The sequence below is a fragment of the Lithobates pipiens genome, unplaced genomic scaffold, assembly GCF_037356315.1.
Source record: "Lithobates pipiens isolate NorthernLeopardFrog02 unplaced genomic scaffold, aLitPip1_a1.2 Scaffold_23, whole genome shotgun sequence".
NCBI lineage: Eukaryota > Metazoa > Chordata > Amphibia > Anura > Ranidae > Lithobates > Lithobates pipiens.
This window is the reverse complement of record NW_027507785.1, coordinates 121,457,252-121,598,802: the sequence shown is the minus strand read 5'-3', so window position 1 is coordinate 121,598,802 and position 141,551 is coordinate 121,457,252. Positions and strand designations below refer to the sequence as shown.

General features: G+C 45.5%; 1 protein-coding gene across 1 annotated transcript; it reads left to right on the top strand.

Moving 5' to 3' along the window:
* The first annotated feature begins 44,538 nt into the window (after window positions 1-44,538).
* Window positions 44,539-125,307, top strand: LOC143926987 (uncharacterized). The gene is made up of 7 exons (XM_077450997.1): window positions 44,539-44,613; window positions 97,434-97,566; window positions 100,993-101,035; window positions 104,340-104,487; window positions 116,141-117,039; window positions 123,590-123,686; window positions 125,154-125,307. Exons 1-7 carry the CDS (start codon window positions 44,553-44,555, stop codon window positions 125,186-125,188), a joined length of 1,416 nt encoding a protein of 471 aa, XP_077307123.1. The 5' UTR covers window positions 44,539-44,552; the 3' UTR covers window positions 125,189-125,307.
* Window positions 125,308-141,551: the final 16,244 nt, after the last annotated feature.

Below are 141,551 nucleotides of genomic sequence, written 5' to 3'. Positions count from 1 at the left end.
ATCCCACCCCCCATCTATCCCCATTCCACCCTCCATTAATGTCTGACCCCTAACTGACCTGTCTGCCCAATGTACTTCTGGTTCACCCTCCCCCCTCAAACCCAGTTTAAATACTCCTCCAGCCTTCCCATAAACCTCTTTCCCAGCACAGCAGACCCCCTTCCATTCAAGTGCAAACCATCATTAGCATATAGGTTGCACCCCAATGAAAAGTCAGCCCAGTGCTCTAGAAACCCAAATCCCTCCTCCCTACACCAGGTCTTTAGCCATGCATTCAGCTCTCTAATCACCCCCTGCCTTTCCTGTGTTGCGCATGGCACAGGCAATATTTCAGAGAATATCACCTTGGAGGTCCTTCCCTTCAACTTGCAGCCTAGTTCTCTAAATTGATTCTTAAGGAGGAATTGAATGATTCCTGAACAGTGGCCAAAGCTGGAATGTCAGAAGAACAAGTCATAGGAAGAGGAAGCTGAGGATGTCTTCCATAAACAGTGACAAAGGGTGTTTTCTGAGAACTGATGTTAACATGATTATTGTGGGAGAACTCAGCCCACGGTAATAGTGATGCCCAATCATCATGATGGGCAGAGACCAAGGTACAGAGAAAGACCTCCAACTCCTGATTAACTCTCTCAGTCTGGCCATTGGATTGGGGATGATAAGAAGAGGTAAAATCCAAGGTAATGTCGAGGGATTTGCAAAAGGCTCTCCAAAAACGAGAAGTAAATTGCACACCCCTGTCCGAAACGACATGAGAAGGAACTCCATGAAGGCGGAAAATCTCTCATACAAAAATGGGAACCAAGGCAGGGGCAGAAGGGAGACCAGGAAGAGGAACAAAATGAGCCATCTTGGAGAACCGATCGATTACTACCCAAATGGCCGTATTATTCTCCGACAGTGGAAGATCAGTGATAAAATCCATGGCGATATGAGACCAGGGCTCCTTAGGAATGGGCAAGGGCATGAGAAGACCAGCAGGGGCTTGAGTGGAAGATTTAGACTGAGCACAGACGTGACAAGCCTTAACATCCGAGCGGAGATTAGGCCACCAGTAGTGACGACTGATGAGCAGGAAGGATCGGAGGAACCCAGCATGACCTGCCACCTTGGAATCATGTCCCCAACGAAGGATCTTAGTTCTTAGCTCCGTAGGAACAAAGGTTTTACCAGGAGGAATTTTTGATTCCAGGGTGGTAGAATGGGCAACAATGCAAGAGGTAGGAATGATCGGCTCAGGATCAGGGTTGTACTCCTCGTCCAAAGTGTCAAATGACCTAGAGAGCGCATCAGCTCGACCGTTGTAGGAACCAGGTTTGTACGTAATCGTGAATTTAAAACGAGAAAAGAAGAGACTCCACCTGGCCTGTCTGGGGTTCAGACGTTTAGCATTCTGTAGGTACTGTAGATTCTTATGATCAGTAAAGATCGTTATGGAGTGAGGGGAACCTTCCAAGAGATGACCCCACTCCTCCAACGCCAATTTAATTGCGAGAAGTTCCCGATCACCAATGGCATAATTTCTCTCTGCCTGAGATTTTTTTTGGGAGAAGAACGCACATGGTTGATGTTTCTTCTCAAAGTCCTGAAGAAGCACAGCTCCCACCCCCATCGAAGAAGCGTCTACTTCAATAAAAAATGGGTCCTCAGGATTTGGTCTCCTCAAGAGGGGTCCAGAGACAAAGGCCTGTTTCAGATCGTGAGACGCAGAGACAGCCTCGGAAGGCCAGTCTTTGGCATTCGCACCCTTCTTGGTCAAAGCGATAATAGGCGCAGCAATGGAAGAGTAATTCCTTATGAACTGCCTATAATAATTAGTGAAGCCAAGAAAGCACTGTGTGGCCTTGAGGCTAGCAGGAAGGGGCCAGTTGGTAATGGCTGAGACCTTTCCGGGATCCATGTGAAGACCCGCACTAGAAACAAAACATCCCAGAAACAGGACCTCGGAACATTCAAAGGAACATTTCTCCATCTTGGCATAGAGATTGTTCTCTCTAAGGCGCTGAAGTACGGTGCGTACATGGTTTCTGTGAGCAGGCAGATTTTCGGAAAAGATGAGAATATCATCCAGATAGATGACAACAAACTGGTACAGTAGATCCCTGAATATTTCATTGACAAAGTTCTGGAACACAGCTGGAGCATTACACAAACCAAAAGGCATAACCAAGTATTCGTAATGCCCGTCCCTAGTGTTAAACGCGGTCTTCCATTCGTCACCTTCCCGTATTCGAATGAGATTGTATGCACCTCTGAGATCCAACTTAGTGAAAATGGAAGCCCCCTTCAACCTGTCAAATAGTTCAGATATTAGAGGTAAGGGGTAACGGTTTTTAATAGTCACAGCGTTTAAACCTCTATAGTCGATGCAGGGTCTGAGGGTACCATCCTTTTTGGCAACGAAAAAGAACCCTGCTCCTGCAGGCGATGAGGATTTCCAGATGAAACCTCTCTCCAGATTCTCGGCGACATACTCAGACATGGCCTGGGTCTCTGGAATGGACAAAGGGTAGGTACGACCCCTGGGCAGGGTTGCTCCAGGGACAAGGTCAATAGCACAGTCAAAAGAGCTGTGAGGAGGAAGCCCCTCAGCAGACTTCTTGCAGAACACATCCCGGAAATCGCGGGAAGATCAGACAATACAGATGTGGTAGCAATGGGAAGTTTCCTCTTGGGGGTCACCTTGGGAAGACAAGACGAGAAACACGAAGGACCCCAGGCCAGGATCTGCCCAGAGACCCAGTCCACATGTGGCGAGTGGAGCTGTAGCCAAGGAAGGCCCAATACAATGGGGGTAGAGGCCTTGGGTAGGATGAGGAAGGAGATCCACTCCTGGTGGAGTATCCCTACCGACATCCTAATAGGTAGCGTCTGGAAACGGATAGGACCCCCTGGGAGCACAGTGCCATCAATTGCCGAGACTACTAGTGGAGTAGCGAGGGGAGAAAGGGTAAGCTTCATAGAAGAAGCAGTTCTCCAGTCCATAAAATTGCCGGCAGCCCCGGAGTCCAGATATGCTAGGACCGATTGGGAAAAAGTGCCTACATGGAGGAACACCGGAAGAAGGAGACGAGAAGGTGATGTTTCTGGGTCCAATACTCCACCTTCCAAATGTATTAGACCCGAGATTCTTGGCAAAGGCGTAAAAGGGCACTAGTCGCAGAAGAAACCCGAGCTGGCTCCTCGAAGATGTTACGAAAGAGCTTCAAGAAGTTGGACAGGCTGGAAACCACTGGATCATTTTTCTCCCACAGGGGAGCAGCCCAGGCTAAAGCTTCACCGGAGAGGAGGGAAATTATATAGGCTACCTTTGCCCGATCAGACAGAAAGTTTTGAGGCTGGAGCTCAAAATTAATGGTGCATTGGCTGAGGAAGCCCCTGCAGGCCTTGGAGTCCCCAGAGAAACGGGACGGAACTGGCAGTAATAATGAATGCGTGGATGCGACTGGTGCGATAGGTGCAGCCGCAGACTGTGCTTGAGGCTGCAGGTTCGGGGTTCCCAAGGAAGCCTGTAGCTGCTCAAAGCGGGAAGCCAGATCCTGAAGGAATTGCATCACCTAAATCTGATTAGATTCCTGGGTCTCGAGTCTCCGCACTATGCCCTGCAATGGATCGGCTGCAGGGAGCGGCATGTCAGCCGGGTCCATGGCTGATCAAACTGTCAGGTCACCTAGAGCCCAGGTGACAGATGCACACCGTAGGGTTTAGGAGTGCACCGCAAGGTTGTGGACCCTACGGCTGACTGCTGCAGACGGGGGACAGATCCCACTGGGGTTAGAGCGTAAGATTCCCTGAGTCTAAGAGCCAGCAGGTGTTCACCAGCGCCTCTGGTGGTGAGGATGGACTTGGCTGCAACTGGCTCCAGGTCGCGACCCCCAGGGTCCCCCAGCTCACACCCACAGTAGGCAACAGGAGGATAGGGATGGTGAGGGACAAAGCCAAGGTCGGGGCCACAAGCAGACAAGAATAGTCGGGTACACGCCAAAAGGTCAGGATCACAGGCAAACAGGGATAGTCAAAACACGCCAAAGTCGGTAACGGAAAACAGTAGCAGAGCTCACGGCAGGAAACAGGAAGCTAACACACAAAGGTTGATCAGCAGGATAGGCTAGCAGTGCACAGGTTAATATAGAGTTGTCTGATAGGAGCTAGGGTGGAGCCATGCCAGAGGATGGATTATAAAAGCAGTCAGGTGAAGCTCGGCTGGTCTCTAGAAATGAACACATGCAGACAGGTAAGCAGACGAACTCTATTGCATAACCATGACAAAAGGCCAAGATCATGACTAAAGTTGTGAAGAGTCTTCAGAAGAATTTTGGGGTACGACGATCCAAGGATCAACTGAGAAAATGCTTTTCAGACCTGAAACTGAGGGAGCACGATCAGTACAGAAGGATCAAGCGTGTTCTTCAAAAAAGTAAGTAGTTGTGTGTTCATATGATTATTCTTGCTTGCATACTGCTCCATGTGCTTTGATTTCATGTTGTACAGTTTAAAATGGCCACTTTCAAGTTCATGGGTTCAATCGTTCGTAAGAAACATCGTTCTGCAGGTAAGTATTCCAGCTTAACAAAGTGTCCACAATATTGTTCTCACCTTTGAACTCGGCCAAAAAACACAATTGTACCACACTTCCAAGCAATGTTTTACATTTCTATTTCTGCCCTTTGTGTGCTAAGTATTCCTTTTTTACATTCTCATAGGGGAGAGAAGACTCGGGAAGTCTGAGGACACCAGGGACCCCACACCTCCCAAAGAAGGTGAAATTCCAACACCAGAAGCAGAGGAGCAGGAGGAGGAGGAGGAAGGAGAGATCATTGAAGTTGGACAAATTGTCACCACAACAGGTGAGTGTCGGAGACCACAGCTTCCAGTAAGCTCATCAATGTATGTCAGCATATTTATAATACATGGTGTGTTTTTTTGCTTTTTTTGTAGGTGATGTGGAAGAAGAATCACATTTTACCAGTGAAAGTGCCCAGATCCTGATTGGGGAGATAATGGGGTGCAATCTGGATTTAGAAAATATACAGCAAAACATCAATGATGTTCAAAATAAAATGAATAACATCATTGATGTTTTGGGGAGAGTGTGAAACACTCCAAACTAGCTAGGGTTTTCTTTTTTTGTTTTGAAACAACAACTTTTGTATTTTACAAAAAGCCAAATTTGGAAGATGCACAGAGTGTGTCAACATACACTATCTCCCCTCATTGGGGATCAATGTACATGTTTTGTGGAAAGTGGCTGAGTTGAAGGGGTTGCAGCCCCAAAACATCTACATTGATCACCCATGATGGGAGATAGCACATGTTGACACACTGTGTGCATCTTCCAAATTTGGCTTTTCCAGGGATGACACCCCATGCGATGAAGGCAATATCAGCCCAGTTTGTACATACTCATGTCTGATATTGTCTTCACTTTTCAAAGTTGAACTTTGTAAGTTCCTGTGTTCTGTATGTTACGCTTTGATACATGCCTGTTTACACAAAAACACCAAGTTACCCAAAAATGACCTTAAATAATGTTATTGATACACCCAATATGTTGGTTTGTTGTAAAACCCTTTTCTAAATGCACATGTGAATGTGCTTTGATTAAAAAGTTAAATTATCAACAATGTGTGGCTTCCTTTTTAAATGCGCAAAAGCAGTATTTGGAGTAAAATTTTTGTTTTCGGTGACAATGGGTGTTATTTACTAAAGGCAACTCCACTTTGCACTCCAAGTGCAATTTCAGGTGCACTTTTGCAGTGCACTTGTAGTGCATAGTGGATGTGCCTTTAGTAAATAACATCCACAGTGATGTGTTAATTTTCACAATCATGCCATTTTCATGACCCCACATATTTCTGCCATGGTGCTGAAAATGAGCAAGATTTTGGTCAGTAATGCACTACATACATTAGTTAACAAAAACAAGGTGTGTGTGTAGCAGACCCACAACATAATAAGATTATCTGAAGAAGAAGCTGTCACCTCATCTCGCTCAGAACTTGGGTTTGCACTGTTGTAGAAAAAGGCACAACAACAAAAATCTAAAATTTACCTAGGAGACACCTAAAACCAAGCCAAGCAGTAAATGAAAACAAAGATTATTGTAGTTTCAAAGAAAAATGTATTACAAAAATGCCTCTCAGACATTGTCTGGCATATCAATGGCCCCCCTACCCACAAAGTACTCCATGTATTGGGTTCGGACCTCACGGGCGCTTTGGGGGGGCAAGCCAGGATGAGCAGCTTCAAGGGACTTGAGGTTCTCATTTTCAAGCAAGTCTGCATCTTGGCCAACTGAAACCACATAGTTTGCTGAATGTCTTTTTAAGAAATTGTGCAGAACACAGCAGGCAAGCACTATGTGATTTATTTTATATTCCGCCATGTGGATAGGCGTTAAAAAAAGGCAGAACCGGCTGGCCAGTATTCCAAAAGTGTTCTCCACCACTCTTCTGGCTCTGGCCAGCCGGAAATTAAAAATCCTCTGGTCCGGGGTGAGGGTCTTCGTCGGGAAAGGCCGCATCATATGGTTTGCCAGGGCAAATGCCTCATCCACGACGAAGACGAATGGGAGTACTTCCTGATTCTCCTCTGGGGGTGGCAAGCCCAGACTGCCACTCTGGAGATGCCAGTAGAATTCCGTCCCTGCGGACACTCCACCATCCAACATCCGGCCATTTTGCCCCACGTCCACATACAGGAAGTCATAGGTCGCTGACACCACCGCCAACATCACGATACTATTAAACCCCTTGTAGTTAAAATAGTAGGACCCCGAGTTGGGGGGTGGGACGATGCAGACATGTTTCCCATCAATTGCACCTCCACAATTGGGAAAGTCCCAACGACTGACAAAGTGGGAGGCCACAGTCTGCCATTCCTGTGACGTTGAAGGAAACTGTGGAGTGAAACAAGACAAAAAATTAGTAATTTTGCACATCAACATTGCAAGCAGATTAGACACCAACATTTTTGGCCAAGATCAGTATAACATTTTGCAAAATTAGTATTTAAAGCCTAAAGTATAAGGTCCCCTTATCAGAATCATCACCCCCCATCCCCCCCATCTGACGGGCCCTTGCCAAAAATTTGGGGGGGGGGTTTTGGACAGGTAACCCTTGATTGAGAGCTGAATGCCTAAATAATGTGTGATACTTTGGGAAGCCCCTCCCTACTTACACTATTGGTAGCCCACCGGACAGGTAAGAAGTGTCATAATACCAAAAATTGGAAAAAATGGAAGCACATTTTGACATTCTGCTATTACATATCAAGATAATAATAGGGAAAAAATTTTTTTAACATTTGAAAGTATTGAGGCAGGCCCTTGCACTACATGCTTTGGTGAACTCGTCCATAAATGTGATCATCAAAAAGGTAGGTAGAGTGTGTATTGGGTTTGGTAAAGTCAGCAGATAGAGGATTGTTATCAGCTGACCTAGCAGTTGGGGGGAGGGGGGTTCCTAATGAGTTTGGCATAACCAAAAAAAAAAAGTCACTCTGCATGAATTGAAGCCCACACATAACATTTGTAGACATTTTAGGGGGTGTTTAGGGGAAAACAATACTACGGAGCTGACAAAAGACATTGGTAAGTGACTAGACTATAGTTTTATGGGCCAAGAAGAGCATGGTGGGGAAGTTAGTGAGGCAAATATGCATGAGGACAAAGGGGCAGAGCATATGAATTAGAGCATATTGCAATCATGGTAATTAAGGAAGAAATGCAAGACATTAGCAATCATTAAATACATAGAATGTGATGTTAAAGGATACAACTTACCTTCATATAGTCCTTCTGCAGGACCTGAATGATGGCAGAACAGGTCTCTGGAATAATGATCCCCAGGGCCAGGGGGAAGATGCCTGTAGAGATCTTGAGGTCCTGAAGGCTTCTCCCTGTCGCCAAGTAGCGCAAAGTGGCGATAAGCCTCTGCTCCGGAGTGATGGCTTGCCGCATGCAGGTATCCTGCCTGGTGATATAAGGGGTCAGCAAAGCCAGCAGACAGTGAAAAACGGGGTCCGTCATCCAGAGATAATTCCTGAAATCATCAGGATTATTCTCCCGGATCTCACGGAGCAAAGGCATGTGCGAGAACTGGTCAAGCTGGCGCAACCAATTTTTGGTCCACAAACGCTGAATTTTTGGTCCAATTTTTGCTGAACAAAAACACTTTAAGCAACAGACAACATGGATTCATGAAAGAAAGAAGTTGTCAGACAAATCTGATTTCTTTCTATGAGGAGGTAAGTAAAACCTTGGACAGAGGGGTGGCGGTGGACGTGGTATACTTGGATTTTGCAAAAGCGTTCGATACAGTTCCCCACACACGGCTCATGTGTAAGGTAAAGTCTACAGGTTTGGAAATATCAGTTTGTAAATGGATAGAAAATTGGCTAAAAGACAGAATTCAGAGAGTCGTGGTTAATGATTCTTACTCTGAATGGTCTAAGGTTATTAGTGGTGTACCCCAAGGTTCAGTGCTGGGACCCTTACTTTTTAACATCTTTATAAATGATATTGGGTCTGGGATCAAAAGTAACATTTCTGTCTTTGCAGATGACACCAAGATATGCAGTGGAATAACATCCTTACAGGATTTCTCCAATTTACAAGCCAACCTCAATACACTGTCTAAATGGGCGACTATGTGGCAGATGAGGTTTAATGTTGATAAATGTAAAGTTATGCACTTGGGGGCTAAGAATATGCATGCATCATACATGCTAGGGGGAGTACAACTGGGGGGATCCATAGTGGAGAAGGATCTGGGGGTTTTGGTAGATCATAAGCTCAATAATAGCATGCAATGCCAAGCTGCTGTTTCCAAAGCGAGCAAAGTCCTGTCTTGTATTAAGAGAGGTATGGACTCCAGAGAGAGAGATATCATTTTGCCCCTGTTCAAATCATTAATAAGACCTCACCTGGAATATGCAGTTCAGTTTTGGGCACCAGTTCTCAAAAAGGATATCGGGGGAACTGGAGAAAGTGCAGAGAAGGGCACCCAAACTGATAAGAGGCATGAAGGAACTCAGCTATGAGGAAAGATTAGAGGAACTGAATTTATTCACTCTTGAGAAGAGGAGAATAAGGGGGGATATGATCAACATGTTCAAATATATTAGGGGTCCATATAGTGAACTTGGTGTTGAGTTGTTCTCTGTACTGTCAACCCAGAGGACAAGGGGGCACTCTTTACGTCTAGAGGAAAAGAGATTTCATCTTCAAGTACGGAAAGGTTTCTTCACAGTTAGAGCTGTGAAAATGTGGAATAGACTCCTGCCAGAGGTGGTTCTGGCCAGCTCAGTAGAATGCTTTAAGAAAGGCCTGGATACTTTCCTGAATGTACATAATATAACTGGGTACTAACATAGGTAAAGTTGATCCAGGGAAAATCCGATTGCCTCTTGGGGGATCAGGAAGGAATTGTTTTCCCCTGCTGTAGCAAATTGGAGCATGCTCTGCTGGGTTTTTTTTTTCGCCTTCCTCTGGATCAATTGTGGGCATAAAATTGGGTATTTGGATTGTACGATTATTTTTTATTTTATTTATTTGTTTTTAAGGTTGAACTGGATGGACTTGTGTCTTTTTTCAACCTGACTAACTATGTAACTATGTAACTATGTAACGCCTCCCCTCCCTGTTCATGGATCGGGCTTGTGTCAAAGTAAGAACCCCAACACGAAGCCCCTGCACAGCACAAACTCTACGACGAGTACGTACACGAAACATGGTTTAAAATGGTCGGCTGGTCAGAACGGACAACAGAAAGATTTGATAAACAGCAATGCCTGAAAGAATGACCTGAATAGCAGAAACAAGCAGACAATAAGCAATGCAAATCAAAGCATACTATACCAAGATATAGTCCACAATGAGAAACGAATGCTTACTGACTACACGCACTAATAATGAGATAGGCAAAGACAAGTGTTACCGGCCTCAAAATGTGAATTAAGAGAGCCGATGATTGTAGACGCGATGAGATAAGGTGATCAGCTTGGCGTGGACTGCAAAGAATCACACAAACAGCATGAGATATGACCACTGACTTTATGGCTGGAAGTAGTTTAATTTCTAGTCACATGGTGTGTGGCCTTATATAGACTCTGTTTGTGTACCTTCTCTGCCATCTACTGGTTATTAATAGAATAGAAGGGATATGTTTAGAAATATAAAAAAAAAATGAATATGTACTTTGCTTTGGGGTGTCTGTTTTGTGACCATATAAACCCCAGTCCGTCACACTCTCCACTCCTTCAGTTAATGGCTCCCGACATTAAACTCAATTGGTATCTGAACACTATTTAGTGATTTAAATAACCCAAATAGGTACTTGTTGCCACCAAGGAGCTACGTTAACTACCTGGCATGTCCTGGGAGTAGCTAGCATTGTAGGAGTTTGTATGGTGTGAATCTGACTTGTTATGTATCTTGGCTGACCTAGTGTGTCATATGTAAAGATCTCTTTAGGCTTAACTTGTCTGGTAGATCTTCTGACAGGAGTTGAGTCTTCTCCATCAACATCATTCTCCATTTGCATATCTTGGTTCACAGGTAAGTCTTGACTTAAAGCGGGAGTCCACCGGGACTCCGCGTTTTTTTTTTTTTTTTTTTAAAAGCCAGCAGCTACAAATACTGCAGCTGCTGACTTTTAAATAGTGACACTTACCTGTCCAGCGCGCCCGCGATGTCGGCACCCGAAGCCGATCGCTCGCTCGGCTGCCGGGTCCCGCCGCCATCTTGGGTATGGGAATCAGGAAATGGAGCCTTTCGGCTTCATTTCCCGGTTCCCTACTGCGCATGCGCGAGCCGCGCGGCGCAATCCGGACGGTCCCCGCTGCCTCTGGGAGCTGTGTGTTTCCCAGCAGGCAGCGGGGCACTTGCTGAAGGGGGCGGGCGCTTGCGGAACGGGAGCGTAACCTACGCTCGTTCCGCAGAGAGCTAGCCCGGAAGTGGGTGCAGTTACCTGGATTATCCAGGTAACTGCACCCCCCTCCCCCCTGAAAGGTGCCGATTGTGGCGCCGGAGGGGGGGGGGATTCCGATGAGCGGAGGTCCATTTTAGGGTGGACCTCCGCTTTAATGAGGGTAATTCTGCAGTGTCTAGTCCCAACATATCTGTAGCCCAGATTTGGTCGCCAACTACTGTTCCATCATTTTGTTCTTGTTCAAGATTGTTTGTGGTAGTTGTAGGATAGAACTCTTCAGCAGAAACTCTTAATGGGATTTTCTGTACGTTTTGAGAGTTTGGTTGAGACACAACACAATCATGACTTTCTGTAGTCTCTGGTATATAAGGATAATACCATCTTTCTTCATCTGAACATTCCTCCTCCTGGTCCACATCCATTCTGGTATCCTTTCTGTTACTTGATTGTCTTTGTTTCATCGGTACTCTTGGAATGTGTCCTTCAATTGGTAGGTCATTTACTGGTAGTAAAAGATTTCTGTGCAGTACTCGAATAGTCTTTTTACCACTTTCAGGCTGAATTTTGTACACAGGCAGATCTTTGATTCTTTCTCAGTGTTCTGCAAAAGTTCATACAGTGGTTTAGCAAGTCGAGAGAAATCTTGAATGAAGGACATGTAGTAGCTCAGGAATCCTAACAAAGATCTGACTCCTCCCACTGTTTTTGGTTCTTTCCTTTTCAAATGTAATACCGCTTCAAGATCTTTTGGGTCAATTTTTATGCCTTCTTCTGACACCATTCGTCCAAGGTATCGAATCTGTCGTTTAAAGAGTTCACACTTCTTCGGTCTAAGTTTGATACCATGCTCACGCATTCGACTAAGCACTTGCCTAATATCATTGACATGCTCCTGAAAAGTTTTGGAGTAGCAAAGTACGTCATCCAAGTATGGAGAACAACATTTGTCTCTGATGCCCTCTAATACATTCTCCATGCATCTCTGAAAAGCTGCTGGGGCATTTGTTAATCCAAATGGAATACGGTTCCACTCCAGGAGTCCCCAGGGGGTGCTGAAAGCCGTCAGATGTCTGGAGTCTTCATACACAAAGCCTTGATGATATGCACTACCCTGGTCCAGGATTGAGAACCACGTAAATCCTCCTAAGCTATCCAGCAGATCTTGTATTCTGGGTAGTGGATGTCTATCTGGGATAGTCTTTCGGTTTAACTCCCTAAAGTCAACACATAGTCGTAGGCTACTGTCCTTCTTTCGAACACAAACAACTGGTGATGAGTATGCGGAAGAAGATTTTGTTACCCAACCTCGGTCAAGAAGGTTTTGGATATATTCTTTCACTTCTTTGTATAGGGGTTTCGGTATCGAATTGTAGCGTTTCTGGACAGGAGTTTCATCTTTCAGATTTATCCTCAGTTTCAGGTTAGGGATGCATCCTATGTCTCCCTCATCTCGAGCAAAGACATCTGATTCATCATATAACATTTGTCTCGCTATCTCCTGTTCTTCTTCTGAGAGACCTTCCAAATTGACAGGTGGGTGCCACTTAACAGATTTGTTAGTGGGTAGCTGATTTCCAGTGTCCACTTGATTCAACTGGTTTACATGAAACACCCTTTTCTTCTGGTCAATTCCCTTTCCATCGTCTTTGTTTGGAGACAATGGTAGAATCTCAGCTGCTGGAGAAATGGTACCCAATACTGTTCTGGGTGGAAGGTAGATGTCATGTTGAGCACGGTTCAGTATAGGTATCTTCACCAGTTTAGAGAACCCATCTGGCACATCTACCACTGAAGGAAATAGTTCAAGTCCTTCCTCAACTGGATATTCGGGAAGTGGTTCAAATGACATGATTCCTCCTTTCGGCCACGCTCTAATTCTGCATTTGACTTCACAGAGCTCGCCTCCTTTAATCTGGAGTCCCTTCTTCCCCACTTTGACCATACGACTATCGAATATTTCTCCTGGGTCAGTTGCTTGACTGACAGCATTGACAATGTTATTCGCTACACTCTGTCTTACTTTCATAGCTTCACTCAGCAAGATAGTCAGGTTTTGGGTGCTGTTTGGTCGGTCACGGTTTTCTCTGATCAATTCTTCGATAACATTAAACCCAAGAATTGGATTGTCATTACAGAAGTCACTCACCAGCATTGGCACATAAATGGCTGAGTTTCCATGTCCACTACTTTTGAATTTCAGGCAGACTTCAATCCATCCGATGAATGGAATGAGAGAACCATTTGCAGCTGTAATGGATAAGTTGTCATCACAAAGTAAATCTTGTATGTGCCTAATGGAGACACTGGGTAGAAACTTTTCTAACCATGCCTTCCCGACAATGCTGACCTGAGCTCCTGTATCCATCAACATGTCAACCGGAACACCATTCATCCGACATGACAGTAGGCATTTTCCTCCAATTAATTGTGCTACGTGTTGTTTGGAGAATCCATTCTCTTTTGGGAGTGTTCTAGTTGACCGGTGGGTGAATACCCTGTTTACCTTAGCATGGGACAGATCATTTGAGGTGGTCACTGGTTGTCCCTTTCCCAGTGACCGTCTGTCGTTTCCCGACTGCCTTCTTTTCTTCAAGCAATCAACCGCTCTGTGTCCTGTCCAACCACAGTAGAAACAATGGTAGCAGTTCTGACTCTCTCGTTTAATGCAATCATCACACCTGGGCTTGCAGTGAGTTGTATCTGGAACTTGAACATTGGTTAGTGGCTTAGTCATTTGGTTTCCAACAAGAGGAGTTAGCTTCATCATCTTTTCCAGGTTCTTTGTGAGAGCAGAGACCTGTGTTGTTAGTTCCATTAATGCAGTGTGATTTGCTTTAACATCTCCCTCAACTCTCTTTTGCAAGGTGTCTTTTTCACTATTACCTGGTGTCTGTGATGAATGAACAGTAAGAGGTTTATGTTTAGGTGCACTGTTTAAGCGTCTCTGCCTTTCTGTTTCCTCATCAACTGATCTGGTGACTTGCTCTATGATAAAGTCATCCGTTACTGTCAAATCAGACACGTAAGGCTTGATATCTCGTCTAACATTAGAATTTTTCTCATTTAGTCCCTGATACAGTGTATGAAGGAATATGCCTTGCACCAGTTTTTTGTCATAGTTAAACTCTTGCCTATCATGTTGTGATGTGGACAGAACTTTTTGTTTTAACCCCACTAGCCTGTAAACAAATTGTTGTGCTGTTTCTCTTTCTTGCTGGGTAGCATTGCTAAGGTCCTGAAATAACTCATTACCACTTCGTTCTCTCATATGTGACTTCAAAAACCTTTTCAATTCAGCAACAGTAAGATCATCTTTGTCAGTCAACATATCTTTAAAATTACCAGGTTTGATTATTCTCAACACTGTGCGTATAATTTCAGATTCAGGGAATTTTTTTGTTAGACCCTCGTCAATTTGTCTGCACACGCTACTGTAACTCATGTCCGAACCATGATCTGAAATTACACCACCATGCATTTTAAATTCTCTACGTGGCAATAAAGCAACAACATCAGTTAATCTCACCACCTCTGATACCTGTTCAGTCCTTGCAGTTCCACTACTTATTTTTTTTGCAGCGGTTGCAATGTCCACAGTTGGTGTACTTTCCTTGTTAAGTTTTAGTTCATTGACCTTGTCTTGGATAATGAGTAGGTAAGACATACCTTGATCTTCCAACTTTTCCAGCTGATCACTTCTCAAGTAGCCTTTAATAAATTCAACAAGTTCCATTTCGTTGGTACCAGTCACTGATGGAACGTCCATGTCTCTTTCATCTTCCAGCGTAATAGCGAGGCTATGCAGCTGTTCTTCATTAAGCAGATGAATTTGTTTCTGGATATCCCACATCAGCGCACGACGAGGAGATGCCATCTCTGTTGTAATCTGAAGACTTGCACTCACGAGGCAGACGACTCTCATGACTCTCCTTGTAGCTCTGTAGCAGGCTCACGCTTGTCTCGCGCTTCCTTCTCACTGGTAACACAACGAATCCCGGACGAGCCCCCAAAATATTACCGGCCTCAAAATGTGAATTAAGAGAGCCGATGATTGTAGACGCGATGAGATAAGGTGATCAGCTTGGCGTGGACTGCAAAGAATCACACAAACAGCATGAGATATGACCACTGACTTTATGGCTGGAAGTAGTTTAATTTCTAGTCACATGGTGTGTGGCCTTATATAGACTCTGTGTACCTTCTCTGCCATCTACTGGTTATTAATAGAATAGAAGGGATATGTTTAGAAATATAAAAAAAAATGAATATGTACTTTGCTTTGGGGTGTCTGTTTTGTGACCATATAAACCCCAGTCCGTCACACAAGCAGAAACTGAAGAGCTGTAGCGAACTGAATCACAAATCTGAAAAGCGCGAATCGTCTCTCACCAAACTTCTACTAACACGGGATAGACACGAGATCAGCAGAAGGAGCCCATAGGGTGCCAGAAGTGGCGCTGAACTTCCTTTTTCTAATGCCGCCGTACGCGGCTTACGTCACTGCGTTCTTGGCAACCGCAAATTTCCGACAACTGAGTCCGACCGTGTGTATGCAACAACACTTCCGGACCTCTTCCGGAATTAATCCGCCTGAATAACTCAGACGGATTTGGTTGTCGGAATCTCCGACCGTGTGTACGGGGGCTAACGCATCATGCTGCTGTACAGTGACACAAATGAAGGGCCACTTTGTGCACTTGAAATAAAGCAAAACACATCTTTTTCTGCTATTCTTCCTGGGCACTTGCGGGGAGTGTTTAGCCAACTGAAGGGTGGGTTTTTCTATCAGAAAAATATGTGTTTGACAGCACTGCCCATCAAGTACAAATCCGCCCTCCACCGACATGAACACGCCTCGGCAGCACGGGGCACAATCTGACACAAAACATTCTTCCACCGGCTATTGTGTGCAGGCGCCATCTCACCGTCACAACAGCTGATCGTAAAATCAGCTGTTGTGCTGTTCCCTATGGCGCATGTGCCGTTTATCCTGGGCACTTCTCGATAGCGTGTACTATCCGATAGAACACCAGCTCCCGGGCAATATAGATGAAAAATCAAGGAAAAAAAAAATTGGCCTGGGTTCTCACCCCTAGTCCATACAAGGACCTTCAGGTCTGGTATGGATTTTAAGGGGAACTCCACGCGAAAATAAAAATGGCATGGAGTCCCCCCAAAATCCATACCAGACCCTTATCCGAGCAAGCAGCCTGGCAGGCCAGAAAAGGAGGGGGAACAAGCAAGCGACCCCCTCCTGGACCATACCAGGCCGCTTGCCTTCAACATAGGGAGGGTGCTTTGGGGTCCCCCCAAAGCACATTGATGGGGACAAGGGCCTGTTCCTGACAACCCTGGCCGGGGTCTGCGGGTGGGGGGGCTTATCGGAATCTGGAAGCCTCCTTTTAACAAGGGGGACACCAGATCCCGGAACCCCCACTTATGTAAATGAGTATCGGGTACACTGTACCCCAACCATTCACCAAAAAAAGTGTAAAAACAAAAACATAACAATAGACGGTTTTTGACAATTCCTTTATTAAAAAAAGATTCCTAATTAAAAAAAAAAAGTTTCCCGCGATGTTCAGCCATTGTCCATCAAGTCTCCCAATGGATCAGAAAAATAGAAAAATAAAATCTCTGCCTCCATGGGAGGCCTCCCGGCGACTGCTGTCTTTTGGCTTTGACAGCTGTTATAAAGGCAAGGGCCGGGGCACCTGCTGACGTAACCCGATGATGGTCAGAAGGGGCGGGGTCACTTTGTTCCGTCCCCTTGCCAACAGCTGTCACAGCCATCGAGGCGGAGCTTTTATTTCTTTCTATTTTTCGGGTCCGTTGGGTGGCGTGACTGAAGATAGATGGACCTCGCGGGACATTTATTTTTATTTTTTACTGTTTAATAAAGGAATTGTCAAAAATTGTTTGTTGTAGTTTTTACTTTTTGATACTTTTTTTGGTCAATGGGTAGGGATACAATGTACCTGATTCCTACAAACTACACGGTATATATAAAATTGGAAAAGACTCTGCGCTTAGGATCACATATTTGTTTGTAAACTAGGGAATATTTTTTCCCCATATATAGGTAGCGGCATCCACCCCACTTCACTTACTTACATGGTGTATATATATATATATATATATATATATATATATATATATATATATATATATATATATATATATATATATATATATGAATATATTGCCTGCACTGTATATATATTCTACACTGACTGCACTGTATTATACACACACACACACACACACACACTAAACTGCTTGCACGCCACTAACTAACCTGCCTAATCTAGCTCAAGTTCTCTCAATCTCTCCACGTTATCACACTACTTAAGCAGTCTTATATAGTATGGGGCATGGACTTAGCCCCGTGAACGATGACTGGCTAAAGGCTCTCCCAGAAAATCATGCTGTGATTGGCCAAAGCATGCAGGTCAGGTGTATGCTTTGGCCAATCAGCCACCATCAATGCACTGCGATTTGATCACCAACAATTTTGAAAAAACAATATTTTTTACTTTTTGCTATGATAAATATGTATAAATGCCACTGGCAGGGAAGGGGTTAACACTAGGGGGCGATCAAGGGGTTAACTGTTCCCTAGGGAGGTGTTTATAACTGTAGGGGGTGTGTAGTGACTGGAGGAGGAGAGAGATCGCTGTTCCAAATCACTGGGAATAGCAGATCTGTCTCTCCTCCCCTGACAGAACGGAGATCACATAGACAGATCCCCATTCTGTACCTCTCTGGAGCGATCGCGGGTGGCTCGGCGGATATCCTGGCCGCACGCATCGGCTTTGGCGTTGCGGTGGCTTTTGGGCACCTCCCACAGCTCTTAAAGCATCCGAAGTACAATGACGCCGATTTGCCCAGGAGAGCCAACCTATATCATCAATTTAAATTAATATGAATTTGTTGTTGGCCTTTATTGACACCTTTGGTGCAAGGAAATCTCATTCCCGAATCATCTCTTGTATCATGTCTGCAGTCTCTTTGCAAGGATTTTAATAAACTTTGTTGCAGGTTCCTACCTTTTGTTATTCTGAAGGAATCCCTGTTTGTTTGTCTGTGCCCATGTGGCAAAGTGAATATAATGGGAGTGGCTTCATAATTATCAGCTGGGGCAGCTGCAGGGCACTAATGAGGAAAGCTGCTGGGCCTGCATCCCTTTAGACAAATCTCACCAAAAATGAAATTTTTGTTTCACGGGATGTCGGAAATCTGACTTGTATTGTAATGGATGTGGGAATGTCCCTGATACAGTGTATGAAGGAATATGCCTTGCACCAGTTTTTTGTCATAGTTAAACTCTTGCCCATCATGTTGTGATGTGGACAGAACTTTTTGTTTTAACCCCACTAGCCTGTAAACAAATTGTTGTGCTGTTTCTCTTTCTTGCTGGGTAGCATTGCTAAGGTCCTGAAATAACTCATTACCACTTCGTTCTCTCATATGTGACTTCAAACACCTTTTCAATTCAGCAACAGTAAGATCATCTTTGTCAGTCAACATATCTTTAAAATTACCAGGTTTGATTATTCTCAACACTGTGCGTATAATTTCAGATTCAGGGAATTTTTTTGTTAGACCCTCGTCAATTTGTCTGCACACGCTACTGTAACTCATGTCCGAACCATGATCTGAAATTACACCACCATGCATTTTAAATTCTCTACGTGGCAATAAAGCAACAACATCAGTTAATCTCACCACCTCTGATACCTGTTCAGTCCTTGCAGTTCCACTACTTATTTTTTTTGCAGCGGTTGCAATGTCCACAGTTGGTGTACTTTCCTTGTTAAGTTTTAGTTCATTGATCTTGTCTTGGATAATGAGTAGGTAAGACATACCTTGATCTTCCAACTTTTCCAGCTGATCACTTCTCAAGTAGCCTTTAATAAATTCAACAAGTTCCATTTCGTTGGTACCAGTCACTGATGGAACGTCCATGTCTCTTTCATCTTCCAGCGTAATAGCGAGGCTATGCAGCTGTTCTTCATTAAGCAGATGAATTTGTTTCTGGATATCCCACATCAGCGCACGACGAGGAGACGCCATCTCTGTTGCAATCTGAAGACTTGCACTCACGAGGCAGACGACTCTCACGACTCTCCTTGTAGCTCTGTAGCAGGCTCACACTTGTCTTGCGCTTCCTTCTCACTGGTAACACAACGAATCCCGGACGAGCCCCCAAAATGTTACCGGCCTCAAAATGTGAATTAAGAGAGCCGATGATTGTAGACGCGATGAGATAAGGTGATCAGCTTGGCGTGGACTGCAAAGAATCACACAAACAGCATGAGATATGACCACTGACTTTATGGCTGGAAGTAGTTTAACCACCTCAGTACAGTGCAGTTACACCCCCTTCCTGACCAGACCAATTTTCAGCTTTCAGCGCTCTCACAGTTTGAATGACAATTACTCAGTCATCCTACACTGTATCCATATGAAACTTGCATCCTTTTTTCCACACAAATAGAGCTTTCTTTTAGTGGTATTTAATCACTAGTGGGTTTTTTATTTTTTGTGCTATAAATAAAATAAAACGTAAATTTTGTGAAAAAAATGCCTTTTTCTTCGTTTCTGTCATAAATTTTTGCTAATTAGTAATTTTTCTTCATACATTTTGGCCAAAATTTATACTGCTACATATCTTTGGTAAAAATAACCCACATTAGTATATATTATTTGGTCTTTGTGAAAGTTATAGAGTCTACAAACTATGGTGCCAATCACTGAAAATTGATCACTTCTGATCAGGCCTTCAGTACATCAGGTGTACCTCATTTCTTGAGACACTAACAAGTCAGGAAAGTACAAATACCCCCCAAATAACCCCTTTTTACAAAGTAGACATCCCAAGGTAATAAGTAAGTAGCATGGTGAGTTTTTTTAAGTTGTCATTTTTTCCCACAATTCTTTGCAAAATGAAGATTTTTTTTTTTTTTTTACTAAATTGTCATATTATCAGGTTATTTCTCACACACAACATATGCATACAACAAATTACACCCCAAAATACATTCTGCTACTCTTCCCGAGTACGGCGATACCACATGTGTAGGACTTTTACACAGCCTGGCCACATACAGAGCACTAACATTGATGTAGTACCTTCAGACGTTCTACGAGCAAAAATTACGCATCTCATTTCTCAACCACCTATTACACTTTTGAAGGCCCTGGAGTACCAGGACAATGGAATTTCCCATAAAATTACCCCATTTTGGAAAGCAAACACCCCAACGTATAATCTGTGAGGCATAATGAGTCTTTTGAACGGTTCATTTTTTTCCAGAAGTTTTTGGAATATGTGGAAAAAAATTAAAACGCATTTTTTTTTTTACACAAAATTTTCAATTTATAAGATATTTCTAACACATAGCATGTATATAGCAAAAATTACACCCCAAAATACATTCTGCTACTCCTCCCGAGTATGGCGATACCACATGTGTAGGACTTTTACACAGCCTGGCCACATAGAGAGGCCGAACATTGAAGTAGTGCGTTCAGGCGTTCTAGGAGCATAAATGACACATCTCATTTCATTCCTACCCATCACACTTTTGAAGGTCCTGGACCACCTGGACAGTGAAATTACCCACAAAATGACCCCATTTTGGAAAGCAAACACCCCAACATATATTCTATGAGACATGGGCTGGAGATAGGTACTCGGGTACTCTGATGGCCTGGTGACAGGTACTCGGGTACTCTGATGGCCTGGTGACAGGTACTCGGGTACTCTGATGGCCTGGTGACAGGTACTCGGGTACTCTGATGGTCTGGTGACAGGTACTCGGGTACTCTGATGGTCTGGTGACAGGTACTCGGGTACTCTGATGGTCTGGTGGCAGGTACTCGGGTACTCTGATGGCCTGGTGACAGGTACTCGGGTACTCTGATGGCCTGGTGACAGATACTCGGGTACTCTGATGGCCTGGTGACAGATACTCGGGTACTCTGATGGCCTGGTGACAGGTACTCGGGTACTCTGATGGCCTGGGGACAGGTACTCGGGTACTCTGATGGCCTGGTGACAGGTACTCTGATGGTTTGGTGACTGGTATTTGGGTACTCTGAAGGGCGGTGACAGGTACTCATATGGACTGTGACAGGTACTCGGGTACTCAGATGGACTGTGACAGGTACTCTGGTACACAGATGGACTGGAACAGGTACTCGGGTACTCAGATGGGCTGTGACAGGTACTCGGGTACCCTGATGGACTGTGACAGGTACTCGGTACTCTAATGGACTGTGACAGGTACTCGGTACTCTAATGGACTGTGACAGGTACTCGGTACTCTAATGGACTGTGACAGGTACTCGGGTACCCTGATGGACTGTGACAGGTACTCGGTACTCTAATGGACTGTGACAGGTACTCGGTACTCTAATGGACTGTGACAGGTACTCGGGTACTCTGATGGGCCGTGACAGGTACTCGGGTACCCTGATGGGCCGTGACAGGTACTCGGGTACCCTGATGGGCCGTGACAGGTACTCGGGTACCCTGATGTGCCGTGACAGGTACTCGGGTACTCTGATGTGCCGTGACAGGTACTCGGGTACTCTGATGGGCTGTGACAGGTACTCGGGTACCCTGATGGGCCGTGACAGGTACTCGGGTACTCTTATGGGCCGTGACAGGTACTCGGGTACCCTGATGTGCCGTGACAGGTACTCGGGTACTCTGATGTGCCGTGACAGGTACTCGGGTACTCTGATGTGCCGTGACAGGTACTCGGGTACTCTGATGTGCCGTGACAGGTACTCGGGTACTCTGATGGGCTGTGACAGGTACTCGGGTACTCAGATGGACTGTGACAGGTACTCTGGTACACAGATGGACTGGAACAGGTACTCGGGTACTCAGATGGGCTGTGACAGGTACTCGGGTACCCTGATGGACTGTGACAGGTACTCGGTACTCTAATGGACTGTGACAGGTACTCGGTACTCTAATGGACTGTGACAGGTACTCGGTACTCTAATGGACTGTGACAGGTACTCGGGTACCCTGATGGACTGTGACAGGTACTCGGTACTCTAATGGACTGTGACAGGTACTCGGTACTCTAATGGACTGTGACAGGTACTCGGGTACTCTGATGGGCCGTGACAGGTACTCGGGTACCCTGATGGGCCGTGACAGGTACTCGGGTACCCTGATGGGCCGTGACAGGTACTCGGGTACCCTGATGTGCCGTGACAGGTACTCGGGTACTCTGATGTGCCGTGACAGGTACTCGGGTACTCTGATGGGCTGTGACAGGTACTCGGGTACCCTGATGGGCCGTGACAGGTACTCGGGTACTCTTATGGGCCGTGACAGGTACTCGGGTACCCTGATGTGCCGTGACAGGTACTCGGGTACTCTGATGTGCCGTGACAGGTACTCGGGTACTCTGATGTGCCGTGACAGGTACTCGGGTACTCTGATGTGCCGTGACAGGTACTCGGGTACTCTGATGGGCTGTGACAGGTACTCGGGTACTCTGATGGGCTGTGACAGGTACTCGGGTACTCTGATGGGCTGTGACAGGTACTCGGGTACTCAGATGGGCTGTGACAGGTACTCGGGTACCCTGATGGACTGTGACAGGTACTCGGTACTCTAATGGACTGTGACAGGTACTCGGTACTCTAATGGACTGTGACAGGTACTCGGTACTCTAATGGACTGTGACAGGTACTCGGGTACCCTGATGGACTGTGACAGGTACTCGGTACTCTAATGGACTGTGACAGGTACTCGGTACTCTAATGGACTGTGACAGGTACTCGGGTACTCTGATGGGCCGTGACAGGTACTCGGGTACCCTGATGGGCCGTGACAGGTACTCGGGTACCCTGATGGGCCGTGACAGGTACTCGGGTACCCTGATGTGCCGTGACAGGTACTCGGGTACTCTGATGTGCCGTGACAGGTACTCGGGTACTCTGATGGGCTGTGACAGGTACTCGGGTACCCTGATGGGCCGTGACAGGTACTCGGGTACTCTGATGGGCCGTGACAGGTACTCGGGTACCCTGATGTGCCGTGACAGGTACTCGGGTACTCTGATGTGCCGTGACAGGTACTCGGGTACTCTGATGTGCCGTGACAGGTACTCAGGTACTCTGATGTGCCGTGACAGGTACTCGGGTACTCTGATGGGCTGTGACAGGTACTCGGGTACTCTGATGGGCTGTGACAGGTACTCGGGTACTCTGATGGGCTGTGACAGGTACTCGGGTACTCAGATGAACTGTGACAGGTACTCGGGTACTCTGATGGGCTGACAGGTACTCTGATGGGCTGTGACAGGTACTCGGGTACTCTGATGGACTGTGACAGGTACTCTGATAGACTGTGATTGACAGGTACTATGAGGGGTGGTGACAGGTCCTCTTTATTGGGGGGGGGGGCAATCAGTATGTTTGGTGTACACTGTATGCGGTAACGAGATGTTACCGCAATCTCCTCCTCACACACGATCGGTGTGTGAGGAGGAGAACCCGGTAACATCCCGTTACCGCAGTTTGTTTACATTTTTGTGATCGGCTGTGAAAGGATCACAGCCGATCACGTGGGTAAACAGCCGGCCAATGGCTGTTTACCAGCGTCGGTGACGAGCAGTGTTCCCGGGGAACACGCCGCCACCGACGTGCACGCGCGGCGCGCTCGCGATCGCGCGCATGCGCCGTGCACGTTGGGGGTGTGACCATCTGTGATCGGCCGTGACTTCATCACGGCCGATCACGGGGTAAACAGCCATAACGAATGGCTGTTCACCCCCTTCGGTGGCGAGCGGTGTCTCCGTGACACGCCGCCACCGAAGAAACAGGGATGCGTGCGCACGATCGCGCGCATTCCCTGTTTAAACGGGAGGCCGTCATATGACGGCCTCCCGCCACAATAGGTGCGCCGCCTGGCCGTCATTTGACGGCCGGCGGCAGGGCCAGATTAAGAACATCGTGGGCCTGGTGCTGAGGATTTTGATGGGGCCTTTTATAAACAATAAATAAATAAAAATGCAAACTATTTTTTGTTATAACAAATTAAATTAAAGAGAGAGAGGGAGGATGAGAGAGAGAGAAAGGGGATGAAAGAGGTGTGAGGGGTAAGGGAGGGAGGATGAGAGAGAAAGGGGGGGATGGGAGAAAGAGGGAATGACATCAACGCAGCCTGGCCAAGGCAAATGACGGAAGGCACAGAACCCAGAAGGAAGACCGGGTAAAGATGGAAGTGCCCGGGCCCCGCCTGACTGATCACAGCACAGCACTGGAGGTCTGACAGGTAAGTGTACCCTAATGTGCTAATATGCTGGGCACACTTGTACATTATGGCATAACCTCCCCCAGGGCCTCTAAAAAGTAGTAATGTTAGAAAAGTTTACTACCGCTTTACTATCACCGGAGCATCTCATGGGGCCCCTACTGACCCTGTGGCCCTTGGGCAGTGCCTAAGTACATGGTTGTCAACATTTCAAATATATTTTAGGGACGCTTTTTTTACAAGTGCTATATTTAGAGTAGCTGACATCCCCTATGTTCCTCTATACATCACAATAGTCATTACAAAATAAAATAAGTACTGTAAGGATTAAGGTATATGTTGAAACAAAATGGTTGACCTTATGTCTTATATTTTTCTATCCTTCTCTGTAAAATCCACACTCGTCATCTATTGTCACGTACTCATCAAGAAGAGGCCGCATCAGCCCTAAAAAGCAGTCTACGCCCAGAAGATTGTCTTATCAGCTGATAACACCCGGAGAATTGTCTTTACTTTGAAAATGTTGTTTTTTTTACATTTGCTGATGTTTGCTCTTTTCTGTCTATAAAAGATGTAATAAAGAAGCCTCAGAGCCACAGTCAGTCAGAGACAGTCAGAGTTAACGACGGACTTCTGAGCAGAAATACTGAATAATATCTCTGTGTCTCTTTGCTCGGATAAGAACTCGAACTAACAATTGGGAAACGGTAACATAACCTGACAAATAGGTGACTTGTTGAGGTCACACCTAACATTTCTGGCGCCGCGAACACGGACTCGCTGAAGAAACTACAAGAGGCGAACGAACATAAGGACGGAACAAAGAGGCTGGGCACATCAAAGAACCACAGACAAATCCTGCGCAGGTAAGAAAAGCTTTATTTTCTTATAAACTCTGTGCTTCTTAGATTTGTGCCCACCTGATCTGTCTGAATTGTTCTTCAGGTAAAAACCAACCTCTGTAGTAAGTGGGTCTTGAACTTAATATTTTGGCTTATGTTACCGTTGTTTCTTGTCTGTCTACTTGTCATCTGTCTGTTGTGAATGAGATAAGCCCTGTTTGTATGGTGTGAATTGAAACATATATCATCCCAATGGGTAACGGAATGCGCCCTTAACTCGTAAGAGTACTTTGGGGGTCCGACACTTAAGTTTGATATACGCTTTTTGATTCATGAGCCTAAAAACGGGTTGAAAGTATAAGTCCTGACTGCCTCAATAAAGCAGGAATAAGAAACGAATGCTGAGAGATTCCATGGTAATGGGAAGGGAAATAAGGTCTCCACAAAAGCCCGGAGACCTAGTCATATGTGTTTGGCCACCAAAAGGGAATGCTTGTATATGTTGTAGCTGTCAGTCTGGTCATAATATTTGTCAGTTGGCTAGCATATAAGGTAATTCGATTTCAGAAATCTCATCTAGGAGAGGTTTTTAGTATTTTGGCACCCTAGGAGGAGAAGGCAACGAGACACTTAGTAAGTGATCCAAACGCCACCTAGGCAGGACTGTCAAAATGGGCCAGACACATGGTAAACCCCAGGAGGAATCTCAGAAATGTTATGCTGTTAAAGACATAATTACAATGTTGTATGGGAAGGATAAGGCACAGGGCACAAATAGGATTCTCAAGAAATTGGGGATGGATGGAGAAAATGGATTAAGTGTAGAAGGTTGGGAAGAAATAAAGAAAGACAGACAGGGAGAGATATTGCAGAACAGATGGGTATCACAAATACAATGTTTAATTAAGGTTTCCAACAGGGCTAAAGAGGAGGGATGGGAGTATTGTCAGGAAAAGGGTGGATGGGATATGAAGGTCCGACACAAAAGTCTTCCTTCTGCTCCCGGCGATAGGGTAAATACGGAAGGTACTCCACCTCCTTATAACACTACCACACCAGGTAATGAAAGACCAAAACTTTATCCTTCCTTAAGAGGAAGAGGATGGGTATGCCGAGTATGCGGTACCCAGAACCCAGACTGGGCACAGGAATGTGTGCATTGCGGCGCTCAAAGACCAGAGCCCGTAGCTCCAGTCCATAGTCGGACTAGGGTAATACAAGTAAATAATCCAAATGCGGGTCAAGCAGGACAGCCACCTACAGTGACCCGACAAGTCGTTCTGAGGACATGGACACCTTGGTCGGCTGACACTCTTATGGCATTAATACAGAATGCTCCTGATCCCGTAGCAAAACCTGCCGCATTCTGTAGATTCGTGACACAATTACTAGACACACATGAAGCGACTTGGCAAGATGGGGAAGATTTGTGTAGACATAAAATGACACTAACGATGTTTAATCAATTTATGAATGAAATTGCTCCACATAGACCGAATGGGGATCCTACCACAGATCCGCCAGGAATACACCCTCGTCATATAGACTCTAGACCCCTGTTTATTGCTCAGTTACGAGAATTTTGCCAAGGGAAACAGCAGGAAAGGGGTTCGACAGCGCCCATAAAACAGGCCCCAGGTCAGACTGTTACAGAATTTTACCTCAATATGGAAAGCATGATGGCTGACGAAGGTCTAGATTTAGCCTTACCCGTCACCATTAGGGCTTTCAATCGACAGTTTATGGAAGGACTAGTACCCCAAATAGGTGACAAACTGAAGGCATGTACTCCCGAATGGAGAGCCATACGGGACAGAGGAACATTGTTGCAGAAAGCACAAGGCATAGAGGCTGATTTAGCAGAAACTAAACCCAGAAGGACACCGGGAGTTAACACTTTTGCCCGGGTCAATGAAGGAGGGAATTCCTCCCGTAAACCTCTTACCTGTTATTACTGCAACAAGGTGGGACATATAAAAAGAGACTGTAGGAAAAGGATAAAAGACGAACAGGAAGGAAACACGGACAGAGACACGAGGGACTACAGACAGAGGCGTACCAATGATAGGGACGATCCGACCGCATGACTTGCCCCAGTCCTAGCTGAATCAGAGAACAAAATGCTCCACATGTTGATGAAGGTGGAAGGTAAACATATTCCTTGTTTGGTTGACACAGGAGCGTCACGCAGTCTGTTGTCTGATTCAGTAGTCCCTCCACACATGACGTCCCGTGACACCATACCCATAAGTGGTTATGACGGACTCCTGACTGATGCCCCACTGACTAAACCTTAAAAAGTAAAAATAGGGGGAATGGCAACCGCCTGACACTTGTGTATTGTTGCAATATGTAGATGACCTATTGTTATGTTGTCCGGATAACGATACTTGTTTAAAAGCCACTCTATCATTGTTACAATTCCTGGCTGAAAAAGGGTGCAAGGTGAATAGAACTAAGTTACAGGTATGTCAGAAAAAGGTTGTCTTTTTGGGCCACTGTATATCCCAGGGTACTCGACATCTCACTGAAGACCGAGTCCAGGCCATAAGACAAATGAATATCCCACGCAACTTTAAGCAACTTCGTATGTTTCTGGGAATGGTATCATATTGTAGACAATGGATACCACATGCCAGTTCTCTGATGCAGCCATTATATGATTGCTTGAAAATAGTACCCTATGTACTCACAGAAGCAGGTCATGAATCTTTTAGCACCTTAAAAAGGTTACTAATTTCGGCACCTGCGATCGGGATCCCTGACTATACCAAAACATTTCATTTGTACATTGCTGAAATCACGGGACACGCAACAGGGGTGTTGACACAACAACACATCAAACAAAGGCCGGTAGCATACTTCTCGGCGGCTCTCGATCCTGTCTCTAGAGGATCACCGTCCTGTGTACGAGCAGTTGCAGCAGTGTCAATTATCATTGACAAATCCTCAGAAATTGTCTTAGACAATCCTGTAGTGGTACATACCACACATGACATACACGCCATCTTATCACAGGTCCAACCAAAACACATATCAATGGCAAGGCAGCTGCGTCTACAATGCACTTTGCTCCTACCCCCCAATGTTACCTTTCAGCGATGCACTTCTTTTAACTTAGCACAGCTTTTACCATTACAGACAGATTTGACAGGGGGGAGTAATGATGATAATGGTGTAGATACAGCACAAGATACTCAGGATTCTGACACACTTTCATTTCATGACATAACATCTGATGAACACGATTGTTTCCAACTTATGGAACAAGAAACCACGGGGTTCCCACATGTCACAGACATACCCATTACAAATGCAGAACACACACTGTACATAGATGGTAGTAGATTTGCCGATGACAAAGGTAAATATCACACAGGTTATGCTGTGGTAACGGACACACAGGTAATTGAGGCAAAGTCACTACCAGCACACATGTCGGCACAAGAAGCGGAACTAACCGCTCTAGAGAAAGCCCTAGAACACTTGGAGGGACAAGAAGGGAACATTTACACTGATTCCGCATACGCCTACGGTGTGGCACATGATTATGGCCACATATGGAAAGCTAGAGGTTACCTTACAGCAGCAGGCACACCTGTTAAACATGGTGAAGGAATCAAAAGAGTCCTGAACAATCTTCAAAAGGTTATAAGAGTAGCCATCATGAAGATAGCGGCACACACGAGCGCAAAAACAACTGAGGCAAAAGGAAACGCATTTGCAGATTTAACTGCAAAGAAGGCAGCTCTAGGGGAAGTAAGCCCTGAGACCTTAGCCACGGTACAGGTGAGTATGCCCGAAACCACATGGCAGCAGCTAATCGAACTACAGGAACAAGCAGGGGCTATTGAGAAGGACCGTTGGGTTAAGGAGGGAGCTGCACCAGGCCTTGACAATGTATGGAGAGAAGGAGACAAAATATGTCTACCCGGTTCTCTATACCCAGCAATGGCAGCGGCTGTTCACTTACCCACTCATGTCAGCTCCAATTCTATGTATAGGATTGTAAGCCAAGGATGGCTAGCCCCTGGATTCAGTAGTACTGCAAGGAACTACTGTGCTGCATGCCAAATCTGTCTGATTAATAACCCAGGACAGAGAGTGAAAACCCCACGTAAACATCAGGTCCGGGCCCAATATCCCTTTCAGAGACTGCAGATTGACTACATACAAATGCCTAAGAGCGGCCCCTTTGAATTTGTTCTCGTGTGCATCTGCTTATTTTCAGGCTGGCCAGAAAGTTATCCTGTGAAATCAGCTACGGCAAAAGCCACCGCCAAGAAACTGATTACTGAGCTGATACCTAGGTTTGGTCTCCCAGAAACAATAGAATCAGATAGGGGGACACATTTCACGGGAGAAATAATGCAAAATGTGATGGCAATGTTAGGGGTTCAACAAAGTTTTCATACTCCTTACCACCCACAGAGTTCAGGATCAGTAGAAAGAGTAAATGGTACAATCAAGCTGAAAATACAAAAAGCTATGCAGGAGTTGAACAAACCATGGCCTGAGTGCCTACCCTTAGCTTTGTTCTCTATTAGGTACACCCCAACAGGAAAAACTGGGTTATCCCCATATGAAATACTGTTTGGAAGTGCACCTAGATTAGGTTTATATTTTCCTCAAAGTATGCAATTACAATGTGATAGTTTAACTACGTATGTAATACAGTTGCAACAGCGTCTGACTAAAATCCACAAGAGTGTGTATTCTTCTCTTCCAGACCCTAATTCTGTCACAGGTACTCATGATCTACAACCAGGAGACTATGTGTATGTAAAGAAACATACCAGAAAGACACTGGAACCAAGGTTTGAAGGTCCTTTCCAGGTGCTATTGATTACAGCAACCTCAGTGAAATTGGAAGGGAAACCTACCTGGATCCACGCTTCTCATTGTAAAAAGGAGCCAGTTGGCAAATGACAACATGTATCTTTTTATTGTTTCAGTAATCCTGGCTAATAGTTTGGTTACCTCACAGAATAAAATACACAAGGATGAAGGATTTTCTAAAAAAATGTTATTACTGAAGTTTAAATATGCTTATGCCCAGAAGTCAGGATATGAGAAATGTTGGATTTGTAGCAAATTACACCCCAGCACAGCAAGTATACCACTGATGGCAGTTCCTATAAACTATACTGATCTTGCTAACAGTAGCATTAACATAATTAAAACAAATACCAGTGAGACAGTAATGTTTAAGTCAAATGGTCTCGCCTTTTCCCCTGATTGGTGTTTCAACTTAGGGAACACAACGGGAGGAAATGGAGAATGCCAAGACAGCAAGTTTAATTTGTCCATTGTCGTATTAAATGGAAGCTTCTATCCCAGTAATTCCAGCACACACCAGACATTATCTGACTTCCTCACTAACATTGTGGATAATAATGTTAGGTGGTTAGTATCCAACTTATCCCTCTATGGATACACCTCTCGTTATAGAAATGATATCAGTTCAAGATCAGTAGCTCTAGGAAATTATATATACATCTGTTGTGAGGATAAATGTTATACTTGGATACCTAGAAAAGCTCAGGGATGGTGCTACCTCGCAAGTTTAGTACCAGTAATGGGAGTAGTAGGTGATGAACGAGGTGATCACCTATTAGAAGCTAGCATGCATCCTAGATATCCCCTCAGGTATCGTAGTAAAAGAGAAATATTCCTGAAGAAGGACATGGCATGGGCTTGGTTCCCGTCCTGGACAGGATGGGGTATAGACTTAATGAAAAGACTAAATAACTATACAGGAATTATTAATGATGTTTTGGAGAAAAACTCTGATGATATTACTAAGTTAAATCTGGAGACCAGAGCCATCAGACAACAATTAGAATTACATGAATTAGCAATTGAAAGTATGAGTGCAGCACTGACAGGACTCTGTGAAACTACTGAGGACTATGAGTGCTGTACTTGGATACATAACACCAGCATTGAGGTACCTGACTATTATGACATCATTGCACAACACCGTACGGAAGTAAAGAATTTACAAGAGAAGGCCCGAAATATTGGTCGCGACTGGGATCCGTTTGGTGGAACTTTTAGTTTCTCAGGGTTATTCTCTTGGGTTAAGAAGGCAGCAATGACGATTATAGTGGTGCTCTTATTCGTATTTTTCTTTTATGCATGCTTTAAGTTGTTTATGTGCTTTTGCAAGAAAGCCAAGGTAAATGATGCGGAAAAGATGGAACTTTTGTGAAGATAGGTAGATTTAGTTTCTTGACATCACCCATCTGTCAGAAAAGCCACTCTTCCTGAATTTTAGATGTTGGTACTGTCCAGGGGGATGGGTGTATACCCCTCTGACAACTCGCGGTCAGGGAGAGTACTCTGGATATAGGCTGACTAGAACTTGTTCAGGTGGACCCAGGGCAAGAGGGAGGGGTGATGTCAAAGGGGGAAATGTAAGGATTAAGGTATATGTTGAAACAAAATGGTTGACCTTATGTCTTATATTTTTCTATCCTTGTCTGTAAAATCCACACTCGTCATCTATTGTCACGTACTCATCAAGAAGAGGCCGCATCAGCCCTAAAAAGCAGTCTACGCCCAGAAGATTGTCTTATCAGCTGATAACACCCGGAGAATTGTCTTTACTTTGAAAATGTTGTTTTTTTTACATTTGCTGATGTTTGCTCTTTTCTGTCTATAAAAGATGTAATAAAGAAGCCTCAGAGCCACAGTCAGTCAGAGACAGTCAGAGTTAACGACGGACTTCTGAGCAGAAATACTGAATAATATCTCTGTGTCTCTTTGCTCGGATAAGAACTCTAACTAACAATTGGGAAACGGTAACATAACCTGACAAATAGGTGACTTGTTGAGGTCACACCTAACAGTACTAATAATGGGGCAGAACAAATATGAGGACTGTGAGATTTCCTTTAGTTGAACTGACAAAAGTGCCCATTCTAGAGCTAGTAACATTGAGGAACATATCATTTTAACATATAATTCTAACATATAATTTTAACATATAATTTTAACATATAATTTTAAAGAACAGTTTTTGTGTGTAAGAGGCATAGGGGAGGAGTGTGGATGGTATAAAAGTGTGAAGTATGTGCAGGTGAGGGAGAGGAATGTGGAGGGTCTAACAGTGGGCACTATGTACATGAGAGGAGTGCAGAGGGTATGGCAGAAGGCACTATGTACAGGAGAGGAGTGTGAAGGGTAAGACAGTGGGCAGTATGCACAGCAGAGGAGTGTAGAGGGTATGAAATTGGGCACTATGTATAAGAGAAGAGTGTGGAGGGTATGACAGTGGGCACTATGTACAGGAGAGTAGGACAGTAAGCAGTAATTACAGGAGAGGAGTGTGGAGGGAGGGTAAGACGGTGGGCACTATGTATAGGAGAGGAGTATGGAGGGTATGAAAGTTAGTAGTATGTACAGGAGTGGAGGGTATGACAGTGGGCACTATGTATAGGAGAGAAGTGTTGGAGGTATGGCAGTGGGCACTATGTATAGGAGAGAAGTGTTGGAGGTATGACAGTGGGCACTATGTATAGGAGAGGAGTGTGGAGGGTATGACAGTGAGTAGTATGTACAGGAGAGGAGTATGGAGGGTATAGCGGTGGGCACTATGTATAGGAGAGGAGTATGGAGGGTATGGCGGTGGGCACTATGTATAGGAGAGGAGTATGGAGGGTATGTCGGTGGGCACTGTATAGGAGTGTGAAGGGTACGACAGTGGACACTATGTACAGGAGAGAAGTGTATGACAGCGGGCACTATGTACAGGTGAGGAGAGTGTAGGATATGACAGCGGGCGTTATGTATAGGAGAGAAGTGTGGAGGGTATGACAGTGAGCAGTATGTACAGGAGAGAAGTGTGGAGAGTATGACAGTGGGCACTATGTATAGGAGAGAAGTGTGGAGAGTATGACAGTGAGTAGTATGTACAGGAGAGGAGTGTGGAGGGTATGACAGTGGGCACTATGTATAGGAGAGAAGTGTGGAGAGTATGACAGTGTGCACTATATATAGGAGAGGAGGATGAAGTACTCTGGGAAAGAAAAATGTAGATGTGTGTGGAAGGATGTTTAGGGACTGCGTAGTGGTTAAGCGGGCCAGACATGGATTGAAATGACACCAATTAAGCAGAGACTAGTCATAGTCGATCTATGTATGGGCTAGCTGGTTTTACACAAGTCAACCTATTAAGCAACTTGAGTGCAACCAGCCTGTCAGGTTTTCCCCAAAACAATCAGTGCTGCCAGCTATAGTTAGCAACACTAATCATTGTATTCACTGGCAGAACACAATAACACTGCGGGAGTGATTGCCCCATTCACAGGTCAGCAGGTGAGAGGGTGTGTGGGGACAGGCTGGGGAGAGATACTAGTCAGTCCCTGGGTAGGCACTGGTTAGTATCAGAGCCAGATACACACAGGTTACATACGCCAAGATCATTAGAGCGAGAGCAATAATTCTAGCACTAGACTTCCTCTGTAACTCTAAACATGTAACCTGTAAAAAAATGTAAAGCATCGCTTAGTACACAACAAAAAATCGTGATAACTTTAGTGTTTTTTTTTTAAGAATGAAACAGTTTCTTTCCAACATAAAAAGTTGCAAATATCACCATTTTATTCCATAGAGTGTCTGCTAAAACAATATATAATGCTTGAGGATTCTGAGTAATTTTCTAGCATAAAAAAATTATGATTTTTACATGTAGGAGAGAAGTCTCAGAATGGGCCTGGGTGGCGAGGGGTTAATTATCATAAGTAATATACAAATAATTATTATAAGCTCTGTGAGTTCATCCTCTCGGTCTGCTGCAGAGTGTTCCAGCTTGTATTTATACTGCCGCTCTGTATGTAACTTCTGACAGGCTGCGCAAGGAGCCCTGTATCTCCGGAACCATATATGATAGCAGCCCCATATTTTAACCAGTGCTGGGGTGGGTCTTTAGCTACATACCCACCAAATATGGGGTCTCTGTGACTCCTGATCGCCGAGCTACAATCCTCGAAGTCGCTCTTTTTTTTTTTTTTTTTTTTTTTTTTTTTGGGCAAATGGGCCTATCTTGAGAAAGGGGCCTGGAGCTGCAGCTCCAATAGCCCCTATGTTAATCCGGCCCTGGCCGGCGGTCAGCAACTAGTTAATTTCTAGTCACATGGTGTGTGGCCTTATATAGACTCTGTTTGTGTACCTTCTCTGCCATCTACTGGTTATTAATAGAATAGAAGGGATATGTTTAGAAATATAAAAAAAATGAATATGTACTTTGCTTTGGGGTGTCTGTTTTGTGACCATATAAACCCCAGTCCGTCACACAAGCAGAAACTGAAGAGCAGTAGCGAACTGAATCACAAATCTGAAAAGCGCGAATCATCTCTCACCAAACTTCTACTAACACGGGATAGACACGAGATCAGCAGAAGGAGCCCATAGGGTGCCAGAAGTGGTGCTGAACTTCCTTTTTCTAATGCCGCCGTACGCGGCTTACGTCACTGCGTTCTTGGCAACCGCAAATTTCCGACAACTGAGTCCGACCGTGTGTATGCAACAACACTTCCGGACCTCTTCCGGAATTAATCCGTCTGAAGAACTCAGACGGATTTGGTTGTCGGAATCTCCGACCGTGTGTACGGGGGCTAACGCATCATGCTGCTGTACAGTGACACAAATGAAGGGCCACTTTGTGCACTTGAAATAAAGCAAAACACATCTTTTTCTGCTATTCTTCTTGGGCACTTGCGGGGCGTGTTTAGCCAACTGAAGGGTGGGTTTTTCTATCAGAAAAATATGTGTTTGACAGCACTGCCCATCAAGTACAAATCCGCCCCTCACCGACATGAACACGCCTCGGCAGCACGGGGCACAATCTGACACAAAACATTCTTCCACCGGCTATTGTGTGCAGGCGCCATCTCACCGTCACAACAGCTGATCGTAAAATCAGCTGTTGTGCTGTTCCCTATGGCGCATGTGCCGTTTATCCTGGGCACTTCTCGATAGCGTGTACTATCCGATAGAACACCAGCTCCTGGGCAATATAGATGAAAAATCAAGGAAAAAAAAAAAATTGGCCTGGGTTCTCACCCCTAGTCCATACAAGGACCTTCAGGTCTGGTATGGATTTTAAGGGGAACTCCACGCGAAAATAAAAATGGCATGGAGTCCCCCCAAAATCCATACCAGACCCTTATCCGAGCAAGCAGCCTGGCAGGCCAGAAAAGGAGGGGGAACAAGCAAGCGACCCCCTCCTGGACCATACCAGGCCGCTTGCCTTCAACATAGGGAGGGTGCTTTGGGGTCCCCCCAAAGCACATTGTCCCCATGTTGATGGGGACAAGGGCCTGTTCCTGACAACCCTGGCCGGGGTCTGCGGGTGGGGGGGCTTATCGGAATCTGGAAGCCTCCTTTTAACAAGGGGGACACCAGATCCCGGAACCCCCACTTATGTAAATGAGTATCGGGTACACTGTACCCCAACCATTCACCAAAAAAAGTGTAAAAACAAAAACATAACAATAGACGGTTTTTGACAATTCCTTTATTAAAAAAAGATTCCTAATTAAAAAAAAAAAGTTTCCCGCGATGTTCAGCCATTGTCCATCAAGTCTCCCAATGGATCAGAAAAATAGAAAAATAAAATGTAAAATCTCTGCCTCCATGGGAGGCCTCCCGGCGACTGCTGTCTTTTGACTTTGACAGCTGTTATAAAGGCAAGGGCCGGGGCAACTGCTGACGTAACCCGATGATGGTCAGAAGGGGCGGGGTCACTTGGTTCCATCCCCTTGCCAACAGCTGTCACAGCCATCGAGGCGGAGCTTTTATTTCTTTCTATTTTTCGGGTCCATTGGGTGGCGTGACTGAAGATAGATGGACCTCGCGGGACATTTATTTTTATTTTTTACTGTTTAATAAAGGAATTGTCAAAAATTGTTTGTTGTAGTTTTTACTTTTTGATACTTTTTTTGGTCAATGGGTAGGGATACAATGTACCTGATTCCTACAAACTACACGGTATATATAAAATTGGAAAAGACTCTGCGCTTAGGATCACATATTTGTTTGTAAACTAGGGAATATTTTTTCCCCATATATAGGTAGCGGCATCCACCCCACTTCACTTACTTACATGGTGTATATATATATATATATATATATATATATATATATATATATATGAATATATTGCCTGCACTGTATATATATTCTACACTGACTGCACTGTATTATACACACACACACACACACACACACACACACACACTAAACTGCTTGCACGCCACTAACTAACCTGCCTAATCTAGCTCAAGTTCTCTCAATCTCTCCACGTTATCACACTACTTAAGCAGTCTTATATAGTTTATATATAATGTGAATATAATGGGAGTGGCTTCATAATTATCAGCTGGGGCAGCTGCAGGGCACTAATGAGGAAAGCTGCTGGGCCTGCATCCCTTTAGACAAATCTCACCAAAAATGAAATTTTTGTTTCAGGGGATGTCGGAAATCTGACTTGTATTGTAATGGATGTGGGAATGTCAGGATGAAATGTCTATTCCAATATATGCAAGTACATGCTTTATAGCCTGACACGTATATCAGCTTCTGCTTATCAACCTTAAAGTGGTTGTATACTCAAATTTTTAACTTTTACCTACAGGAAAGCCTATAATAAGGCTTACCTGTAGGTAAAAAAAATATCTCCTAAACCTATACGGTTTAGAAGATATTCCCCTCGGTATGCGCACAAGGGGATTCTCGGCCTGAAAATCCGGCAGTGGCTGGCCGGCCGGAATGAAATCTCCCGCGCGCATGCGCGGGAGTGATGATATCACGGCTCCGGCCACTCACAGCGCCGGAGCCGCGATACCCGGAAGAAACGCCGAGGGAGCATGTCAGCTCCCTTGCCGTGGATCGGGCCAGATGTCGGGGCCTCGTTCTAAGGCAAGTATTTCATAATGAGCTAGTATGCGGTGCATACTAGCTCATTATGCCTTTTGCTTTGCAGGTTTAAAAAAAATAAATAATAATTTGCGGGTTTACTACCGCTTTAAAGTGGATGTAAACCTGAATTTTTTTTATTTTTTTATGTCATAATGTAGAGTATACGATTTCCTATCATTTGAGCCCAGCCTTGCCACAAAGAGTTATTCTATCTCTGAGCAATCCTCTTTTATTATTCAGTGAGATAAATCTTGACAAACAGAGAAAAACTTTGTCAAATCCTCCCCCTTGCTGTGAGTGACAGGTGATTTACATATCTCGTGCACTAGCCTAAGAGACATGCATTATTTTTGAATTCCCTCCCATTCCTTTCTTCTGCTGCTCTGCCAGAATTGGATGTTCCCCACCTCAGCATGATTGGGCATGCTGAAGGCATGTGGTTACTTTCCTGTCTTTTCACTGGATGTTAGAGATCATAGCAGAAGTTCAGTGTAGGAAATACACAGGAGAATATGCATATTGATAAGGGGAGTGTAGAGGTGGGCGGGTGGTCTACTGACATCATGACTCAACCCACCGAGCTCCAGACAACAGACCCACCCACAGAATCTGCAGTTTTTCGGGTCTCATAGCAGACAGAGGGGAGACATTTGTCAGATAAAGATACATGCAGGAGGCATGTATATCCTTATAGATAACCCCTATTGCAGTAGTTTAGAAAGGATGACATTGGGTTTACATCCACTTTAAAGCATATTCAGCAGATATTTGCAAAGCTCATCCCTCTCTTGCTGTGAAACTGAACTGCAAGAGTTAATAGAAGAACAGAAGAATCTCACCTCTTCCAAAAATGCACTCAAAAGTTAAGACCATTCCAGAAGAAGCAAGAACATTCTTGTTTTGTGTTACTTCCTCATATGGATGACCCAGCTAAAGCTAATATATTTTGTCACAATTTATATATATTTTGTGGTTGTTTTGTGGTTTGCATCCGCCAGCCTTATCTGACGGATCTAAATCTTAACGAAATGGTATATAAGTCTTGGAAATAGGAAATATTAAAACAGAAAGTAATTTGACTCTGAACTAAGTGTCAGCGTGAGTTGCTTGAAGCGTGCACGCTAGTATTCAATAATTTGATCAGGAGCAGATATAAAAATACCAGACCTTGGTTCTGGTTTTGATCCAATACAGTATCTTAGTGCAGACTTCTGGGAAAACCACACATTCGCACAAGCAGGTAATGACATATCTGGGGGGCGTCCTGTACACATTGTGTGTACAGAATGCCTCCAGGAAGCCATATTTCATTGCATTTTCAGAAAAATGACAGCGGCTGCAGATTGAAAAGGAAAGGTATTTTTTAATAACATTCAATTATAATATGATTTGTGTCGCAATTGTATATGCTTTATTGGTTTTTCTTTATTTGCTATTTTTCCCCCATGAAAGTGAAGTTACCCTTTAACTCTTGGCGATCAGCCACCGTCGTTATACAGGACAGCATGGCTGCGCAAACCTCCGGAGATGTACGTCGGCCACTTTAAGAGGTATAGGGGCCAATGTGCGTGGCCGTAGGCCACAATGTCTGTTGGCTACCTGCGATCACTCCTGAGAGCAGAACAGACAGATCCCTGCGATTGCTTCTGAAACCAGAACAGACAAATCCCCATTCTGTTAGGGGAATAGAGACAGATCTGCTGTTTCTAGTGATCGGGAACAGCGATTTCTCTGTTCTCCCTCTCAGTCCACTTCCCACACAGTTAGAAACACCTCCCTAGGGAACATTTAACCCATTGATTGCCCTCATGTGTTAGCCTCTTCCCTGCCAGTGACATTTATACAGTAATCAGTGGCTATTTATGGTCCCAAAAAAAAATCAAAAGTGTCCGATCTGTCCACCACAATGTCACAGTCCTGCTAAAAATCACAGATCACCCCCATTACTAGTAAAAAAAAAAGTAATTAAAAATGGCATAAATAGATCCCCTATTTTGTAGATGCTATAACTTTTGTGTAAAATCAATCAATAAACGCTTATTGCGATTTTTTTACCAAAAATGTGTAGAGAAATACATATTGGCCTAAAGCAGGCATGTCCAAAGTCCGGCCCGCGGGCCAGTTGCGGCCCGCGGCCCGGTTTTGAACGGCCCGCCTGCTCTTTCTCAATTTATTGTGCCATGGGAGCAGGGCTGTCAGATCAGCCGATCCCCGGCACTGTGAGAAGCTCTGTGAGCTTCAAAAGTGAAAGTAAAGTGCAGAGGATTGTGCTGTGCTCTCTGCTTCCCCCTACAGTGCAGTACCCGGCTGAATGAGGAAGCTGCAAAGGTACTGTACTACAAGCTAGATTCGTGTTAAAAAGGCCTTTATTCATGTGTATGTATGTATGTGTATGCATGTGTCTGTATTTGTGTGCATGTATGTCTGTATGTGCGTGTGTATGTGCACATTTGTCTGTATGTGTGTGTGCACATGTGTCTGTGTGAGTGCGCACATGTGTCTGTGTGAGTGCACATGTGTCTGTGTGAGTGCACATGTGTCTGTGTGTGTGCACATGTGTCTGTATGTGTGTGTGTGCACATGTGTATGTGTGTGTGTGCACATGTGTCTGTATGTGTGTGTGTGTGCACATGTGTCTGTATGTGTGTGTGTGCACATGTGTGTGTGTGCACATGTGTCTGTATGTGTGTGTGTGTGTGTGTGTGTGTGTGTGCACATGTGTCTGTATGTGTGTGTGCACATGTGTCTGTATGTGTGTGTGCACATGTGTCTGTATGTGTGTGTGTGCACATGTCTGTATGTGTGTGTGTGCACATGTGTCTGTATGTGTGCGCACGTGTCTGTGTGTGTGCGCACGTGTCTGTGTGTGCACATGTGTCTGTATGTGTGTGTGCACATGTGTCTGTATGTGTGTATGTGCACATGTGTCTGTATGTGTGTGTGTGTGAGTGCACATGTGTCTGTGTGTGTGCACATGTGTCTGTATGTGTGTGTGTGTGCACATGTGTCTGTATGTGTGTGTGTGCACATGTGTGTGTGTGTGTGTGTGTGTGTGCGCACATGTGTCTGTGTGTGTGTGCACATGTGTCTGTATGTGTGTGTGTGCGTGTGCGCACATGTGTCTGTGTGTGTTTTTTTTTATTGCACTGCACCAAAAGCACCCTACATTTTCCAATGTGTGGGGTACCATTAAGAATTAACGGTGCCCCCTAAAGTGCAGAGAATTCGTCTGTGTGTTGGGAACGAGTGTGACAAAGGCAAGAGAATTCTTGTTGGGCTGTGTATTAGTGCTCGGATGGACACACTTAGACCGAATTTTCAATGGTTCAAAGAATGTCAGGCAAAATGGTCGGCCCTCAGGCATGTTCACTTCATCAAATCCGGCCCACTTTTAAAAAAGTTTGGACACCCCTGGCCTAAAGTGATGAAGAAATTTTTTTTTTATTTCGTTTTTGGATATTTATTATAACAAAAATGTATTTTTTTGTTTGTAGTGCAAAAAATAAAAAAAATTTGATCAAATAGCACCAAAAGAAAGCTCTATTAGTGGGGAAAAAAAGGACATACAATTTTGTTTGTGTACAACAATTGTGTACCACGCAATTGTCAGTTAAAGTGACGTAGCGCCGTATCCCAGAAAATGGCCTGGTCATTAAGGGGGAAAATCCTTCCGGTGGGTGAAATGGTTAAACTTAAACAAACTGCTAATAGTGTGCTAATAGTATTAGCAAAATTTCCATTTGATGCACCTGTAGCAGACAGGATACAAGAGATGATCAGAGACTGCAGTCTAGATACAAGAGATCAATGCAGCCTCACCAGTGTCCATCAAAAGCAGCCTCCTCGGTGCCCGTCAGATGCAGCCTCACCAGTGCCCATCAGATGCAGCCTCACAAGTGCCTGTCAGATGCAGCCTCACAAGTGCCTGTCAGATGCAGCCTGCCTGTCAGATGCAGCCTCAACAGTCCCTGTCAGATGCAGCCTGCCTTTCAGATGCAGCCTCATCAGTGCCTGTCAGACGCAGCCTGACTGTCAGATGCAGCCTCACCAGTGTCCATCAAATTCAGCCTCATCTGTGCCAGTCAGATGCAGCCTCACCAGTGCCCATCAGATGCAGCCTCACAAGTGCCTGTCAGATGCAGCCTCAACAGTCCCTGTCAGATGCAGACTGCCTTTGAGATGCAGCCTCATCAGTGCCTGTCAGACGCAGCCTGCCTGTCATATGCAGCCTCACCAGTGCCCATCAGATGCTACCTCACCAGTGCCTGTCAGATACAGCCTGTCTGCTAGATGTAACCTCACCAGTGCCTGTCAGATACAGCCTGCCTGTCAGATGCAGCCTACCAGTGCCTGTCAGATGCAGCCTCACCAGTGGCTGTCAGATGCAGCCTCAGCAGTGCCTGTCAGACTCAGCAGTGCCTGTCAGACTCAGCAGTGCCTGTCAGATGCAGCCTCACCAGAGCAACAATCTTCCAATGTGCTACAGAGCTGGATTTGAATTTCCACAGTGGCCACAGTAACAATGTCCCGCATCCTGTGATACGTCACATTGATTCAACGTCCCGGCATTGGAGGCAGTACATTGTTACTACGACCGCCTGGATAATTCAGCTCTGTGACACAGGGAGATTGCCACTCTGCATGAGGAGGGAGGAGAGGAGGACGGATGACACCCCCCGTAATACGTGGCACCCGGGACTGACACCGTCCTTCTTTTGGTGCCATTATCGGCACCTTTTCATCTTTCAGTCGCATGCCGTAAACACTGTTTTCAGTCGATATGTTTTGTCGGCTGAAATTTCGGTGCACCTCTAGTTTTTTCTAAAGGTGAACTATCATTTTAAGCATGACAGCCAGGCAACCTGCACTTGTAGCTGAGGAAGCAAGCAACAGTAGCCTCACAAGCTCCTTAAGGAGGCCATTAAGGCCCTGTTCCCATTGAAAATGATGCAGAATCTCATGATTCTGCCTGCGATTCTGGATCACACTTAAATCGGGAGAAAATAAGCAATACACTAAGTATTCATTCTTAATGGTACCCCAAACATGGTTAGAACATGATTGCTGCGTATTTTGACATGTGACAAATACGCTACAAAAGTGCAAAATATGCACAGAAAAAATACTCAACGCTTAGCGCCCAAAAAATGCTGGAGCCGCTTCGAAGCGTTTCAAGTAAATGAGCTGCCCTATGCTCAACACGCAGAAATGCAATAAAAAAATGCAAGCGGGAACACGCGTTCTCGCTATTCAAAGTTTGATTCTATCTTGTCTATTTGATTTGTTTAAGAAGCAGAGCTAGTAAAAAATTCAGGCAAATAGGAAATTTAATAAAACTAAAGGCAACACATTTTATTGCACTACACAGCATTGTAGGTCATAAAGAATGAATTGGTGTTTCATTTAGAATGAATGTCACTGAGGTGCATTCAACATGCCTGTTACACATGCATTGTCACAGCAAACTCATGCAATTGAGTCCTAAGGCTGCATTCACATAGTTTCATAGTTGCTAAGGTTGAATAAAGACACCAGTCCATCCAGTTCAACCTGAGTGAGTGTCTACAATTGTCCCTATCCCTGTACATTGCACACTCACATCGTCCCCATTTATATACTAGAGCCAATTTTGGACAGAAGTCAATTAACCTACCTGCATGTCTTTGGATTGTGGGAGGAAACCAGAGTACCCGGAGGAAACCCACGCAGGCATAGGGAGAACATGCAAACTCTAGGCAGGTAATGTTGTGGTTGGGATTTGAACTTACTGCTAGGTGAGAATGCTACCCACTACACCACTGTGCCGCCCAGGGTGCCATTCACACTGTTGCTTCACACATCAAATCATGGGCAGAATCGCGGCAAATCTGCCCGAGAGTCAACACACTGCAGTGTGAATGCAGCCTAAATGTTCACCCTATGGGAAAAGCCCAACTAACTCACACCAAATCCAGGGGTACACTGTGCTACACCCGTGGTGTGGTCAAACAGCACCACATCAGGCCCTAGGCTGGATTTGCATCTATGCATGTTGCTTTTGAGCGTTTCTGCAGTGCTTTTTGCGGTGCTTGCCGTGTTTATGGACATGCGTTTTGCGTTTTTTTGGGCTTTTTTACAGTGTGGTTGCTTAGCAACCAGCTATATACAGTGTAAAAAAAAAAAAAAAACGTAAAATGCAAATTTCAGCAAAATCGCGGTAAAAACACGGTACTTGCGTTTTGGATGCAGGTCCATTGACTTCTATAGCATGCAAAACGCTGCATTTTGCATGAAAAAAAGTCCCCGACCCTTTCCAAAAATGCAGAGGCACAAAAATGCATTGATGTGAACATGTTCCATAGGAACCCATGTTAAAAAAATTTCCCTGCATTTCTGAAAAATGCAAAATGCATCAAAAAACTTATTCGTGTGAATCAAGCCTTATCCAGCAAGTACACATGTGCTGTGCAGAGTGCATGGAATAATAAATATTGTGGAGGAGCATTGGGTAAACTTACTTTTGACAAAAGAGATTTCACATGTCTTTTTGCCAAATAACTCCTTGCAATTAGTTCCACTGACAAAAACTAGAGGTTTTAAGCATTTGTTCCAAGAAATATATGTCCCAGGAAAACGTCCTTGTTTTCTAAATTCATTGCACTAATTCTTTCTTGTATGCCATCTATGTTTAAATTAGAACAAAGCCCCAGTTCACACTGAATGTGGCTTTGAAATCGCGCTACTTCAGCGCAATTTCAAGGCTGCTGGTCAGTGCGATTTTATGTGCGGCTTGCCGACATCTGTTGATTTCACGCACAGATGTCTATGTAAGTCGCACATGAAATTGCCAAAAATAATGCAGGAAACTTTTCAAAATCAGTGTAAGTTGGAATCGCACCGATTTGAACGGTTCCATAGGCATAAATAGGGTGTAACTTGTAATGCGATTTTAAACTGTTAAATTGCATGACAAGTTGCACCGGTGTGAACCGGGGCTCAAGGCAAAACTTACAGTAAGGAAAGGTTCTAAACCCTGTCAGTTTATATGCCATCTGTAACCCATTGTGTTGATTTCCCTTCTGACAAATACTGAAAACAGGAAGGGAGAGGAAATCCCTCTACAATGAGGGAATCCTGGGGTGTCACCAGGGTCATCTGAGCTAGTGTCCCCATTGGAAGATTTCCCTTCTACTGTTCTGGTGTCAACCCAAAATTTGGGATTTTCTTTTATTTTCACTTTCGATGATAATAGGACAAATAAAAGAGAGTGACTCTCCCTAATGGGGGCACAGACCGCAATAAAAACTGCCATGTGTTCTAATCCCTCTCCACTCTATGAAAAACTAAAAATGTGTGTTTAATTCACTACAGGGGGCTGTTCTGGTGTGTATGTTTCTTTCAATGAAATTTCTCCACTATAGATCCTAAAAAAAAAAAAAAATCACGTATCAAGAATTGGGAACTGCAGGGTTAAATGATTCAAGCTTTGCAGTGTACTTTGATTGGACAGGGTTGGTTCTGGCCCAGGTTGGGCTTGTTAGTGCAATCAGCTACTTTGTGGCTAAAGCCCATAAACTATATAAATCAATGCAGACGGAGAGACCTGTGAAATTATTTTTGGTGGAAATGGCTTTGTTTAATAAGATTGGTAAGTGAATGGCAAGAACTTCAAACAGTATCCATCTATGCATGCAGCTGCACATTTTTGAGTTGTGTTAAGCTATAGGAACTGTTTACCCATGTCATATTTCTGTGCACACACTTACTTTTATTTTGGCTGCTCTCCCAGTATCATGCTGTGATATTCAAGTTGGTAGTTTGCCTTGCAGCTTTGTTTGTAGGTTTAACTCCTGCTTTTGTATTTGATCAAGTTTGCTGAGTCCTAACAGATGTATTGTCCCTATTCACATGGGTGCCGAGGCCTGCAGCCCAATGGCAGCCTGTCCATAGAGGGCGCAAGAAGTCCCAAAAAATGTCCTTTAACCATTAGGTGTCCGCACTATAGCCGAAAGACGGCTGCAGCGTGGATGTCAACTGCTGGGAGGCTGTCCCTGGATGTCCTCCTCCTGTTTATTTCCCCTCTGCATGCTGCTGCGGGTACGCATCGGGGAAATTCTGTGTTGGCCCTGTCCCTTGGAGACAGCCAATCAGATCGTGCTAAATGGCCAATCACAGCGGCCATTTAGCACTCGCTCTGTGTCCAATGAGATGATCTCAAATGTAAACATGAGATCATCTCTCAATGCTGGCTCTCCCTCCTCACAGAGATCACATGTGAAGAGGGAGCGCGAACAGCTGTAAAGTAAGTGAAATAAAATTTAAAAAAGGCAAAAATAAAGTGCCCACAGTGCCACGTGTCCCCACTGACACGTGGCACATACGTGTCCCTAGTGCCATCTGTTGTCGGTGCCATTTGTCATCAGTACCACGTATTAGTGCCATCTGTCATCAGTGCCACGTCGTGTCACGTGTCATTGTCCTGGTGCTCCAGGGCATTCAAAAGTGTAATGGGTAGTCAAGAAGTTAGATGTGTAATTTATGCTCCTAGAACACGTGATGGCGCTCCCTGCATGTTTGGCCTCTGTATGTGGCCAGGCTGTGAAAGTCCCACACATAGTTATATAGTTAGTCAGATTGAAAAGACACAAGTCCATCCAGTTCAACCAAAGTATTACATGTGGTATCTTAATACTCAGGAGGGGTAACAGAATGTATTTTAGGGTGTCATTTGTGGTATACTCCACAGACGCAGTGTAAGTGCAGGGGGGCAAACTGGCAGCTTTTTTTATTTTTAAGTTGGTCTTGCCCCACCAAATAAATTATGAGCAGCAGCTGCCACTGCTGTAGTCTGTTCTATAAATATGAGTTGCTGATGTCAGGGTTCCCCTTTGCTGCAGAGCCAGTCAGTTTTTTCCCTCCTTTCATCTGGACACAAAGGTGTGTGTGTGTGTGTGTGTGTGTGTGTTTTTTTTTTTTTTCCCATTTATATAATTTAACACCAAGAACATAGCAATAACAGAAATTACAGTATGAAAATACTTTCTTCACAACATAAATGTTACAATATTCTAAATTATATTAGATAACAATACTAGTTCCTCAGCAACCCAAATGCTACCACCCTCTTCCTAACTCCCCCCCCCCATCCCTGCACCTTATGAGTGTACTTGTATCCACTAAATATACGAAAAAAGGAAAAAAAAAAGGAAAGAAAAGAGGGAAAAAATGATCCCTATTTAGATTCCACCTGAACAAGCTTGGTTCCCTTGTACAGCTTCTGCCAGTTCACTCTGGGAGGAACTAACAGTTCATCAACTGCCAATTACCAAGGCACTGCAAGTTCCTAGCCTGTAAAGTAGCACATGTGCAGCATCTTGCACAACCTTCTGCTTCCCTCGTAGACATTGAACCCAGTTCTACTGCTTGCAGAAATGCTAGCCCACCTGGCTGTTCTCTTCCTAGTCACACACATTCCCTAGGGCAAGGTTGGATGAAAACTTGGCATGCCACTGTCTTTAAGAGCACTGCTACAGCTGGCAGTCTTTCCCCTTGTCTGTACCATGCTAATCTACTTGCTGTATGCCCTTGCTCTCCAGCAGGGGACCCTCAAGGGCCACCGACCGATTCTCCTCAGCTCTGCTTCTCCATCTTCTGAATCCCCTGTTGGCCTGGCTCTTCCCTGCCAGTCCCCTAAATATTCAAAGCAAACCCTTCTAGCTTGCACCCACTATCCTCCAGAATGTTCTCCAACATTCTAAAAATGGGGAGGCACCAGCGAAACAGCCTATGGCTCCTGCTGCTGAGGTTTGTGTGTTGCAGAGAACAGTTAATGGGGTGTCTGTTTTTTGGTGTGTGTGTGTGTGGTTTATTATAATGTAGGGAATGCATTAAGGTAGTTGACTTTAGAACCCTTCAAGTGGCCAGAGGTGCCAGGTGCAGCTAAAGCCTCATTCACATGGGTGCTGAGGCACTGTCTGCATTTGTATATGCTTAACTGCATGGCTGCCAAATTGGGATGAGTGGTTGTTTCTATATTGGGTTGCCATAGATTTGAATGGGCTGCCTGCACACAGCAATTGGCTCCAGAGGCTCCATTCACCTGATTCTTGTTGCTGGCCAACCATTCCTGCTGCTTTGAGGTTTGAGTGACTAGCTGAGATCACTGAGTTTTCACTTCGATAATAGGTTGCCAGTGGCACTATTTGTGGCTGTTCAGATGATTAACTATGCTGATTACAGCTGGATATACACACCATGCATGCAGTGGTAACCCTGGCTGTGATTCACAAATGGCTGTGGCCACTGACATCCTGTTGAAGTGTAATGCCGCATACACATGATCGAATTGTCCGGCGGGCTTAGTCCGCCAGACCGCATTACACTGGACAATTCGATCGTGTGTGTGTGGGCTCCAGCGAGGTTCCGGCATCCGAAAGGGGCACACGGTTTTACTCAAACCTATTTGTGGTTCAGAAACCAAATGGGGACACAAGGCTCATTTTGGACCTAAGGTCCTTGAACAAGTTTTTATTGACAATCCTTTTGGATGGTGTCTGTGAACTCAGTAGTAACCTCACTCCAGAGGGGAGACTTTTTTTTAGCCTTTATCGACTATAAAGGAGGTGTACTTGCACATAACCATCTTTCAGGTTCCTACGTTTTGCAGTTCACAAATGTAATTTTCTCAAATCGCCTTTCAGGACAACCCCGGAGAGTGTAGCTCCACCTTGTCATTAGGAAACACATGCCCACTTTAAAAACACCTCCTCTTCCTCCATGGCTTCAGTTATTGTGTTTCCTCCTTGGAGGAAGCATGTGCCTGAACCAGGGGAGAGCTACACTCTCTGCAGGGGAGTAAGGCTTACCTTTCGTTACAGGTTGTTTCTTCTTTTGACCCCCAGCAGCATCTCCAGTGGGGGAGGACTCCTGGAGCTCCTGGTCCCGCCGTCTCACGGGAGTAAGGACCCTCGGAGTGCCGGCGTCGGGTGCCCGGTGTCCGCTGATTTAGCACAGGGAGGGCTCTGTCGCTGGCGGAGGTCGCTGCAGGTCAGCGGCGTGGCTCCGTTTTCGGCGCCGGGTCCCGGGCGGCGACAGCGTCGTTTACGGTGACGCGCAGGCGCTCTGAGGGGGCGTGGCGCCGTGGTTCAAGCGCCTGGAACGCAGGGATCATGGGGCGGGTCAGGTGACCGTGTGCTTCCGCTTCCGGCCGCCCCTGATGACGCGGCGGCCGGGAAAATTTAAAAAATGACGGAGCTGTTTGATAGCTGCCTCACTCAAGCGATGGAGGAGTGTAAACCAGCTATGGCGGAGACAGGCGCCCCTAGCACCGGTCCAGCCCAGGTACGTAAGGTGCACTGGCACCCTCTGCTTCACTGTTGGGCTATGTCTTTGTCTGTTCCCCCCTCTTGTGGGCCTGTCGCTGCAGGTCAGAGGTGACTTCGCTCTGACCTTTTGCAGCTTGGTTCTGGGGTCTCACTAGTGGTCTGTTTGGTGGTGGGTCTCTGCACTGGCTTGGTGTTAAAGCGGGAGTCCACCGGGACTCCGCGTTTTTTTTTTTTTTTTTTTTTTTTAAAAGCCAGCAGCTACAAATACTGCAGCTGCTGACTTTTAAAATAGTGACACTTACCTGTCCAGTGCGCCCGCGATGTCGGCACCCGAAGCCGATCTGTAGATCGTATGTCGGGTGCTGTCGCCGCCATCTTGGGTATGGGAATCAGGAAATGGAGCCTTTCAGGCTTTATTTCCCGGTTCCCTACTGCGCATGCGCGAATCGCGCTGCGCAATAAGGACAGTCCCCGCTGCCTCTGGGATCTGTGTTTCCCAGCAGGCAGCGGGGCACTTGCGGAAAGGGGCGGGCACTTGCGGAAAGGGGCATAATATACGCCCCTTTCCGCAGAGAGCTATGCCGGAAGTGGGTGCAGAATACCTGTACTGTACAGGTATCTGCACCCCCCTCCCCCCCTGAAAGGTGCCAATTGTGGCGCCGGAGGGGGGGAGGGTTCCGATGAGCGGAGGTCCACTTTAGGGTGGACCTCCGCTTTAAGCAACTGGTTGTTGAGAGCTTTTAGTGAGTTAAACCTGCATGTCGTTTCAGGAAAAATCACTAGGAAAAGCTAGACCAGGTCAGAGAAAATGTCCTTCTTGCAAGACCCCCCTCAGAGATTCATGGCAGAAGGCAATGTGCAGAAATTGTATCAGAGAATTGGTGGAAGAGGAAACATCCCAGCAATATAAGGATTTGTTTTCTTCGGTTAAAGAGCTGACAAACTCCTTGAGTTCAGTCAGGTCCATCCTGATACAAAACCCTTCCGCACAGACCGAGCCTCAGAACTTGCCGCCCAGCCCCAGGGCGTCGTCGTCCAGACAGGTGGATACCAAGGATTCTGGAGACGAAGGGGGTAGTACTCTCATCTCCTTCAGGGATTCTGAGGAGGAGGAAGAGGAAGAAGATAGCAGGGGCTCTAAATTCAAGCTATCACTAGAGGAAGTAGATGACATTCTTAAAGCAATCTACACTACTCTAGAAATTCAAGAAGAAAAAGTACAACTGTCAATTCATGACAAAATGTACCAGGGGTTGGACGAAACAAAACAGAGATTTTCCAGTCCACAGGGTCCTCTCAGATTCAGTGAGAAAAGAGTGGAAGGACCCAGAAAAAGCCCCTTTCTTCTCTAAAGCTCTCAAAAGAAGGTTTCCCTTCGAAGATAAAGACTCAGAGGTTTGGAACAAAAAACCCAGAGTCGATGCAGCTTTCTCGCAGGTATCCAGACGAACGGATCTAGCCTTTGAGGATATGGGGATCCTTAAAGACCCAATGGACAAAAAAGCTGACTCCATCCTTAAAAAGGCTTGGGATGCTGCGTCAGTCAGTCTAAAACCAGCTATGGCAGCTACGGTAGTGGCCAGGAATCTGGAATGTTGGGTAGAGAAGCTGAAGAGCCATATTGAAGCGGGGACACCCCGCAAGGATCTCTTAGAGTCCTTTCCACTGATCCTGAATGCAGTCAAATATATGGCGGATGCATCAGCAGAATCGGTTAAACTGGCCGCTAGGTCTTCGGCTCTTGTAAATTCAGCCAGGAGAGCAGTTTGGCTGAAAACATGGTCTGGGGACACTGCTTCTAAGGTCAAACTGTGTGGTCTCCCCTTCTCGGGTGACTTGCTCTTTGGACCCGATTTAGAGTCTGTGCTGGATAGGACAGCCGATAAAAAGAAGGCTTTCCCAGCTAAGAAAAAGCAGGTTGCCAAAAATAATTTTTGTGCTTTTCAGCAGTCCCATAAAAAAGACCAGGATCGCAAGAGCAGATGGGGTTCACAGAAGGGCAAAGGCAAGGGTGGAGTCCTCTTTAGATCTCCCCCAGAGCAGTCCCCTAAGAGCAAGTGACAATATCTCCCCAGTGGGGGGGGAGACTGTCAGCTTTTCGCGAACAATGGGACAGGCTGTCTCCAAATCTGTTCGTGAAGAGTATTGTCGATCAGGGGTACAGGTTGGAATTTTCAGAACCACCCCCGAGCAGGTTTTATGTGACAACATTGCCAAGGGATCAGGAGAAGGCCTCTGCAATGAAGCTTTTGTTACAGGAGCTGATACAGCAAGAGGTTCTGATTCAAGTCCCAGTAAACCAGCAGGGCAGGGGTTTTTACTCATTTTTTTTTTCTGGTGAAAAAACCCTCAGGGAAGTACCGTTTAATCCTGAATCTGAAAGTTCTGAACAGGTTCATTCAGTACAAACATTTCAGGATGGATACAATTTTCTCCATCACAAAGTTGTTGACCCCAGAATGCTTCATGGCATCCCTGGATCTAAGGGATGCCTACCTTCATATACCCATTCATCAGGCATCGCAGCAGTTCCTGCGCCTGGCATTGAAGGTGGGGAGTTCGGTATGGCACCTCCAATTCAGGGCTCTGCCATTCGGACTCTCGTCCTCTCCCAGGGTCTTTACGAAGATTATGACAGAGGCTTTGGAGCCCCTGAAGTTGAAGGGGATTCCAGTTGTCCCTTATCTGGACGACCTTTTGTTTTTTGCAGACTCCAGGGAGCAGGTCCTAGTCAATCTCCAGAGGGCCCAGTCTCACCTCGAGGGCCTGGGATGGCTTCTAAATCTAGAGAAGTCCATCCTGACCCCCCTCACAGGAAATGAAATTTCTGGGGTATACGTTAAATTCGATTCTCCAGAAAGTTTTCCTGCCGCTGGAAAAACAGGAAAAGTTGCAGCTAGCTGTACAGCGGATACAGAGCAACCAGACAGTCTCAGTCAGGACGGCTATGGCAGTTCTGGGCCTGCTTACGGCAGCAATCCCGGCTGTTCAGTGGGCCAGGTTCCATTCCAGACCCCTTCAGAGGGAGGTTCTGTCAAGCTGGTCCCATCAGAATCCTTTGGAAAAACAGCTAAAAATTTCATCAAGGACGAAAAGGGCTCTTTGGTGGAGAGACCAGGCAAACCTCTCAAGGGGCCTGGTGTGGACCTTTCCTGTGGACAAGCGCCTTACTACAGACGCAAGTGCCTGGGGCTGGGGAGCCCACCTGGATGGTCAGACATCTCAGGGGGTCTGGTCCAAGCAGGAAGCTCAAAGATCATCCAACTGGAGGGAGTTGAAGGCGATCTTTCTGGGATTAGTGGCCTTTCAGCAGAGTTTGAGAGGCCACCATGTCCAGGTGTTGTCAGAAAACACAACAGCGGTTACCTACATTATGAAGCAAGGGGGAACCAGAAGCAGGAGCTTGATGGAGCTGGCCAATCTGTTGTTAGCCTGGGCAGAGCAGAACACAGCTTTACTATCGGCAGTGCATCTGAAGGGCTCTCAGAATTTGTTTGCGGACCTCCTAAGCAGGCGCAAATTGCTAGAGGCAGAATGGAGTCTGAATCAGGAAGTGTTCCTGATGATCTCCGAGGCCTGGGGGGTTCCACAGGTAGACCTTTTCGCCAGCCAGCAGAACTCAAAGGTGGACAGATTCTTTTCTCTTCACCGAGAAGATGCGGCAATAGGGTTGGATGCATTTGCTCACCCCTGGCATTACCAGCTGTGCTACGCCTTTCCCCCCTTTCCTCTAATTCCACTAGTACTGAGGAAATTCAGGGAAGAAGGGACAGACTTAATACTAGTCACTCCTTTTTGGCCAAAAAGGCCTTGGTTCGCGGGTCTTCGAAACCTAGCCTCAAAGCCCCCATGGAGGTTACCACTCAGAAAAGATTTGTTATCCCAGGGGACAGTAAATCATCCAGAGGTGGAACTTCTACAGCTAACCGCCTGGTTTCTGAAGAGGACCTATTAAAAGCCAAAGGTCTCTCAGATAAAGTAGTAAAGACCCTGCTGTCTAGCAGGAAGGCAGTTACACAGGCAATTTACATGAAAGTCTGGAAAAAGTTCAACTCCTGGTGTAGTTCTAGAGAGCTCAAGGTCAAGAGCACGGTGTCCGTATTGGAGTTTCTCCATGAGGGAATGGAGAAGGGTCTCGCAGCCAGTACCCTGAAGACTCAGGTGGCTGCCTTAGCAGTTTTCTTTGAAAAGACTTTATCTAAAACTTTAATTTCTAGATTTTTTAGGGCTCTTGCTCGAAGTAGACCAGTAGCCCTTAAAGACTTTCCCAGTTGGGATTTGTCTACAGTTTTACAGGGTCTCTCGGGAGCACCGTTTGAACCCTTACAAGAAGCTTCTTTTACAGAAGGTGGTTTTAAAACCAACCTTTTTGGTGGCCGTCACCTCGGCCAGGAGAGTCAGCGAGCTCCAAGCTCTAGCTATTACAGAACCCTTCCTTAGAGTTTATCAGGACAGGGTGGTACTGAGGACGGATCCAGCATTCCTACCAAAAGTATCCTCAGCTTTCCATCGATCGCAGGAAATAGTGTTACCTACATTCTCTGCAACCCCAGCGAATGCAGGAGAGGAAGTTTTTCACACATTGGATGCGAGAAGGTGTCTATTAGTTTCTGAAAATGACTAAAGATTTTAGAAAATCAAACGCCCTTTTTGTGATTTTTTTTTTTTTTTTTTTTTTTTTTTTTTCTGGATCACGCAAGGGGGAGAAGGCTTCTAAAAGTACGCTGGGTAGGTGGCTTAAGTTGGCTATAACAGAAGCCTATAAAGCAAAAGGAGAAATACCTCCCTCAGGTATTGCTGCCCACTCTACTAGATCCACGGCAGTTTCCTGGGCTGAAAGGGCCGGTGCAACGCCTGAACAAATCTGCAAGGCTGCCACTTGGTCCAGTTATTTGACATTTCTCCGGCACTACCGGTTAGATCTACTGTCTGCAGCAGATCAGGCCTTCGGCAGGAAGGTACTGCAGGCAGTAGTCCCGCCCTAGGGTAAGTTTCTCGGTTATCCTCTCCGGGGTTGTCCTGAAAGGCGATTTGAGAAAGACTAAGTTAGACTTACCGGTGACGGTATTTCTAAGCCTTTCAGGACAACCGTTACTTCCTTCCCTAGGTTATGCTTAGTAAATGTATTAAGTTCTACCATGGTGTTGTGCTTTCTGTGCTTTGTTTTCCAGTGTCGGAAGGCCACAATAACTGAAGCCATGGAGGAAGAGGAGGTGTTTTTAAAGTGGGCATGTGTTTCCTAATAAGGTGGAGCTACACTCTCCGGGGTTGTCCTGAAAGGCTCTTAGAAATACCGTCACTGGTAAGTCTACCTTAGTCTTTCAGTTTGTGGCTCTACCCTTCCAGCTTGCTACAGCTCCCTAGGTTTTCACAAGTCCTAGCACCAGTACTGGGTCTTAAGGACCCAAGGGATCCTGGTGCTTGGGTATCTGGACGACCTCCTGCTCAGATCACTCAGTACAGGCTCTAGAACAGAGCATAATAGAACACAGTGAGGTATTTGAAAAGCTTAGGATGGATCACAAATGCCAAAAAGTCAGCTTTTGAGACCAACTCAGTCTGAAATATTGCTTCTAAGCAAGCAAGCAAGAGTATTCTTGCCACCTGGAAGGATCAGATGTGTCAGATAAGGGGCACCAGACAACCCTCAATTTGGCTCTGTATGAGTCTTCTAAGGAGGATGGTATCCTCAGTCAGTGCCCTATGCCCAGTTCCATTCCAGGCCTTTACAACAAGACTATAGAAATGCAGTAAAAGCCCCTCTGAATCCACATTACCCTATAAATTATCAAGCAATGACTGATGCGTTTATCAGAAGGGATACCGCCAAAAATACCAATAGTTAACCATAAAAAAAAAATGGGGACAGTCACCAGACAGGTAAAAACGGGAGGATCAATTGCGAACCGTATTTGAAAATTGATATAAGACTTTATTGATGAAACATTTCCAGGCGTTGGGTTCACCAGAGGCAGTATGAAAAGCCCTCTAGTGTACCACAATGTATCAGTTTATTTTAAAAATACAACTGTGACACATTAGACACAAATGTCATTAAACACTAAGCTCAAACAACCCCCCCCCCCCCCCCATACACTCCATATCCCAAGTCCTCCCCCCAGATGGGAATAATCAATGGGTACTTAAAGCTGGAAAAAGTCACACAAAAAACCCTGTTCTCATCCAATAGAATTTTATAGCGGTTAAGTTGGCAGCAGTGTCCACAAGGGCTATTGATTTACTGTCAATAGCAGCCTTCTAGTGGGGCAAATGGGGGGTTATAAATGACTGTTTGGCTCCTAACTAGGGATGAGCTCAGTGTTTGAATCAAATGCATGTTCGCCTCGAACACCCGGTGTTTACCCGTTGGGTGAAGCCAGAACTTTGTGGGGTGTTCGCGCCATATTTGTGTGGCGCTCATGGCCAACAATGCAGTGCATTGCTGGCTGATGATTGGCCCAGCATGCACTGTGACCCGCATGCTTGGCCAATCACAGCGCTGGCAGTGAGGAAAGCCATAATTGGCCACAGGCAAGATGCCTGTAGCCAATTATAGCTTGGGGGGTTTAGTACACGCCCCACACTATATAAGGCCGCCTGCGCGGCGGCCTTGTGTAGTGACGCATTCATAGAGGATAGGCAGGGACAGTGTCTACATTTCTTGTGAACCTGGCGCAGTTGCAGTCGGTGTATTGTGCCCCCTGCACAGTATACACCTGAAGCTACCCCCAATTGCTCTTGTTGTTCTAGTCCTATACCACAGGCAGCTGCAGCAGTTAGTCGGTGTATTGCGCCCCCTGCACAGTGTACACCTGACACTACCCCAATTGCTTGTGTTCTTCAGATCCTATACCACAGGCAGCTACAGTAATTAGTTGGTGTACTGTCGTCTGCTCAGTGTGCACCTAAAGCTACCCCAATTGCTGGTGTTCTCATCTCCCTGCAGGCCGTTAGTATGTCTGTCTGAAAGGCCAACAAGGAGAGAGTCACGAGCCAATAAAAGGGCAAGCAGGCTGTGTCTAGAGGCAACAGTGCTGGCCGTGGATACAGTGCATCGCCATCAGCGCATGGCCATGGGACATGCTTGACCTTATTTTCGGCAGCTGGACATGTTGAGCCGCAACATGCTGAAGACTTCGTAGAGTGAATGACCAAGCCCTCCTCATCGTACTGGCAAAGCAACTGCCAACGCGTCCTCTTCCCTTGTCTCGATGGCATCAGTCACTCCTTCCCTAGACGCACCATGTCCTCCTGAGGAGTCCCCCAAGCTGTTTGAGCAGTGTTGGGTACATGCTCCAGGAGGATATCCAGCGTTTTGAAGGCTCTGATACCCAGCTAGAGGAAGGCAGTAGCATGAGCCCAGAGGGGATGCTCAAGGACGGCAATCTGGCAGGCATGTTCCACAAGCTGCAGCATACTGCCAGGATTGCTCCAGTGATCAAGAGGGAGGGGATGAGGTCACCGACTCAATGTGGGTGCCTGAGAGGAGGAGGCACATCTCCAACAAGGCAGGATGCCCTCCAGGGGCCAGCTTAAGGGCAGCACACCAGCACATCAGCTGGGATCTCCAACCCCACTATACCTTCACTCCTCTCTGAAACCTGCACTGAGAGGAATGAAGATGTACAATTGGGTGTGTCACAGCCACTCTTCACTCTTCTGGCAGCTGGGAAGAATGCAGGACAAGGTGCAGTAGTGTTGGAGGTTGTTCCGCCATCATGCCTCCAAAATGCTAATACTAGTTGTGACACGCCTCTCTCCTCCACACCCTCTTCCTCCATGGCCTCTTCCTGTGCTTTGTCCTCAGAACCAGCGGTGCTACATAGGCGTTCCAGGGGCTATGCAAGTACGCAGGCAAATATGCCATGCCATGCTTGCACTAGTGTGCTTGGGGGGGGGGGGGGGGGGGGGAAGGAGCCACACTTGGGCAGATATTCTGTCAGCTCTGCAGGGGCAGGCTGAGAGGCGGTTGACGCCACGCCAGCTTAAGCCAGGAATGGTGGTTTGCGACAATGGCACCAACCTCCTATCTGCCCTCCGACAGGGACAACTGACCCATGTGCCCTGTGTGGCTCACGTGCTTAACTTGGTGGTGCAGCAGTTCTTGGGCAGTTACCTGGGCTTACAGGATATCCTGAGGCAGGCCAGGAAAGTCTGTTCATTTCCGCTGGTCATATAATACCAGCGTTTGACTGGCTGAGCTCCAAAAGGAGTTGAACCTGCCCAACGTTGGGCATGCTGCAGCGACTGCACACGCAGCAGAGGGCCATCAATGAGTACCTAAACGACTACAGCACCAGGACAGGGTCAGGGGAGCTCTGGGTCCCCCCCCCCCCACAGTGCATGCATCAGTGACACTGTATCTCTTGTCCACCTGTTGGAGCACGTGCTGCATGGAATAATGGACAGGGCACTTGAGGCAGGAAGAGCACTTCCTTGCCTCTGAAGGCCCCCTTTATCCAGACAGTGTTCCTGCTATCCCACCGATCATACGGGAAGAGGATTGTGTTGGCATGGAGGTGGAGCCTGGCACTTGGCAGCAGCAGTCTTTTAGGGATCATTTACAGTCCCAAGAAACCGATGGACTTGTACATGGCTGGGAGGAGGTGGCTGCAGATTGTCGTCCTTAGTGTCCCAGAGGACTCTGGACCAAATGCCTCAGCTAACCTACACCGCATGGCCTACCTGATCCTGCAAAGCCTGTGGAAGGTTCCTCGTATGCAGTGGATCAAGGAGAGGGATTACGGAATGGCAACTTTCCTTGATCCATAGTACAAGGGTAAGGTTGCAGACCTTATGCCATCGCAGAGGGTGAGATCTCCGGAAGGCCTCGCAGAAAGGTTTGTGCAACGAGTTTGCAGAGACTGGGAGGTTACAAATTCCTGGTCCTGGACAATGTGTTGCTGAGGCTTCGGTCAGTCACAGAGAGCAATGGAGAAGGTGGCCGTCTGACCGATGCGTTCAAATTTTTTTTTTTTTTTTTTTTTAGTCCGCAGCCCCAAGGTATGATCGGTTCCAGCAACCATCGCCAGCGTCTGATTTACATGGTGCAGGGATACCTAGGGGCAAGGCCAGACTTGGACACCTTTCCCACTGAAAATCCTCTGGGTTACTGGGTCTTGAGGATAGATCACTGGCCAGAGCTTGCACAGTATGCAATTGAGCTACTGGCTTGTCCTGCATCCAGTGTTCTTTCGGAACGCACATTCAGTGCTGCTGGAGGCTTTGTAACTGATCACAGGGTGCGCCTGTCCGACTCAGTTGATCAACTGACCTTCATAAAGATGAATCAGTCTTGGGTCACCACCAGCTACCAAGCACCTGAAGCTTATGTAACCGAATACTTTTTTTTGAAAGTGTTACATCCCTTCAAGACTGCCTATGCTGAGTGACTGTCCTCTTCCTCAATGATCCTGCTGATAGCTTGGAAGAACATTTTTGGTTCTGGGCACCACCACCAGTGGCTAAGGCCCAATTTTTCAGCCCCCGTTTAACAGGGGAATGTAATTACAATTTTTGATGCAATACTTTGCTGCAGGGCTCATTCCTGCTCTCCAACTAGAGTTTGTGAGGTGTTGGGGCACCAGTGCCTAAGGGCCAATTTCTCAGCCCCTGTTTAACAGGTGCATGTAATTACAATTCTTGATATAATAATTCACAGCAGGGCCCGTTCCAGCGCCCACCAAGAGTAACTGTGAGGACTTGGTGTTGTGGCACCACCAAAGGCCCAATTTTTCTACCACTGTTCAACAATGGCATGTAATTACAATGCTTGATATAATAGTTCACAGCAGGGCGTTCCAGCACCCACCAGGAGTCACTTTGAGAGCTTGCAGTGTTGTGGCAACACCAACACCTTGGGCCCAAATTTCTGCAGAGCATACAGGGTAGGCCCCTATTTTCAAACATTCAACTTACAAACATCTCCTACTTGCAAACAGAAGGAGACAACAGGAAGTAAGATGAAAAGTTGGACGGCAAAAAAAATTATACAGGGGTGATAACCCTTCCATATGTTTTCCAAAAAGCTGAAACATACAGATTCTACTTAATACAACAAACCTACACAGTTCCTGTCTTGTTTGCATCGCCTGTATACTGCTGTTCTGAGTATATAGGGCCTGGGGGGCCCCACACTTTTTTTTTTTGGCTATGGGGTTCCCCTTAATATCTATGCAAGACCCAAAGGGACTGGTAATGGGGGGGGGGGGGGGGCGCTACCCATGCCATTTTTCTCAATGATTTTCATCCGTATTGCCGATGCCAGCTATTACATTAAAACCGCAAGCAGTTTCATACTACTAAATTACCTTTTTTTTATTTTATTTTTTTTATTTTTTTTTATTTTTTCCCCCCCATTAAATGTCATTTTGTGCAGGGACTGTTCTAAACAGGGGAAACGCATGCCACTTCACAGGCATACTATAGACACCCCCCCCAGGCACAATAATTTATTTTTTTCACTTTAAGCGTCATTAAAATCAGTGCTCCCGAAAAAAAGGTGGTTTTTATTTTGCATTGATACATGTCCCCTGGGGCAGGAGCCAGGTCCCCAAACCCTTTTTTAGGACAATTTGCATATTGGCCTTTAAAATTAGCACTTTTGATTTCGAATGTTCGAGTCCCATAGACTTTAATGGGGTTCTAAAGTTTGTACGAATTTTCGGTCCGTTCGAAAGTTCTGGTGCGAACTGAACCGGGGGGTGTTCGGCTCATCCCTACTCCTAACCCTTGCGCAAGATAAATCCTGTACTTAGACCTGTATATTGCAGACCATCCCATAACTTAAACTTGGAGCTCCAGAGAAGTATCACCCTGCTATGTTACAAAGTGCAGAGTCTCGTAGACAGCAGGCCATGTAGGAGTTGGTTCCAATTACTTCCTTCCCTCCTTCCTCTGAAACAAAAGCAGGTTTAGAGTTCAAAACACTGGCAATAGCACATAGACGAGAATGAGTTACAAAGGCTCTGTCAGTTAACTTAACATTCCTCCGTATGATTCCATTCACTAAGGCCCCTTTGACACTGTCAGACCGTTCAGGTCCACCTGTCAGTTTTGTCGGAGGACCTGAACAGGCGCTCCATGTTAGTCTATGGAGCGACAGATGTCAGCGGTGACATGTCTGCTGACTAGGGATGAGCCGAACACCCCCCGGTTCGGTTCGCACCAGAACTTGCGAACGACCCCCGCGTTCGAAACTAACGTTAGAACCCCATTGAAGTCTATGGGACTCGAACGTTCGAAATGGAAAGTGCTAATTTTAACGGCTAATATGCAAGATAGTGTCCTAAAAAGGGTTTGGGGACCTGCCTCCTGCCTCAGGGGACATGGGTCACTGCAAAAAAAAAAGCTTTAAAAACTGCCGTTTTGGCGGGAGCACTGATTTTAATGATGATTAAAGTGAAAAAAAAAGGTGAAATATTCCTTTAAATATGGTGCCTGGGGGGTGTCTGTAGTATGCCTGTGAAGTGCCACGTGTTTCCCGTGTTTAGAACAGTCCCTGCACAAAATGACATTAAACGGAAATAACACCATTTAAAACTGCTTGCGGTTTTAATGTTATATCTGGTTCCTGCAATATGGTTGAAAATCATTGAGAAACATGGCATGGGTAGCCCTCCCTGCCCATTACCAGCCTATTTGGGTCTTGTACGCATATTAAGGGGAACCCCGTACCCATATTAAAAAAAGGAAATGCGTGTGGCCCCCAGGCCCTATATACTCAGAACAGCAGTATACAGGCAGTGCAAACAAGACAGGGACTGTGTAGGTTTGTTGTGTTAAGTTGAATCTGTTTGTCATTTTCAACCGGTACATTTTTAAAGTGTAGCTCCAGTCAAAAAAACGATTTTTAAGCTTTTTGGAAAACATAGGGAAGGGTTATCACCCCTGTATAATTTGTTTTGTCGTCCATCTTTTTTCATCTCACTTGCTGCTGTCTCCTTGTGTTTGCAAGAAGGAGATGTTTGTAAGTTGGATGTTTGAAAGTAGGGGCCTGCCTTATATTATAGCAGTATGTACTGGGTACAGAGCACGCAGACAGCATGCACTATCTCCTAACACTACTGACTGCAAGCTCTATTATTAACCACTTGACCACTGGGCACTTAAACACCCTTAATAACCAGACCAATTTTCAGCTTTCGGTGCCCTCACATTTTGAATGACAATTACTCAGTCATGCAACACTGGACCTATAGGAAATGTTTGTCCTTTTTTCACACAAATGGAGCTTTCTTTTGGTGGTATTTAATCACCTCTCAGTTTTTTATTTTTTGTGCTATAAAAGAAAAAAGACCGAAAATTCTGCGAAAAAGAATTTTTCTTCGTTTCTGTTATAAAATTTAGCAGATTAGTCATTTTTTTCCTTCATAAATTTTGGCCAAAATTCATACTACTACATATCTTTGGTAAAAATAAGTACAAATTGGTGGATATTATTTGGTCTTTGTGAAAGTTAGAGTCCACAAGCTATGGTGCCAATATCTGAAAATTGATCACACCTGAAGTACTGACGGCCTATTTCCTTTTTTTTTTTTTTTTTTTTTTTTTTTTTTTTTTTTTTTTTTCCCACAAAATTGTCATATCAGGTTATTTCGCACACACAGCATATGCATACCACAAATTACACCCCAAAACACATTCTGCTATTACTCCCGAGTACGGCGATACCACATGTGTGAGACTTTTACACAGCGTGGCCACATACAGAGGCCCAACATGCAGGGAGCGCCATCAGGCGTTCTGGAGCACCCAGTCCAATTCTGACATTTCTCTCCTACATGTAAAAATCATCATTTATTTGCTAGAAAATTACAGAGAACCCCAAAACATTATATATATATATATATATATATATAATTTTTTTTTTTTTTAGCAAAGACCCTGGAGAATACAATGGTGGTCGTTGCAAATTTTTATCTCACACGGTATTTGCACAGCAATTTTTCAAACGCGTTTTTTGGGGGGAAAAAACAGTTTTGTGCTTAAAAAACAAACAAAAAAAAACAGTAAAGTTAGCCCAATGTTTGCATAAAGTGAAAGATGAAGTTATGCTGAGTAAATAGATATCAAACATGTCACTCTTCAAAATTGCACATGCCCGTGGAATGGCGCCAAACGTCGCTACTTAAAAAATCCCCATAGGCGACGCTTTAAATTTTTTTTTTTTTTACTGGTTACATGTTTTGAGTTGCAGAGGAGGTCTAGGACTAGAATTATTGCTCTCGCTCTAACATTCTCGGCGGTACCTCACATGTGTGGCACATGCGAGCACATGGGGACATGGGCGCTTTAATTTTTATTTTATTTTTTTATTGTTCATTTTACTTTATTTATTTTAGTTTGACATTTTTTTCCCCAAAAATATATTTTTGATCACTTTTATTCCTATTACAAGAAATGTAAACATCCCTTGTAATAGGAATATGGGGTGACAGGTCCTCTTTACAGTGAAATCTGGGGGGTCAATATGACCCCACATCTCACCTCTAGGCTGGGAAGCCTGAAATAAAAAATAAAAAAAAGATTCTGGCTTTGATCGTACTGGCGAGTTGGTAGAAGCACCGGAGGGCGGTGAGGGGTGGGGGGCGTCTATGGCTGGGTATTTCAGGGTATCACCGAGTATGGCAATTTATGGCAGGGTATTACAGAGTATTGGCGGGGTATTGGGGGTTGCTGCAGAGTAATGGCGGGGTTGCTGCAGAGTATGCACTGGTATTGCAGAGTATTGGCAGGGAATTGAGGGGTTAAATTCGGTGAGCAGCGATGTGGGCACTGCAGATGCAGCCCACATCGCTGCTGACACCGATCTTTCCCCTCCGCTGTACCGATCGGTACAGAGAGGGGAGGGAGGAACCGGCGTCAAAACAGACAGCATGTCCATTTTCATCAGATCTCACCCAATCCGCCAGGGACAGATGCGAACATAGGGCCATGCATCTGATTTTAGCAAATTGGATGTCAGCAGTAGGGATGAGCTTCGTGTTCGAGTCGAACGTACGTTCGACTCGAACATTGGCTGTTCGCCGTTCGGCGAATTCCGAACGTTTGGGCCGTTCGCGTCAAAATTCGAGTGACGCGTGGACCACAATGCACTGCGGTGGCGCAGTGCATTGCTGCCCCATGATTGGCCAAGCATGCACTGTGACCCCGCATGCTTGGCCAATCGCAGCGCCGGCAGCGCTATGAGCGGCCGTTTACCATGATCCGTGATGCGCCGGGTCCTATGGACCCGGCGGTCACGGATGCTCTCGAGTGCGCGCCCCAGGGGGCGCGCAAGAGCAGAATTCTGGGAGGCCGTTAATTAATGGCCTCTCAGAGTTAAACAACCGCCCTGAAGCCGTTAATCGGCAATGGGCAGTTGTGTGGTTAAAGCTAGATCACTAGCTATATAGGTGAGGTGAATATAGTGGTGTATACTGCAGTCAGGGCACAGACAACAACCACTACACAGCAGCATGATAGGAAATCAGCCAAAAACGATTGGTGTGTAACTGTGTTGAAGGTACACAGAACACCCACTGCTTCAGATGCTAACTAACACACTACACGAGGCCGCCTCAAAGGCGGCCTTATATAGTGTGGGGCGTGCACTACACAGCCTGAGCTATGATTGGCCACAGGCAGGATGCCTGTGGCCAATCATGGCTCTCCTCGCTGCCGGCGCTGCGATTGGCCAAGCATGCGGGGTCACAGTGCATGCTTGGCCAATCATGGGGCAGCAATGCACTGCGCCACCGCAGTGCATTGTGGTCCGCGTCACTCGAATTTTGACGTGAACGGCCCAAACGTTCGGAATTCGCCGAACGGCGAACAGCCAATGTTCGAGTCGAACGTACGTTCGACTCGAACACGAAGCTCATCCCTACTGCTGACATCCAATTTGCTAAAATCAGATGCATGGCCCTATGTTCGCATCTGTCCCTGGCGGATTGGGTGAGATCTGATGAAAATGGACATGCTGTCTGTTTTCGTCTGATCTCTCCATAGCAACCAGTGGCGCTTGACAAGCCCCTCCCCGCTCAGTGAGCAGAGAGGGACCTGATCTCTACTGAGCAAGCAGATAACAGACAGAGGTGGACTGTGGCAGTGGATCCGCCTCGTGGGAATGAAGCCTAACGCAACAAGCAGGATGTAGCAGGTGAGAGTTTTGTTTGGAAGCCATCAATGCAGTATTCAAATAGTTCCTTTTTCTTTTATAGTATCGCTAATAATGTATACAAAGTTCACCCTGAATGAATGCTTACCCCTCCTTTAGCCATTTCATGTATGGCAGCAATATAGGCATCTTGCTTTTTGACCATTTTGCCGTAAACTTTCTGTATTGCCTTGTCTTTGCTCACACAAGTGCTGTTTGTCCACAGCAGGCTTTGTTTCCCTCACATCTGTGATGTAAGGTGTTCACTGTTCGTTTTACAGGGAATTTTTCCCAAGATACTTCCGGTTTGTTAGATGGAACACTTGCCTACAATGCGCAAGTTGGTTCAAACAGGGTATAGGAGTAAAGCACCATTGTGTCCCAGGATGTTTAAAGAGTGAGGAGTCTCCTCACATTTTTTGGGAGAGGGACTGGAAAGGAGGACAGAGGGGAGCTGGCGTTGGTTACATTGACGCTTGTGTTTCATGCACCTCACTTTACAACAAGACCTCTTGTTGGCTTGAAACAGAGGAAGAAAAGTCCTGGATTAGCCAATGTGCTTATCTCTTCAGGCATGCTTAAGCCTAAACTGGTGGTTGCAGGATCAGAACTTGCGACCGTGAAATACTTTCTCCCAGTAACTTGGAGAGTACTGACTAGATGCCAGTCTCATGCTGGGACAGGCTCACATCCCAGGGGAAATGATCAGGGACAGATCAGACCCTGCCCATCAATGTCCTAGAATTACGGGCAGTATGTCTGGTCCTACAATCCTGGCTGGTGGAGCTTCAGAACTGTCCCATCAGGGTTCAGTCCAATAATGGCATGGCAGTGGCCTATATAAACCACAAAGGTGGTACCTGGAGTCCTTTAGCTCTGAAGGAGGCAAACTACATGCTAGCCTGGGCCAGAGGGACATGTGCTAATATCAGCAGTCCATATCCCGAGAGTAGAGAACTGAAAGGCAGACTAACTCAGCCACCAGCAGATCTGCCCAGGGAATGGCGCCTACACCCAGAGGTGTTCCAGGAAATTTTCCAAGGTTGGGGATGGCCAGCAGTTTACCTACTGGCATCCAGGTTCAACAAGCTACAGCAGTTTGTCTCGAACAAGAAAATCCTCCTGGCAATTGGAGCAGATGCGCTGATCCATGGAGCCAGTAATCCCTGGTTTATGCTTACCCTCCAATCTCTCTCGTTCAACATTTGTTGTGCAGTCTCTAAATTTGACAGCATGGCTATTGAAGCCAAGGTGATAAAGGCCTGTGGTGTCTACACTAGTGAATGCTAGAAAAGCTGTGGCTAGGAATATTTATCATAAGGTCTGGAAGACTTGTATTGCTTGGTGTGAAGCCAGAAAATGACAGCCTCAGAAATGTGATTGGGAGAATTCTTTTCTACAGTCGGCTGTGGAAATCATGTTGACTTTGAGTACAATCAGAGGTCAGGTTTTGGCACTATTAATATTCTTCCAAAGGCCTTTAGCCTCCCATTCACTGATTCAAACCTTTTATGCAAGGGGCAACTCGCTTGACCGCCAACCCTCCCAATTGGGACACCTATGTGTCCTTGGGACTTGAACTTTTCTGTTACAGAAACACAACCATTTGAACCTATTTAAGGAAATTCCATTTAGACTTTGTCACACAAGCTAGCCTTTCTGATGGCTATCACCTTGGCTAGAAGGGTGTTGGTGAGCCTTTCATGCCAGGAACTGTCACCATGACAGTAGTCTTGCCTGTTCCATCCTTTTTGCCTTGTTCAGCGTAAGACTACTGCATTCTTTGGACATTGTCCAGGCAGTCAAGGTTATTGGTCTAGATCTGTGGCGAGCTGAGGGTCAGCTTTTTTTTTTTTTTTTTTGTTATAAAAAGTGGAGGTTTTATCACAGCAAGACTTATGCTGCATACACACGAGCTGACTTTTCGACTGACTAGGTCCAACTGTCCGGATTTTTGGTGGAGTTCTGATGGACTTGGCCACACACAATCACACCAAAGTCCGACTGATTCGAACGTGATGTACGACCAGACTGGAATAAGGAAGTTGATATCCAGTAGCCAATAGCTGCCCTAGCATACACACAAGCAGATTTCTCGATAGGAACTGGGTCTGGTGGAGTTCCGGCGGAAAAAGTTGAAACCTGTTCCATTTCTAAAATCCGTCAGATTTTTGGACAGCAAAGGTCCGATGGAGCCCAAACACGATTGAATTGTCCGGATTTGCTGTATTGGACCTTTTTCTGTCCCGATTGTGTGTACGTGGCATGAGCCTTCAAAGTGCTGCAGGCGGTAGGCCTGTGGATTTCTTATCCCCTAATGTGTTGCTGTCCTGGAAGGTGAGAAAATCGATGGCTGCTTACCGATAACGGTGTTTCTATGAAACCTTCAAGGACAACAGGCTTACTTCCCACCCTGTTAAGGGTAGAGTATGTACACACTAGGTGGTAAGTGCCTAAATGTTGGAATAACCCCTGTGAACCGGTGAGTGTCTTTACAACTACTAAGGGACAAGGGAGTAAGGTGGGGCCTTATAAACAGCTGTGATTTAATTGTTTCCTGTAGGGAGGAGCCTATCTCTTGTGTGTTGCCATCCTGAAAGGTTTCATAGAAACACAATTATCAGTAAGTAAACATTTTATTCCAGGGACTGCTTCAATCCCTTGTCATGGAAACTCCTCAGAACCACCTCCAGAAGCTGAGTTTTGCCAAAGACTATATCTTCCAGATACACCAACATTTCGATTAGGTTCATGTCCCCTACTGTCTTAATCGGTCTCTGGAGCATTGCTGGGGCACCGGACAGACCTTGAGGCATCCTATTAAACACAAACCCTACTGGGGTGATTTAAAAGCAGTGTTTTTTTGTTTTTCTGCCCCCCCCCCCCATTGTGCATGGGGATTTGATAGTACCCACTCTTCTGGTCCAGCATGCTGAACCACTTCGCCCCCCCTGAGGCTCTATAGGGCTTTTTTCCTTTGAGTGGGGTACTGATCAGGGATGGTCCTCCTGTTGTGCATCTACACAGCCTCAGGGACCCATCTATCTTCCACGCCACCATTATGGGGGAGGCATGAGGGCTCCGAGACTCCCTGATGATGCCTGATCTCCAATTCTGCCAGCTGCTCACATCTAGTTCAAAAAAAGAGGGGTGCCTCTGGGTATAGATATAAAGCACAATTTTATTAGCACATTTCTTGTATAAGCAACTCACATTTTGTAGTAGATTAAAAGCATTGTGTATAATCCATCAGATCTTTAGGTCTGTCATACACTCAGTTCGGTCACAAACACTTAGCCATGTAAAGAAACCACACCGCTTGGATGTACAGGGGCAAGCCGAGGTGGAAGCAGTATCCTTTCAGAGGCTTGGAGCGCTGCTGTAATCGGCTTCCTTAACGAATGTTGTCCTAGGTCAATTTAGTATATGTAGCCTTATCCGAAAGGAGTCTATAAGATTCCCTAAAATAGTCAGACCTATTTAGGAGTACTATTCCACCCCCCCCCCCCCTTATCAGCTTATTTTATCACTAGATCATCTGCATGTATGAGTCTAGTGCCTTGATTTTTAGAGGGTAAAAGGTGTTCTTTGGAGGTGGAGTTGCACAACTTCAACAGGTCTGCATAAACGACCCTATAGAAATTTTTCATGTATTGACCTTTGGATTGTGTGGGAAAGAAAATCAACTTTGGTATTAAAGACATGTGGACAATGGAAGGAGACGGAGCTAAATGCTGTAAGTATTCTCGATGTTAACTCTTCATCGTGGATATATCAAAAAGGACAGTCTGAAAAAGATTCAGCTAGGAATGTAGTAGGTGCCGTTAAAGGAATAGTATCAAGATCAGTGGAATTTATCTTTTTCCTGCTTTTATCTGGTAATATTTTGCGTATATCACTATCTAGATCTTTAAAAAGAACAAAAGGGTTGGGTTTATTTACTGGCGCAAAATTGAGTCCACGGCTCAGGAGCAAGGTGTCAGCAGATGACAAAATATGAGGACAGATTAAATATCTTTATAGTTCTTGGTGTTTCAACACATTTGCTTAACTTTTTTGGTTCGTCGTCCAGCCTCTTCCGTGTGTTTCCCTGGGGATTTGAGGTTGGAGTACTCTATACTAAAGGTGTAATACAATCTACTGAAGTTGATTGCTTATTGCTACTAGGAGCAATAGGTGGAGGGACATCAGCATGTGCAGAATTTGGACACTCTCCTCATCCATAAATTCTGAAGATATCTGTTCATTGTTGGGTTTAATAACTTTATTCCCAGCAATAAGAGGTGCTGGGATCAAAGATTCATGAATACCAGGGGTAGGTTTGGGGATTACTAATTGCAGTGATGGACTGGATGACCTATTATAAAATTGGTTAAGGGCACTAACTAATCCATTAGTCTTAACAATGACATATCCTTTTTCCTGGAAGGAGGATGCAAATTAGACTGACGAGAATGGGTGGATGAGAATTTTCAATACATCTTGTAGGGATCATGTTGCTATACGGTTTAATGCTCATCAGAGGGGAGGGGCACACTTGAAGGATACAGGACTGGATCTTCCATGATTGAATTCATGAGGAATTGAAAATGTGGGTGGTTTAGGAAATGGTGATTATTTTTGTTCCATGAAAAAACCCCATTAAGTTTATAATGGTCGGTCATGTTTGAACATTCCCATTTTTGTATTGAGATTATCCTCATAATTATATATATATATATATATATATATATATATATATATATATATATATATATATATATATATATACTCTATCTTTAAAATTTCTAGCCAAGATAATGGCATGGAATTTTGCCGAATCGTAAAAAATAACTAGTGATGGCAAAGTATATAATTGATCTAGAATAGAGTACCTGTGATTGGCTATAGCAGAAATAATATCTATGATAAAAAAAATAAAACCAACATCAACCTGCAAATTGATTAAATATCATTAATCAGATGTGAAGATCTAAAGGTGTAGATATATAAATATATGCCAGGTTTTCCTCAAAAAAATATTGTTCAGCATGCAGCACAAAAAGTTTCAAACAGTCACATATATACAAGTAAAGGCACAATTGTCAGAACAATAAAACGAATGGGGGGGGGGGGACCCTCTGAATCCATCTTTTATATTGGACATTAGTAATATAGTGGTTTCGTGCCCGGTTATCAATGGACTTGCCCCCCCCCCCCCCCCCCAAAGAAACTGTTTTACAACACTCAATATAGCGTGATCATTATTGTATAACTTTTGTTTGGTAAACAAAAGGGGGGTTTTTTCCTTTCGTTCTGACAATTGTGCTTGTATATAAATCTTCTAGGTCCCCCCCAAAGAGCTCCATCTGACTTTCTGACATAGTCCGCCATATGACATAGTCCTCCATCTCAGTAGCTGGGCTTTGACCTTTCTTTTCACTAAGGTGATAGTGTAGTTTGTTGTGGGTAATTGTTCTATCGAGACTTCTTCCTTCTCTCTTCCCAAATCAGATGGTGAGCCTGGGGTGGCTGGATTTACTTGTCCTAACAGCCTTCAACAGCGAGGCTTTAACATTCCGGATGCTGACAGATTTTCACACAACTCCGTTGCAGAGCTCTAATTGATACGACTTCTGGGATTACCTTCCCTTCCCTGTCCTCTCCCCGGGGGTTAGCTTCAAGGACAACAAAGAGGCCCGGTTGTTCCAATTGCGCTTGATTGAAGTTTGTAGACATACCACCTCCATGTTGTGTGTCCTCACTTCTATCCAATCTCCAAATCTTCCCCACTCCTTCAGCATAGGGCGTATGCCTTTGGCTGGGGTGTCAGACTTTAATACAAGAGGAATGAGCAGCCTTCTGACAGTCGGTGTTGATTCCTATTGGAGCACTCTTGTTGGCTCCTGATGGGTGAGGGCATATAATGGCTAAGGTATCAAACGTTTCTGTTTGTTCGGTCAGAGGGGTCAAAAATCAACTTGACCGGTAAGTATCCATCATATGGGGGTTTTGGAACCCATATCGTATAGATGCCTTCTACTTGAATTGACATTGAGAGGGGTCCCACAAGTTTGTCAGGGAATCTACCAGGAGAAGGGTAGTTGTTTTGTCCTGTCTGTATTTGTGCCCAATTCTTGATGGGCTTCTGGCTTTGCTTGCATCTGTTGGGCCCCAGAGGGTTGCTTTACATCTACTCTTGGCAACCAGGCACCTGAAGTCTAAGAGGGGGTTGTATGGTTGCTTGGAAACGGCAGTAGGGGCCCTTTATAAAGATTTTGGCTTCCACTGCGGTTTCTTTGTCTTTGAATATGGAGCTGTTAAAAGATCATGAATTAATATTTTAAGTGTTGCGTTTAAAAAAAAATATAAATGTTATAATGTAATTAGTGTTAGTCTCTGATGGTTACAGGACAGGAGTCGTCTTGCTGTGGTAGGTACTTCTATTATGATTTACTATGTCAGGACAATGGGTGGAGTTATGCAACTTATCTATAGGCTAAAAGCCATATAAAGCATATGCATAAATGGGTGTTACTCTAGGATATACTGACATAATATGAAACGGTGTAAGACTGGAGTAAGGTCGAATGGTAATTGGGGAAGAGCTGAGGGGGAAGGAACCCTACACTTTGGAGAATGAAACTTCTGATATCTCTTCCTCCTTCTGAAGCCATCACCATACCATAGGTTACCAAATGTCATTGTGTAAGTCTTGTGTTTCTGAACAATAAACAACCTTTCTGGAAGTATTAAAATAATTCTTCAATTTCTACTAAAACAAATTCCTAAGAGCAAGTTGAAAATGGGGCCTTGGATAAAGACGGGTACACTTCTCCTTTACACAGTTGGCATGCTACACATCCAGAGACGCCTCTGAGAATAGTAGAATATTGGCTATTCTATATTCTTCAGGCGCAAACTGTTGTAGGCGAGCATTCGGTTGGCTCCTTCACTGGGGGGGGCCCTCTGAAGTTTCCTGCTGGGTTTCAGACTTCATTGGGCTTGGACAAACACATCAGTAGTGCCCCACTCCTCCACAGTTAAAGCAAACTCCTTGATTCATTGGCATCACAACCTGGATAGCCATAGGGTTTACAGACTGCTTGGGCTCAGACTTCCCCCAACAGGTGAGACAGTGGTTCTGGCTGTCGGTAATTTCCATCAATTGTGACACCTGGGTTTTCATAAGCTTGATCTGTCACACTAGCTACTCTAACCTCAGCAACAGGCTCTGATTTCTGGGTCCTTTTGCAGCATGGCCTTCTTGTACAACCTGGATTAGGTTAGGATTCCTCAATCTGAGTTTTCAGCTAGATTGTTAGTCTAGGGGTTGAACTCCCCTCACAACCTCTTGTGCCCGAACCTCATCTACTGACCTGGGATCCAAGTGTGTGTGTGTGTCTGTCCGTCCCCCCACCCCAATCTAAAGCTTGAGTGACTTTCACCAGCCACGCAAGCTGTCCTCTCTGGCTGGCACTAGTTGCTTTCCTGAGAACCCTCAGTTTTCTATATCCGGACCTAGTGTATGTAGGGTTACTCTTTTGGCACTTTCCCAAGGCAGCAAACTCTGGTCCTATCACTGCTACAGGTGTCGGTGGGGTAGTGTCTTCCAACAATGCTGCTTGGCCCAAACTTTCTGGGCTTGCGTCTAATGCATTCAGCAGGATCAGGCAAGCTTTAACATTGTCAGTCAACCGTACACTGGCCCTTTGGAAATAGTGGAGGAAAGGGATCCCTACTTATCAGGGCATACATGTGGAGTTCACCTTGATCTGTCTTTGTCTATTACCCACACCTTCTGATCTGGGACTAGTGTCTTCACAGCTTGACTGATCCATTTCTCAGTCCAGGCAATCCCAGATATGTCTCTTTATAATACTTGACTCCCATTCACCATTTTCCTCCTCACACCACTGGGTTGCAGCAGCAGGGTCCATCTTGACACTCTCTAGGGTGTTTTGAAGATTAGTTGAAAAGGGGCTCCTGGATGAGTCCCCATGTGTAGCACCACCCCTGAAGGAGCTGCTTGGTGAATTTGGATTTTCTGATCTTTGCCTTGACTCCAAGAATGAACTTGGCTCCTCTGACACGTCTGGTTAAATAAAAATTACTGTAAACATATTTAAGGTCATTCATGGTTTAAAGCATATAGAAACTTGGTTAAACCTTGCTAAAAATAATGCATTAGAAATGACGACAACCTTCAGTATTTAGCAACTGCAGGTATAGAAAAGGGCATATAGATTACTGCCCTAACACAAGCGCTGAGAGAGGAGAGAAGACTTGTCAACTTCTCAGCTCCTTCTTGGCTACAAATGCCTTTTGAGAGGCAAACGCAATGAAAAGAAGGGTTACACAAGTACAGTAAGCCCAGTCCTGAAGTGAAGAATACTAGGGTCTTCTGCTAGCAAACGGTGGGGCCTGTGCTTTAAGAAGGTATAAACAAGCTTGCATGGAGCAATAATCCTCTAGATCAGGGGTCTCAAACTTGTGGCCCTCCAGCTGTTGCAAAACTACAAGTCCCATGAGGCATTGCAAGGCTGAAAGTTACAAGCATGAATCCCACCGGCAGAGGCATGATGGGACTTTTAGTTTTGCAACAGCTGGAGGGCTGCCAGTTTGAGACCTCTGCTCTAGAATGTTCCATTGTGTAGAGAGGGCAGCTCCAAACAAGCATCCTGTGTCCCTAAAAAGGAAAATTGTCTGCATGCCGTCAGTATGGTGTCACAGGATGTTGGGTTTACACCCACTTGCCAGTCTGTGAGATGAGGCAAATGCCACAAAGTATCCCGCTTGCTATATACCAAACAGACATGCCCCAAACCTTCTGGCACAGTCATTTGGAGTGATGAGACCAAAATTGAGTTTTTTTATTTTTTGCCATAAGTTATGCACTTGGAGGAGTAAACAAGACCTATGATGACAGGTATGGAGGTGGGATCGCTGATGTGTGAGCTACAAAGGCACAAGAAATTTGGTCAAAATTGTTGGCAAGATGAATGCAGTATATTCTCAAATACTGGAGGAACACTTTGCATTCATCAGCTAGGAAGCTGCAAATGGGACATACTAGACATTCCAACATGACAATGATCCAAAACACAAGGCCAAGTTGACCTGTCATTGGCTACAGCAGAATGTGAAAATTCTGGTATATCCGTCTCCTGACCTCAATATCATTGAGCCACCCTGGGGAGATCTCAAACATGCACTTCATGCAAAACACCGCCCATGAATTTACAGCAACTGGAGGCTTTGCCAAGAGTTGGACAGCTTTTACCATCCTGAGAAGATAAAGGGCCTCATCCACAAAGGACTTCAGGCTGTCATTGATGTTAAAGGGGGCAATACATGGTATTGGGAACTGGGGTATGTAAACTTTTGATCAGGGTAATTTGGGTAACTTTTGTTGCCATTATTATAAGAGTAAATACAGTTTGATAAATGGCTTCAAACTATGAATGATAAAAAAAAAAAACTTTTCACTTATGCTAGTCTCTGAAAAATGGTCAAGAAATCACAAATTCTGGCAGAGTATGTATGGACATCCTTCAATATGTAGTCGGTGCAAAGCTGGTAAGTAATTCGGTGTCGGACACTACTTGCATGCAAAAGAGGTTTTATTTCTTTTTAACAGTCCATTTTATAGTGTCCCCCATAGGGGAACACTATAAGCGGAAGTTACATTCTTGGGTGGAGCGCCGCTTTTAAGTAGCTGCAATTTCAATAGGCAGGCTTCAATAGTACAGCTGTACAGGGAAAGGTGCCACTTCTGCACGTGCAGGTTTCCAGCCCCCAATGGCTACAGTACTTAACCATCCTAGTTCAAACATAACAGTTCTCTCAGCCAGGGCTCGACAAAACCCGGGCGCCAGGTCGCATTTGCAACTAGAATTAGCGACCTGGGGCAGCACAGCTGGGGGTATCCTGTCTCCGTGGACCCCCCCCTCCCCCGGCGTGATCGCGTTGGGCCACTATCTTCGCCTCACTCGTCTCCATGTTCGGGACAGGTCCGGATCGCCGTTACCAACCTGGCTCCTAGATTCCAAACAAATTTGTCAAGCCCTGCTCTCAGCTTTACTACAACTTCTACTTGTAGTTCTTGAGCACCTAGTCTCACTGGACCCTTTTATTCACTGACTATGAGCTCCTCAAGGCTTTTGCAGTGGTCGTTCTCGCTCGCAGAACCTTCACTTTTGGTTGGACTGCAGTCCTAACCCTGCACTGCCCACTTCTGGATAGGCTCTCGCACAGCCTGGCAGCCATATCCCGGGGGCAGATGACTTGCGTCCACCCAGACAGTCTGGGACAGATCATAAATTACCTGACTCTACCCAAACATATAGGCTCTCCCGGCAGGCCAGGGGATTCAAGAGAAACCCTGGCCATTGTCCGAGATGCCCCATATACCCATAACCTTATCTTGAGTTGTCCTTCTCATATCTAGTACCAAATGCCCGGCCACCTAGTGGTAGAGAAGTACGACAAGGCCAAACTTGGGGGGGGGGGGGGGGGGTATGGTAGCTACTCTTGACAAGGAATTTAGGGAACTCCCTGTCTAAACTATTTTATTTATTCTCTGATGGAAAAGTGGCTGAGTTTATGCTGCTATGATCTTGTAAAAGCTGATGCTTTGCCTCAATGTTGACCCATACATACACAATGGGTTTCGGAATGAGTCACTTCCTGTTCGAAACATGTCTGATATGCATGGTTGAACAGATGCAAAGATGTGTTTGAGCTTACAAAAGCATGGCCGCATACTAGTGAATGGCTGTATGGCATACCAAATGGGGCGCATATGGCTCTCTAGGCATCAGGAAGTGCCAGGAAATTGTTAAGCAAATGCCTGTTAACCACTTGCTCACTGGGCACTTAACACCCCCCTCTGTCCAGGTCAATTTTCAGCTGTCACTTTGAATGACAATTGTGTGGTCATGCACCACTGTACCCAAATTCAATTGGCTCTTTTGGTCTATTTGGTCACCACTGGGGGTTTATTTTTTGCTTAACAAAGATGGGAAAATTAAAAAATGTGGCACTGGTGGGCATATGACTCCATGGCTGCTCTCCTTGATCGGGACCATTGTGCCGCTGACTGCTGCCAGCGATCAGCTTTTATTTTTATTTTCCCTCGTGCTGTCAGCGGGAGGAGAAAAAATGGCTGATTACTGGCTATGTACATCACATGATCAGCTGTCATTGGTTGGCTGATATCTGATCACATTGGGATCGACCCCTTACTCTAATGAGCCAAGTCTCAGACTTGCTGTTCAGTGCACACCCTGCAGGGGGAGCACAGGAGGATGTCTAACGCCCTCCCAGCAAAGTAGGTTTTCTCTGTAGCTGCCATTCGGCTATAGCGAGGGAGGAGTTAAATGCCTGTGTGCATGAACCGGAATGCTGTGTGTTTTGTATTAACCTGTCACTCTAGTGTGCTACAATGGTGTATGTGTTTTTGAGATGAGGAGCTGTCTGGAGTATTCTGAGGGCCCTGACCAATCCACAACAAATGAGTTGGCAGGGGGCAGGCTGCCTCAAATACTCTGGGTCAGCCTAGCGTTGGGAGTGTGAGGGTAGTCCCCATGTGTGTCCGTCCTTGGGTCTGGGCTCAGGTGTGGAAGGGACCCTCTTCGTGACACAAAGGTGTCCTGGCCGGAGGCATGGGAGAACACTGCCGGGCATATTTCCAGGGAGGAAGTCAGCCAGGTGGGCTGGTGAGTGTTAGTCGGAGAGGACTGGGAGGGCAGTCTAGGATGGATGGGTGCAGAGTTAGTCTGGGAGGGCTAGCAAAAGGGGGCAGCTGTAGCCAGGTGGGCTGGCAGTGCCTGAAGAGTTGGGGCTGGGGTCAGCCACAGGACAGCTGGGCACTAGGACTTTGCTACTCAAACTGCCTGGAATGGGCCTTTTGGTACTTAACTGACTGAGCCTTTTTGTCAGATCATCCAAACAGTGCCAGCTAGTCTTGGGCAGTTGTAGTTTTGCTATGCATGTCCCTCTCTCATTACAAATGACCGTTCTGTGAAGATGCAGCGTGCCTGGTTGTGCAGGGTGGGGGATCCCTTTTCTCCATGCAGTTCCTTAGGGGTGCACTACACTTGCATCCATATGGAACTAGAGCCAATTCAAAGGACTAGCACTGTCACAGGTACCAGAACCTCCTGAATCGCCAGAATGACCTGTGTGACTGGTGCTGAAGTAACTGATGTTGGCTGTCATTTCTCCTGCCCTGCAATGCAGGCATATTGTGGGACAGTGCTTGGATCTGCATTATTTGTATAAAGACAATCTGGGGCTGTTGCATCTAGCAATCCCAATCCTAGCATAATGTAGTTTTTGCTAGCATGGTCTACATAAAAATGCAGTTTGCCTAGGAACACTCATTACCCTGCCCACTCACCAATGCATTTTAGATATTTTGCATAACTCCCAAGAGCCAACCCAATGCTTGTATTGGGGCTAAAGGCTCTTGAGTGTTAAATCGAGGTGCTGTGATCGTTTCATGATGCAACCTACAGCAATCAGATTAAACTTTGTAGTTTAATTTACATTGTCCCGTCTCTTTCTGTATGTGGATGATGGGATGATTGTGTGGGGTTTTTGCAGGGAAACCTAAGCTGGAGGAGCCTGTAGGCACCTGTTCAAAAAAAAAACACCTTATTAAAAACTGTTTTTAAATTGGCATACAAATTTTATATGGAGTCAAATCTTTTGTGGAAATAACATGGTGAGGGTGGATTTCTGCCAGACACAAGCTGTTATGCCCCTCCAGACTTGCCTTAGATTCTCAGGGAGGCGCAGCCACCCATTTTCTACATGTAAAATCCCACCCTTATGTGTTCAGATGCTTGGTAGGCATGGCAGAGGGGGAGTGTGGGCTGTCATTTACCACTGGGTCTATACAACATATGTGATTCTATAGTCACATGGGCTGCTTGGATGTGATGGGGAGGAAATGCACAGCATACAAATTCACAGAAAACTGAGCATGTGCAGTTGCCACAACGGCTGCAAAATCCCATCTGAATTGGGGACATGAACAAAATGTGGAGATGGCGGCAGGATCTATTTTTATTTATTCCCCCCCCCCCCCCCCCCCCAAGAAAACGAAACTGACTATGAAATGCATTCATTGTGGGGTGTTTTATTCTATTCCATAATGTGGGTCTAGTGACACTTTAAGCATTAAAGCACACCTTTTTGTCTAGAATAAATCATTCATGCAGTCTAGTCTGAACAAGAAAAAGCAGTTTAAGGCTACTTTCACGTTGGGGCATTAGCAGTAATGTTATAGTGGAGCTTTTAACCCCTGCTAGTGACCGAATAAAGGGTTAAAAGCAGCGGTGCCCCTTGGTTTCAATGGCAGGGGTGGAGGAGGAGTGGTGTATACACTCCCCTGCCACCTGAAAGATGCTGCTTGAAGGACTTTTCCTAACATCCTGCAAGTGCACTGGCCCAGTGTGAAAGCACTGGGGCTGCAGGGGAGGCGTGTGTTTTTTTTTTTTTTTTTTTTTTTTTTTTTTTCTTTTTTTTTTTTTTTTTTTTTCCAGGTGCTTACCCCCCCCAGCACCTGGGAAAAACACCCCAGTGTGAAAGGGGTCTAACATAAGTCCGTATTCCCCTCTGGATCTGTAAGCATTAGGAAGAAAATGCTTTTTTTTAAAGCTGAAAATACTGGTTGGGGGTTTGGGGCATGTGGGGTGGCTTTTTTTTTTTTTTTTCTCCTTCAGATCTAGGTTACCCAAACTGACATCTGAATTGCCCCATTCACACCTGTAGCATACAAAGGCTGCATTCACACAGGTGGCCAGGGGATAAGTGCTGTCTCTGGATGCAGCAACACACTGTGCCATAGCCACATACAAACTGGCCATTTGGCTGTGTCCAGAGTCTGTTTTTATTTCAGTGTAACTACCCAAATGGGCCATTACAGGCCAACAGCATTGGCACTAAGCCACTGACTTGTACAGAATACATAATGGCTGCAGGTGTTTAAAATTTGTTCAGGTAGTATTTACAATCGCTAAGAAATCGGATTTCCTGCTGTCAACTGCTATTTAGCTACATTGCCTTGACAAAGTTCCTACCCCATGAGCTTTTCCACTTTTTTTTTTTTTTTTTCCCCATGTTATAACCAAAGTTGGAACTCTATTTTATGTGATGGACCAACACAAAGCTGCACATAATTGGAAGAAAAATTAAAATGGCTCAAGCTCTGTCAGATTAGATGGAGAGCATCTGAACAGCAATTTTCAAGTCTTGCCACAGATTCTCAATTGGATTTAGGTCTGTACTTTGACTGGGCCATTTTAAGATGTGAATATGCTTTGATCTAAAACATACATTGTAGCCCTGTCTGTGTTTAGGGTCATTAACCTGCTGGAAGGGGGACCTCCACCCCAGTCTAAAGTCTCTTCCAGTCTCTACAGGTTTTCTTCTAAGGTTGCCCTTTATTTGGCTCCATTCATCTTTCCATCAACTCTGACCAGCTTCTTTGTCCCTGCTGAAGAACAGAATTGCCACATGATGCTGCCACCACCATGTTTCATGGTGGATGGTGTGCTCAGGGTGATTTGTTTTCCACTGCATGTAGCATTTTTATTTATAGGCCAAAAGTAAAATTTTCCCAAGTCAGTCTTTCAGGACAGCCACCGTAGAGAGACCCTGGCTCCTCCCCTCTTGGGGAAACACTGCCTTCAATTTCACAATTTAAGTCTCATCCTCCCTCAGTCCCCTCAGTTATGGTGTTGCCTCCAGTGGGGAGACACCGCTAAGGAACCTTAACATAGCCTCAGCCTCCCCGACTGTTTAGCTATCTAGAGTGGAGGAGACAGTGGTCTCGCTGGCTCTGCTAGGCAGTCTGATTGTCTGACTACTGTCTGGTCGGCTAGGGAGCTGAACGTTCGTACTGACAGTTTTCCGCGCACTCCAAACTTCGCTTGGGGGGGGGGGGGGGGAAAGCAAGAAGTTTGGGGAGGTCCACCCGTTCATTCGCCCAGTGGGGTGTTGCAGCAGGATATCTTGGGTTCCCCTGTGTTTGCAGTCGGCATGGAACTGGAGGCCGGACCGGATGACTGGCGACGTCATTTCTGGTGGGGGCGGACATCTTCATTGGATTTGCGTTTTTCCGGTTCCGGACACGGTTTGTGAAAGGGGACCAAGCGTTCAGCCGGTGCCGCCTCTTTCTCTAAGCTGTGCAGGCAGCTGTTGGAGGCACGTTTGTACCACTCTTCCTCAGCAGGAGAATGTCCGAAGCAGAGGCTTCAACAAGAGTGGCTCCTGGGGACAACAGCACCAGCCACTCAAAGGTAAGAGGAACCCTGGGGAGGTGTTCCTTTACTCAGTAACTAGTAGCTCCACTGGTGGTGTTCCCCTTTGGTGGTCGGGGGGGGGGGGGGGGGGAAGGGGAGTGTCTGGGACCCTGGTGGTGGTTGGTCCTAGGGGGGGGCACTCCCGGTGGTCCTCTAAGTAGCGCTGGTGTTCTGTAAACTTATGCTGCCCTCTTATTTCTGTGTATTCAGGGGTCAAGTCCTGGGGAAAAAGTGTGGGAACTCTCACCCGAGATCCACTCCCCCCACCCAAAAGATACTCATATGCACGAACGCTTAAAGTGGTATTTTTCATCCAATTTTCGTATTGTGTATGATGCTTAACTGTTAGTACATAAAAAAAAAAAAAATCCTCAAACAAATGCGGTCATTCTCTGAATAATCAGAATTCATTCAATTGTGCTTCCATGCAAATGTGAACATGTTCTGATCTTTATTGGGGAATGTTATTTTGTATATAGTGTTTGTGGTGAGTTTACACTTTTCATTGAACAGAGTTTGGATAACACAGGGTTAATTTGCAGTTCATTTATGAACTGCACATTATCTGGACAGAATGCTTGGGGAGATAGTGATGTGTTCCTGCTTAGGAGATGTATGTTAGCTTGGGGGCTGCAAACTCTGCATTGCTCCAATACACACTCGCTGCTATTGCAACCCTTCACATTCCACAGAAACTTCCCTCCTGGCATTAAACTTTGCCAGGTATTGTGCTCAGCTTACCACCCCAAACTGATGTTCCTCCCTCAGCTCACCTCTCTCCCTGCATGTCCTGTGAGCACGATAGCTGTGCTCCTCCTCTGGGTTCTCTCATCATATGGCGCTGAAGATGGAGGGGGGATTCAGCGGGACACACAGAGCAAGTATGCGGGAGACTGGGGGGGAGGGGGGGAGATGAGACAGAAAATCAGGAGGAGCACATCATGAGAGGTCTGACTAAATACAATCTCTTAGCAGCAGGGACCTGATCTACCTGTCAGCTAGCTGTGATTGACAGGTAGATCGAAGTGGAAGCTGCCATGGGGCCACCTACTGGCAATACCTGAATGGACAGGTGTTCGGCACTTACTATTGCGAGCTGTGTTGGTGGCTGCTGGTGTAGCACCTGCCACACAGCTCACATACTTCAAAGTCTTGCAGGACACGGCTGCTAACAGGAACAGAGTTCCTGTTGTGGAAAGTACAGGCACTCCGTTCCCATGCGTTCCCGCCGAACTTGAGCCCTGTGTGTATTTCAGAAAGCCACAAGCATGTCGTTCCCCCCCCCCCCCCCCGGTTCTAGGAAGAAGTGTCCTTTTGTGTAGAGCCTCTATGGGGGATTCCTGGACCAGGGCACTTTGTAAGGAGTGTATTGAGGGGTTGGTTAGGGAGCAGGCAGCATCTGTACAGGGATCATCAAGCTACGGCCCTCCAGCTGTTGCGAAACTACACATCCCATGAGGCATTGTAAAACTCTGACATTCACAGACATGGCTAGGCATGATGGGAATTGTAGTTCCCAAACAACTGGAGGGCTGTAGTTTGAAGACCCATGCTCTAGTACCAGTGGCGTAACTAGAACCTTCAGGGCCCCGATGCAAGAAACCATGGAGGGCCCCCTGACCTCCAGCCAGGGATCTTCTGACTGATTCCGGGGGCAGCAGGACCTGGATAGGAGGGGGAACAAATCCTCTCCATTTTCCTCCTGCAGTTACTTAATTCCTATCAGAGGGAGAGGAGGAGAAGCAGACTTTTAGTGGCTACAGGAGAAAAATTGAGGGTATGTGTTCCTCTAAATGCCCCCCTCCCCCATCTAGGTGTTCAGGGGCAACATGTGCGCTATCACAATTGTGAACCCTGTAGTTACGCCCCTGGGATGAGTGCCAGTGGTGGTGGTGGGGGATGGGATTAGTGGCAGCAGTGGTGTTTGAGGAGGGATAGGATCAGTGGCATCGGTGGTGAGGGAGAGATGGGATGAGTGGCAGTGGTGAGGGAGAGATGGGAAGAGTGGCAGCGGTGGGGAGGATGGGAAGAGTGGCAGCGGTGGGGAGGATGGGATCAGTGGCAGCAGTGTTGGTTGGGTGGGGATGGGATCAGTAGTAGCGGTGGTGGGGAATGGGATGAGTGGCAGTGGTGAAGGTGATGGGATCAGTGGCAAGGGTTGTGGTTAGGGGGTGGGATCAGTGATGGGGGGGTTGAATGGGATGAGTGGCAGATGTGGTGGTGGGAATGGGATCAGTGGCAAGGGTGATGGTTGGAGGGGGATGGGATGGGAGGAGTGGCAGTGGTGGTGGGAAGATGGGATCCGTGGTGAGGGTGATGGTTGGGGGGGTGGGATGGGATGAGTGGTGGGGAGGGGAATGGTATCAGTGGCAAGGATGGTCGTTGCTGGATGGTCATGGTGGGGTGGATCAGTGGCAGCAGTGGTTGTGGTGGTGTGGGGGGTATAAATGGTGGTGGTGTGGGGGAGGGGGAATCAGTGGCAGTAGTGGTGGTGTGGTGGGTATCAGTGGCAGTAGTGGTGGTGTGGGGGGTATCAGTGGCAGTAATGGTGGTGCGTGGGTGGTATCAGTGGCAGCTGTGATGGTGTGTGGGTGGCATCAGTGGCAGTTGTGGTGGTGTGCGGGGGTATCAGTGGCAGTTGTGGTGGTGTGCGGGGGTATCAGTGGCAGTTGTGGTGGTGTGCGGGGGTATCAGTGGCAGTTGTGGTGGTGTGCGGGGGTATCAGTGGCAGTTGTGGTGGTGTGCGGGGGTATCAGTGGCAGTTGTGGTGGTGTGCGGGGGTATCAGTGGTGGTGTGCGGGGGTATCAGTGGCAGTTGTGGTGGTGTGCGGGGGTATCAGTGGCAGTTGTGGTGGTGTGCGGGGGTATCAGTGGCAGTTGTGGTGGTGTGCGGGGGTATCAGTGGCAGTTGTGGTGGTGTGCGGGGGTATCAGTGGCAGTTGTGGTGGTGTGCGGGGGTATCAGTGGCAGTTGTGGTGGTGTGCGGGGGTATCAGTGGCAGTTGTGGTGGTGTGCGGGGGTATCAGTGGCAGTTGTGGTGGTGTGGGGGGGTATCAGTGGCAGTAGTGGTGGTGTGCGGGGGTATCAGTGGTGGTGTGCGGGGGTATCAGTGGCAGTAGTGGTGGTGTGCGGGGGTATCAGTGGCAGTAGTGGTGGTGTGCGGGGGTATCAGTGGCAGTTGTGGTGGTGTGGGGGGTAACAGTGGCAGTTGTGGTGGTGTGGGGGGTAACAGTGGCAGTTGTGGTGGTGTGGGGGTATCAGTGGTGTGGAGGGGGGATCAAGAGATGTGTGCCACTCATTTGTAGATCACTTGGTTCCCCCTCCTTGCTCAGTCTTGCTTGGGTGAGCAGGGAGGCTGGGCTGGGGCCTGTGATTGAAGGTGTGGACGGAGACGATGGGCGGAGCAAGCAGGGACAGAGAATTTGGGCGGAGACTGTGCGGGCAGAGGGAATGGGCGGAGAGGATGGGCGAAGCGGGCGGGGACTGTCCCCGATGAGTGCAGGAGCAGAGGATGGGCGCGGGGAGGATGGGCGGAGCAGTCGGAAAGGATGGGCGGAGCTTACCGGGACTCCGCGTAAATAACTATCTCCCGGGCGGCGGCGGGCCCCCTTACAGTGGCGGAGCTCAAGGGCCCAGTCGCAAATGCGACTGGTGCGACCCTGATAATTCCGCCACTGTCTAGTACTTTCCAGTCCTTCAAAACGCTTTTATAGTTTCCAGTGGCCTCAGCTCCAGAGCACTCCTCCACCAGCGCATTAGCGTGTACCACCTAGCCCAGCGGATGTTCCCCCTGCTAGTGGGGAGAATCCAGGGGGTTCCAGAGAGGAAGTTGACAGTGCTGCCTCAGATTCCCAAGGAGAATCTGATGGAGAGGGATTGGATGGGGAATCCAAAAGAACCTCACCGTATAAACTTTCCCTGGAAGAAGTGGATGAGCTCTTAAGAGCTATTCATACCACTTTAGGTATACAAGAGGAGAGGAAGGCATTGTCACTCTGCGATCAGATGTACAAGGGCCTGGGGGAACAGAAAAAGCAGGTGTTCCCGGTTCATGATGTCTTGATCGCTGCCATCAAGAAGGAATGGCAGGATCCCGAAAGAAAACCTTTTCTTTTCTGGTGCGTTGAAACAAAGGTTTCCTTTTGCGGAAGAGGAGGCTCTTGTCTGGAATAAATCTCCCAGGTTGGATGCTGCCTTCTCTCAGGTGTCCAGACATGCTGATCTGGCCTTTGATGACATGAGGGTACTTTCAGACCCTATGGATCGAAGGATGGATTCACTTTTAAAGAGCCTGGGACTCCTCACAGGGAAATCTTAAGCCTGCCATGGCAGCCACAGTGGTTACTCGTAATATGGAATATTAGTTTACCCAGATTAAGGCACACATTGAAGCAGGGACGGCAAAGGAGACTATTCTATCCTCCTCCTTTCCCATGCTGCTTAAGGGGGTAGCATACATTGCGGATGCTTCGGCTGAATCTGTGCGAATGTCTGCAAGGTCTATGGCCCTGACCAACTGGACCAGGAGGGCCTTATGGCTGAAGACATGGCAGGGGGACAGTGCGTCCAAAATCTCTGTGGGATCCCTTTCACGGGGACTTGCTTTTTGGGGCCAGGTCTTGAAGCAGTGCTAGATTGCACGGCAGATAAGAAAAAGGCCTTTCCCGTTAAGAGGAAGTATGGGGAGCAGTCAAAAAGAGGCTTGTCAGAAAGTTTGAAAAAGTTTGAAGCACCTAGAACTGATCGGCAGAAGAAAAGTTGGGGGCTAAAGGGCGGGGGGGGGGGATTTTTCACCCTCCTGAACAGCCCAAAATGTCTCAATGACAAGGTCATGGTGGGAGGAAGGTTGGGGGCCTTCCTCCCACAGTGGGAGATCACCTCCAATCAGTTTGTGTTGGGGGTCATCAGGTTACCGATTGGAGTTTTCAGAGCCCCAAAATGTGCAGAAAAATACGCTACCCTTCTTTCCTCTCTACAGGAGCTAGAGGAACAGGTGGTGGTACGGGTCCCATCAGGAGAGACGGGCAAAGGCTTCTATTCTCACATCTTTGTGGTTTGCAAGCCTTCGGGAAAGTTCAGGCTCATCCTGAACCAGAAGCCTCTGAATGTCTGTCGCCTAGAGGAGGTTTCAGATGGATTCAGTTTACTCGGTGAAGGCACTTCTTCCACCAAACTGTTTCATGGTATCGCTAGATTTAAAAGATGCATATCTGCATATTCCCATCGCAGAGAGCCACCAGTGTTTCCTCAGATTGGTAGCAAAAAGCCCCGGTAGGGGTGATGCACTTCCCTTTGGGCTATCCTCCCCCCCCGTATCTTCACCAAGGTGATGGTAGAAGTTCTGGCATTCCTGTGTCTCAGGGGAATCTCGGTGATCACGTATCTTGATGATCTTCTCCGGCGCAGTTGATTCTGGATCTGCAGGTAGCAAGACTTTAGTGAGCCTGGGGAAGTCCAACTTGGTTCCATCCCAAAGGGTCACTTTCCTGGGGTATGTGTTGGACTCAACAGAACAAAAGGTCTTCTTTCCCTTAGAGAATCCAAAAGGTAGACAAAGCATGGTTTCTCCAGGGCAGCCGTCAGATCTTGGTGAGGAAGGTCATGTTGGCCTTGGGTTTGCTGACATCCACGCTCCCAGCAGTTCAGTGGGCGGGGTTACATTTCCATCCTCTGCAACTATTCATTTTGAGGGTTTGAGACCACAGCCAGGGGTCTTTGGACTCTCTGGTTTCGGTTCCATCTCAGGTCAAGAGGTCCCTTTGGTGGAGAAAGGGGGCAAATTTGTCGCAAGGTCTGGAGTGGGTTTTACCAGTATCCAGGGTTGTTGCAACTGATGCAAGCGGCTCAGGCTGGGGTGTGCACCTAGACTCCTGTCTGGTACAAGGTACCTGGGAGAGGAGGGAGCTGAGAGCAGTAGATCTGGCACTCGGGGCTTTTCAGAGGGAACTTCAGGGACATAATGTGCGAGTCCGGCCGGACAATTCCCCAGTAGTGGCTTATGTCAACAGACGGGGGCACCAGGAGTGGATCCTTATGGGCCCTAGAAAAAGCCATCCTCAGGTGGGCCGAAGCAAATGTCCTATCCCTTTCAGCAATACAGTTGAAGCGGGAGCGACATCAGGTAGCAGATTTCCTCAGCAGGAGAACGCTGAGAGAAGGCAACTGGGTTCTGAAACTAGAGGTTTTCGAAATGGTCACCCTAAAGCCGCGTACACACGGGCGGACTGTTCGCCCAACTTAGTTTGTCAAACAATCCGACAAACAGTCCGCTCAAAATTTGCATGAGCGGACTTGACCACACATGATAAACGAACAGTCCGCTGAAAGCGTGCGCGATGACGTGAACGGCACGTACGACGGACTAGAAAAACGACGTCCTATACACTGCAATGCAACCTTCGCCGTGTAAATTCTTTCTGAGCATGCGCGAGACTGAGGGGCTGCTCTCCAGGACTTAGGCCGCGTACACACGGGCGGACTGTTCGCCCAACTTTGTCCGCTGAACAGTGTTTGGGCGGACAGTCCGCTCGTGTGTGGGCTTTCAGCGGACAGTTTCAGCGGACAGTTGGACGGACAAGGTTTTTCGGAATTTCCGAAAAACTGTCCGCTGAAACCTTGTTTGAGCGAACAGTCCGCCCGTGTGTAGGCTTGTTCGTCAAACAAAGTTGCGCGCATGCTCAGAAAGGATTTTCACGCCGAAAGCTATAATGCAGTGTATAGGACGTCGTATTTTTCGTCCCGTCGTACGTGCCGTTCACGTCATCGCGCACGGTTTCAGCAAACTGTTCGTCCGTCGTGTGTGGCCATGTCCGTCCATGCTAAGTTTGAGCGGACTGTTTGCCGAAACTGTTGGACGGACAAAGTTGGGCGAACAGTCCGCGTGTGTACGCGGCCTTAGTTTGTCGAACAAGCCTACACACGAGCAGACTGTCCGCTCAAACCAAGTTTCAGCGGACTGTCTTACGGGAATTCCGAAAAACTTTGTTTGTCAGACTGTCCGCTGAAACTGTCCGCTGAAGCCCACACACGAGCGGACTGTCCGCTGAAACACTGTTCAGCGGACAAAGTTGGGCGAACAGTCCGCCCGTGTGTACGTGGCCTAAGGTGGAGGATTCCTTCGATGGACCTTTTTGCCTCAAGGGAAAACGTGAAGGTAGCCCTCTTTTCCATAAACAGGGGGGGACGGGGTGTTTGGGGTGGACGCACTAGCGCAGAGCTGGAGTTTCTACAGGTGCAATGCTTCCCCCCCCCCCCCCCCTCCTGTTTTGATCCCTGCAGTGTTGAAGTTTGAGGCAGAGAACACTACTCTCATTCTAATTGTGCCACACTGGCCCAGGAGGCCGTGGTTTTCCATTCTGAAGGGCCTGTCTGTGGAACCCCCCTGGATGCTCCCAGTCCAGTAAGGTCTTTTCTCAGGGTCCAATCTGCTGTCCCCAGGTGGAGCGGTGGAACCTGGCAGCCTGGCTGAGGAGGAATTGCTGAAGGGCAAAGGGTTTTTCGGATAGCTTAGTAGTCACTCTCCTAAGTTGCAGGAAAAAGGAAACGCAGGCCATTTACTTGAAGGTTTGGAGGCGGTTCAATAGCTGGTGTTCAGAGAACTCTTTTGATGTGCGCAGCTCTGTAGCCGTTCTAGAGTTCCTGTAAGCAGGGACAGATAAGGACCTAGCCCTTGGGACCTTGAAGGATCAAGTATCCGCTTTGATCATATTTCTGGAAAGGCATCTAGCAACAGACCCTTGGATAGTGAGGTTCTTTAGAGCCTTAAGTAGGCAGAGACCTGTCAGAAATTCCCCCTTCCCAGTATGGGATCTTTCATTCTACAGGTTCTCACAGGAGAACCTTTTGAACCATTGGAGTCTTGCACATTAAAGTGGAAGTAAACGGGATATCTGAATCCTTCCGGCAATACTATTCACAGCTTCATAACCTTCCGCGTGCAAACCCCTCCGATCGGTCCCCCCCCCTCTCCCGACCCCACACAGGATTATATTATGGAGACTGCTTTACCCACTATTGATGATGCAGACGCGACATCCCTAGATGAGCCCCTAATTCTGAATTTTTGCAGGTCATCAAGGCCCTTAAAGTGGGAAAATGCCTGGGTCCTGATGGCTTTACACCCCGGTTCTACAAGACATTTGCCCCCCAACTTGCACCCCTTCTGACAAAGGCCTTTAACTCGGTAGACAGTCTTAACCTCCCCTCCAAGGAATCTTTATCTGCCAACATCTCTATTATCCCTAAACCAGGCAAGGACCCCTCCCAGTGTAGCAGCTATCGGCCCATATCCCTGCTCAACATAGATATTAACCACTTGACCACTGGGCACTTAAACACCCTTAATAACCAGACCAATTTTCAGCTTTCGGTGCTCTCGCATTTTGAATGACAATTACTCAGTCATGCAACACTGGACCTATATGAAATTTTTGTCCTTTTTTTCACACAAATAGAGCTTTCTTTTGGTGGTATTTAATCACCGCTGGGTTTTTTGTTTTTTGTGCTATAAAAGAGAAAATACCGAAAATTCTGTAAAAAAAAAATGAATTTTTCTTTGTTTCTGTTAGAAAATTTAGCAGATTAGTAATTTTTTCTTCATAAATTTTGGCCAAAATTTATACCACTACATATCTTTGGTAAAAATAAGTACAAATTGGTGGATATTATTTGGTCTTTGTGAAAGTTAGAGTCCACAAGCTATGGTGCCAATATCTGAAAATTGATCACACCTGAAGGACTGACGGCCTATTTCAATTCTTGAGAGCCTAACCTGCCAGAAAAGTACAAATACCCCCCAAATGACCCCTTTTTTGGAAAGGAGACATTCCAAGGTATTTAGTAAGAGGCATGATGAGTTTTTTGAAGTTGTCATTTTTTCCCACAATTCTTTGCAAAATCAAGATTCTTTTTACTTTTTTTTTTTTTTTTTTCACAAAATTGTCATAATTAGGTTATTTCTCACACACAGCATATGCATACCACAAATTACACCCCAAAACACATTCTGCTATTACTCCCGAGTATGGCGATACCACATGTGTGAGACTTTTACACAGTGTGGCCACATACAGAGGCCCAACATGCATGGAGCGCCATCAGGTGTTCTGGAGCACCCAGGACAATTCTGACATTTCTCTCCTATATGTAAAAATCATCATTTATTTGCTAGAAAATTACATAGAAACCCAAAACATTATATATGTTTTTTTAGCAAACACCCTGGAGAATACAATGGTGGTCTTTGCAACTTTTTATCTCGCACAGTATTTGCGCAGTAATTTTTCGAATGCTTTTTTTTTTGAAAAAAAACTGTTTTGTGCTTAAAAAAAAAAAACACAGTAAAGTTAGCCCAATTTTTGCATAATGTGAAAGATGAAGTTACGCTGAGTAAATAGATACCCAATATGTCACTCTTCAAAATTGCACACGCTCGTGGAATGGCGCCAAACGTCGCTACTTAAAAATCCCCATAGGCGACGATTTAATTTTTTTTTACTGGTTATATGTTTTGAGTTACAGAGGAGGTCTAGGGCTAGAATTATTGCTCTCGCTCTAACATTTGCAGCGATACCTCACGTGTGGTTTGAACACCGTTTTCATATGTGGGCGGGACTTGCGTATGCGTACGCTTCTGCATGCGAGCACATGGGGACAGGGGGCGCTTTAAAAAAAAAAAATTTTTTTTATTTATTTTAGTTTGACATTTTTTTTCCCCCAAAAATAAATTTTTTGATCACTTTTATTCCTATTACAAGGAATGTAAACATCCCTTGTAATAGGAATATGGCATGACAGGTCCTCTTTACAGTGAGATGTGGGGTCAATAAGACCCCGCATCTCACCTCTAAGCTGGGAAGCCTGAAAGAAAAAAAAAAAAAAAAAAAAGATTCTGGCTTTGATCGTATTAGCGATTCGGTAGGAGGAGGGCGGCGGGAGGGGGGGGTGTCTATGGCTGGGTATTGCAGGGTATCGCCGACTATGGCTGGGTATCTCAGAGTATGGCGTTGCAGGGTATTGGCGGGTGTTGCAGAGCATTGCAGAGTGTTGCAGGGTATTGGCGGGTGTTACGGGGCGTTGCAGAGTGTTGCGGGGCATCGAGGGGTTAATTTTCGGTGAGCAGCGATGTGGGCACTGCAGATGCAGCCCACATCGCTGCTGACACCGATCTCTTCCCCCTCCGCTGTACCGATCGGTACAGAGAGGGGGAGGGAGGAACCGGCGTCATAACATGACGCCGGCTTGTTTACAAGTGATCACTCCGTCATTTGACGGAGCGATCACGTGGTAAACGGCCGCGATGAGCGGCCGTTTACCGTGATTCGTGATGCGCCGGGTCCACTGGACCCAGCGGTCACGGATGCTCTCGTGTGCGCGCCCCAGGGGAATTCTGGGAGGCCGTTAATTAACGGCCTCTCAGAGTTAAACAACCGCCCTGAAGCCATTAATCGGCAAGTTGGGCGGTTAAGTGGTTAAGCTATTTGCGAAAGTTCTGGCTACCCGTCTGTCCCCTTTACTGCCTAAAATTATTCATAATAATCAAGTGGGGTTTGTCCCTGGCAGAGAAGCGAGGGACAACACCACCAAGACGATACATCTTATCTCCCTGATCCAACGTAAAGGCCTGAAAGCTTGCCTCTTATCTTTTGACGCTGAAAAGGCCTTCGATAGGGTCAGCTGGAGGTTTCTGCAGCTGTCTCTATGACAACTTGGCCTCGGAGCTCCCTTCATCTCTAAAGTTATGTCCCTATATTCACGACCCTCGGCTACGGTCCTAGTCAATGGTACCACATCAGCCCCCTTTGACATTGCAAACGGTACCCGACAGGGCTGCCCCCTGTCCCCCCCTCTTTGTCATCATCATTGAACATTTGGCCTGTGCCATACGACAAAACCCTCCATTCTTGGTATTCAAACTCCGTCTGCACATCACAAACTTTCCCTGTATGCTGATGACCTCCTTGTGTATGTTCAGAATCCACACATCTCCCTACCATCCCTACTCAGAGAATTTCAACGTTTTGGTATCCATAGTAACTTTAAGATCAACATTGCTAAGACTGAAGCACTCAACATATCCCTCACCCCCTCCACACTGTCCCTTCTAAAATCCAACTTCTCATTTAAATGGCAGACCAAGGGGATCTCTTACCTAGGTGTCATTATACCCTCCAACCTAGCTAATTTGTTTTCCCTTAACCACTTGCTTACTGGGCACTTAAACCCCCCTCAGTCCCAGACCAATTTTCAGCTTTCAGCGCTGATGCACTTTGAGTGACAATTGCGCGGTCATACAACACTGTACCCAAATGAAATTTTTATCATTTTTTTCCCACAAATAGAGCTTTCTTTTGGTGGTATTTAGTTACAGCTCGGAGTTTTATTTTTTGCTAAACAAACAAAAAAAGATGCAAAAAAAAAAAAAAAAATCATGTTTTAATAGTTTGTTATAAAATTTTGCAAACGGGTCATTTTTCTCCTTCATTGAAGTGCGCTGATTAGGCGGCACTGATAGGCTGCATTGGTGGGCACTGATGGGCTGCATTGGTGGGCACTGATGGGCTGCATTGGTGGGCACTGATAGGCATAGTTAAGGCGGCACTAATAGGCACAGATAAGGCGGCACCGATGGGCACAGATAAGGCGGCACCGATGGGCACAGATAAGGCGATGGGTGGCACGGATAAGTGGCACGGATGGGTGGCACGGATGGGCACTGATAGGTACCACAGATAGATGGGACTGATGGGCACTGATAGGTGGCACTGATAGGTGGCTCTGATAGGTGGCACTGCTGGGCACTGATGGGCGGCACTGCTGGGCACTGATGGGCGGCACTGGGGTGCAGCACCTGAGGCAGATTTTGGGTGGCACTGTGGGCACTGCTGGGTGGCACTGTGGGCACTGCTGGGTGGCACTGTGGGCACTGCTGGGTGGCACTGTGGGCACTATGGGCACTGCTGGGTGGCACTGACAGGGGGGCACTTACTTTATTCAGGATGGCACTGCGGGTGGCAGGTGGGCACTGGCAGGGGGCAGGTGTCCTTTTAAATTGCTGGCCGTGATCGGGACTGATGTCCCGAACACGGCCGCCGGCGATCGGCTTTTTTTTTTTCTCCTCGCGCTGTCAGCGCGAGGAGGAATACTAGCCGATTACCGGCTCCGTTTTATCACATGATCAGCTGTCATTGGCTGACAGCTGATCACGTGATAAGGGGTCGGGATCGACCCCTTACACGGATCGGTGATCAGGCGAGTCTCACGGACTCGCCGATCACAGAGCGCGCCGCGCGCGCCCCTCAGGGGGCGCGCAGGCCGCTCGTAACCGGGACTACGTCAATAGACGTAGTCCCGAAAATGTGGGTCCGCGCTATTGCCGTCATTTTGCAATAGCGCGGATCCCAAGTGGTTAATTATATTCCCCTGCTTAACCGTATACGGAAGGACCTTGAGGAATGGGGGGGGGGGGGATCTCCCTTGCCCTGGTTCGGAAGGATTAACATCCTAAAGATGGACACCCTACCCAAGTTCCTGTATTTATTTCAAACAATCCCCATCCACGTCCCCAAATCATTTTTTATCTCCCTACGTTCGCTAGCCATCAGATTCATGTGGAACAGGGGCCTCCCCAGAGTTAAATTTAAACTGCTTACACTTCCGAAGACTATGGGAGGAACAGGCCTCCCTGATTTTGAGACTTACCATACAGCTGCTCATATGACTCGCATCATAGAATGGTTCCCCCATCCTCCCTGCAAGGCCTTGGTGGCCGTTGAACAGGACCTTTCTCCTGTGGATCTCTGAGCTCTTCTATGGGGGTACAATCAGGACTACTCTCGTATGACATCCTTATCCCCACTGACTTTGGCCTCCTTGAAGCTGTGGTATAAGACAGGGCTAAACACCACCCTCTCCTCTGATCCGGGCCCCCTGACGTCCCTCTTTGACCATCCTGCTTTACCACAAAGTACAGGGGCAGCCTCCCTAGGATCCTTTAAGCGTACGGAGTGGCCGCAAGCTTTCACATTTGTACATCCCTCTCAGGGGACCCCGGTCCCCCTGGCAGACTCCGGAGATTGGCTCACGGCCCTACAGGTGTCCACATTTACCAAACGCCTATACTCCTCCTCTCAAATACATCGCAAGCTTACCAACTTCGAGGTACTGTGCTCGCTCCCAGAAACTCCCAAACACCTACTATCCTCCTTGTATAACTTACTACAGACTTTAGCACATGATCAACTCCCACATTACACTAGGCTGTGGTCTGCGGATTTGGGTGAAGACATCTCTGTGCCGGAATGGCAAACCTTTTCACTTCACACACAAGTCGACCATCTCCTGCTACTCTCAAGAGAAGAACTACAAGCTACTGTCCAGATGGTACAGAGACCCTGCTACTTTACACAAAATCTTCCCGTCTACACCAGCCACCTGCTGGCGCTGTGAAGCCTCAGTCGGAACTTATATACATGTCTGGTGGGACTGTGAGAGGATCCGCCCCTTCTGGACACAGGTTTTTGAATGTTATAATCTTTTAGCTGATATTCCGGTTCCTATCTCTCCCAAAATTGCATTACTCTCAATACTGCCCGGGTCTATTAAATCGCAGAGACAAAGATTGCTCCGCTTCTTTATGTCCTCTGCTAGGCAACTGATACCTGCTTATTGGAAGACGACGACTACTCCCCCATTGTCACGGTGGGTATCCATTATGAATGACACCATGAGAATGGAGGAGATGTTGGCACTGGACAATGACACTTACACCAAATTTATATCTCAATGGTCGATCTGGCTCCGCTTCTCTTCCTCTGACACCTTAATGAACCAAATCTTGAACGCATAGGGACACTGTGGGCTCTCTCCTACCCTACCCCCCTTACCCATATCCCTTCCCCCTCCCCCCCTTTCCCTCTCCTCTCCTCTTCTTGCTATTCAGCTTTCCCCTCTACCACTCTGTTTCTTTCTTTTGCTCCTCTCTTCCCTTTCCTCTTCTCTTTCTTTCTGTCTTCTTCATACTATTGATTACACATTGTCTCATGTAGTAACCCATGAGTATTTCTCCCTACTATGGCCTCGTGGATCGGGAACAGGCCGTTTTCCCTGCTTTCCAAGCTTCCCGACAGGGACCGGCTGTGGCCGATAGTCATTAGCCGGCCACCCGTAAATGTAATCCTGTTACTGTTCCTGCTTGCATTTGCCTCATGACGGTTACTGTTTTATTGTTTTCACTTGAAACGTTTCAATAAAAATATTTTCAACACTAAAGTGGAAGTAAACTCCCCTATCGTTTTTACAGCCAAGGAAGCTGCCATCTTTGCCTCTGTTTAATCTTCAACTGCGATGGTGCTGCACATGTGATTCGTTATGACACCAGCCATTGGATGGTTTTATAGAGAGCACAGCCAATGTGCAGCTGGCATTCCCGGCATGGCTTTTTTTTTTTTTTTTTTTTTTCTGTTTAAATCTATGGGTTTGCTTCCACTTTAAGATCACTCTCAAAACTGTTTTTGGTGGCGATCACTACGGCAAGGAGAGTGAGTGAACTCTAAGCCCTTTCTGTTACGGCACCCTTTTTTTTCAGGTTTTTCCGGACCATTTGATTTTTAAGACGGATCTGGCCTTTTTACCAAAGGTAGCCTCGGTTTTCATAGAAACTAGGAGATTGTGCTGCCTACTTTCTGTTCAAATCCTGTAAGAACAGGAACACATTTTTCATAGGTTGGATGTTAGAAGATGTGTCCTTCATTATTTAGATTGCACAAGTGAGTTCAGAAAGTCTGATTCACTTTTTGTATTTTCAGGGGCCAGGAAGGGTTCCAGAGCCTCTAAACGTACAATAGCCAGATGGTTAAGGTTGGCCATTGAGCAGGCTTATGTGACGGGGGGGGGGTTAGAACCCCCAGTTGGGATCAGGGCACACTCATCCAGGGCAGTGGCGACTTCTCAGGCAGAGTGGGCTGGTGCTTCTCCAGAACAGATTTGTAGAGCTGCGACGTGGTCCAGTTTTTCTACATTCGTAAAGCACTACAGATTGGATCTTCTGGCAGCCAAGGACCAAGCCTTTGGTCGTAAAGTGCTGCAGGCAGTAGTCCCACCCTAAGGTAAGGTGCTTGCTTATCCTCTACGGTGGCTGTCCTGAAAGACTGACTTGGGGAAAAACTGAGTTACTTACCGGTAACATCCTTTTCCAGGAGTCTTTCAGGACAGCACCAGTTCCCACCCAGGTTTTTGGATATCTTTAAGAACTCATCGCATGAGACCCTCAGGTAAGATTAAACGTTTGGTTAACGTGGTGTCTCCCCAGTTGGCTGGAGGTACTCTGGAAGAACTGAGGGGACGGAGGGAGGATGAGACTTAAATTGTGAAACTGAGGGCAGTGTTTCCTAAGAGGGGAGGAGCCAGGGTCTCTCTACGGTGGCTGTCCTGAGACTCCTGGAAAAGGATGTTACCGGTAAGTAACTCAGTTTTTTTTTTTTTGGTCATTGCTACTGTGCCCCATCAAATGCTGCCGGTGTGCATCGCCTGGCACTTGTCTTGCAGCGGTTCAGTGGCAGTGTCCTGTATGCTCTTCAACTTCTGTCCTCTCTATCAAGCATCCAATCAGGTGACAGGTTACAGACCTGAACACCTGATTGGTTGAGAGGCGGTTCAGCATTGGCAAAAAATTCCTTAGCTTTGCTAAAACACAGCTGAGAACGCACAACATTGTGCCTGCTGTTCACATTTTTGGGTGCCGATTAGAGCCATGCTTCCAAAAAACACCCCTGAATTGGGTGTTGGGGACCATAGATTCACGCAATACATTAATCTATGGTGGTAGAGCAGTGCCAGGAGAGAGGGGCGGTGCTCCAGTGCCCTTTATGGATGCATCACCACTGCTGGATACACATGCATAGGGTTTTTAATTCAGGAGGCTGAACAAAAACCTGTAGTCACCGAATGGCTTGAAATTCTGCCTGTTCAGGGATTGTCTGAATTTTGATTCATGCATGGGCAGGTTGGCTTTACAGAAAATCTCTTGGCTTATGTACAGCCAGGTTGTTGCTCAATCAGTGCTGGATATAGTTGCTGAACAAAATGCATCTATGGCCTGCCTAACAAATTGCTGCATCTACACAGGTGGGATCCTCCCTGCTGTGCTATTGTATACTGAGCTTCAGAAACCCCCCCCCCCCCCGGCGCCACAATTGGCACCTTTCGGGGGGGGGGGGTGGAGGTACCTGTACAGGTATCTGCACCCACTTCCGGCGTAGATTCTGCAGAAGCTACGCCCCTTTCCGCAGTATCTACGCCCCTTTCCGAAGGTCCCCCGCTGTCTGCTGGGAAACACACGGATCCCAAAGACAGCAGGGACCATCCTTATTGACCAGCGCGACTAGCATACTAGCTCATAATAAATTGCTTAACTGAGATCTAAGTGACCCTCATTCACCTGTCGCTGACATGTTGACTAGGTGTGACTGGCCGGAGCAGCGATGAGGTCACACCCACGCATGATTGCTGGTACCGCCACAAACGGCATGGTCGCTGCTAGAAACGGCACACTCAGTGCGCCCAAAGTCCACGGCACATGTGCCGTAGACATCGGTGCTGCTTTTTCTGCAAATATCTCCTTAACCTTTTTAGGTTTTGGAGATATTTCTTGCACCTATGGGTAAGCCTTAATCTAGGCTTACCTGTAGGTTAAAGTGGTTGTAATGGGTATACAACCACTTTAATACTGATATCCTTTGCTAAGAATTGATTTGCCTGTCCATAAAACCTTGTACACTATTAGAGGGCTGAACAAAAAACTCAGTTTGGGAGGAGCTGCTGAGCTAACAATCCGATATAAAGTCTCCAATATCCTGCCATTATACTTTATTTTTTTTTTATTTTTTATTTTTTTACAGAACATGAATAGAATCATTTAGGCGATTTGCCTCCCTGGGAGATGAGGATTATATCTTGCATCAGTAGGCCTTCAAGATGCCTACCTGCACATTCCCATTTGCTCACCTTGGCTCTTTCTGCAATCTGGAGTAGAAGATCTCAATAGGCCAAACAGCAGTGTGACAAATCTATGGCTCCTAAGTATTCAAAGGTGCTTGCACCCTCTACTCATCCTAGTATGAGCTCAGTGCATGCAGATCATAGGGGTACCTAGATAACCACCTTCTGAAGGTTTTGTCCCTATCAGAACTATCTGCTAAACCACTGATGCTTGAGGCATTTGGCATGGTGATCCACCTTTAAGTCTGCTCTTCAGCCTTCCTCTAGGACAGTGTTTCTCATCCTGGGGTTGGGACCACCTCAGGTCGAATGACGATTGGCCAGGGGTCACCCAATTCTGGGCTGTTCCTGAAGCCCGAACCGTTCTTCTAGCCTTTTCGTGGATGCCCAGCAGGGCTGTACCTGGAGCCTGTGGCCTCCCACTCAGCCGCTCATTCAGTTCACGGCATGGCTGGGGGGGCAAATATTAGAGGTCAGCTGATTGGTGAGGAATGTGAAGCATGGGGGGCTGGAGGCCCTGTCTCCCTATCTTTGGCATAAGTGTCACTGCTGTGAGATGCCACAAAGCTGTAGACACAGTGCATGACACTAACTGTGATTATAGTTGCCATTAAAAGTCCCCACTACAGTTCTCAGATCAGCAGATGACAGTACCTAAGTTGGCTGATTCCACCTCCCCCCCCCCCCCCCCCAGCACTGCCACTCCTGCATACCCCCCCCCCCCCCCCCGCCAAGGAGTAAGAAGGAATAGACTACATGGAAGGGAGAAGAAAGAGGCGGAGGAACAAAGAAAAAGGGAGAGGCAGAATAAGAACAAGAGATGGTGAAGGATGGGGGGGGGGGGGGTCCCATCAAGAAATTAGGATCCTAAAATGTACCATAAGGGGTTTTAATACTGTACAAGTGGAAGGAAGTGCAACTGTTTGGAGTCCCCACAACTTGGGGAAATTTATCAAGGGGTCACAGCACTAGAGGGTTGAGAACCACTGCTCTATGAGGCCTAGGTATTCTAGATCTAACCCAGAGTAGCTTTTTTTTTTTTGCAAACTAATTGCCTCTCTAAGATCCCATGCTTGGACCCTTAAGATCAAGTACATCCATCAGATTCTCCTTGAGGGTGCTGGGCCTAATGGTAGCCTCATTCCAGGTGTTCTCTCGCTTAGTTCTAATAAAGGCCTCTTCACCTTCTGTTGGCCTGGTACCAACCCACACCTTTTTGATCTTTTACATGCTTCTCTAATCAAGCAAATGGAGGGTTCAAAGTGACTGTCTTGGTGGCTATCTTAGTTGGACATGTTGCTGGCTCTTGATGCAGGGAGTCTTTCCTGATTCTTCACGGATAAAGTGATCTTGTATCAAAGATAATTCTACCCAGGGTAGTCTCAGGCTTCCATTAATGAGGGTGTCCTTCCTCTTGTCCCCTGCTTCTCCCATTCTGGTCCTTCTCTAGTGTGATCTATGAAGTATATAACACATGGTCATTTAAGAGTCGATGCTTGTTTGCTTCTTTTGGTGTTAGGGTTAGGCTGAGCACACATGTAAAGTGTGTGTGGTTCACCCTCCCTTTAGAGTTTGCCAGACTAACATACTAATATGCCATTCTACCCTGTTGAGCTTGTGTCCTGACCTTGGCTCATTTGCAGTGTCCTTAGCAATGAATGGCACAATGTGTATGTGAAAATAATATATATATATATTTTTTTTCCCCTATCCAAAGGTTCCATATTTCAGCCATCAGAGGCCAGACTGGATTATGCACCCGTTCATTATTCTTCAAAGGAAAACTCTTCAGGGAGGGCTCATAAAGGCAAGCTGAGCAAATCTGATATTGGCACACCTAACAACTTCAAGTGAGTATTTCCTAAAGAGTCTTCTTTAATAATTTGGGAGAAATTACACCGCTGCTCCTAACGGACCCCAGCTAAAATTACATTTTAGTGCCAGCTGTGACAAAGGAGCAGAGGGTATCACTGGCAAGGAGTATCAATACATTGGAACCCTCTCTTGCAAAGACAAGGTCACTTGGGCCTAAATGTGCAAGAGGAGTGTCTCTTTAAGGCAAACTCTAGTACTGTTATGTTTTATAAAATGCAAAAGTTGCATGGTATGTCACATTAAACATCTGTACTGTCCCAAGCAGTTAGTCTAGATGTGGTCTTGTCACGTACCTGGTTGGAGTCTGAAGTGACAGTCAGCCTCCCTTGTATCTCCAACCCGTGTCCCACTGATGGGGACAGAAGGACCCAAAGGAAAGGATAGAGTGTGTTGTACGCTGGTAAATTATATTTTTAAAGGTGCCTTTGCAATGACATTTCCACCACATGTTGGTAACAATCCAGATGAACAAAAACCATTACATTAAAAAATGGAATGACATGGGGGGGGGGGGGGGGGGGGAGAGAGAATCAAACACATGGAAAACCAAGACACCAGCTGAAATCAGTTTTTAGAAGGCAATCCTGAACCTTGTCGGTGCAAATTAATATCTGCTTGTTCAGTCTCAACTGATGGCCTATAATGTATCTCATTATGAAGGTGTCGCACAAACCTCTCATGATGGGTGAAATCAAAAGGGCACTCAAGAACTTTGCAACCTTGTTGCAAAACATACTAATGGCATTGGTTACAGAAGGCTTTCTAAACTTCTGAATGCTCCAGTGAGCACTATTGGGGCCATAATCCTGAAGTGGACTGAATATTTCAGTGAAAAAAAAATTCAGTTGTGCAAGAGCCAAGGACCACTTGTGGAGCTTCAGAAAGACCTGGAATTGGCAGTGTGACTGACCCCTGTACTCAAGAGGATTGTCTGCCGTATATAAGCTTCCCTTGCCTGGTACCAGCATGATCCAAGGTCTCTTGACCCATCTGGTCACTTGTTGAAACATCAGTGTAGGGTTAAGAGAAGCATTAACTCAAGCACAAAGATGTATACGCGGAACAACCCCTTCCCCTCTTGTCATAATGACATGGGGTAAACTTTACCGCCTCCAGTAACATGACATAGGTGCTGGACAAACCCCCGCCCCCCCTCCAGAATCGAATCCACATACATACCATAATACTTTCCTCCCAAAGCAGACAAACTATTAAATCTCTATTTGCAGAGGCTGCCAAGCCATAACTCCTCCGCAGAATATGGAAACCTTGCAAGATCTGAACAAATTAATGGGGTTGATAACTACATGACAAATGAGGTTCAATGTAAAATAATGCATATGGGTGGCAAAAAATAGGAATGCAATCTATACACTGGTGGGAGAAGGACCTAGGGGTCCTAGTAGCAGCAGCTTGGCATTGCATGCCATTGCTGAGCCTAACAGAGCAAACAGAATATTGGCATGCATTTAAAGGATCCACTCCAGAGCTAAAACGATGATTCTCCCACTCTACAAGATTCTGCTCCAGCCACACCTAGAGTATGCTGTCCAGTTCTGGGCACCAGTCCTCAGGAAGGATGTACTGGAAATGGAATGAGTACAAAGGGCAACTAGGCTAATAAAGGGTCTGGAGGATAGTTGTGAGCACTGAACTTATTCTCTGGAGAAGAGATGCTTGAGGGGATTTGATTTCAATTTTTAAATACCATACTGGTGACCCCTCAAGGATTAAACTTTTTTTGTTAAAGAGTTTAACAAGACACATGGCCACTCATTAAGGTTAAACCTATTTTCTTCTAGTTTTAAACTACATAGAGGGATCTATACTGTAACTGTCAAGGATGTGTAATTCCTTTCTAGGTGGTCTCAGCTGGGAGTTTTTTTATTTGAAATTAGATAAGCACCTGAACTACCAACATACATGGATATACAATGTAATACTAACACATAATCAGACACATAGGTTGGACTTGTCTTGGGGTTTTAATTTTTTCCAACTTCACCTATTTGACTTCACATAGTACACATCAAACTGAAAATAAGATGTGCAAGTATAAAATGAAACTTGGCAGGGATGGAGGAAGCCCCTCTTATATTGGTTATACAGATTAACCTCGTGCAACAACCTTTTTAGTTTGGAGATTTACACCATTACAGCACTTTGGAATTTTTACTTTAGATTACACTTTGTTTTACTATTTTATAATGTGAATTTTTGCACTTGAAGTACATTTTCTACCACCCTTGCTAAGTCATGTCTTTATTGTCTTTATGGACCTTTGTGCACTGGTGCGCAGTCCTGTTGGAACAGGAAGGGGCCATCCCCACACTATTCCCATAAAGTTGGGAGCATTAAATTGTCCAAAATGTCTTGGTAAGCTTATAGCTTAAGAGTTCCCTTCACTGGAACTATGGGGCCAAGCGCAACCCCTGAGAAACAACCCCACACAATAATCCCCCCCCCCCCCCTTCCACCAAATTATTTTGACCAGTGCACAAAGTAAGGTCCATAAAGACATGGATGAGCGAGTTTGGGATGGAGGAATTTGACTGGCCTGCACAGTCCTGATCTCAACCCAACAGAACACCTCCTGGGATGAATTGGAGTGCAGACTGAGCCAGGCCTTCTCGTCCAACATCCATTCCTGACCTGACAACAAATGGAAGAATGGTCAAACATTCCCATAGACACACTCCTAAACCTTGTGGCCAGCCTTCTCAGAGTTGAAGCTGTTATAGCTGCAAAGGATGGGCCAACTCAACAGTGAACCCTACGGACTAAGACTGGTATGCCATTAAAGTTTGTGCAAAGGCAGGTGTCCCAATCTTGACAAGATACAATATACTCTTGACTCTGTCAAGATTGGTAATTGGGTGAGGAAGAGCTTGATGGTCATCTAATGTTTCTGCTATTCAGCCAAAGACTCTAAAAATCAGCCACGTCTGCCAAGCGCTGCCTGCACCTATCATCTGATGGCTGAAAATGTGTATACAATATCCCATTGACTAAAGAGAAATGCAAAAATTTCCTCCTAATTTTTAGCCCTGAACAAACTTTTTTTTTTTTTTTTTTAAATCTTCAGTTGTACAGGGCAATTCTAAGGCCTCCATGACACAGTGGTGATTAGCTTGGTCTCAGGATTCTAGTGATGTATGAGGACAGATGCCCTGATTGGCAGCCAGTAGAAGGTGCCCTTTTTGTGTAAACACAAATTCATGGATTGCTTTTTAATTCATGAAATGGTAGATAAGTTATCACAAGATTTGCTGCAAAGCGGTCAACATCTTCAATGCTTTGGCCCTTTTTTTTAACACTTAAACTTTCAGTGTAATGCTGTAGGTAAGAAAATAGGTTTTGCTGCAAGTGTTCTACTATTTATTTATTTTCTTCTTCTGCAGGCATATTTCCCACGTTGGTTTTAGCTCAATGTCCGGTCTAAATGTAAGTTCTCATATCATTAGTAACTATGAAGCATGTAGCAATTTGTTTTTGGCTTTCACCATTTACTGAACTTTTTGGTCATGGCCTTCCTCGCTTTCAATGAAATCTTCATGTGCTAAATTCCTGGTTTGTTTTGCCCCTCCACCATATGTCTCACTGCTTGGCCAGGTCAGAGCAATGCAGTCAGCCAAATGCTGCTGGTAATAGTTCTTCCCTAATAGAACAGAGGCTGCCCAGAACGAGCCTCAGTCCTTGCACTAGTAAGTCTAGGGAATGTCTTTTTGGAATTGCTTGAGGAACTTTAAATGGGAGAGGGGTTAGGGTTGGAATACTCCAAAATGGTGCACAGTAACAAGAGGTCACTCTTAAAGTTCCCATTCCAAGATTCTGTTGACTGGGGAATGGCCAATACAATGAGAACCCTTTGGAGCTGTCTCTCAAAGGGACTAGGTACACGCCTTCTAGCTTCCTCAAAACTAGTGTGGGAGACCATCCTTTTCCAGACCCAGTCTCGGTAGTCCCATATCCAGCTCCTCAGGAAGATCACTCCAAGCCCTCAGCCCTGACACTTCCTTGGCCTCAAGAACAGATGCAGCCCACAGGCTACCTCCTAGGGGCAGCAGTCTTCCCCAAAAGCCCCCCCCCCAAAGGTTTGAACTCTACAGGGTAGAGGGCAGCCTCTCTCTCAGGAGGCTTCAGACTAGTTTGTACCTCTCCCTTGCCCTGTTACAAAGGAAATTTACATTATACCACCTAAAGTGCTGTAAGTTGGGTAAATGCCTGGTATCACTAGACTTATCCCATGATGACACACCTGAGACCTCACCTTTTTGCTTTCATTGTCGGTACGTAACTTGTGCTTCAGCTCCTGCATGGTGACAGTTTTGATACTTCAGCACTTGCAGCCTCCTGGTATGTGTGATGCAAATATACCAGGTGGCTAAAGGTACATCACTTGGACAAATTTAAAAAATGAGGGTCAGAATGCTAAAACTGTATAGATTTCAAAATTTGAACATTCTTGGCAATTGTTATAAAGTGGGAAGTTGATGCTGAACTCTAAGTCTGCTCCCACAGCTCATAAGCAAATTGGTGATTTATAGGGCTGGTTTAACATCTCTGTGGTGCATTTTCATGACTGTGCCTCAAAGATGCAGATTTTTTAATGCACCACACAACAGGTATGAAAAGTGAGAACTTTATCGTGTAATACTCGGATCCACTGACCAGGAATAAGTAGTTGGTGGGCTTTTGACTTTACTGATCCACATACTCCTTTTTAGCTCCATGACTTGTGTTATGAAGTTCAGGTGGTCTGTTGGGCTGTATTTCTGTTAAATACACATTTGCCTAATTGCCTTTCATAAACTCCACTAAACGGACTTTGTGATGAATATGAAAATCCTGAACTTGCTGTTCTAAAAACTATACTCTTCTGAAATCGTGAGGGATATATATTTTTTTTTTTTTTTTTTTTGTGTGCTGTGATTCCAACCGTGAGATGGGATTTTTTTCCCAGGAGAAATGCTTAATTTATACTTGTGAATCTTTTATACTAAACTTCTATTTCTTCTCAGAAGGGCTTATATTGGCCAATACTCCACCAGGCTGTTTGATACTGCTATAAGTTGAATGCTGAAGTTTCCCAGAACAGTATAAATAACTTCAGTGTGGAAATGCTCCTATTTATTGGCATGATAATACTCTCCAATTTCCTATGCGTTTAGTTTCTAGATATAACTTTTTAAAAGGTTATCGTGCTAATCCTTTAAATATGACTTAACTTGATCCTGTGACTTTTTTAACACTTCACTCTTAACCAGCCATACAACCAGGCATGTACTGGCTATCGGGACTACCGGGAGATTCCCGGTGGGCCGGTTTCATTGACAGCCTGCCAAATTAATGGCTGCGCTACTCGCGCAGCCATTCATTTGAGCACCGCTGTACTTCCGAGCGCAGCGCACTTTGGCTCTTTCCGCCCCCACTCGGTGCTCTCAGAACACTGGCACTGCACACATCTTCGGCCACCTCCGGCCCACAGTCGTTCTTTTCCGCCACCGCTCGGCTTCCCCTGCCCCGCTCCTCTCCGACAGCTCTTCAGCAAACAAAACTCTGCTATCTCCGGCGACCCCCGTGGTAACTGACACTGTGAGATTAAATGAGCAGGGGCCGCCATGTGATGTCCTGAGAGCAGCCGACAGGCTAAAAAGTCCCCAGAGCAGACGAAGGAGGCCGGAGGATGGCAATGCTGCAGGAACCCGTCCAGGTAACCAGCCGTCCCAGCACAGCCATTGAATACAGTGTATATGTATATAAAACTGTCAATTAATATTAATGTGCATAAAAATATTTTCAGCAAAAAATTTCATATATAAACCATGCTTATAATTAAAATCCCCCTCCCCCCCCTTTTTTTTTTTTTTTTTTTTTTTTTTTTGCACTTTAATACCAAGGACATAGTTTGGATAAAATGGTTTTTATATTAAATTTTTTGCTGAAATTTTTTTTTTTATTGCGCATTTCAATATTAATTGACACGTTTGATGTACTTTTAGCTATGTTGGATTTTTTTGTATTTGAATCCTTATTTGCACCAAATGGATTTTTTTATGTTATTTTGGTTAGCATTACATCCTTTGCTATATATTCAATTTATCTGTGGGTTTGTGTTAACCTGTTTGATGTTGGCAGCTTCTCATTACTGCAGTTGATCAAAAATAGGTGTGCGCATTAGTTGTTTGTTTTAAAATATATAATGCAGAGCCAGGCTTCGGGCAGGTGACAGGGGGTAGAGGGGGGGGGGGGGCTGGAAAATAAAAGATCACTAGCAGTGTGCTGTCGGCTTCTGAGTTTGCATACTCCTATGTGTCTAGCCGGGCCGTGATGACGTCACTCTCGTGCAAGTGCGCAGCATACTGTTTTTGTGCGTGTTTGCAAAATTGGAGTGGGCTGGTCTGGATGAAGTCCAGGGCCATATTTTTGTCCCAGCCCTGCACACAACTAGTGTATTCTGAAATTTTAGTCCCCGTTCCAAGACAGGTTTCCTTTAAGAAACAATGGACATTCTAGGCAGTTGGATTTTTCAGTTCCAGAAGTTTTAATATAAAGACCGCTTTTATGTGAGTAGAAGTACTTATCCTATACCAACTAGGCTGCTACCGTAGATGCTTAAGCTTTTATTATGAAAAAAATATGGCTATACCCCAGCAGTAATTCTGTAGTTCACTGATCATCACATGTATTTTTTTCATATCCTCACTTTAACTTTAAATTTATTTATTTTTTATTTTTTTGTGTACAGCTGGACTCTGATGTAGACATGAAGGCACTGATCAGTCTGGCAGGTGTCCAGGAGGAGCATCTTGACAAGGGGAGTTCTCATACAATCTTCACTATATTGAAAAAGGAAGGTACCATGGATCATGCCCAGAAAATGCCAGGAAGGATGAGTATGTCTATAGGATATTGAATTGCCACTGTCATGTTACCCATGCACGTGAGGTCTCTATCAGGGGGTTATCTGAATTGACCTCTGCTAACAAAAAAATTCATGGCCAGCTTAAAGTGTTAACCCAGATGTATAACTCAATGCCAGCCCCTCTATTAGAGCTAGGCATAGCGCACTGTACCTGGCTTTTTTTTTTTTTTTTTGAGGCATGTAAATGCCTGTTTAGAGCATTCTTCAGGCTGGTCACTTGACTTGTGGCTGCTGTATCTCCGATGGATGGCTTCTGCGGGAGGGTGGCAAAGACCCAGACAAACATGGAGCTGACAGGCAGGAGGGAGGGGGGTGAGGGGGAAGCTGAGGGCAGGGCTGTAGTGACAGAGGGACATACGCTGACCACGGTGGTCAGGGCTCAGTAGCCCTGATTCTCATGGTCAGTTCAGCAAGGGGGAGGATACAGAAAGGTTCAGCGAGGGAGATTACACAGCGTAAGCACTGCTGTTTAATCTGCTTTAATGGACCAGGATTTAATTTTTTGTTTAAACACTTCAAACATGCTGCCTTTAACCTTACAGAGGCTGGTTTTATGACAGTTCTTTTTACAGTGGACTTTTATTTTAGAGTGGTGGAATGTGCATGCACAATTCAAGCTTACAGATGCTGACCTAAATGGGCATTTTGGACTGCATGCTATTTGCTTTGGTGGTTGGTGTTGTCACCCAGCCGCATTGGCTTGGTGTCTGCTTATGTATGGTACCCATAGGCAGTGATCAGACAATTTATAACCTGTTTCGGTTACTGCCTTAAGTTAAAATGAGGCCTGAATGATTAAAAAAAGCTACTGTCTGACTAGGTGTATATTGGCAAAATGACAGGAATATGACAGGGTTGTGTTGGTTTTGAAGTTTGCCTTTACAAACTGTAGTTACTGTGCAGAACTCTTGACTATGTTGGCAAGCCATGAATGCTGTTAACGTTTTACATGCCACATGTCAGATTTTCAGTTGCTAATTTGTGGTTGGGCAATTCTAATGGCATGTACTTGGTGGTCTGTTTTCAACCACTGAAATCTCCTAAATGGGCCAAAAGGCAATTGGGTGGTTCTAATCTTTACTGTTCTGGGAACATCTCTCTTCTGATACTGTCAAATAGCCAGGAAAAATGAAATCTCCCAAACTGCCATCAGTTTGGAATGATTGGGTTTTACCTTTGGCACACACTTGTCAAGACAAAACAAATCTTGCTGGAAAGCTTTTAAAATGATGGAATAACTTCATAGTTTTGACTGATAGATTTTGAAGTTCTTAAAGTATTCAGTATTTTTTTTGCTCTGTACTCCATAATGACAAAGTAAAACCAGCATTTTCGAAATGTCTGAATTTATATTAAACGAACAACAAAACTTTTTAATATGTATACTGAACCACTTAAGCCTCGGACTATTTTACTGGCCAAAGACCAGAGCACTTTTTGCAATTCGGCACTGCGTCGCTTTAACTGACAGTTGCCCAGTCGTGCGACGTGGCTCCCAAACAAAATTTACTACCCCCCCCTTTTTTTTTATTTATTTATTTTGCTATAAACGTGGCAATTTAGAAGGAAAAAATTACATTTTGCTATAATATACTTTTTACATTTACAAAATGGGGGGGGGGGGGGGGTGGTAGTTTTATGGCATTTTTATTTTAGCATTTTGCTAGTAATGGCAGCGCCTGGCTTTTTTATTTTTTTTTATTTTTTTTCTGCAACATTATGGCACTCGTTGGACATTTTTGACACATTTTTGGGACCATCAGTGCTATACAAATGCACTGATTCCTGTGTGAATGGCAGTGAAGTGGTTAACCACTAGGGGTCAGTGTAGCGGTTAAGTATGTCCTGGGGAGTGATTCTAACTGGGGGGGGGGGGCGCATGGCTACGTGTGGCACGTCACTGATCTCTGCTCCTGATCACAGGGAGTAGAGATCTGTGACACTGTTGCTAGGCAGAATGGGGAGATGCTTGCTTACATTAGCATCTCCCCGTTCTTCCTTTCTGTGAGTGCGGGACCCGATGCAGGCTGCCTCGTAAAGGTATGTATGTTTGCCTGTACATGCCCTTCTGCCACATATCTACGTGAGGCAGTCTGCAAACGGTTAAAGTAGTTGTAAACACTCTCTCCAATACCCAGTGAAATGAATAGCCTAGCCCCAGAGGATACGCAGGAATGAAACCAATCTCCCTACGTAAGCTTCGGAGAGAGGTATGTAAACTACAGATATACAGTTGGGTCCATATATATCTTGGGCACAATTTTTTATTTTTATTTTTTCCAGGCATTTACCAAAACATATAATCGCTCTATAGTTATATAATGGATATGGGCTGAAAGTGCACACTCTCAGGTTTTAATTTGAGGGTATGTACATCCAAATTGGAAGAAGGATTTGGGAATTACAGCTCTTAAGAATAGCCACCCAACCCATTTTTCAAGGGACCAAAAGTAATTGTACAATTGACTCCAAAATATGTTGAAACAGCTTTTACGGTCTCTCAATTTGGTAGACTGGCGTGCAACACATGACAAGGGACTATAGCTATTCTAGAATACATAATATATGTATTCCCGTTTAGATCTTTCTGGTGGACCAGTTCTACTTGTAAAGGATCCGACAATGTACAATAGAGCCAATAACTTCAGACCATGCTCCCATAACTATGACTATATATCCAGTTTCAAAGGGCCATTTAGCACAAACATGGCGGTGAAATGAGACCCTGTTAGACAATAGTAATACAGTAGAGGTATTAAACTGAAAACATACTTTGAATTGAAACGTGCCCAGAGAAACTTCTGAACAGGCTGTGTGGGAAGCCCACAAATCTGTGATTAGGGGAGATCTGATGGCTCTCGGGTCCAGGATTAAAAAAAACAGAAAAATCTGATTGGAAGAAATTAATGATTTAGAGATGAAACTTAAAAGATCTTTAGGCCCAGCAGATGCCAAGAGATTGATAATTCTGCGAGGTAGACTGATGCAATATATCAATTGTAAAATTCAGAATAAGTCAAGATTTTATGCCCACCAGTTCTACGAACAGGGTAATGTGGATGTCTTTTAGCCAGACAGCTTAAACAGCAGGACTCCAGGCATGTTCATAATTTGACAGTACAAAATAGAAAAATTATGGAAACCCAAGCCATAGTGGCAGAGTTTCATAGATTTTATGAATCTCTTTATAATCAGCCAAGTTAACAATGTTGCAGATGAACAGTGATTGGTGGAGATTAGAGACTATTACGACCTCAGGAATGCCTTCCCTGTCGACTGAAGTAACTGAGGTAATAGGCCAATTACTGTCGAAGAGGTGAATGGCATAATAGCGAATCTGGCAATGGGGAAGAGCCCAGGGCCAGATGGCTTTACAAATTTTATTTTCTAAGAAGTATGCATCAATTTTGGAAGTTCCAATGTGTAAATACTTTAATGGAATTAATGCATCAAATCCTTTTCCTCCTTATAGGAGCACTGTAATATAGGCCAAAAAGGTTTCAGGAGTCAAAGATCACCAATATTGTTCCTACTATAGACCAATTTCTTTGCTAAACTCAGATACTAAAGTCTTAGCAAAGATTTTAGCACAGAGGTTACAAGAACATGTTGTAAAACTAGTTCCCCCCCCCCCCTGATCAAACAGGTTTCATGAAGGGCCGGGAGGCCAGAGAATACCATAAGGGCCTTAAATATCCTCTCACGGATGCAAAACGAACCAGAAAAGACTCCTAAAGTAGCAATATCAATGGATGCCAAAAAGGCATTTGACAGGGTGAGCTGGAGTTTTATGACTGAAGTCTTAAAGTGGTTGTAAACCCTTACAAACCACTTTGACCTACAGGTAAGCCTAGATTAAGGCTTACCTGTAGGTCCAAGAAATATCTCCTAAACTTGCACGGTTTAGGAGATATTTACTAAACGACAGTGACAGCTGTCTACGGAGCATGCCCTGTAGACAGCGGCACGCAGGCGCACTATCGCAGTTAGCAGCATGCTGTTAGTGGAGGCTCTCGTGTGCATGCATGGGAGTGACGTCATCGCTGCTCCAGCACTGAGTGGCTGGCGCAGCGATACCCGGAAGAAGATGGATGCTCCGTGCTACAGGGGACATCGGTGACATCGCTGGCTCCTGTGTCAGGTAAGTGACACATAATGGGCTACTATGTGATGCATAGTGGCTCATTATGCTTTATCTTTGCAGGGAGACAAAGTAAACCACTTAGGGTTTACTTCCTCTTTAAGACTGAGGGTGGGCTATCATATGATGGGCTGGATATTGGCATTGTATGTAGCACCGAGAGCTAGAGTAAAAGTAAATGGTACCTTGTCAAAATATATTCAGATATATAATGGTACAAGACAAGGGTGTCACCTGTCACCATTGTTTTGATATATTAGAACCTTTATGTAAAATGAGAAGACATGTAGACCTACAAGGGACATTCATTTGGGTACAGGAGCATAAGGTATCGGAATATGCGGATGACTTATTATTTTACTTTTCCTCACCACAGTCCTTTTTACCAGCATTGGTGGCAGAAGTAACCAAATTTGGAGCCTTATCTAATTTTAAGATTAATTTTGAGAAGTTGGTAATCCTGCCAAGTCATATGCCCATTGATATGATTAGGACTTTGCAGAATTCCTACCCTTTTGTATGGAATGAAGTCTCTGGTGTATCTGGGAATGCAGACCTTAAACTCTTATTATTTGAATTATAACACCTTAATGGAAGGGGTAATAGAGGAATTGAATAGATGAAAATGACCATTACTAACCTGGTTCGGAAGGGTGAATGCAATAAAAATTAATATATTGGCCAAAATTTATATCTTGTATATGGTACCAATCCCACTTCCACAGAGGTGTGTGTGTGTGTGTGTGTTATAAGGAGGGCTTTTGTTTCCTTTGCATCGAATAAATGACCAAGACTTTTTCATATCATATTCTATGCAAAGGGAGGCTGGAAGGTGGTATGGGATTACCCGATATTAGGTCATACTATAGGGCAATGGCCTTAGTACGTAATTTAAACTGGCATGACCAACCCAATAACATTTTGGTAACGCTAGAACAATGGCAGAAAGGAAACTGACAGGACTACCTTGGATTCCGAAGTTGAATAGGGGGCTTTCAAAATGGATTTCACCATGAACTCAAAATACATAAAAAATTTGGGACAAACTCAATCAGGAGATTATGCCGCCCCCTGGCCCCGTTGGAAGGGTTTCCATGGCTTTTGCCGGGGAAGGAGAGAGATCAATGGGGGGAAGATGGAGAAACGTTATGGGCCAAATTTGCCCCGCATGGAACGTTATTGCCTCTAGCAGAACTGGTGCAGAAGCTAGGACTAATACCAATGGCCGAATGGAGGTGTCATCAATTGGTATGTTTTTTCCAATAAGATTAAAACCATAGCAATGCAATGAGTTTCAAGCCCCAGTTAAACATAAATTCAAAAAGGCATATAAAGTACAGTCATCCTAATCAATAATTTTTAAGAGAAACAAGAGGTTATGAGGCCACATGGGCAGTTGCTGCAACTGTGACCAAACCTACAGAGTTATAGGACCTATGGACTATCTCGGTACTTAACACTGGCAAGTCGGGAATACTTTTTTTTTTTTTTTTTTTTTTACTAATACTCAAAGAAATTATACAAAGATATATATATATATATATATATATATATATATATATATATATATATTATACACACAGTCAGAAAAGTATAAAAACATCCACCATAACTATTGGGTTTCCCCGTAAGGTTAAGGAGGTCTTGAGTGGTGTAGCAAAATTCCTCTACCGGTTTCCCGGTCAGACCACTTCTTCAGGAGGGAGGTATACAAAGTAAACAAATATAGTGGGGTAGAAAAACAGCAATATATATAACAAATAAACATAGTTTTACATTGATTATAATTAGAACGGCTCCCCAATATACCCAGTAGCAACAGGTCACAGGGCCTGCCAATTCCCCCAGCAGCGAATGCAGGAGAGTATATAGGACCGGCTCTGGTGTCAAGAAAAAGGTGAATTGGAGATGATTGTATAAAAAAATAAATACAAATAGAATAAACAGAAGCACCTAGTGTTGTGAGAAAAAAAAAGGGAGAAAGAGGGGGGGGGGGGGGGGGAAAGGAGTGGAAATACCCAAACACCAGTAAAGTCAGTTAAAGTTGTCAAGATGTATTGTCCATAGAACAACACTCGGCACTCAAAGTACAGCCAGAGTCTATGCATGGGCGAAATACACGGGTAATCAAAATCGCAGAAGTACTGGATGAGCTACAGACGTATCGAGCACTTCTTCCACCGACCGTTTTGGAATTTAGCCCTAGGTATACGTTATCAAGGTTCCAAGATGGTGGCCATAAAAGCCTTCGGTAAGGTTAAATCTGTGGGTGTAAGAAGTAAAATCGTTGTCAAGGGCCCAATGAAACGGCACAATATAGAAGGGATTGTAATCCGATCGGTTCAAAGTATATACGTACCAACCTGTGTAAACTATTGCCCATACGAATGCCCAGCATCATGGTCCCAAGTTGCTCAACAGGACTGCCAAGCAGCCTCTAGTTAAGATCCCCAACCCACGTGGCATACTACGACACCGCTAATGGTAGCGTCTGACGTCACGAGGTCAGCCTGCCCACACAGTGCAGGCACAACTGCACGTGCATCAAACGTTCGTACAGGAGCCCCAGAGGGCCAATCGGTCAACTCGAACGCGGCCCGCAGATAAAGATACCAGGCACACCTGCGCGCAGACTGGACGGGGCCACGGAGGGCATCCCCACACTAAGGATCCATATTGATTTTCACCGGTCCAAAACCACTGCGCAAGTGCGCACAGGCCATGTCAGCCCAAGGGTGAACACCCAGGCTAAGGCCCATGCAAGCAGGGACCGCACATAAAAGCGTAGGGTCCAGCCAGGGCGAGCATGCATCCATCGCCGGGGAACCCACTTAAGGGTGGGGCCCCAAAATTAAGGCCTAACACACCACTGGGAACGGGGTGAGCAGAACTCCCTCACAGCTAACAATATGAAATGCAAGTAAAATAAACATACAATGTACATAGACTAGTTTAGTAAATAAAAAAATACACAAATGGAGAAGCGGGGATTATCCCCCACTCATACCACATAAGCCTTCAGGGGTATCCCTAAACCCAGAAATTAGATTTTAAGATCAGGCAACTTTTGAAAAATTACAGCATAACAGCAAATTGTAGAAGACAATATAGCCATCGTCAAAGAGTGCCATCCTATAAAAAAAGTTTATAGGAAATCGTTGCATTGAGCCGTTTGATCCAGTTTCCTTCTGTAGGATCGTTTGGTCCCAACCCCCCTCCCCTGGAGTTTGGATGTACCACCTCTAAAACCCGGAAGCGGACCACCGAGGTGTCATATATCGGTGATGCATCCCAATATGTATCGATGGTGGTCAATTTACCGCTTCCGGAGTAGTAGACGTGGTTGCCAATCCTTTGCCTTTGCTCACGGAAGGTTTTACCAACATAGTAGTCCCTACAGCTACAAGTCACTAATTAACACCTAGTGCTGCAGTCAGCAAAATCGCGTGGTATAAATATCTCGCTATTAGGTAAAGTAAAGAGTTTGCCCTTCTGGATCCAGGGTCAGCGGGGGCAATCTCCGCATTTGAAAGTCCCAAAAGGTCTAATTTTGGGGATATTGACTGATCTATAGTGGCTGTGGGTAAGGCAATCCCTCAAGGAACAGGCCCTCCAGAAGACTAGTTCGGGGTAAGTCGTACATGTTTAAGGATATGGTGTTTTGTTAATATATGCCAGTTAGGCAAGATGGTTCTTTCTCTGTTGCTACTGAGTGTATTGGTGAGCCGTTCTCCTAATTATAATCAATGTAAAACTAAGATGATGGACATGTTTACTTTGTAGACCTCCAAGAAGCGGTGTAGAGAGATTTTGCTACACCACTCAAGACAAATCTTACGTGGAAACCCGATAGTTATTGTATAGTTGTAGTGGATGTTTTTTATATTTTTCGGTTTGACTGTATGTCTTTTGTATAACTTTTTTTTTTTTTTTTTCTGAGGAATAAATGATGATTTTTTTTTTTTTTTTATACAGACTTACCCGTGTTGAGTACCGAGATAGTCCATAGGTCCTATAACTCTGTAGGTTTGGTCACATTAGTTGCAGTTGCAGCAACTGCCTATGTGGCCTCATAACCTTCTTTTTCTTAGATTAAAACCATGAGACCCTTGAATATGCTTACTATATTTGAATCTAGATGTGTGAAGATGATCAGGGCTAGCCACTTACTATCACAAATGCACACATTAGTGCTCGGCACCAAGAAAAATAGAATATTATATTGCATTAGAGAATGGGAAATTTTAATTATAGCTTTACTTCGACCCAAATTAAGAATTTTGCTGAATCTACATACCGTACATCTACAAGTTCACAAATCCAGGAAATGTTGTATAAATTTTTGACCAGGTGGTACCTAACTCCAGCGAGATTGGCACAGATCTATCCCACAGCAGATGCCAATTGTTGGAGAGGATGCAGGCAGAGGGGTTCCCCCTCTCCACATATGGGTAGTGTGTCCCCCCTGATCAAGGGTTTTTGGCAGGAAATTGCCCCTTGGGTAGAAAGGTTATCCTCTGGAACAATTGAATTAACGCCCCTAAACTTGTTCCACGGGACATTGACATCGACTAGAACATACAAGGATGGTATAAGACCATATTTATTTCATGCAGCAAAACTATTAATACTCAGATTATGGAGACAGACCACACAACCAACTTTGATAGAATGGATAAAGAACTGGCTAGGATACTGGAGGCTGAAGGATGGCTACACATGGATAAAAATAGAAAGGAGGAATTTAAGGAAAAATGGGAGCTCTATTCAATAGATCGAATAATGTGAGTTCTTTGGGATGAGGTGTGTGGAGAGGGCAGGGGGGAGGGGGGAGACATAGAATATGTAAATAAGATGTTGGAAATGCTATACAATTTGCAACTGTGTGTGTGGTTTTATTAGTAAAAAAAAAAAAAAAATTTGGTTAAAAAAACAAAAGATTTTTCATGGCCAGTTGGCTGCTCCTTAGTGGGGTCTTCATCAATTAAGCAGGTAAAAGGTTTGGAGTTGGATTTGGAATTGGATGCTGTGAAACTAAATCATGTGTTCAAAGGGGAGGTGCACGCAAGTGAAACAGGCCATTGTAAGGCTTCCTAAACTAAACAAATCCATCAGATAGCAGCATGCTTAGGAGTGGCCAAATCGACAGTTTGGTACATTCGGAGTGAAAATAAAATGCACTGGTGAGCTCAGCAACATAAAAAGGCCTGGATGTCCACGGAAGACAACAGTGGTGGAGAATCACAAGATCCTCTCAGGGTTAAAGGAAAAACCCATTCACAACATCCAGAGAAGTGAAGGACATTCTCCAAGAGGTGGGCGTATTGTTGTCAGTCTACAATCATGAGAAGACTTCACAAGAGCAAATGTAAATCCTTCATAAGCTTGGTGAATAGAATAGCCGGATTGCTTTGCCAAAAAATCTAAATTTAGACCAATTCTGGAAAAGTATTTAAAGATTAATCTTTACCAGAATAACTGGAAGAAAAGTGTGGCGATGGCTTGGAACAGCTCATGATCCAAAGTGCACAACATCTGTAAAACCTGGTGGAGGCAGTGTGATAGTATGGGCATCCATTGCTTCCAGTGGCACTGGGTCATTGGTGTTTATGATTTGACAGAAGCAGCCGGATCTCTGCAATGTTTAGAGATGCCTTTCACCCCTCAAGCTGTTAGGTTATCACATTTCTCCAGAGATGTTCAGGTCAAGGCTCTGGCTGGGCCACCCTAGGGCATTCAGGGTTGTCCCTAAAGCCACTCTTGTGTTGTCTTGGCTGTGTGCTTGGGATCATTATATTGGCAGGTGAACCTTTTTGGTCCAGTCTTATGTTCTGGTACTGTGTTTTTCATTGAGGATATCTCTGCTCCATTTACCTTTCCATCAACCCGGACCAAAGTAATCTCCCAGTCCCTGCTGCCGAAAAACACCCCACAGCATGATACTGCTACTGCCATGCTTCACTGTTGGGGTATTGGACAGGTGATGAGTAGTCTGGTTTTCTCCTGACATATTTAAAATTGACTGAAGAACAAGTCTCTGGTCTGAGGAGACCAAGAGTGAACGGTTTGGCCTCAGAGTCCTTCAGGTGTGGGTGTGGGGGGGGGGGGGGGACCACCAGTCCTCCTGTAGGGGCCCCGGCACACAGAGGGGCCCAAACAGCAAGAGGAATCAGTGTTGACGATACGAGGAGCAATTACAGAAAGATGCCCTGTGTGGCTCTCTGCAGCAGATAAAAGCTGGTTTCTCTCCCTCCCACCAGCTTTTAGCTGCTGCGGGGAGAGACACAGGGCATTGTTCCTGTTTTTGCTTTCCCCTCCCTGTTCTATTATAAAAGGGCTCATTTACGCAGGTTCTCTGTTATGTTTGTCCGCTAATAATAATTTTAGTGTAGCCTGTATGGGGCCCCGTGATTTCTAACAGCAGTCCTGCAGGTGGACTCCAGTCAAGGTGTCAAAACATCTTGGCAATGATCGAGACATGGGAGGCACCTGAGCTAAACTTCAAGTGTTGCAAAGGGTCTGAATGCTGTCAGTATATACAGATACGGGACCCTAAAAGTGTAGAAGTAATTCAATCGGTTCCAGTGACCTAGTCCACTTTGGCTTGGCTTGTATATTCATATATGCACTGCGCATCGTATTTTATATATATTATATATTTTTATTTTTCTTCTCCTTTAAAAAAAAGTTCCAGCCAATTTATGGTGTATGCTGGCCGCTGAATGAAACCCGTCAGTGTAATCACATGTAGACCAGGAAGTGATGCTGATGCGAGGTGATGACACCTATTCCAGCTCACTGACGGTGTGGGTGGATTGATGGGTACTGGACGGTCATAATGCGTGTTTTTTTTTGTTTTCTTTTTAAATAAATTGGTAGAATACTGAGAGCCTGTGGCATTAAAAATGGCAGATGTGATTGGTTACCAGGAGTGAATTTTTGTAAAGCCATCTTTGCAGATCAGGTAACTGAGGCAGTTTAGTGAGTGAGCCAAGCCTCCAACTTGTGCACATGCATTGTGGATGTTTTTAAAATCGTGCTTTTTTGAAGATTTGTGGACACAACTTTTCCTATTCACCTTTTTAAATTGGTGAACTATCATTGGAAGTGATCAAAGGCCTTGTTTATGATTTTTTTTTTTTTTTTTTTTTGTATTTTCATGTGTTGCACCACCTAGGGTCTATATATCTAGAGACCACTTTTAGGGTTGGGGCAGCAAAACTTTTAGCTGTACCCACTCATTTAGTGAGCTGTGTGTTGGTAGTTGGGTTTTAATTCTAAAATTGTTTACACTTGATTATGGGGTACGGAGTGTAGCTTTGAAAAGGGCGGGGGGAAATGGTTTTAAACAATTGTATCAGGCTGCAACATGACAAGTGTAAGGGGTCTGAATACTTTATGCATGCACTGTATATTATGTTCTTGAAGCATATTTTAGTCATTGTTCTCATCTAAATCCCAAACTTTGTATTTTGTTTTCCAGCATCTGTGGAAAAGCCCAATACACGCACCAGATTCCGATCTTTGTCATCTTCTAGCATTACACCATCCAAAAAGAGGAAGAGTCCTAATAAACTCTTTCCACATGCAACTAAAAATGCAACAGCACTACCGGACCATACACCTTTCAACTATGTTCAGTCATTGAGAAAAGTCCCTCCATCCTCTTCTGCTCAATCTTCTAACCACTTCTCATCAGTGAGACTCCCTCCAGCTACGCCTCCTTATCTAAAAGAGTTGTCTCAGACTTTTTCCTGTATCCCTTCTGTTCATCCTCCAGCTAAGGATATACCTGTGCTACCACCTCATCCCCAATTTATTTATGGAATAAATTCCAAAAACCTTGCACCCCATCCTATCTCATTGATTAACAAAACTACTGCAATGGCTAGTTATTCCTTGCCTCCTAATCTAAATACTGCAACTGAAGGTGAGCCTTTGCTACATTGTCAACATTCTTTCCCTCAGTTTGAGAGAGATTTTACTGCCTCCCTTTCTCATATAGCCAGTAATGAGTCTTTTGTAAAATATGAAGACATTCCACCTCTTCCTGATCCCCCTGTGTTTGCTAAAAGTGTCAATTCAGAAACGGTCATCACTCCACCCTTGTCTTCAGAAACTCTGAGCGCAGAGATTTCTCATGGAACTGTACTATCTGCTCCTTCTATTCCATTTAAGTTACAATTTGACAATAACCAGACTCTACAGTCCTCCAAACAACAATTGTGCAAGCGCTTGGACCCACCACTGAATCCTCAGGCTGAGAATCTTAACAATGACTCTGCTTCAGAAGAACTGGTGGTTACTAGTAAATATCTTGGTCAACAAAATGAACAAACATTCTTCTTGGACCAAATCAAGCAGGGCGTGCAGCTGAAATCGGTAAGGTTTTGTCTCCAGCCCCCGTGTGTGTGTGTGTGTGTGTGTGTGTGTGTGTGTAAAATGGTTCTATATCCATGTATACTAGAAAGTGTGTACCTGCGTGCCATCTGCTCCCCCTTATTTAAAAAAAAAAAAAAAAAAAAACCCCAGAAGTGATTAAATGCCACCAAAAAAAGCTTTGTGAATAAAATAATTTCACATGGTTAGTGTTGCATGACTGCAAATGTCAAGTGTCCTGTATTAAGGTGGCTAAAACAATTTACAAAATGAGGAAGCCAAAAAAATCTAAATCAATATTTAGTGTAGCTACCTACCCTTTTGGCTTCAAACCAACATCAATTCGTCTAGGTATACTTGCACACAATTTTTGAAGGCACTCAGCAAATGGGTTCAAACATCATGGAGAACTAACCACAATCTTCTGTGGATGTAGGCTGCCTCAAATTCTCTTCATATAATCTGACTCTTTTGAGATCATGGCTCTTTGGGGTTCAAACCTCACTTCAGGACTCCTTGTTCATCTTGACGCTATATTTCTTAATGACTTTGGCTGTATATTTTGGGTCCCATCACACACCTCCCTGATAGTATGTCATTATGGATAAATATCTGCATGTATTGGTCAGCTTTGAGGACACCATTGATTGGGGAATGTTGGGGGCCATAGATGCAGTGGGTTGGCCAAGGAAACTTAATGCAGCAGATGAAACCCTTTCATACTTCCCTTCAACATCAGATGTCCTGTAGTGCCATCAGGACAACTGGCAGAAACGAGTGGAACCTAGGTACACCCATCTGTCAGAAGTCTGGACAGAAGAGGTCTTCATAGAAGAACTGCACCCAAAATTTCTTAACTTTTGACATGGAAATGAGGCTAAGAGACTAAACTATGCACAAAAACATAGCAACTGGGCTGCAGGAAAATGGCGGCAGGTACTTGGACTGAGTCCAAAACTTGAAATACTTGGCTATAGCAGAAGGCAGTTTGTTAGCAAAGGGCTGGAGAGCAGTACAATAAGTCTATGTAGGCAACAATGATGCATGGTGGAGGTTCCCTGCAAGTTCAGGGCTGCATTTCTGCAAATATTTGGAGAAAATGGTGTCCTCGATGCTGAGAAATACAGGCAGATACCTATCCATCATGCCATGCGCTTGACCCCAAATTTATCCTGCAGCCGGACAACTAACCCAATCGTACGCCAATGCAATTAAGCACAATCTTCAGCACAAAGACTAACTACCGTATTTATCGGCGTATAACACTCACCCCAAGTTTAGGAGGGAAGTTTAAGGTCACTTGCATTTAAATGCCCATCAATGCAGCCTTATCAGTGTCCATCTGAAGCCTTGTGTCATATGCAGCTTTGTCTTGCAGCCTTGTCAGTTTTTTATTTCAAGGTTTTCATTTTTAAAAATGGTGCCGCCGAGATGTCCTGTGTATCTCGACTGCGCTCTGTATTTCTCTGCAGTTTTCGGGCTGCCGAGAAAGGCCAAAGGCAGGTGAAAGCCGCCCAGAGGCTCCAATAGTGGGATTGGCGTATAACATGCACCCGCGATTTTCCCCTGATTTTAAGGGGGAAAAAAGTGCGTGTTATACGCAGTTAAATACGGCAAGTCCTGGACGTGATGGTTTGGCCAACACAGAGCCCTGATCGCAACCTAAATTTTATCTGGGATTTCATCATGAAGACAAACTGATTTGCGGCGGCCTACATCCACAGAAGATGAGGTTAGTTCTCCAATGTTTATAGGAACCCAGCAGGCAGGTTGTTCAAAACAGTGCCTTCAAACCAGCAATAATTCTTCTAGGTACACTTGCAAAGGGTGGTCGCACAATTTTTGATTTCAATTTCTCTTCTGTTAACTTTTCCATTTTGGTATATAATACTATTTCTCATGGGGTTCTTAAATTATAACACTGTAATATATTGTATTAATCTCACTCGAGTACACACCTCACTTTTTATTTTTATTTTTTTGTTTTTTTTTGGAAATCTTGTTTTCGCGTGACACTGAAGAAATTTACACTTTGCTACGATGTAAAGTAGTGAGTGTACAGCTTGTATAATGGCGTAGATTTGCTGACCCCTAAAAATGACTCAACACGGCCATTAATGTCTAAACTGCTGGCAACAAAAGTGAGTACACCCTTACAATGTCCAAAGTGTTCAAATTTTGTGTGGCCACCATTATTTTCCAGCAATACCTTAACCCTCTTGGGCATGGAGTTCCCCAGCGCTTCACAGGTTGCCACTGGAGTCCTCTTCCACTCCATGTCAACATCATGGAGCTGGTGGATGTTGGCAGCCTTGCACTCCTCCACCCTGTTTTGCGGATTCCCCACAAATTCTCAAGAGGGTTTAGGTCTTGAGACTTGCTTGGCCAGTCCATCACTTTTTACCCTCAGCTTCTTTTAGCAAGGCAGTGGTCATTTTGGAGGTGTTTGGGGTTGTTGGAATGCTGCCCTGTGGCTCAGTCTCTGAAGGGAGGGGCTCATGCTCTGCTTCAGTGCGTCACAATACATGTTGGCATTTATGGTTCCCGCAATGAACTGTAGCTCCCCAATACAAGCAGCACTAATGCAGCCCCAGATCATGACACTTTCACCAACATGCTTGATGGTAGGCAAGACGCACTTGTCTTTATACTCACCTGGTTGCTGCCAAACATGCTTGACACCATCTGAACCAAATGTTTTTATCATGGTCTCATCAGAACACAGGACATAGTTCCAGTAATCCATGTCCTTAGTCTGCTTCTCTTCAGCAAACTGCAGGCTTTCTTGTGCATCATCCTTGGAGACTTCCTTCTGGGATGACAGCCATGCAGACCAATTGGATGCAGTGTGCGGCGTATGGTCTGAGCACTGACAGGCTGACCCACCCCTTCAACCTCTGCCACACTCTTACATCGATTTCCCAAAGACTACCTCTGGATATGACTTTGTATACGTGCATTCAACTTTGGTCGACCATAATGAGGCCTATTGTGAGTGAAACCTGTCCTGTTACACTGCAGTATAGTCTTGGCCACCATGCCGTAGCTCGGTTTTCAAGGTCTTTGCAATCTTATAGCCTAGGCCAGTGATGGTGAACCTTGGCACCCCAGATGTTTTGGAATTGCATTTAAATTTCCCATGATGCTCATACACTCTGCAGTGGCCTAGGCCAACTTTATGTCAAGCAACAATTTTTTTAAATTTTTTTTTTCAGATCCTTAATTCTTTGCCATGAAGTGTCATGTTGAACTTCCAGTGACCAGTATGAGTGAACGGTGACACCAAATTTCACACCTGAGACCTTGTAACACAGTCGCATGACACTGGGGAAGGAAAATGGCTAATTGGGCCCAATTTGGACATTTTCACTTGGGAGTCTAACTTTTGTTGCCAGTGGTTTAGACATTAATGGCTGTGAGTCATTTTGCAAACTTGCACTGTTCTACAAGCTGTAAACTCACTACTTTACATTGTAGCAAAGTGTCATGTCTTCAGTGTTGTCACATGAAGATGTAATAAAATATTTACAAGCATGACTGATACCTCTTCCTGGAGTCTCCTTGTCTGGAGCAGGAATGGGTTGAAGATGGGGGAAGAGCTTAAAGCTCAGGTTTCAGTGTAGTGCCTGGCAGATGAGTCTGCTTCTGAGCAATCTGGACAAGAGAGCCACTCTGACTGCCTCTGTCGCAGAGGTTTTTGATCCTGACTCTGACTAAAATGGTTTGTTTTGCCTCTTGCAGAGGTGACCTGAGCCCCCCTAGGCCTCTTTTTTTTTATTTTTTATTTTTTTTTTTTATTTTTTTTTTTGGGATCTGAGACCTTTTCAGGGTGCACAGACTTTCCTGCTACACCCCCTGTTGGAACAGGTGGTGTATGCTGATTGGGAACATCCTGACAGGACTTGTTTTCCTTTTTATCTCATGGATGAAAAGTTTGTTAAAAAAAATAAAATGGAGCATGCCAGCTGTAGATGTAGCAGGCTCTTCCTTAAGCAAGAACTTGTCGGGTAGATAACGCACAGGGCTTGAAAGACCCTGATGAGAAATTTGGAGTTATTAAAAGCTTCCTTTATTTCTTTGGCCAGTTCAGCTATTCAGCCAGCTGTTGCAGCAATTGGTATTTGCCAGTTTGTAAAGGATCAGGTCAAACAGCTGGATGATCTGCCTGAAAGTAAGACCGATATTCCTCAAGTGCTGTGTTTTGCTCTTCATGCCTTAAAGGATTCAATATAGCAAGTCTCTTGTCTGTACATATGCGCAGGCTTTTACGGCTTAAGAACTGGTCAGCCAAGCTTCCTTGTAAAGTTATTGGCAGGTTTCCTGTTTTTCATGGGGAACAGTTGATCACTTGGGCAAATGTATCCAAAAGATTTCCGTAAGGAAGAGTTCGCTACAATCCTTTTGGTGTGAGGTTACTACTGAGCAGACAGACTCCATCCAAGAGGGGAGACTTTTTAGCCTTCATTGAAATAAAGGACACGTACTTACACATATCTTTCCGCATCATCAGGTTACTACATTTTGCAGTAGAGGAACATTTTCAGTTTGTGGCTCTACCCTTTGTGAACACCCAGGGAGCTGTAGCAAGCCCAAAGGTCCTAGCACCAGCACTGGATCTTAAGGGCCCAAGGGATCCTGGTGCTTGGGTATCTGGATGACCTCCTACTCTGATCACTCAGTAAAGGCTCGAACAGAGCATAATCTACACAGTGAGGTATTTGAAAAGCTTAGGCTGGACCATAAATGCCAAAAAGTCAGCTTTGAGACCAACTCAGTCAAAAATATTTAGGTCTGATTTCTAAACACGATCGAAGCAAGAGTATTCTTTCTAACTGTAAGGATCTGTGCCCTGAAGGATCAGGTGTGTCATAAGGGGCACCAGACAACCCTCCATTCAGCTCTGAGTCTTCTAGGGAGGATGGTATCCTCCGAGGCAGTGCTCTATGCCCAGTTCCATTCCAGGCCTTTACAACAAGACCTCTTGTTGGCTTGGAACAGAAGAAAAGCCCTGGATTATCCAATGTGCTTATATCCTCAGGCATTCTTAAACTGGTGGTTGCAGCATCAACCTGCGAAAGGGAAAAATCCTTTTCTCCTGGCAACTTGGAGAGTATGGACTACAGATGCCAGTCTCTCAGGCTGGGTAGGAACCCTAGATGGGCTCACAGCCCAGGGGAAATGGTCAGTGACAGCAGACCCTGTCCATCGTCCTAGAATTATGGGCGTCTGGCCCTACGGTCCTGGATGGTGGAGCTTCAGGACTGCCCCATCGGGGTTTAGTCTGACAATGCCACGGCAGTGGCCTATATAAACCACCAAGATGGCACCAGGAGTCATTCAGCTTTGAAGGTGGTAAACTACATACTAGCATGGGCAGAGGGACATGGGCCAATATCAGCAGTCCATATCCTGGGAGCAGAGAACTGGAAGGCATATCTCAGCTGCCAGCAGATTTACTGGCATCCAGGTTCAACAAGCTACAGCAGTTTGTCTTAAACAAGTGATCCTCTGGCAATTGGCACAATTGCTCTGATGGTTTCATGGAGGCGGTATTCCCTGGTTTATGCTATCCCTCTCCTTCCACATTTGTTGCGCAGGATTCAGAGGGGATTCCAGTCATTCTGGAGGCACCAGCCTGGCCAGAAGACCCTGGTTCCCGGGGATTGAGACTGACAAGATGGGCCATTGACTCTTCCATGATCTACAGTCTCTGGGTCTGTGGCATCTCGGGATCAGCGGTGTCTACGCTAGTGGATGCTAGAAAAGCTATCCCTAGGAAGATTTATCATAAGGTCTGGAAGACTTGTATTGCTTGGTGTGAAGCCAGAAAATGGCATCCTTGGAAATATGTGATTGGGAGAATTCTCTTTTCTACAGTCAGCTGTGGAAATCAAATTGGCTTTGAGTACAATTGGAGGTCAGGTTTCGGCCCTATCAGTATTCTTACAAAGGCTTTTAGCCTACCATTCTCTGATCTGAACCTTTTATGCAAGAGGCAACTCTCTTGCTTCCCCCCCTAATCAGGTCACATGTGTCCTTGTGACTTGAACTTGGTGCTATCTGTTACAGAAAAAAATTTTTTGAACCTATTTAAGGAAATTCCATTAGACTTGCTGTCATGCAAGCTAGCCTTCCTGATGGCTATCACCTTGGCTAGAAGGGTGTTGGCATCCCTTTTCATGCAGGGAACCGTACTTGATCCTTCACCATGACAGTCTTATGACCTTTTCTATTCTTTGTGTTATGTCAAGACCTTACTGTCTGAAGACCTTTTTGGTCTACCAGTGTCCATGCACCTAATGAAGTATAACCCAGCAGTTAATGAATATTACCTGACTGTGTCCCATGATGTACTCCAACTTTTTACAGGTAAGTATGACCTAAAGTGTGTAAAATTCACTGGTGTACTTGGTGTAGGTCAAGCTTCACCCTTCTAGACCTAATGACTGCTTCTGTTTAAAACTTCTGTGGTGGTGTGGGGTGTTATTATTTTTATTTTTTTTCCTGGCTAATCTCCCAAATGTCAACTTTTTTCTAATCTGCTTTGTTCTAGGTTGGCCAGAATCTAAAAGTGGAGTCTGAGTGCTCCAGCATTGTTGGTGCTTTAAGGGCAGTCATTCAGAGAAGGCACAAAGCTATACATTCCTCAGGTATAACTTTTTTTTGCTTTGGATGATCCATAACTTCATTAGATTGGCTAAATGCTGTATCCTAGCTATATACTGTTTGCCATAAGATTTTAACTTGGGTAAGAAACATTGCAACTTCTACAGCCAGATGTGCATATTGACTGGACTCTACAGATCTAAAATGAAACAAAACAGAATAATGAACAAACTCCTTTTTTTTTTTTTTTTTTTTTTTGTGCCAGTATCTCACTTTTGTATGAACTTCTTGCACTTGCCTATACAGCAGCAGGTCCCTGTCAATCAGATGTGCTGCAATGCATGCAAATATGCTAACAAGACTGACTGGAGAAATTATCCATTTGGTTCTTTACTGTCCAGCAGTAGTGGGGGTATGATACCGCTGCATTTCTTGGAGGCTGTTGCTGAAGTACCGCTTCTCCATTCCCTCTGTACAGTGGTAATCAACACAGTGCCAAATACAGAAGGAAGGGTTAACTTCACCTGCCTACACACTGCCTTCAAAAATAACCCTAGAATGGGTAGGTGGTGCTTTTCGGAAGGGCATTGTGACAGACTGCCTAAAATTCGACCATTGGTACACTCCAGGCAATTGGCCAACTTTCTGCCAACAAATGTTGGATTGCAGGCTAGTAAATTTTTGGCGAACGGTCTGTCAGATTTTCCTATTGTGTACACAAGTTGAAAGTATAAAAACACATGCTCACAATCGATGGTCACAAAACACAATATTGGCAGAAGGTGCACAAAGGGTGGCACTCAAGAGCTGGAATTCCTCATAGTACATCACTACGTTTGTTGGCCGACAATTGTGTAACGTTTTTGTACGCAAGACAAGTTCACGGCACATGCCCTTCGGACAAAAGTCTGAGGCTTTGGCCAACAAGCTGATTGTGTGTACGAGGCTTGAGACTGGCAGATCTACCTGAACAGCATGGGATAAATCAAAGATCACAGGCACAGTGCCCTATTTTTATACCCTGCTAACACTTGAGTGTAGTGGAAAAGTGTGTGGGGGGGGTTTTGCCTGTGTCTCTGCAAATGCAAAATGTGCTTGCGGTGCCACAATTTCTCAATGGTGCCCCAAAAAGGGTAGCAGTTGTGGTTTCCACATGAGAAACTGCACTTGGTTCATGTTAAAAATGTAGTACGTGATCTTTTTAGTGTGGGTTTTTGTAGCTGACAGTGTTTTGTGAAGGGGCATGGAGCTGTTTACTTTTGCAGGGAAATTATGTAGCTTGGTGGATAAGGTGTGACTCCTGACTTCCATCAGTTGATCGCGTGTGTAAGATTGGATGTTTAGTAAATGTGGTAACTTCACTTTGCAGGGAAAGTGTCCCTTTTGTAAACTGAACACTATATTTGCCCTTAACCCTGATGGTTTTTATTCACATAGCCATATCCAACTTTTTTGAGTTGTAGTTAAATGTACTTATTGCTGTTGTTTTATTTCTCCCCCCCTTATTCTAGATGAAGATGATGTGGAGGAAGAATGGGAGGACTAGGCATTCACTATACTGCAAAATAGTGTGGCTGTTAAGGTGTCCATTTTTATGTTGTATGCCATTTATGTGGATTTTTTTTTTTAATGTGCTAAAAAAGAACGGTTTATAATAAAGATGAATGATGTACACTGTAGCATAAACATTTGGGTCTGCATCTGTTGCACTTGGCACAGAATAGTGTTTGTTTTTATAAATTGTTTCCTTACTCAGTTTTAATAAGCTTTGTTGCAAGCACTCTCTACTTTCAGTTGGTGTCACAATAGTGTGCTGTATACTTGCCACTGATAATTTGCATCCATTGCAAATTTCTATTGATCAGAAAATAGTTTTTGAAACTTTTTAAAGCACCATAATATACATTCCCCCCCCCCCCCCCCCCAAATTGGCCCTTGCCATAGCTGCTAAGTCCCATATTTCCATGATGTCTGAGGTCAAACTTGGGTCAATGGCTGTGGTAGTAGAGGTTCACATGTAATCAGCTGGAAATATACCTAGTAGATGGTGGCAGTTTTCACCAGAGCTCCTGTAGGTCTGGTGAAGTAGAGCAGGTGGGGGTTGTGTAACTGCTGAAGCAAATTAGGAACAAGGAGAATAGTCAAATGACCAAGCCAAAAGATTAGTAATGTTTAGTAGCTGAATGAGAGCAGACAGAAGCATGGGCTATGAACAAGCCAAAGATCTTTAACAAGGGTAGGGACAGCAACAGGTATGCAAGGAGTAAGATGTTTGGAGAGCACAATCTGGCAAACAGGAAGTAGAGAAATTGTTTAAAGTGGAAGTAAACCCATAGATTTTAAACAGTTTAAAAAAAAAAAAAAAAAGCATGCCGGGAATGCTAATGGCACATTGGCTGTGCTTTCAGCCAAACTATCAAACCATCCAATGGCTGGTGTCATAACAAATCAGATGTGTAGCACCATATCAGTTGTAGAGTAAACAGAGGCAAAGATGGCAGCTTCCTTGGCTGAAAACGATAGGGAATTTACTTCCACGTTAAATCGAAGTTCATGGGAGGAATGGGAGTTCAAGGTTCACCAACATTTTGTACAAGGGATCAAGCAGGAAGCTGTCCAGCATTGCAGGTGGCACAATAAGCTACAGCCAGACAACCCCAGAGCTTCCAGGTTCATAACTAGGCCCTGACACTGGGAGGCCCAAAATAATGGCAGAAGTGTTTCCCATGAAGCTATAAGAGCAGCTTCCATATTCACAGGTGAAAGCAGTAGTCCTGCTGCAGATCTGCAGGTAAGGCACATGCACCTCTTTGCGAGCACTGGGTGTTGTACAGTCAGAGCACACAAAGGAGGTGGTGGGGTGGCCAACAAGGCCTTCCTCCTCCCCTCCCAGGCACAGAGTAGGTTAGTCCTTGATGGCTGCAAAAGAATCATGTTCTGTGTCCTTATTCACAGCTATTCCTGCCAATGTCCTGCTCAACTGCAACTTGAGTCGGCTGTCATTTTTTAGCATGGTTTAAGCTATGCAAGATGCACAGTGATTGCATCAGAGGTGTTGACATGTAAGAAGAAGAAAAATGGCCCAGATGGTATAACCTGCAGCCTACTGCCAGGTTGGCTACAGCAGTGAGCAGGAGGTGGCGGCCTTGGACCCATTTCAGGGAGACCAGATGTCACCCAGGGGCAGCTCACACAGGTATCGAGCAGTTTCCTTATGCCACCACAGGTTCAGGCACTTGTTATCCACTGGTAAATATTGCTTTATTGTCAAAAGTATTGGGATGCCTGCCTTTACACACACATGAATTTTAATGGCACCCCAGCCTTGGTTTAATACGGAGTTGGGTGACCCTTTGCAGCTATAACAGCTTCAACTCTTCTGGGAAGGCTGGCCACAAGGTTTAGGAGTGTCTATGGCAGTGATGATGAACTTGGCACCCCAGATGTGTTGGAACTACATTTCCCATGATTCTCATGCACTCTTCAGTGTAGTTGCGCATCATGGGAATTGTAGTTCCAAAACATCTAGGGTGCCAAAGTTCACCATCACGGGTCTAAGGGAATGTTTGACAATTCTTCCAGAAGTGCATTTGTGAGGCCAGGCACTGATTTTGGATGAGAAGGCCTGGCTCGCAGTCTCAATGGCAATTCATTCCAAAGGTGTTCTATCAGGTTGAGGTTGGAGCTCTGTGCAGACCGGTCAAGTTCCTCCACCCCAAACTTGCTCATTCAGGTCTTTATGGGCCTTGCTTTGTTCACTAATGTGCAGTCCTGTTGGAACAGGAAGGGGCTATTCCCATAAAGTTGGGAGCATGAAATTGTCCAAAATGTCTTGGTATATTTACGCCTTAAGAGTTCCCTTTGCCTGAACTATGGGGCCAAGCCCAGCCCCTGATAAAACATCCCCACCACCACCAAATGATTTGAACCAGTGTACAAAGCAAGGTCCATAAAGACATGGATGAGTTTTTTTGTTTTTGTGGAGGAACCTGACCGGCCTGCAGAGTGCTGTCCACAACCCAATAAAATTCCTTTGAGATGGAGTGGAGACTGCAAACCTGCCCTTTTTTATCCACTTCGTTGGCTGACCTTACAAATGTGCTTCTGGAAGAATGGTCAGTCCCACAGACACTCCTAAACCTTGTGGACAGCCTTCCCAGAAGAGTTAAAGCTGTTATAGCTTCAACTGAGTGGGTCAACGCACTATTGAACCCTACTGACTAGGACTGGGGTACAATTAAAGTTCATGTAAATGCAGGCATCCCAATACTCTTGACAGAGTAATTTTTTACTATGCAAACACTTTATGGAAGTATACAAAATGTACACTTCATGACAATGTACAGCTGTATGTTGCAGTGCGATTTGGCACAGTGTGTTGTGAAAAATGCAGGCATGCCTGCATTTTATTGCAGTACATGGAGTTGAGGTGTGATTGGGAGACATGAAACGATTGTCTCCTGCCTGTCCTTGCTATGAGACACTTTACTATGTAGTTAAATGTCACTGCACGCTGTAAACTAGTGCCCCCCCCCCCCCACTCCATAACTTATTTTCATTGACTGATTTATACTGCATGGCCCTAGGAGTTGACATGTTCTGACCGAGCTCTACTCACTGCTGGACTTTCTTACCTTTTACAGCACCAGAACTAGGGATGAGCCGAACACCCCCCGGTTCGGTTCGCACCAGAACTTTCGAATGGACCCCAAATTCATACTAACTTTAGAACCCCATTGAAGTCTACGGGACTCGAACGTTCGAAATTAAAAGTGCTAATTTTAACGGCTAATATGCAAGATACTGTCCTAAAAAGGGTTTGGGGACCTGGCTCCTGCCCCAGGGGACATGGGTCAATGCCTAAAATGTTTTTAAAAATGGCCGTTTTGGCGGGAGCACTGATTTTAATGACGATTAAAGTGAAAAAAAGTTAAATTTCTTTAAATATGGTGCCTGGGGGGGTGTCTGTAGTATGCCTGTGAAGTGCCACGTGTTTCCTGTGTTTAGAACAGTCCCTGCACAAAATGACATTAAACGGAAATAACATCATTTAAAACTGCTTGCGGTTTTAATGTTATATCTGGTGCCTGCAATATGGTTGAAAATCATTGAGAAAAATGGCATGGGTAGCCCTTCCTGCCCATTACCAGCCCCTTTTGGGTCTTGTACGCGTATTAAGGGAAACCCCGTACCCATATTAAAAAAAAAAGGAAATGCGTGTGGCCCCCAGGCCCTATATACTCAGAACAGCAGTATACAGGCGGTGCAAACAAGACAGGGACTGTGTAGGTTTGTTGTGTTAAGTTGAATCTGTTTGTAATTTTCAACTGGTACATTTTTAAAGTGTAGCTCCAGTCAAAAAAAAACTATTTTTAAGCTTTTTGGAAAACATAGGGAAGGGTTATCACCCCTGTATAATTTGTTTTGTCGTACATCTTTTTTCATCTAGCTTGCTGTTGTCTCCTTCCGTTTGCAAGTAGGGGCCTGCCCTATATACTCTGCAGAAATGGTGGAACAAGGTGTTGGTTTTGCCACAACATTGTAAGCCCTCAAAGTGACTCTTGGTGGGCGCTGGAGTGCCCTGCTGTGAACGATTATATCAAGAATTGTAATTACATGCCATTGTTGAACAGTGGTAGAAAAATTGACCTTGGGTTGTTGTGGTGCTGGTGCCACAACACTATAAGTCCTCAGTTACTCTGGGTGGGCACAGGAACGGGCCCTCCTGTGAAAAATTATATCAAGAATTGTAATTACATGTCCCTGTTAAACAGGGGCAGAAAAATTGGGCCTTAGGCACTGGTGCCACGACACTGCAACCTCTCCCATATACTCTAGTTTTATTGCAGGAATTAGCCCTGCTGCAAAGCATTGCATCAAAAATTGTAATTAAACAGGGGCAGGAAAATTGGGCTGCTGGCATCACCCAGAACCAGAAATGTTCTTCCAACATATCAGCGGAGGAGGAAGAGGATAGACAATCAACAGGACAGTCACTCAGCATAAGCAGTCTTGAAGGGATCTGATATTTCAAAAAAAAATTATTCGGTTACATCAGCTTCAGGTGCTTGGTAGCTGTGGGTGATCCAAGACTGATTCATCTAGATGAAGGTCAGTCAATCAACTGATTTGGTGGACAGGCACACCCTGTGATCGGTAACAAAGCCACCAGCAGCACTGAAGGTGCGTTCCGAAAGAACGCTGGATGCAGGACAGGCCAGTAGCTCAATTGCATACTGTGCAAGCTCTGGCCAGTGATCTATCCTCAAGACCCAGTAAGCCAGAGGATTTTCGGTGGGAAAGGTGTCCAAGTCTGACCTTGCCCCTAGGTATTCCTGCACCATGTAAATCAGACGCTGGCGATGGGTGCTGGAACCGATCATACCTTGGGGCTGCGGACTAAAAAAATTGTCTGAAAGCATCAGTCAGACGGCCACCTTCTCCACCGCTTCTTCTGACCCATGCCTCAGCAACCCGTTGTCCAGGACCAGGAGTTTGTAACCTCCCAGTCTCTGGGAACGCGTTGCACAGACCTTTCTGCAAGGCCTCCCGGAGATGTCTCATCCTCTGCTCCCTCTGCAATGGCAAGATAAGGTCGGCAACCTTACCCTTGTACCGTGGATCAAGGAGAGTGGCCAGCCAGTAATGGTCCCTCTCCTTGATCTGAAGAATACGAGGATCCTTCCGCAGGCTTTGCAGGATCAGGGAGGCCATGCAGCGTAGGTTAGCTGAGGCATTCGGTCCGGAGTCCTCTGGGTCACTAAGGACAACATGATCCGCAGCTACCTCCTCCCAGCCACGTACAAGTCTACGTGTTTCTTGGGACTGTAAATCATCCCTACAAGACTGCTGATGCTGAGTACCAGCCTCCACCTCCATGCTGACACAATCATCATCCTCCTCCTCCTCATCCTTTTTCCTGTGTGATGGGTGGCACAGCAGGAACACTGTCTGGATAAAGGGGGCCTTGAGAGGCAAGGAAGTCCTCCTCTTCCTGCCTCAAGTGCCCTGTCCATTATTCCACGCAGCGTATGCTCCAAGAGGTACAGTGTCACTGATGCATGCACTGTCACTGCTCACCATCCTTGTGGCCTCCTCAAACAGTGACTGGACCGTGCATGCATCCCTGATCATGCCCCACTGGCGTGGTGAGAAAAAAACCAAGCTCTCCTGACCCTGTCCTGGTGCCGTAGTCGCACAGGTACTCGTTGATGGCCCTCTGCTGCGTGTGCAGCCGCTGCAGCATGGCCAACGTTAAGTTCCACCTGGTGGGCATGTCACATAAGGCGGTTCTTGGGCAGGTTCAACTCCTTTTGGAGCTCAGCCAGCCGAGCACAGGCATTAAATGATCGGCGGAAATGCACACAGACTTTCCTGGCCTGCTTCAGGACATCCTGTAAGCTGGGGTACCTGCCCAAGAACCGCTGCACCACCAGGTTAAGGACGTGAGCTACACAGGGCACATGGGTCAGTTGTCCCTGTCGGAGGGCGGAGAGGAGGTTGGTGCCATTGTCGCAAACCACCATTCCTGGCTTAAGTTGGCGTGGCATCAACCACCTCTCGGCCTGCCCCTGCAGAGCTGACAAAACATCCGCCCCAGTGTGGCTCCTGTCCCCCCAAACAAACCAGCGCAAGCACGGCATGGCATTGTTTTGCCTGCGTAGGTCATGGAGGAAGAAGAAGAGGAGGGGGTGGAGGAGAGAGGTGTGTCACAACCAATAGTAGCATTTTGGAGGCATGCTGGCGGAACAACCTCCAACACTACTGCACCTTGTCCTGCATCCTTCCCAGCTGGCAGAAGAGTGACCCAATGGGCCGTGAAAGACAGGTAACGTCCCTGTCCATGCCTGCTGGACCATGAGTCAGCGGTAATATGCACCTTACTGCTGACCGCCCTGTCCAGCGAGGCAAGGACATTGCCTTCTACATGCCGGTAGAGAGCCGGAATCGCTTTCCGTGAGAAAAAGTGGCGTTTTGGGACCTGCCACTGAGGAACCGCACATTGTACAAACTCACGGAAGGGGGCCGAGTCTACCAACTGAAAAGGCAGCAGTTGAAGTGCTAGCAATTTAGCCAAGCTAGCATTCAACCGCTGGGCATGTGGATGGCTGGGAGCGAACTTCTTTCGCCGGTCCAGCAGCTGGGGCAGGGACATTTGCCTGCTATAATCGGACGTGGGTGTACTGCTAGCAGAGTGCCCGGAAGCACTTGGATGTGACACACCTAATTCTACACCTTCATTCCTCTCAGAGCAGGTTTCAGAGAGGACTGAAGGTCTAGTGGGGTTGGAGATGCCAGCTGATGAGGAGCAAGGAGATGTCCGCTTTGTTCTTTGGTGTGGGTCTTTGAGGTACGCTTGCCAACGAGCTGCATGGCAGGTCAGCATATGTCTGGTCAAGCCTGTAGTGCCCAAGTAGCTGATGTTTTGGCCACGCGACATACGCTTGAGACATACGCTGCAAATTTAGCAGCGGTGCGATCTGATGCACTCGTCTCAAAAAAGCCCACACCAAAGAACTTTTAGAATAACACGCAGAGGCAGTGCCCTGCACAGGCGGAGCTCTGCGGTGTGATTCAGTCAGTGTGCTGCCCCTAAGCTGGCCCCCGGAGGGCATCCTGCCTCGTTGGACATGTGCCTCCTCCTCTCTCCTACCAGGCACCCACGTGGAGTGAGTGCCCTCATCATCCCCTCCCTTTTCATCGCTGTAGCAAACCTGGCAATATGCTGCAGCTTGTGGAACATGACTGCCAGATTGCTGTCCTTCTTGAGCATCCCCTCTCTCTGCATTCACGCTACTGCCTTCCTCTAGCTGAGTGTCATCATCAGAGCCTACAAAACACTGGGCATCCTCCTGGAGCATGTACCCAACACTGTGCTCAAAGTGTTCAGGAGACCCCTCAGGAGGACGTGGTGGGTCTAGGGAAGGAGTCCCTGATGATGACATTGAGACGAAGGAAGACGATGCGTTGGCAGCTGCTTTGCTAGTACCCTGAGACTGGGTGAGAGAGGATGAGGAGGATGAAGAGGGCTTGGTCATCCACTCTACCACGTCATTGGCATGTTGCGGCTCAACATGTCCAGCTGCCGAAAAGAAGGACAAGCGTGTCCCATGGCCACATGCTGATGACAATGCACCGCGTCCACAACAGCACTGTTGTCTCTAGACACAGAGCCTGCTTGCCCTCTTTTATTGGCTCGCGCCTGTCTGCCTCTCCTTGCTGGCCTTCCAGACATGGTAATGGCCTGAAGGGAGTTGGGTAAAACAGCAGTTGGGTAGTGTATATTGTGCTGGAGGCACACAACACCCACTAACTCCTGCAGATGCCTTTATTATAGAACACCAGAGATAAAGGGGTATACTGTAATCTGTATACTGTAAGCCCTGCAGATGGCTCTATTAGAGAACAGCAATAAAGGGTAGATACAGGTGTATATTGTGCTGGAGGCACAAAACACCCACTAACTCCTGCAGATGCCTTTATTATAGAACACCAGAGATAAAGGGGTATATACAGATGTATCCTGTGCTGGAGGCACACACAACTTCCAATAACTCCTGCAGATGGCAAGTGGGCTCAAATAGAGAAGAGCTATGTAGGTGGATATAGCGGTGTGTACTGGGTACAGAGCACGCAGACAGCACGCACAAGCTCCTAACACTACTGACTGCAAGCTCTATTATAAAAGATAGATCACTAGCTAAACACACTAGATGCCAACACACTACACAAGGCCGCCGCGCTGGCGGCCTTATATAGTGTGGGGCGTGTACTACAAAGCCTGAGCTATGATTGGCCACAGGCATCCTGCCTGTGGCCAATCATGGTTCTCGCTGCTGGCGCTGTGATTGGCCAAGCATGCGGGGGTCACAGTGCATGCTTGGCCAATCATGAGCCAGCAATGCCCTGCGATGACGCAGTGCATTGTGGGCCGTGAACGCCACACGAATTTGGCGTGAACGGCCCATAACATTCGGAATTCGCCGAACAGGCAAACAGCCGATGTTCGAGTCGAACGTATGTTCGACTCGACCACGAAGCTCATCCCTAACCAGAACTATCACCAGTTAGGGGAACTTGTAAAGCAGTGGGCTTGTCCAAAAAAGCCTCCCTGTCCGCCTATTCGTCCTAATCAAGGTGCTCGAGTAAGACAGCACTTCAGTCTCCCTCAAGATGCTTTTGCGCTGGAGGGACCTTATGCATTCAGTCCAGATCCAACGGCCCTTGGCACTGCCTCAATTGGCAGCCACCCCACCACATGTAATGGCTACTCCATAAACAAGCCAGGCTCTGACTCCTTACTTCTCACCTTCATAGGAAGACATACTCAAGTCAGGGGTGAGTTACCTCAGTTCTCCCCCTGCCTACCAAGGAGATGGCCTTGCATATGCTGACTCCCCTGCTTCATCCATGGACAAAAATATGGCTGAGATTGCAGAGTTGGCTCTGAGCCAAAATAGCTCAGTCCATGAACTGCCCCTGCCACCAGCTCCATATTCTGGGGATGCTGTTCTGTTGGCCTGCTTCTCAGAGTTACACCAGCAGGAGTGATGTAAATCATGCAGGTTATAACTGCACAAATTAAGAATTATTTCCATAGCACTGGTGAAAGGCTAGACACCATAGTCTAAGATGTACAGTTAAAAGGGGTTAACCAGAATTCTACCATGATCTGTTCTTTACAAAACCAAGTCCAAAATGGAAGACCTGGAAAATGGGGCCAGATGGTATAACTTCAGGATTTGTGGCCTGCCAGAATCGGTAACTAACCTGGAAGATGCAGTACATAATCCCTGATATTTCTCCATATCTTGAAATGGACAGAGTGCATTGTGTTTTAATGTCTCCCAGGCTGGGCAGTCTACCTAGAGCATACCAACACTCATTTTTTACTTTTCTCTCTTCTAATGCTTCTCCACTCAAGTGCACCCCTGCTCCTAGCATCTCAGGCTTTCAGACTGGGTGACAGATTCTTGGATGAGATGTCTAATATCGTCAACAGCCAAGTACAGTCTACCAAACCTTTAAGTTCCCTTTTAACCTCTCAAATCCACATATTGACTCACAATGTACATGGACTTAATTCCCCTTCCAAGTGCATGATCGCCTTCCAAAATGATCAAACTAGGCATAGACATACTCCTTCAAGAAACACATTTTTCTCATACCTCTAGCCTACAAATACTTAAATGGGATATTTTGAGCTACACAGATCACTACGCCACCTTTCTAGTATTTTATCTCCTACCACGGTAATTAAAGAGAAAGAAGGGAGATGGATTTTAGTGGCAGGGAAAATTAATGAACATGCTATTGCATTATTTCTTACTATGCTCCTAAAGTGAATTTTTTTTTGAGAACATGCTCAGTGCTGATGCCCCATGTGCTGTGGTATGTTGTAATAGGTGGAGACTGTAATGTGTGTCTGGACTAGGTTCTCAACAGATCTAATGCCCAAACTGATTTTGAAACGCACTCCGAAATAGGGCTGTAAATTAGCCCAGATATTGCACTCCCACGCCCTTATGGATATCTGGAGAGATCTCCACCCCACAACCAGACATTATACTCCTTTAGTCTAAGCTGTCACCACTGCTTCCCTATATTCAGCTAAAATACTTACCACATCGTGATCCGATAATGTGCCAGTCTAGATTTCAATATCAGATCTCTGGGTCAGGCCGAAGCACTCCACATGGTGGTATCTCAATGTCTCACTGCTTGATGACCTCACTATTTACACTGAAATTGAGACTGCTATACACTAATACTTTACTGATAATCATGCAGCTGATACCTCCCCTGGTGTTAACTGGGCAACACATAAAGAAACTATTTGGGCAAACTGCTTCAAATGGCCTCCAGAACTGAACACATCCACGCACAAACTATACAACAGCAAGAGGAGGCATTAGGACGAATCATGTGGGAGCAAAAGTCTAATCCCCATTTAGATTTTAGGAATTAAATTGAAGTGGTGCACAGGGCATTTGGACACTTTATCACTGGGGCGGGGGGGCATCGACAATAAAGCACCACACTCCTGCAAGCACACCGCTCCAGTGTGAAAGCACTCAGGCTTTCACACTGGGGTGACAGGGGAGGTGTTTTTCAGGTGCTATTTTTAGCCCTTTAGTGCCTAAGCAATGTCTCAGTGTAAAAGTAGCCTAAATCTTAGCCTTACCACTAACAAGGAAAAATACTTGGTTGGTCCAGGCATTGCTTCTATACTTTTGGGAGACAAGCCTACTACATAATTAGTTAGGAAACTCACACCTCGACCGTACAATCCAGCCTTGCCAAAACTATGTGTGTGAGACTGGAATGTTCCAGTTATGCTAAAAACTATGCTTCACCAAATCAATTTCCTAAAGCTCAAGTGGTTAATTTTTTTTTTTCTTTTTTCCTTGATCTTTCCCTTCCCCAGATGTCTCAGGACCATATAGAGTTGACGGAGGGTGATTTTATGGAGGGAGAAATTGAGGCAATTATCAAGTCTGAACCCGTCAAAGGCACCTGGTCCTAATGGTTTTACTGGCGATTATTTCAGAAAATATTTAGTTGACACCTCATTTATGCTCCTTTTTTCAATGAGTTGAGAAAAGGATCCCCCTTGACTATACATGAAAATGCCGCTTTCCTTCATGTTATCCCTAAACCAAGGAAGGACCTTGGGGACTGCTCTAATTATAGCCTGATTTTGCTCATCAATGTGGATCACAAATTGATGATTAAAATTCTGGTACCTAGAATGAATAGCTTTCTGTCTAGGTATATTCATCCTGATTTTGTTCCCTAACCATCAGGCGCCATACCAAACCCTCCAATTGATAAATCTAATGGCAGTGTTACAAGGCTTTCAACTTTTTATCTATGGATATATTCTATTTAACCATGCTGCAAACACTGTATGGCATACCTACAGCCAGACTCCTGGTAAAATGGTATAGTTCACATGAGCTAGAGATTTTCAGAGAGCACAGCCTTGGCGTTGTACATCTCCCCATTTTTATTTATAATGGATTTGTGACCTCTGGCTATTAAACTTGGATGTCACCCTGACATAAAAGGCATATATTGTGGAAATCTGGAACATAAATGCGCCCCCTTTGATGATATCCTGATTTCCCCAGTAACTGCTACCTAATTTATACCAAACTGAAGGGGGCGCGATGCCCCTGGCTCAAAGATGGACGCTAGAAACAGTAGTTCCGCCAGAGAGAATCCATCCAACAACGGCCAGAGCAAGGCTGTGGCGCACAATAATGGCCACAGGGGGGCCACTCACTGCCCTGTCTACAGTCAAGTCATACTTCGAGTACTCCTCTGGGGCATCCAGCCCATCCACGAGAAGCCCAGCAAAGTCTAAACCAAGTAGGCACTCCCCACTTGGTTTAGACATAAGGAACAAATTCTACGTAAGTGTCACATAAACCTGACAGCATATTTCCACAATATGCCACTATACGTCTACATTCTGATCTATCTGAACACATATTAGAATGAAGCCGCAACCTGGCGATGTTCACCAAGGCCCTAGGAAACCACAAGGTTCTCCACAAATGGAAATGCCCTGCAACTCTCTCCATTACTCCTAATAGGACCAGCACATCAATCAACACGATAGAAGAAGGGCTCACAGCCCTAAGACAATGGAGCATACTCCCAGATCAGGCATCATACCCGCCACTTTCATCAAGGCCACAACCAGGAACTTGTGAATGGCAAACGAGAAACTCCAATGGAAGCTCACAAGCAAACAACACAGAAACCCACTAATCTCTCTGGTTATAGGAGTTAACAACAGTAATTTCTCCTTTTACCCTCCTAACACCGACAGCAGTTAAGTCTGCACAAGGATCCCTTGCAAGATCCATTTCTTATGTTCTCCATCTTAATTTTACATGTTTTTTGTTATCTGTTCAATACACACAGCTGAGTCTGAAGATACTACTAGTCCTCCAATGAAGAAAACAAGCTTCAAATCCACTTTCCATGCCACGATGAACTATATAAAGACCCTGCTGGCACAATGAGTACCCACACCATTTATCCATACAGCAACATACACCTAAACTAAAATGATGATTACATGCCTTTCAATTAATGCAAGGGGCCTGAACCACCCCCCAAAAAGATTTTCAATGTGGAAAGAAGCATGCAAGCAGAAAGCAGATATCCTCTGCATGCAGGAAACCCACTTTCATTTGACCAAAACTCTACAATGATCACATAGGGACTATCCACATGTATTTCTGGCTTGCACATTCAAACACAAATGGATGGGTAATGCTAGCTATCAAAAACTCCTAAACAAATAGAAATGGGAAGGGAGGGACTTTAAAGGTGGCAATAAACTACAAATTAAAATGTGTAATAATAAAAAATATAACATTTTATTTAATACATCAGATATAAAAAGTTGAAATCATTTTTTTTTCTTAAAAAAGGGCATAACGGTGAAGGTATAACTACTGTACATAAACATTATTCTCGACCAGGTTTTGCTAGATTATATAGCTTCTTCAGGAGTTTTGTGGTTTAACTGTACAGCATCTCACTGCAATGTATAGAAAAAATATATGATGGAAATACAATAACAAAAAAGCAGGCGTGTTCAATTAAACATCTTTATACAGACCACGAACACAGGATCAACTGAAAATAACTCTTGCCTCAAAAGAAAACTGCTCCTGGGTTAGTATGCAAGCATATCCGGGTCACCAGCCGCCATTTCAAGGGCTATTAGTAGGTCATAGAAGGACCACAGTGCCCGTGGAAAAAATAATTAAAAAAAAAATCTATGGAATATCAAAATGTATGCTGTATTAAGTATATACTCAAAACTACCCCTTTATTAAAAAAGAGGAAGGGGAAAAAAAGAGTAAAAGCCCACTGGGCGAGCCACACAGCTAAATACAGTGGGACCTTGGTTAACGATTAACGAGAGACTAGAAACTTTTTTTAAAAAATCCTGACTCGGTTTACGAGTGTTGTCTTGGCAAAACGAGCAGAATTCAAGCTAAGGTGGTGTGCAGTACCGCATTTGGCCAGAGGTTCCGGGGTGTCGGTGACACTCGGAACAGTTCAGAGCCATTTGGAACAACTCTGAAATACTCGGAAACACTCTCTGAGCTGTCACATGTGTTATTGCATGCAATAGAAGTAATTAATTATCTTTGTTTACATTGACTTCTATGGGGAAACTCACTTTGATATGTGAGTGCTTTGGATTACAAGCCTTCTCCTGGAATGGATTATGCTCGTTATCCAAGGTTCCACTGTACTGTTTAATGGTGATAATTACCTAATATGTAAATGTGGCACTGACCCCCGAAGGAGCTGCTGGTTTTATTTGGGCTTACCGTTACCTTCTTGTTTGCTTCTCTGTCTAGGGGTTCCCATGGTAGATGGCCCAAAGAATGTGGAAACTGACACTGAATCTTCTTTTGGGTTATTTATTTAGAACAGAAACAGAGTCTTTCAATAAAGGGTAGAGGGTTAGGAGTGAGTTCAGGTACATAGATTTCAAAAATAATGGAAGTCCTTAGAGAAAATCAGAGGAATAAAGATTGTTTCACAGCTAAATTTAACAACCCCCGGGTAGACCTCCTCTCACTAGGCCTAGCAGCCGGTAGGGTGCTCGACAAAGTCTCTGCCACAGACTTGTGATGTACACTTGAGCGTTACCAAGGGATGTAGATAAATTTAAAGAGCTAACTTACAGTACCAGGTTCTCTCAGCCGATCCGGCGATACCGTATGTGTGTTGATCCAGGTTGCGTCCTTCAACTAAGCCTCCAGGCTACTTCAGTGAAGCCAGCCTTGCGCACGGTCTTCTCCTGAAGAGTCCTCCCCTGGGGTTCTTCAGTTGCTAGGCCTCTCCCTTCAGATGAGATGGCACCGGACCACCCTTGGATCAGTAGGCCCCCGAAATCCAGTCAGGCCTGTCCCTGCAGTTACGTCGCCTCAGGCCAGCCGGCCCTGAGACTCGGGATGCATGGTTCCGCACCCCAGGCCAGGAGGGCCATGGGGCTGGGTCAGGAGGACCACCAGAACCGAACAGACAGAAAAATAATCTTCCCCGACCCACGTGGTGTCCGTACCTTTAAATACCCCCTCCCAGAATGCACAGCAGGAAAACACTCCCTCTGGGCTGATTCCGAGAGAATAATGGCATTCAATGCACCCAGCTAGACTGCGTTTCTACTCTTGCTGGAGGTGACAGCGACACCTGTGGTCAAGGAGAGCCCAGTGCAACCCAGCTGGACTGGTACTGAAACCAGAAATTTAGAGAAATAGTCCTGAAACCCAACTGTGGTTTCAGGCAAATGAACTTTAAAAAAAAAAAACATAACGCCTGCTCGTCAGAAGCCAGCGCTACATAAAAAAACGATTCCAAAGGTTTTAAATGGCTGCAATTATGTTTTTCAACCACTGGAGGGAGCCTAGTTGAAATACTGAAAATACAGCAGAAGGTAATCTGTGATAAACCCTAAATACCTCCCAATAAGAGACTCCTCTAAAGAATAACTATAGATACCAGAAAACTTCCTTACCAAGCTGGAGAACACAGCAAGGAAAGACCCAAATCATCCAAGGTATAAAAAGGCAATTGCTTCCACAAATCACACTCTCTTCAGTTACAAGCCAATCAGATCTGCAAGGCAAAGCAACCATTTGCCATAGCAGTAAGGCCTAATTCAGCAAACACAAAGTTTGGCAAGAAACATCTATTGATAAGGTATGTAGATAAGATCCAACGGACACTCAAAGCTTGCAGGAAAAGACCCCAATGGGGCAACTTAACAGCAAGGTCATCATGGAAGACCACTAATAGTGTCCTTAAAGGGCCAGTGACATCTCAACTGTGGGAAACCATTGCTAATGTCCTTAGAGGGCCAGTAACATTTTCAATTGCATACTAAAGAGAATTATATATCTGGTTTAAATGACCTTATAAAAAGGGACCAAATACTGAACACCATATCTCTAGATTCAGAGGTAGTAAAAGATAGATCAATTGAGGGGGAGGATCGATGTTCAAAAGTGCCGCCGCCCGAAAGGGCTATTTTAGTAGCCCTTCCATCACGACGTCCTGGGCGTCCGTATGACCTGACCACCCATGCAATACGGCCGGACTAATGAACCAAACAGCTTGCATAACTAAGATAATCTGGAGATCTGTACAGACAAAAAAATAAAAAATTTTGAAAGGAAATTTAGACTATATTGGAGCAAAAAAAAAAAATCTGAAATGCATTGAGGACTAGGTTGTTCCTTGGGGTTTACGGGTACAAATTTTCCCCAATGTCAAAAAGGTAGAGCCTGAATTCAGATCTGAATGGGGGAGTAATTTACAATCCTGTTCCTTTAGAATGATGACTCTCCTATGTCAGCAATATTCAAATGATTTGGAGTCAGTGGACAAAGATTGAACAACTCTAAACCACTAATTCTAATGTAACCTCAGGAACTAACTTCAATGAAAGGGAAGAGTCCCTTTAAACACATTGAATCCGTTGTTGGGGATCTCTTAAAAACCAAAGAAAATAAATTTTGCTCATGACAAATTGGCTTATTATTCTTCCCAAGCATATAGATGACCTTCTGAATGGGGAAGGCGTTTGAAAAAGAAGGAATCCACTAATCGATCTAGTCCTCACAATGATCCTAATGACTCAGATGTATCGTCGGTCTCTTCTTCCTCTTCACAGGTGGCTACAGCTTCTAAAAATTCACCACATTTAGGACCCCAAAAAGGGAAAAATTGGGAAGTCCACATGTATATGTAAAGCACCGCACACTCACAATTCTACTTCAGTCTAATTCTGCCACCCCTGTTGATTTGGGAACATCTTCCCCTTCTATTTCTAAAGCTTTAGCTATGTCTAAGGCAAGCACCTCCAA

Bases quoted from the DNA above. Each gene is read 5' to 3' on its own strand.
- LOC143926987 (XM_077450997.1), top strand. From the start codon at position 44,553: ATGCAGACGGAGAGACCTGTGAAATTATTTTTGGTGGAAATGGCTTTG. The intron at 97,567-100,992 runs GTGAGTATTTCC...CTTCTTCTGCAG, and splicing joins GGCACACCTAACAACTTCAA to GCATATTTCCCACGTTGGTT. The intron at 117,040-123,589 runs GTAAGGTTTTGT...GCTTTGTTCTAG, and splicing joins AGGGCGTGCAGCTGAAATCG to GTTGGCCAGAATCTAAAAGT.